Source organism: Paroedura picta, chromosome 5, assembly GCF_049243985.1.
Source record: "Paroedura picta isolate Pp20150507F chromosome 5, Ppicta_v3.0, whole genome shotgun sequence".
NCBI classification, from domain to species: domain Eukaryota; kingdom Metazoa; phylum Chordata; class Lepidosauria; order Squamata; family Gekkonidae; genus Paroedura; species Paroedura picta.
The window spans coordinates 10,015,616-10,158,010 of record NC_135373.1 but is presented as its reverse complement, the minus strand read 5'-3'; the positions used below and the strand labels follow the sequence as shown (position 1 = coordinate 10,158,010).

Below are 142,395 nucleotides of genomic sequence, written 5' to 3'. Positions count from 1 at the left end.
ACTGAATAGTTGAAAAGTCCAGCTGTAGGAACAGAGGAAGACGGTCACCTTCTAAGTATGGGAGAATTTGGAAATTCTTCACCAAAGTTAATAATTCTGAACAAACCAGAATATTGTCAATAGCTTTGGTACCCACCAAAAAAATTAACTCCCCTGGGTGGTCACCATTAAAAGCTCCATTGAGAATATAAAGACTTTGTTTCAAAGCTGATTTTATAAGGCAGAAACCAGAGAAGTTGAAGGGCATTTCTGCACATCTTTAAAAATAGCATTACGCCAGCTGAGTGGCATAAGGCTACATATAATCGTGCCTCCCGGACCTCTCCTCACTTTTTTACTGGGAGCCAGTTTGGTGTCGTGGTTAGGAGTGCGGACTTCTAATCTGGCATGCCGGGTTCGATTCCCCACTCCCCCACATGCAGCCAGCTGGGTGACCTTGGGCTCGCCACGGCGCTGATAAAACTGTTCAGACCGGGCAGTGATATCAGGGCTCTCTCAGCCTCACCCACCTCACAGGGTGTCTGTTGTGGGGAGAGGAATGGGAAGGCGACTGTAAGCCGCTTTGAGCCTCCTTCGGGTAGGGAAAAGCGGCATATAAGAACCAACTCTTCTTCTCTTCTTCTTCTACTGTCTCGTTCTTCTCTGCTGCCATTTTGTGCTTCTCCCCCTCTACAAGTACTGATGGAAATGGCGTAAGAGAGCAATATTTTTTTATAAATGACTCTCTTTCACCTGTCATTCAAGGCAGGCAGCCAATCCCCTTTCTCCATGCTTTAAAGGGCCTGTGATGCCTGCTATTTTTTTTTTAATCAATACTTCTCCTTTGAAATGCCTATGCATCTAATCATAGATGCATATTGCTTCATTGTTGTCACCCATTATGGAATCACGAGTCTTGCTGCTTTTAAAAATAAATCTCATTTTTAATTGGGGGGGGGAGAGGGAAGCTTGGAGAGGCATGCTTTGTGCTACAACTTTGGGGGGAATTTTTTTTTTGCCTTTGCCTGCACAATTGAACACCTATTCGTTGCTCCAGGCAGTTCACTTGAAAAAAAAACCCTCCCATCCCCAGGAGAACGTAAAGGGAGGCAGGTGTGAAGGCGGGACACTGGAGGCAGAGATAGCGCCTCTTCACCTCCCTACATTTTTTTTTTGCTGGTGGCTTGCTGGTTGCTCTTCATTACCTGGCACTACATATGTTGGTGAATCCACATTTTGGAATTCAAAAACTAGTGCTTTGAAATGGAGGATGTAGCCAGCTCAGACACTGCATTTTGGTGATGTCATTATTTTTAAAGGGTGTGTAAATCCCCCAAGAGTTGATCTTTTGATATTTGTGGGAGATGATAACATCCAAATTCATAATTGGATCTTTAAAAGTGGTCGTCTATTTATTCTCTGGGAAGGAGTCTTTTGGCCTCATTTGGCATTGAAGTCCCCCATTAAAAAAAACCTTTGCTTCAGATAATTCTAATGAGAATAATGAAGTATAATATTCTAGCTCAAACCAAGTATTCTTCTGCTTTCTTTTTCCCAGGTAGAAATAAATATTGACAAAAATCTCTGTTTCCCCATTGAATAAGGACTGCCATCAGCTGAGATTTTAAAGAGATCTTCACACCTAACATTCAGTTTGTTGGAAACCAATATAGCAAACCCATCCATTAGTCTTCCAGGGCTCTTACTGGAGAGGCCTGTAGGTTAAAGCCATGAAAACCCCAATTCTCCTGCAGTAGGTGGGACTGATTACACCCAAGCAGGTATAATTTGTGTTGTACTCTGTACAATATAACTAGAAAGGGAATACAATGAAACATTTTATATTTACTGCATGCAAAATAAATAACAGCTTCAAGCAAGAAAGAAAAAAGTTGTTTTTAATTCATATTCCATATAGTTTTTCTTTGCTGTGTGTGTTGTATTACTGCATCTCCTGCAGTTTTGGGGGGTAAATATGTGGAAGTGGACAGCACCCTAATATCACCCCTTGATGAAAATCCATCCAATGCTTTGAGAGATCCTTCAGAAGAGGACTTTTAAGACTAGGAGCCCTGAGAGGGCCATGAGGACAGATCCTGATGAAGCCAGAGCTTTGCTGCATGTAATTTCTTTAATTACAGCATTGGGTCCCAAATATAACGTTGTGTTAGAACACATAGATCGAAAGACGCATTGCTTGAATGTCAAGGTATAATTCTCTGTTCCTGGGAATAAAAAGCAAAGGTGAGACCTGAGGTTAGTAACAACACCCAAAGAAATTCATCCATGCCAGTTTCATGATGTAAAGAAATACCTATGCCACTTTTCAGAATGACCCACTCAAAACCCTGCTCTGAAAATTGTTATTGCCTCTAGAAGAACAATATTGCCATACATTTGCCTTGTATTTGGGAAACAGAATCACTTAAGCAAAGGGCCCTATCCTGAATAACAATACAAAAAGACTCCTAAGACGTGAAATATGGCAAACAAGAATTCCGTTCTTCAGCTGGTGGATCCTCTCAAAGGCAGCACAAATGCCATGGATTGAATTAAGGTATCATTCCTTGCAATATATCCATGCTGCTCAAAAGTAATGGCTTTCCCTTATCCACCTAGGGGAAATGACATCAACATATTATATGATGAGGTGGGGAGCTCCCCCTTATTGGCAGCCTTTAAACAGTAGCAGTCTGATCATGAATGCTTTAGGCCAGAGGTTCTCAACTGCCCTAATGCCGTGTTCCCTATAGCAGGGGCGACATTGGCATGGGCATGGGCACACATGTGGGTGCACGTGGGCACGTGTGCGGGCACACATGTGCTTACACTGCCACTGCTTTTGCATGCCACAGTGCTCACCTCCTCCACACAGCCTCAGTGATCTCCGCAGCTTCCATGAGCTGTCTCGGTGACCTCCAGGAAAGGGCCGAATGACCCCCACATTGATAAGCAGCCTCAACGCCTAGATTGCCACATTGCAGATCTCTTTGCACCCCTGAGTGTGGCAAATGCTGTATGTGGAGAGGGAGAGAGGAGGCAACAATTGGCACTGAAAGCTCACTTTCATGGGATGCACACTTAGTTTCATGTTGCCTTATTTTTTTACCTGCTAAATAGCCAGTCTCTTTAGAGCTAAATGACTGTGAGTGTATACAGATACCTAGTAGCATGTGGAAATACTATCAATATCGTAATTCAGTGTGACATTTGACCCTTCCTAACGGATTGGAGATGATGATGATGACGGCTTGTCGTGTCACAATTACTTATCTGGCTGTCTTATTTGAGGTGTGTAACCAGGTTGGTCTGCAGCAGAAGAGCTCGAACTCTCTGCTGGCTGTTCGTTTGAGCACAATACCATGTCAAGTACCACCTGGAAGTCTGTTTATTTTTGGGATCAGGGGACCCAAGGGAGGATCTCCTCTATGAGCCTGCCAGTGAATAAAAGTCAAAGGCCAAAGTTAGAGGAGAGAAGATAGTTGTTTCAGTTTGGAAACCAGGGCCCATTCTGCACGGATTGGATAATGCACTTTCAACGTGCTTTTGCAGCTGGATTTTCCTGTGCGGAACAGGAAAAATCTGTTTTGAAAGTGCATTGAAAGTGCATGATCCAATGTGTGTGGAATAGGCCCAGGAAAAGACTCATAACAATGGGTTCAAATTACAGGCGGGGATGTGTAAGCTGGATATTAGGGAAAGATTTTAAACAAGAAGGACTTTTCTATAGACTCCCTTGCCCAAGGATCATGTATATTCTCTTTCACTGGAGATGTTTAAGCAGTGTTGGATGATTTTTTGTCAGGGATACTGAAAAGAGTAGGCCATTGGAGTGGGTGGTCTCTACAACCCTTCCTATTTTTCAAGTACTTCTTTCATTTATTATTCTACAATAAGTTATAGGGACTAGATCAGGCTTTCTCAACCAGGGTTTCAGGAAATCCTCGGCTTTCTTGATTGTCCTGGAAGCCTTTCCCAAATGAGTGGGAATTAATTAACGTTTCATGTATGTTTAAAATGTGTTAAACATTTATTGGGTACTATGACCCCGCCCCTCAAAATGGCCAACGATGGACCAGGAGTGGGTGGGAAGGGGAAGGTCCCTGGGTAGGCACTTATCCAGCTATGCTTCCCAATCATATTCTGCACGATCGCTCTGAAGAATGTTTCAAGAGTTTTTCAACAGTAAAAAAAAAGTTGAGAAAGGCTGGGCTAGATTTTGGCAGCTCTTGAAGAGGTACCTTGTGAGGCAGGTGGGGCTGAGAGAGCTCTGAGAGAATTGTGACTCGCCCCAGGTCACCAAGCTGCCTGGATGTGGAGGAGGAGTGGAGAATCAAACCTGGCTTTCTAGATTACAGTCTGCCTATCCTAACTATGCTACCATACGGAAGATGATCTACAGATATTTTAGTTAAATGAACAAATGCTATGCCAAGTTTATTCCCTAAACTATGGCCTGGATTGGTTGAGGATCCTCTTTGCCTACCTGCATGTCCCCCCATATACACCACAGTCATACAGGTATCTCCATGAGGACAAAGTATTTTCTGGCTGTGGCAGAAATTACCAGCGGCACTGCACATTTCACATTCCAGGGAGGCACCTGTGCAAAAAACCAGAAAGGGACTCACAAAATATATGGGATGGAGAACAGGGATAGACACAAACATGGGAAATGAGGTTCAGTTTGTTTTATAGATCATGGCATTGCCCGATTCACGAGCCACAAACTTTCACAAACATTTAGGGGCTAAACAAACTGGTTATGCTTGTGAAGCTCGTGATACAGCAAATCCCTGCCAGGAAATTTCTGGCTGACTCTTTCCTTCTTGCAGTTTTGGTGAAGATTGCATTTATAAGGTCCTTTTTGTGTCCCCTCCAAAGAAGGTGCCCTCAGGAAAATACTTGTTGGGGAAATGACCATGGACAAGCAGTCATTTTGAGAGGTACAAGTTCAGATGGTTCAAGAGTGTGTAGAATGAATGCAAGCTGGAGACCAGCTCATAAATGATCTCTAGATCAGGGGTAGTCAACCTGTGGTCCTCCAGATGTTCATGGGCTACAATTCCCATGAGCCCCTGCCAGCAAATCCTGGCAGGGGCTCATGGGAGTTGTAGCCCATGGACATCTGGAGGACCACAGGTTGACTACCCCTCCTCTAGATGACTCAGAATCACAGAATCTCACAGAGATGGAAGAGATCACCAAGGGCCATCCATTCCAGCCTCCCACCTTCTCAGGGACTTAAAAGTTCTACACTCCTGGCAGCCGCTCATCCAATCTCCTCCCAAAAAAGCTTCTAATGAAGGTGTATGGAGGACTGCTGGAATTATAACTGTTCTCCGACCTACAGAGTTGCTTCCCTGTGAAAAATGGCTTCTTTGAAAGGTGGGATTCTACAGTATTATGGCTGGCTGAGGTCCCTCATCTTCACAAAACCCATTTTCTCCAAGCTCTATACCCAAACCTCCAGGAATTTCTCAACTTGGAGTTGGGAGTCCTACACCCCAAACCCTACCCCCAGCATTTAGGAACTGGCAACTTGAAACCACTGTTTGGAATACCAAAATGGTCTAACAACAGATACGGATTGGACTCCTTTTCCTGGGATATAACTGAGCAGGGTCTCACAGCTGTAATCCTACCTGTAGGGAGAAGCAGAGAGAAGAGGAAGAGCCTGAAGAAGCTTTCCATGGTGATGGGAAGTGCACCAGGTAAGGAATAGTGCAAAAACTCTTCGGTAACTGAAGTGCCTGCAAAGATATTATCATTGTTAACCAAAATTGCATTTCCTGGGGTTTATTCCCTTTTTAATACAGCAAGACATCTTCCTGTCTAGCTAGTGTTTATTTTACTGTCTGCTTTGTGTACTTTGCATTTTATCCAAAGATGTGTATCAAAAAGTAGAACTCTGAGGAAGACCCAGTGTGGGTTGAAAGACATCCAGTCTAATGCCTAAGACACTATGGTGCATATGATATTTTTTTTCAAGAATGGCCTATGGGCTTTGTGCATATTTTTATCAGTTGTCTAAATTGTACAGACATCCTGCCTTTCAGGACATGGAAAATAACATCACAACACTGAAATAACCATCTTTGGGCCCAAGGGAACCTGCCAACTACTGCCCTGTCTTGCACCCAGCGTTTCTAGGAGAGGCTGCCACGGTCCAATTAGCAGCATTCCTAAATGAAGCTTCAGTCCTGGACCTAGCTTCCAGCTGGGCCATGAGGTTGAAAGGGAACTAGACACACTGATGAATGACCTTCACAATGAGCTAGACCAAGGGTCAGCACTGCTTGTATAACTAGACCTCACAGCAGTGTTTGACAAAGTTGACCATGAGCTGCTAGCTCACTGCCTTGCCAACACTGGGATACATGGGACAGCCCTACAATGGCTGATCTCCTGTCTCCAGGGTTACAGGCAGAGGTTACAATCAATCTCAGCACTGCCATCTCCCATGCAGGATGTCGCAGGGAGTGGTTCTCTCGCCATTTCTATTTAACGTCTTTATGCGCCCTCTAGCCCAGCTGGTCTACAGTTTCAGATTGGGATGTCATCGATATGCTGGTGACACCTAGCTCTTCATCCTGATGGATGGCCGCTCTCATTCACCCACAGACTCATTAGCCAGATTTCTGGAAGCAGTGACAGGATGGCTCAAGCAGAGCCATCTGAAACTCAACTCATTGAAGATAGAGGTCCTATGGTTCCATAGAAAGGGTCCATGGAGAAAGCATGATTGCCCTGCCTGGATGGGATGCAACTATCAGTGGCACACTCAGCCAGAAATTTGGATGTGATCTTTGATGACTCCCTTTCCATGGAGGAACAGGTCACAAATGTAGCAAGGCCGGTGTTCTTCCAGCTTCGCCAAACTAAGCTACTGGCACCCTCCCAGGCACTTGAATATCTAGCCACAGTGATCCAGGAACAGTCACCTCTAGAACAGATTTATGCAACTCGCTCTATGCATGCCAACCCTTATCCCTGCTCTGGAAACTGCAATTGGTACAGAAGGCATCAGCCAGGGTCCTCAAAGGAAAAATCTGGAGGACCACATCTGGCCAACACTCCAACATCTGCACTGGTTATTGATTGAATTCCAGATCAGGCTTAAGGTCTTGGTAATCACCTTCAAGGCCATATGCAGTTTGGACTTTGCATACTTGATGGACCATCTCTCTGAATATGCCCCCCATTCCACTCCATATATACCAACAAACTGGAGATCCTTGACCTGAAGGAAGTGCATTAGGCCACCACCAGAGTCAGGGCTTTCTCCATCCTGGCTTCCACTTGGTGGAACAAGCTCCCAGACAAGATCAGGGCTCTGCCAGAGCTGAAACAGTCGACAGGGCCTGCAAAATGGAGTTCTTCTGCCAAACCATTGGTTGAGGCCAAGAGGGCCACACCAACCCAGAAGCCCCCTCCCAATGACCAAATACCAGCAATCGCACAACAGACATAATCATAAGGTGACTCCTGACCCGGCAACCATCAAATGAAAGCAGCACTCACAGGTGAATAGTCAAAAGTAAAGTGTTACACAGTTATGACTGTAAAATGCTATTGCATTCAAAATGTTAAGTTCAGAAGGACTGATATATTTCCTGGTACTGTTATGTTAATACTATACGTATAAAGCTCGGTTCTCTGTAATGTACTAGCATCACACCCCACTGCGAGCTACAAACTTTATTGTAAACTGCCCTGATCCTCAAGGGAGGACAGTATAGAAATGTAACAAAATAAAAATAAAATAAGATACTAAAAGAGTCTTACAAGGTATACTAAAAACCCAGGTACTTAGTGCATAAGGATAACACTTAAATCTCAAACCATACCTACCACAAGCAGGAGTTCTTAATGGCTACCAAGGCTCTTGACTGGCTCCAAAGTTGAACTAATAACAAAATAACTGTGCAATGCATTTTGTTGCTTCCTTGCATTTCCTGCTTGTTACGCTGGTTACAGACTCTGTTAAATCTCCAACCATACATACCACTCAAGCAGGAGTTCTCAATGGCTACCAAGGCTCTTGACTGGCTCCAAAGTTGAACTAATAACAAAATAACTGTGCAAATACATTTTGTTGCTTCCTTGCATTTCCTGCTTTTTGCTTCCTTGTATTCTCAATCCACCAGAAATTTGGGCGTGATCTTCGATACTTCCCTTTCAGTAGAAGTGCAGATCGTTCAAGTAACCCAAATGGTGTTTTCGATCTTCATCAGGTTAGGCTACTAATGCCCCATCAGGTTAGGCCCACACTCCAACATCTGCACTGGTTATTGATTGAATTCCAGATCAGGTTTAAGGTTTTGGTAATCACTTTCAAGGCCATATGCAGTTTGGACCTTGCATACTTGATGGACCACCTTTCTGAATATGCCCCCCCATTCCACTCCATATATACCAACAAACTGGAGATCCTTGACCTGAAGGAAGTGCATTTGGCCACCACCAGAGTCAGGGCTTTCTCCATCCTGGCTTCCACTTGGTGGAACAAGCTCCCAGACAAGATCAGGGCTCTGCCAGAACTGAAACAGTCAACAGGGCCTGCAAAATGGAGTTCTTCTGCCAAACCATTGGTTGAGGCCAAGAGGGCCACACCAACCCAGAAGCCCCCTCCCAATGACCAAATACCAACAATCGCCCAACAGACAGAATCATAAGGTGACTCCTGACCTGGCCAATATCAAATGAAAGCAGCACTCCCAGGTGAATAGTCAAAAGTTAAGTGTTATACAGTTATGACTGTAAAATGCTATTCAAAATGTTAAGTTCAGAAGGACTGATATATTTCCTGGTATTGTTATGTTAATACTATATGTATAAAGCTCTATTCTCTGTAATGTACTAGCATCACACCCTACTGCTAGCTACAAACTTTGTTGTAAACTGCCCTGATCCTCAATGGAGGACAGTATAGAAATTTAACAAAATAAAATAAAATAAAATAAGATACTAAAAACCCTGGTACTTAGTGCATAAAGTTAAAAGTTAAATCTCCAACCATACATACCACTTAACCAGGAGCTCTCAATGGCTACCAAGGCTCTTGACTGGCTCCAAAGTTGAACTAATAACAAAATAACTGTGCAAATACATTTTGTTGCTTCCTTGCATTTCCTGCTTTTTGCTTCCTTGTATTCTCAATCCACCAGAAATTTGGGCGTGATCTTCGATACTTCCCTTTCAGTAGAAGTGCAGATCGTTCAAGTAACCCAAATGGTGTTTTCCACCTTCATCAGGTTAGGCTACTAATGCCCTATCTGGCCCTGGAGCACCTAGCCACAGTGATCATGATAACCGCCAGATTAGACTTCTGCAACTTGCTCTACGTGGGCCTACGCTTGTCTCTGACCCAGAAATGGCAACTGGTACAAAATGCGACTGCCAGGGTTCTCACCAAAACACCCTAGAAAGTCCACATCCAGCTGATGATGTGGCTGTTGAACTGGCTACCAGTTGAATTCCAGATCCAATTCACAGCATTGGTTTTAACCTTTAAGGCCATTTGCTGTCTGGGTCTAGTGTATTTGAGAGACCATCTGTCTGCCAAGCCTCCTGGAGAGCAGTCTTTGAATACCAGCAGGCTGGTTGCCCCGAGCCCAAGGGAAGTTTTCCTGGCCTGGACCAGGTCCAGGTCTTTTTGGTCTTGGCCTCTGCCTAGTGGAATGAGCTCCCAAAAGACCTGAGGGCTCTGACGGCTTCCAAGAGGGCTTGCAAGATGGAGCTCTTCCACCAGGCACCTGGTTGAGGCCAGGATAAGGACATTAACATCATCCATGCCCTTCCTTGAACAAAGTTACCCCTCTGCCAGCTGGGAGTTAACATCAATGAACTGGCAGTACAGCAAGCTATCATCTCTAGGATTACTATAATGCTGCTGCTATTGAGATATGTTTGGTTGTTTTCATTTTTAGGACTGTTTTAATAAATTGTATTTGACTTGTATGTCATATTACCTCTTTGTCATCTTCTCTTCAGGCTAAACAGACCAAGCTCGCCCAACTTTTCCTTGTACAACTTGGTCTCTAAACCCCTCACCGTTTTCATTGCCCTCCTCTGGACACGCTCCAGCTTGTCTATATCCCTCTTCCAGTGGGGTGCCCAAAACTGAACACAGGACTCCCAGTGAGGTCTAACCCAAGCGGAATAAAGCATCGCCATGTGCGATCTGAACACTATACTTCTTTTGATACAGCCAAAATCCCATTTGCCTTTTTAGTCTCGGAGTCACACTGTTGACTCATATTCAATGTGTGGTCTACTAAGACTCCTAGATCCTTTTTGCACATTCTACTCCCAAGACATGTCTCCCCCATCCTATATTAGTGTATTTGGTTTTTCCTACCTAAATGCAGAACGTTACATTTGTCCCTATTGAACTTCATTTTATTCAGTTTAGCCCGCTTCTCAAGCCTGTCAAGATCATCCTGTATTCTTATTCTGTCTTTGGTTGTGTCATCCACCCCAGTTTCATGGTTAAAAGAAATACCTACTCTACCTGTCAGGATGACGCACTCAAACCCTTTACCTTCTCTGAAAATTTTAATTGTCTCTAGAAGGACAATATCTCCCTGGTGTTTGGGAAACAGAATCACTTGAGGAAAGGGTACTGTCATGAATAACAATATAAAAAGTATCCAAAGAAGCGAAATATGGCAAACAAGAATCCCCTTCTTCAGCTGGTGGAACCTCTTGAAGGCAGCAGAAATGCCAGGGAATGAAGAAGTCTCACAGCAGCTTACAATCACTTTTACTTCGTCTCCTCACAACAGATACCCTGTGAGAGAGCTCTGAAAGATCTGAGAGAGCTGAGAGAGCTCTGAAAGAACTGGGACTGATCCAAGGTCACCCAGCTGGCTACATGTGGAGGAGTGTAAAACCAAACTTGGTTCTCCAGATTAGAAGCTTCTCTCGTAACCATGATACCATATTGCCTGTAATGTGAGGTGGGCTCCAGATATTTTAGGTAAATGAATAAATGCTGTACCAAGATTATACCCTAATCTTTGGCCTGGATTGGTTGAGGATCCTCTTCACCTACCTGCAGTCTCATATTGTTGGAACACCATAGTCAGGCAAGTATCTCCTTCAGGGCAAAGTATTTTTTCACTACTGCAGAAATTTCCAATGGAATTGCGTAGTTCACATTCCAGGGAGGTGCCTGTGCAAAAAAGAGAAAGGGACTCACCAAATACATGAGGTGGAGACGAGGGATAGGCATGAACATGAAAAATGAGGTTCAGTTTGCTTCGTGGATGGCAAGCCACAAACCGGTATGCCTGGTTTGCAGAACACAAACAGTCGCAAACATTAAGGGGCTGAACAGACTGTGATGCTCCTGATAAAGTACAACGCTTCCTCTTAGTGTGTTAGAGATGACCAAACTAACAGGAAATGTCTTACTGACTCCTCTCTATCTGCCCTGCTGTTTTGGTGAGACTTGGATTTATGGGGTCCTATTAATGTCCTCTCCAAAGAAGGTGCCTTCAGGAAAGTAATTACTGGGGAAATGCCAGTGGACAAACAGTCCTTTTGACAGGCACAAGTTAAGGAATACTGTGCATTAGTATTAAAAGGGCAAGGTCTCTGCTAACTGCTGCTAACAATGGATTATTTAGTTGCCCATTATTCTCTTAAAAATTTGGATGTTAGAGCCTCTTGTGGTGCAGAGTGGTAAAGCAGTCAACATGCTGTCTGAAGCTCTGACCATGAGGCTGGGAGTTCAGTCCCAGCAGCCGGCTCAAGGTTGACTCAGCCTTCCATCCTTCCGAGGTCAGTAAAATGAGTACCCAGCTTGCTGCTGGGGGGTAAACGGTCATGACTGGGGAAGGCACTGGCAAACCACCCCGTATTGAGTCTGCCATGAAAACGCTGGAGGGCGTCACCCCGAGGGTCAGACATGACCTGGTGCTTGCACAGGGGACACCTTTACCTTTACCTAATGTGGACACAATCATTGAACCCAAGATGTTTCCCATGCCATTCAATCTCGAGGGAGTACAAACAAATTGTTATGTATGATGGAACTCCTCATCGCTGTACTGGTATACAGTGCCCAATGACCCTGTGGCATCATCTACCAGTCTAGGCTCCTGCCAAAGCCAGATTCCAGGTTCTCTAAGCCAGGATTCTGGCCAGACTCCATTCTCAGCTTGACCAAAGCCACCGGTCTGACCTGACAGCTGTGACCCTCGTGCTCGGCATTCATTCCTCCCCCACTCCATTGTATTGCTAAGCCAGTGCCAGGAGAGTCCGTTGCACCTGAGGGCTCTTGGCCAGCGTCTTTGTTTTCACACCTGTGACTCAACCTAAACCACTCTGCCAGAAGGAAATTTCTCTTCACCCAGCTAGCTAGGCTCTTGAGGCCTCTGGAACTTTCCCATTGTACTAAGATGGTTTCCTTTCTTCAGAGCCATCAATCCCCACCCGCACCCATCTCCTGAGCTATTAGCACCCATTTGTCTCAATCGCGAGACAGCCCACCCTGTGTACAAGCAATCTCTAGCACACAGCACCCTACAATATGGTGTAAAAGTCCCTGTTCTGGCAAGCCACTCTGCCAATTCTGGAACTTTGGATCCCTCCAGAGAGCCTGACACACTGCTGGACTCTGTTCCCACCTCTTCAGGATCTGGTAGTTATCCTCCCATTGACCCTCTAGCCAAGACTGTTTTCCTTTCGATCCTTTATTTCCCCATCTGCTTGACTGATAGTGTGCTTGTTACATGTTGGTCAACGTCTCTTTATTTTATTTTCTATTAAATAAAGGCTGCTTATTCTATTCTTCTATATCTGTTCTCTGCCTAGAGTTCATAGGGTGCAATTAGCTGGTATACATAGACTTTTTTGATCTTTTAAATTAAATTTATTTATTTATTTATATTTATATACCGCCCGCCAAGAACAAGTTAGTAGCGCTCCTGTAGGAGAAGGTTCAGAACCTAGAAGAATGCCTGTCTACAATGTATTCTATAAATGAGGATCAATTCAAAGGAACTCATGGAGCACTTTTTGGAGGGTGATTGGGAAAGGTGGCAAAGGTGTCGCACCAATTAGAGGAGAACGTAATACAAGAGGACAATGGATAGAAGGAAGTTACCCAGAGGTGTCGAAAAAATAAGGAGATGTTTTGCCCCTCTGATTCTCAGAAATCATTTCCAGGATCTGCCTGTAGATAGTGATTCTGGACCACAGGAACAAGGGATATTCCCACAACATCAGAAGATGTTTCTTCTGCTCACCAATGTATTAGGATTAGGACAGAGGTAGTCAACCTGTAAGAGCCTCTTGTGGCGCAGAGTGGTAAGGCAGCAGACGTGCAGTCTGAAGCCCTGCCCATGAGGCTGGGAGTTCAGTCCCAGCAGCCGGCTCAAGGTTGACTCAGCCTTCCATCCTTCTAAGGTCGGTAAAATGAGTACCCAGCTTGCTGGGGGGTAAACGGTAATGACTGGGGAAGGCACTGGCAAACCACCCCGTATTGAGTCTGCCATGAAAACGCTAGAGGGCGTCACCCCAAGGGTCAGACATGACCCGGTGCTTGCACAGGGGATACCTTTACCTTTACCTAGTCAACCTGCGGTCCTCCAGATGTCCATGGACTACAATTCCCATGAGCCCCTGCCGGGATTTGACTACCCCTGGATTAGGAGACATGTGCTGGTAATTGAGGATTCCCTACTGAGAGGAGTAGAATCCACAGTGTGTTGGCCGGTCTTGTCTCGGGAGGTATTCTGTCTACCTGGCACAAGAATCAACGATGTCATGGAAAGCTTGGAAAGACTTACAAAATCGAAGGACAGATATCCCTTCTACTCATTCATGTGGGAACAAATGATTCTGCCTGGTGCCATGTGAAGCATACCAATTGAGACTACGTACCCACATATGTCTTGTTCCTCCATTGGATTCCCTATTGAGAGGAGTAGAATCCAATGAGTAAAATCCTATGACCTGGATACTTTTATTTCTAGATTATATGCCCAATCTTTCAATTCCTATATGTTTATATCTAATTTTAAGGATTTGTTTGTTCATATAAGTAAAGGTGAAGGTAAAGGTATCCCCTGTGCAAGCACCGGGTCATTTCTGACCCTTGAGGTGATGCCCTCCAGCGTTTTCATGGCAGACTCAATACAGGGTGGTTTAACAGTGCCTTCCCCAGTCATTACTGTTTACCCCCCAGCAAGCTGGGTACTCATTTTACTGACCTCGGAAGGATGGAAGGCTGAGTCGACCTTGAGCCGGCTGCTGGGATTGAACTCCCAGCCTCATGGTCAGAGCTTTCAGACTGCATGTCGCTGCTTTACCACTCTGCGCCACAAGAGGCTCTATAACGCTAAACAATGCCAAAAATATGTATAGGGATTAAATCAATGAGGCATAGATATTAAGGTGTCAGTAACTAATTTTAAAAGTCTCCAATGAGAAAAATGATAATATCTATAATAAAAGTTGTAAAATTACATCAATATCATAATGTGTTGCATTTGTAAATCACGGCATGGCAAAACTTTGCAACCATATGTGAGATTCTCTTATGCCTGTTGCCCAAAAGATATCTCAATATTAGGCCCTCAGCGGGTTTGAATATTTTTTCAAATGGGTTAAAATGTGCAAGGAGGGGCAGGGCCAGAGCTTTGTCCATCCTGGCCACCACCTGGTAGAATGATCTCGCAGAGATCACTCAAACAGTTCCGCAGGGCTTGCAAAAGGGACCTCCTCTGCCAGGCATTTGGTTGAGGTTGACCTGAACCACCACTTCCCACAGGCCCTCCTCTGAGCCTCCCTCCTATGGCACCCACTGCAGTTCCGCCCGACCCACTGGGCCATCAGTAAGCATTGATTTATTGTTCTCCCCAATGTTCTATTGTTCATAATGTTGTTATTTGTATTGTTCCTGTTTGATGTAAACCGCCCTGAGCCTTCGGGGAGGGCGGTATATAAATCTAATAATAAAATAAAATAAATAAATATAGTGGGCAGAATAATAAAACATGGGCAATTAACTTGATTGTCTCCACTGAACAATGCCGCCAGTGCATGCAGGTACAGGAAAATCTACCCTGTAGAACTGCCAAAGGAACAGCATTAGCCTTGCCCCTCCGAAGGCCCATCTAAAATTTTGGTCTTGTGATTTGACCAAGATACATTGCTGGGGTAATGGTCAGATCTGATTGTAAATTCTCATTTAGAGCAGCCAATGCCTTTTGGGCTTCCATGTCTGATAAACTCTGCTTTCTCAAGCTTTCTGCTTTCATTGGCCCAGGAAGAAAAAGTGTTCTATAACATTTGCTTCATGTTATCCAAGATGGACTTAGCAATCTCATCTTGCCTTTTTGTATGCCTCGTGCTCATTTAGAAGAAGAAGAAGAAGAAGAAGAAGAAGAAGAAGAAGAAGAAGAAGAAGAAGAAGAAGAAGAAGAATTGGTTCCTATATGCCACTTTTCTTTACACGGAAGACCCTTAAAACTGCTTACAATCACCTTCCCTTTCCTCTCCCCACAACAGACACCCTGTGAGGTGGGTGAGGCTGAGAAAGCCCTGATATTACTGAAGAAGAAAAAGAGAATTGGTTCTTATATTCCACTTTTCACTACCCAAAGGAGCCTCTAAGCGGCTTACCTTTCCTCTTCCCACAATAGACACCCTGTGAGGAAGGTGAGCCTGAGAGACCCCTGATATTACTGAAGAGGAAGATTTGGTTCTTATATGACACTTTTCTCTACCCGAAGGAATCTCAAAGCGGCTTACGTTCACCTTTTGCTTTCCTCTCCCCACAACAGACACCCTGTGAGGAAGGTGAGGCTGAGAGAGCCCTGATATCAATAAGAAGAGTTGGTTCTTATATGCCACTTTTCTCTACCCGAAGGAGTCTCAAAGCGGCTTACGTTTGCCTTCCCTTTCTTCTCCCCACAACAGACACCCTGTGAGGGAGGTGAGGCTGAGAGAGCCCTGATATCACTGCTTGGTTAGAACAGCTTTCTCAGTGCTGAGGCGAGCCCAGGGTCACCCAGCTGGCTGCATGTGGGGGAGCACAGATTCAAACCCAGCTCGCCAGATTAGAAGTCCGCACTCCTAACCACTACGCCAAGCTGGCTTTCTTTATATCCTATATGAAAAAAATGCACTCTATTTTTGGCCTACATCCCAGTATTGATCACTTTGGGTCTACAACCCTCCCCCCCCCCCCAATTCATTCTAAGAGGATTATCTTTCGGTACAAAGATAATAAATGGGCACTAGGCGATTGCAGTGGAAATGTAACGGTGGCCTTCTTTGTGGGAAACATTCTAATTGACCAACTGGGGCTAGCTTATATATTCAGAGGGAAGTAAGGAATCCCTGCAGAAGTTGGGCGGACCTAGGAGAATGGCATGCAGCCAGTGAAGAGCAGTGCTGCTCCTGGCCTCACAGAGGGCCCCAAGGGGAATGGTGCCTGCTGGTAAGTAGGCTGCTGTGTGACATCACGCAATCAAACCATTTCTGAAAGGCCTATGCTATCAGTCAAAGTCAATGCTGCTGCCTCAGTGCAATTCAATGCACGGCTGAGTTCCTGGGGAGTCGGAGTACCTGCAGGAAGAACAAAGTCAGCTGTGCATTGTTCTATCTCTGTGTTCTGAATACCAACCCCTGCCTAAATCAAACAACAAAGACTCAGCCATCAAGCCCATATATAAATGGAACATATGGTGAGGTGAGAGCCTTTGATCACTGACACAGATAGTTGGTTTCTCCTTGAGAGAGCCAGTTTGGTGTAGTGGTTAGGAGTGCGGACTTCTAATCTGGCATGCCAGGTTCGATTCTGCGCTCCCCCACATGCAACCAGCTAGGTGACCTTGAGCTCACCATGGCACTGATAAAACTGCTCTGACCGAGCAGTGATATCGGGGCTCTCTCAGCCTCACCCACCCCACAGGGTGTCTGTTGTGGGGAGAGGAAAGGGAAACTTCAGCTAGTGCAAAATGCAGCTGCTAGGGTCCTCACTGCCACACCTTGGAGGGCCAACATCCAGCCGGTCCTGAGGCAGCTGCACTGGTTGCCAATTGCTGTCCGGATCTGGTTCAAGGTTTTGGTTTTAACCTTTAAGGCTTTATGCGGGTTGGGATCCACATACCTGAGGGACCGCCTGTCGCCCTATGTGCCCCACAGGGCTCTACGCTCTGAGGGAGAAAACCCACTGATCGTTCCCGGTCACAGAGAAGTGTGCCTAGCCTCAACCAGGGCCAGGGCTTTCTCTGTCCTGCCCCCCACCTGGTGGAATGAGCTCCTGGGTGAGCTGCGGGCCCTGCGGGAGCTGTCAGCGTTCCGCAGGGCCTGTAAAATGGAGCTCTTCCGCCAGGTCTATGGTTGAGGCTGGGATTGGCAAGGAAGAACCTTGTCCCCCTGGGGGGTTTGAAGTAGTCATCATCACCCTCCATCCCCCAATGCCCTTGTTCGGGTAGGGGAGGGTGGTATTTTTCGCCGTGTTGGGTATTTTTATAGTCTTTTAATGCGGGTTTTAATGGGGAATTTTAAGACTATTGTTACCCGCCACGAGCCTGTACGGAGTTACGGGAAATAAATTGAATAATGATAATGATAATGATAATGATAATTATATAATTATATAATTATATATTATAATTATATTATAATTATAATTATAATGGCTGAGTTTGTCTCATTGGCTACTTGAATCATTATTCCCCACAATTCTCTCAAATAGGCCTTCTTCTTCTGGATAACCAAGTTCTTAAACCCTTTTCTTTTTTTACACGATGGCCAATTCTGCATGGGTGGAAAAGGCTGAGAGGGCAGTCATATGGAAATGGGGCAAATTCCCATTTTTAAATGATGTTGCTGCCAGACTGCCGCCCACCTGGGCCTGGCACAAATGAGGCCCCAGAAGCCCCTGGCTAAGGAATGAGGAATCTTATGAGTTCCCTTAACCCACTGTGGGGGCCTGTCCCGCAGCAGGCTGGTGTGGACAGGGAAGAGCCGTGGCCTGGAAGGCCCAGCTCCTCCCTGCCCTACAGTAGCTCAGAGGGGGCACAGAATTCCCTAGTCAGTTTTGAAGTGCTTATCCGTGCTGCAGGGCAGACTGGGCATTTATTTTTATTTTGTGGGAATGTGGGATTGTGTTCCATGCAATCCCACGTTCCTGAAAAATAACCCCTAGAGCGCCCCCCCCCCCCACATAGCCCGTGTGGACAGGGAGGAGCCGGGCTTAGAAGGCCCATCTCCTCCTTGGCCTACAGTAGCCCAGAGGGAGCAACAAATGCCCCAGTCAGCATTTTGGTGCTTTACCATACGTGTGGGGCAGACCAAGGCATAACACATCTGTCCACATGTGGTTGAAACGTGTTTGGTTTTCTGTTTTTTTTTTGTCAATTATCCATGTGTCAGAATGCTTTGGATTTGTCCAGTAATGCATGATATATGTCGTCTTAAAATGTTATGTGTGTACATGTATTGAAACACATATTTGCATTGTAATATTTTATATATTCAGTTGCTACTCAACCTTACAGGTTCCTAGCTTGTGTATTCAGGCTGAGTTACTTTGTTCCCTCTTTTGTTGTTTCACTGAAGACTCAGGGACCACTTTATTCTACAACTCTTCTGGTTTGCAGAGTCAAGTCTAGTCTGGTGCAACCTTTCAAGATGTAACTGAATAGTTGAAAAGTCCAGCTATAGGAACAGAGGAAGACGGTCACCTTCTAAGTATGGGTGAATTTGGAAATTCTTCACCAAAGTTAATAATTCTGAACAAACCAGAATATTGTCAATAGCTTTGGTACCCACCAAAAAAATAAACTCCCCTGGGTGGTCACCATTAAAAGCTCCATTGAGACTATAAAGACTTTGTTTCAAAGCTAATTTTATAAGGCAGAAACCAGAGAAGTTGAAGGGCATTTCTGCACATCTTTAAAAATAGCATTACGCCAGCTGAGTGGCATAATGCTACATATAATTGCGCCTCCCGGACCTCTCCTCACTTTTTTACTGTCTCGCTCTTCTCTGCTGCTACCCGCCTCTAGAAGTGATGATGGAAATGGCATAAGAGAGCAATATTTTTTTATACGTGACTCTCTTTCACCTGTCAGTCAAGGCAGGCAGCCAATCCCCGTTCTCCATGCTTTAAAGGGCCTGTGATGCCTGCTATTTTTTTTTAAATCAATACTTCTCCTTTGAAATGCCTATGCATCTAATCATAGATGCATATTGCTTCTTTATTTTCACCCCTTATGGAATCACGAGTCATACTGCTTTTAAAAATAAATCTCATTCCTCATGGGGGGGGGGGAGGAACCTTGGAGAGGCATACTTTATGCTACAACTTTGGGGGGAATTTTTTTTTTTTTGCCTTTGCCTTTGCCTGCACAATTGAACACCTATTCGTTGCTCCAGGCAGTTCACTTAAAAAAAAAAAACCTCCCATCCCCAGGAGAAGGGAAAGGGAGGCAGGTGTGAAGGCGAGACACTGGAGGAAGAGATAGCCTCTTCACCTCCCTACATTTTTTTTTCTGGTGGCTTGCTGGTTGCTCTTCATTACCTGGCACTACATATATTGGTGAATCCACATTTTGGGATTTAAAAACTAGTGCTTTGAAATGGAGGATGTAGCCAGCTCAGACACTACATGTTGGTGATGTCATTATTTTTAAAGGGTGTGGAAATCCCCCAAGAGTTGATCTTTTGATATTTGTGGGAGATGATAACATCCAAATTCATAATCTGGATCTTTAAAAGTGGTCGTCTATTTATTCTCTGGGAGGGAATCTTTTGGCCTCATTTGGGCATTGAAGTCCCCCATTAAAAAAAAACCTTTGCTTCAGATAATTCTAACGAGAATAATGAAGTATAATATTCTAGCTCAAACCAAGTATTCTTCTGCTTTCTTTTTCCCAGGGAGAAATAAATATTGACAAAAATCTCTGTTTCCCCATTGAAAAAGGACTGCCATCAGCTGAGATTTTAAAGAGATCTTCACACCTAACATTCAGTTTGTTGGAAACCCATATAGCAAACCCATCCATTAGTCTTCCAGGGCTCTTACTGGAGAGGCCTCTAGGTTAAAGCCATGAAACCCCCAATTCTCCCGCAGTAGATGGGACTGATTACACCTAAGCAGGTATAATTTGTGTCGTACTCTGTACAATATAACTGGAAAGGGAATACACTGAAACATTTTATATTTACTGCATGCAAAATAAATAACAGCTTCAAGCAAGAAAGAAAAAAGTTGTTTTTAATTCATGTTCCATATAGTTTTTCTTTGCTGTGTGTATTGTATTACTGCATCTCCTGCTGTTTTGGGGGGTAAATATGTGGAAGTGGACAGCACCCTAATATCACCCCTTGATGAAAATCCATCCAATGCTTTGAGAGATCCTTCAGAAGAGGACTTTTAAGACTAGGAGCCCTGAGAGGGCCATGAGGACAGATCCTGATGAAGCCAGAGCTTTGCTGCATGTAAGTTCTTTAATTACAGCATTGGGTCCCATATCTAACGTTGTATTAGAACACATAGATCGAAAGACGCATTGCTTCGATGTCCAGGTATAATTCCCTGTCCATGGGAATAAAAAGCAAAGGTGAGACCTGAGGTTAGTAACAACACCAAAAGAAGTTCATCCAGGCCAGTTTCATGATGTAAAGAAACACTTATGCCACCTTTCAGAATGACCCACTCAAAACCCTGCTCTGAAAATTGTTATTGCCTCTAGAAGAACAATATTGCCATACATTTGCCTTGTATTTGGGAAACAGAATCACTTAAGGAAAGGGCCCTATCCTGAATAACAATACAAAAAGACTCCTAAGACGTGAAATATGGCAAACAAGAATTCCGTTCTTCAGCTGGTGGATCCTCTCAAAGGCAGCACAAATGCCATGGATTGAATTAAGGTATCCTTCCTTGCAATATATCCATGCTGCTCAAAAGTAATGGCTTTCCCTTATCCACCTAGGGGAAATGACATCAACATATTATATGATGAGGTGGGGAGCTCCCCCTTATTGGCAGTCTTTAAACAGTAGCAGTCTGATCATGAATGCTTTAGGCCAGAGGTTCTCAACTGCCCTAATGCCGTGTTCCCTACAGCAGGGGCGACGTTGGCATGGGCATGGGCACACATGTGGGTGCACGTGGGCACGTGTGCGGGCACACATGTGCTTACACCGCCGCTGCTTTTGCATGCCACAGTGCTCACCTCCTCCACACAGCCTCAGTGATCTCCGCAGCTTCCATGAGCTGTCTCGGTGACCCCCAGGAAAGGGCCGAATGACCCCCACATTGAGAACCACTGCTTTAGGCTGATCCTGCATTGAGCTGCATTGATTCCATTCTAGTAGATAAGCAGCCTCAATCCCTAGATTGCCATATTGCAGATCTCTTTGCACCCCTGAGTGTGGCAAATGCTGTATGTGGAGAGGGAGGGAGGAGGCAACAATTGGCACTGAAAGCTCACTTTCATGGGATGCACACTTAGTTGCATGTTGGCTTATTTTTTTATCTGCTAAATAGCCAGTCTCTTTAGGGCTAAATGACTGTGAGTATATACAGATACTTAGTAGCATGTGGAAATACTACCAATATCGTAATTCAATGTGACATTTGACCCTTCCTAACGGATTGGAGATGATGATGATGACGGCTTGTCGTGTCACAATTACTTATCTGGCTGTCTTATTTGAGGTGTGTAACCAGGTTGGTCTGCAGCAGAACAGCTCGAACTCTCTGCTGGCTGTTCGTTTGAGCACAATACCATGTCAAGGACCACCTAGAAGTCTGTTTATTTTTGGGATCAGGGGACCCAAGGGAGGATCTCCTCTATGAGCCTGCCAGTGAATAAAAGTCAAAGGCCAAAGTTAGAGGAGAGAAGATAGTTGTTTCAGTTTGGAAACCAGGGCCCATTCTGCACGGATTGGATAATGCACTTTCAACGTGCTTTTGCAGCTGGATTTTCCTGTGCGGAACAGGAAAAATCTGTTTTGAAAGTGCTTTGAAAGTGCATGATCCAAAGTGTGTGGAATAGGCCCAGGAAAAGACTCATAACAATGGGTTCAAATTACAGGCGGGGATGTGTAAGCTGGATATTAGAGAAAGCTTTTTAAACAAGAAGGACTTTTCTGTAGACTCCCTTGCCCAAGGATCATGTATATTCTCTTTCACTGGAGATGTTTAAGCAGTGTTGGATGATTTTTTGTCAGGGATACTGAAAAGAGTAGGCCATTGGAGTGGGTGGTCTCTACAACCCTTCCTATTTTTCAAGTACTTCTTTCATTTATTATTCTACAATAAGTTATAGGGACTAGATCAGGCTTTCTCAACCAGGGTTTCAGGAAATCCTCGGCTTTCTTGATTGTCCTGGAAGCCTTTCCCAAATGAGTGGGAATTAATTAACGTTTCATGTATGTTTAAAATGTGTTAAACATTTATTGGGTACTATGACCCCGCCCCTCAAAATGGCCAACGATGGACCAGGAGGGGGTGGGAAGGGGAAGTTCCCTGGGTAGGCACTTATCCCGCTATGCTTCCCAATCATATTCTGCACGATCGCTCTGAAGAATGTTTCAAGAGTTTTTCAACAGTAAAAAAAAAGTTGAGAAAGGCTGGGCTAGATTTTGGCAGCTCTTGAAGAGGTACCTTGTGAGGCAGGTGGGGCTGAGAGAGCTCTGAGAGAATTGTGACTCGCCCCAGGTCAACAAGCTGCCTGGATGTGGAGGAGGAGTGGAGAATCAAACCTGGCTTTCTAGATTACAGTCTGCCTATCCTAACTATGCTACCATACGGAAGATGATCTACAGATATTTTAGTTAAATGAACAAATGCTATGCCAAGTTTATGCCCTAAACTTTGGCCTGGATTGGTTGAGGATCCTCTTTGCCTACCTGCAGGTCCCAGCATAAACACCACAGTCATACAGGTATCTCCTTGAGGACAAAGTATTTTCTGGCTGTGGCAGAAATTACCAGCGGCAGTGCACATTTCACATTCCAGGGAGGTACCTGTGCAAAAAACCAGAAAGGGACTCACAAAATATATGGGATGGAGACAAGGGATAGACACAAACATGAGAAATGAGGTTCAGTTTTTTCATAGTTCATGGCATTGCCATAAACAAGCCACAAACAACATTGCCACAAGCATTGCCACAACATTGCCACAAGCCACAAACTTTCACAAACATTTAGGGGCTAGACAAACTGGTTATGCTTGTGAAGCTCGTGATACAGCAAATCCCTGCCAGGAAATTTCTGGCTGACTCTTTCCTTCTTGCAGTTTTGGTGAAAATTGCATTTATAAGGTCCTTTTTGTGTCCCCTCCAAGGAAGGTGCCCTCAGGAAAGTAGTTGTTGGGGAAATGACCATGGACAAGCAGTCATTTTGATAGGTACAAGTTCAGATGGTTCAAGAGTGTGTAGAATGAATGCAAGCTGGAGACATCCGCTCATAAATAAACTCTAGAACAGGAGTAGTCAACCTGTGGTCCTCCAGATGTTCATGGACTACAATTCCCATTCTCATGGGAATTGTAGCCCATGGACATCTGGAGGTCCACATGTTGTCTACCCCTGCTCTAGATGACTCAGAATCACAGAATCTCACAGATATGGAAGAGATCACCAAGGGCCATCCATTCCAGCCTCCCACCTTCTCAGGGACTTAAAAGTTCTACACTCCTGGCAGCCGCTCATCCAATCTCCTCCCAAAAAAGCTTCTAATGAAGGAGTATGGAGGACTGCTGGAATTATAACTGTTCTCCGACCTACAGAGTTGCTTCCCTATGAAAAATGGCTTCTTTGAAAGGTGGGATTCTACAGTATTATGGCTGGCTGAGGTCCCTCATCTTCACAAAACCCATTTTCCCCAAGCTCTATACCCAAACCTTCAGGAATTTCTCAATTTGGAGTTGGGAGTCCTACACCCCAAACCCTACCCCCAGCATTTAGGAATTTGTCAACCAGGAACTGGCAACCCTAATTTTGAAACCACTGTTTGGAATACCAAAATGATCTAACAACAGATACGGATTGGACTCCTTTTCCTGGGATATAACTGAGCACGGTCTCAGCTACTAACAGCTGTAATCCTACCTGTAGAGAGAAGCAGAGAGAAGAGGAAGAGCCTGAAGAAGTTTTCCATGGTGATGGGAAGTGCACCACGTAAGGAGGAGTGCAAAAACTCTTTCTTCGGTAACTGAAGTGCCTGCAAAGATATTATCATTGTTAACCAAAATTGTATTTCCTGGGGTTTATTCCCTTTTTAATACAGCAAGACATTTTCCAGTCTAGCTGGTGTTTATTTTACTGTCTGCTTTGTGTACTTTTTATTTTATCCAAAGATGTCAAAAAGTAGACCTCTGAGGAAGACCCAGTGTGGGATGAAAGACATCCAGTCTAATGCCTAAGACAGTATGGTGCATCTGATATATTTTTTTCAAGAATGGCCTATGGGCGTTGTGCATATTTTTATCAGTTGTCTAAATTGCACAGACATCCTGCCTTTCAGGACATGGAAAATAACATCACAACACTGAAATAACCATCTTTGGGCCCAAGGGAACCTGCCAACTACTGCCCTGTCTTGCACCCAGCGTTTCTAGGAGAGGCTGCCACGGTCCAATTAGCAGCATTCCTAAATGAAGCTTCAGTCCTGGACATAGCTTCCAGCCGAGCCATGAGGTTGAAAGGGAACTAGACACCCTGATGGATGACCTTCACAATGAGCTAGACCAAGGGTCAGCACTGCTCGCATAACTAGACCTCACAGCAGTGTTTGACAAAGTTGACCATGAGCTGCTAGCTCACTGCCTTGCCAACACTGGGATACATGGGACAGCCCTACAATGGCTGATCTCCTGTCTCCAGGGTTACAGGCAGAGGTTACAACCAATCTCAGCACTGCCATCTCCCATGCAGGATGTCGCAGGGAGTGGTTCTCTCGCCATTTCTATTTAACGTCTTTATGCGCCCTCTAGCCCAGCTGGTCTACAGTTTCGGATTGGGATGTCATCGATATGCTGGTGACACCTAGATCATTATCCTGATGGATGGCCGCTCTCATTCACCCACAGACTCATTAGCCAGATTTCTGGAAGCAGTGACAGGATGGCTCAAGCAGAGCCATCTGAAACTCAACTCATTGAAGATGGAGGTCATGTGGTTCCGTAGAAAGGGTCCAGTGAGAAAGCATGATAGTTCTGCCTGGATGGGATGCAACTATCAGTGGCACACTCAGCCAGGAATTTGGATGTGACCTTTGATGCCTCCCCTTCCATGGAGGAACAGGTCACAAATGTAGCAAGGCCAGTGTTCTTCCAGCTTCGCCAAACTAAGCTACTAATACCCTATCCGGCTCCAGAATACCTAACTACAGTGATCCAGGCAATAGTCACCTCTAGAATATATTTCTGCAACTCGCTCTCTGCATGCCTACCCTTATCCCTGCTCTGGAAACTGCAATTGGTACAGAATGCATCAGTCAGGGTTATCACAGGAAAAATCTGGAGGACCACATTCTGTCCACGCTCCAACATCTGCACTGGTTATTTATTGAATACCAGATCAGGCTTAAGGTCTTGGTAATCACCTTCAAGGCCATATGCAGTTTAGACCTTGCATACTTGATGGACCACCTCTCTGAATATGCCCCCCATTCCACTCCATATATTTATTTATTTAGATTTCTATATATACCAACAAACTGGAGATCCTTGACCTGAAGGAAGTGCATTTGGCCACCACCAGAGTCAGGGCTTTCTCCATCCTGGCTTCCACTTGGTGGAACAAGCTCCCAGACAAGATCAGGGCTCTGCCAGAACTGAAACAGTCGACAGGGCCTGCAAAATGGAGTTCTTCTGCCAAACCATTGGTTGAGGCCAAGAGGGCCACACCAACCCAGAAGCCCCCTCCCAATGACCAAATACCAGCAATTGCACAACAGACATAATCATAAGGCGACTCCTGACCCAGCCACCATCAAATGAAAGCAGCACTCACAGGTGAATAGTCAAAAGTTAAGTGTTACACAGTTATGACTGTAAAATGCTATTGCATTCAAAATGTTAAGTTCAGAAGGACTGATATATTTCCTGGTACTGTTATGTTAATACTATATGTATAAAGCTTTGTTCTCTGTAATGTACTAGCATCACACCCTACTGCGAGCTACAAACTTTATTGTAAACTGCCCTGATCCTCAAGGGAGGACAGTATAGAAATGTAACAAAATAAAAATAAAATAAGATACTGAAAGAGTCTTACAAGGTATACTAAAAACCCAGGTACTTAATGCATAAGGATAAAAATTAAATCTCCAACCATACATACCACTCAAGCAGGAGTTCTCGATGGCTACCAAGGCTCTTGACTGGCTCCAAAGTTGAACTAATAACAAAATAACTGTGCAAATACTTTTTGTTGCTTCTCTGCATTTCCTGCTTTTTCCTTCCTTGTATTCTCAATCCACCAGAAATTTGGGCGTGATCTTCGATACTTCCCTTTCAGTAGAAGTGCAGATCAAGTCACCCAAATGGTGTTTTCCACCTTCATCAGGTTAGGCTACTAATGCCCTATCTGGCCCTGGAGCACCTAGGCACAGTGATCCTTGTGATGATAACCTCCAGATTAGACTTCTGCAACTTGCTCTACGTGGGCCTACCCTTGTCTCTGACCCAGAAATGGCAACTGGTACAAAATGCAACTGCCAGGGTTCTCACCAAAACACCCTAGAAAGTCCACATCCAGCTGATGATGTGGCTGTTGAACTGGCTACCAGTTGAATTCCAGATCCAATTCACAGCATTGGTTTTAACCTTTAAGGCCATTTGCTGTCTGGGTCTAGTGTATTTGAGAGACCATCTGTCTGCCAAGCCTCCTGGAGAGCAGTCTTTGAATACCAGCAGGCTGGTTGCCCCGAGCCCAAGGGAAGTTTTCCTGGCCTGGACCAGGTCCAGGTCTTTTTGGTCTTGGCCTCTGCCTAGTGGAATGAGCTCCCAAAAGACCTGAGGGCTCTGACGGCTTCCAAGAGGGCTTGCAAGATGGAGCTCTTCCACCAGGCACCTGGTTGAGGCCAGGATAAGGACATTAACACCATCCATGCCCTTCCTTGAACAAAGTTACACCTCTGCCAGCTGGGAGTTAACATCAATGAACTGGCAGTACAGCAAGCTGTCATCTCTAGTATTACTGTAATGATGCTGCAATCGAGATATGTTTGGTTGTTTTCATTTTTAGGACTGTTTTAGTATTTGTATTTGACTTGTTTGTCATATGACCTCTTTGTCATCTTCTCTTCAGGCTAAACAGACCAAGCTCGCCCAACTTTTCCTTGTACAACTTGGTCTCTAAACCCCTCACCGTTTTCATTGCCCTCCTCTGGACACACTCCAGCTTGTCTACATCCCTCTTCCAGTGGGGTGCCCAAAACTGAACACAGTACTCCCATTGAGGTCTAATCCAAGCAGAGTAAAGCATCGCCTTGTGCGATCTGAACACTATACTTCTTTTGATACAGCCAAAGTCCCATTTGCCTTTTTAGTCTCGGAGTCACACTGTTGACTCATGTTCAATGTATGGTCTACTAAGACTCCTAGATCCTTTTCGCTCATGCTACTCCCAAGACAAGTCTCCCCCATCCTATTTTGGTGTATTTGGGTTTTCCTACCTAAATGCAGAACGTTACATTTGTCCCTATTGAACTTCATTTTATTCAGTTTAGCCCACTTCTCAAGCCTGTCAAGATCATCCTGTATTCTTATTCTGTCTTTGGTTGCGTCATCCATCCCAGTTTCATGGTTAAAAGAAATACCTACTCTACCTGTCAGGATGACGCACTCAAACCCTGCACCTCCTCTGAAAATTTTAATTGCCTCTAGAAGGACAATATCTCCCTGGTGTTTGGGAAACAGAATCACTTGAGGAAAGGGTACTGTCATGAATAACAATATAAAAAGTATCCAAAGAAGCGAAACATTGCAAAAAAGAATCCCCTTCTTCAGCTGGTGGAACCTCTTGAAGGCAGCAGAAATGCCAGGGAATGAAGAAGTCTCACAGCAGCTTACAATCACTTTTACTTCGTCTCCTCATAACAGATACCCTGTGAGAGAGCTCTGAAAGAACTGAGAGAGCTGAGAGAGCTCTGAAAGAACTGGGACTGATCCAAGGTCACCCAGCTGGCTACATGTGGAGGAGTGTAAAATCAAACTTGGTTCTCCAGATTAGAAGCTTCTCTCGTAACCATGATACCATATTGCCTGTAATGTGAGGTGGGCTCCAGATATTTTAGGTAAATGAATAAATGCTGTACCAAGGATATACCCTAATCTTTGGCCTGGATTGGTTGAGGATCCTCTGCACCTACCTGCAGTCCCATATTGTTGGAACACCATAGTCAGGCAAGTATCTCCTTCAGGTCAAAGTACTTTTTCACTACTGCAGAAATTTCCAATGGAATTGCGTAGTTCACATTCCAGGGAGGTGCCTGTGCAAAAAAGAGAAAGGGACTCATCAAATACATGAGGTGGAGACAAGGGATAGGCATGAACATGAAAAATGAGGTTCAGTTTGCTTTGTGGATGGCAAGCCACAAACCGGTATGCCTGGTTTGCAGAACACAAACAGTCGCAAACATTAAGGGGCTGAACAGACTGTGATGCTCCTGATAAAATACAACGCTTCCTCTTAGTGTGTTAGAGATGACCAAACTAACAGGAAATGTCTTACTGACTCCCCTCTATCTGCCCTGCTGTTTTGGTGAGACTTGGATTTATGGGGTCCTATTAATGTCCTCTCCAAAGAAGGTGCCTTCAGGAAAGTAATTACTGGGGAAATGCCAGTGGACAATGCCAGTCCTTTTGACAGGCACAAGTTAAGGAATACTGTGCATTAGTATTAAAATGGCAAGGTCTCTGCTAACTGCTGCTAACAATGGATTATTTAGTTGCCCATTATTCTCTTAAAAATTTGGACGTTAGAGCCTCTTGTGGTGCAGAGTGGTAAAGAAGCCAACATGCTGTCTGAAGCTCTGACCATGAGGCTGGGAGTTCAGTCCCAGCAGCCGGCTCAAGGTTGACTCAGCCTTCCATCCTTCCGAGGTCAGTAAAATGAGTACCCAGCTTGCTGCTGGGGCGTAAAACGGTAATGACTGGGGAAGGCACTGGCAAACCACCCCGTATTGAGTCTGCCATGAAAACGCTGGAGGGCGTCACCCCGAGGGTCAGACATGACCTGGTGCTTGCACAGGGGACACCTTTACCTTTACCTAATGTGGACACAATCATTGAACCCAAGATGTTTCCCATGCCATTCAATCTCGAGGGAGTACAAACAAATTGTTATGTATGATGGAACTCCTCATCGCTGTACTGGTATACAGTGCCCAATGACCCTGTGGCATCATCTACCAGTCTAGGCTACTGCCAAAGCCAGATTCCAGGTTCTCTAAGCCAGGATTCTGGCCAGACTCCATTCTCAGCTTGACCAAAGCCACCGGTCTGACCTGACAGCTGTGACCCTCGTGCTCGGCATTCATTCCTCCCCCACTCCATTGTATTGCTAAGCCAGTGCCAGGAGAGTCCGTTGCACCTGAGGGCTCTTGGCCAGCGTCTTTGTTTTCACACCTGTGACTCAACCTAAACCACTCTGCCAGAAGGAAATTTCTCTTCACCCAGCTGGCTAGGCTCTTGAGGCCTCTGGAACTTTCCCATTGTACTAAGATGGTTTCCTTTCTTCAGAGCCATCAATCCCCACCCGCACCCATCTCCTGAGCTATTAGCACCCATTTGTCTCAATCGCGAGACAGCCCACCCTATGTACAAGCAATCTCTAGCACACAGCACCCTCCAATATGGTATAAAAGTCCCTGTTCTGGCAAGCCACTCTGCCAATTCTGGAACTTTGGATCCCTCCAGAGAGCCTGACACACTGCTGGACTCTGTTCCCACCTCTTCAGGATCTGGTAGTTATCCTCCCATTGACCCTCTAGCCCAGACTATTTTCCTTTCGATCCTTTATTTCCCCATCTGCTTGACTGATAGTGTGCTTGTTACATGTTGGTCGACGTCTCTTTATTTTATTTTCTATTAAATAAAGGCTGCTTATTCTATTCTTCTATATCTGATCTCTGCCTAGAGTTCATAGGGTGCAATTAGCTGGTATACATAGACTTTTTTGATCTTTTAAATTAAACTTATTTATTTATTTATATTTATATACCGCCCGCCAAGAACAAGTTAGTAGCGCTCCTGTAGGAGAAGGTTCAGAACCTAGAAGAATGCCTGTCTACAATGTATTCTATAAATGAGTTCGAAAGAACTCATGGAGCACTTTTTGGAGGGCAATTGGGAAAGGTGGCAAAGGAGTCGCACCAATTAGAGGAGAACGTAATACAAGAGGACAATGGATGGAAGGATGTTACCCAGAGGTGTCGAAAAAATAAGGAGATGTTTTGCCCCTCTGATTCTGAGAAATCATTTCCAGGATCTGCCTGTAGATAGTGATTCTGGAACACAGGAACAAGGGATATTCCCTCAACATCAGAAGATGTTTCACCTATGGATGAGAGGACTATCTCTTCTGCTCACCAATGTATTAGGATTAGGACAGAGGTAGTCAACCTGAAAGAGCCTCTTGTGGCGCAGAGTGGTAAGGTAGCAGACGTGCAGTCTGAAGCTCTGCCCATGAGGCTGGGAGTTCAGTCCCAGCAGCCGGCTCAAGGTTGACTCAGCCTTCCATCCTTCCAAGGTCGGTAAAATGAGTACCCAGCTTGCTGGGGGGTAAACGGTAATGACTGGGGAAGGCACTGGCAAACCACCCCGTATTGAGTCTGCCATGAAAACGCTGGAGGGCGTCACCCCAAGGGTCAGACATGACCTGGTGCTTGCACCGGGGATACCTTTACCTTTACCTAGTCAACCTGCGGTCCTCCAGATGTCCATGGACTACAATTCCCATGAGCCCCTGCCAGCATTTGACTACCACTGGATTAGGAGACGTGTGCTGGTAATTGAGGATTCCCTACTGAGAGGAGTAGAATCTACAGTGTGTTGGCCGGTCTTGTCTCGGGAGGTATTCTGTCTACCTGGCACAAGAATCAACGATGTCATGGAAAGGTTGGAAAGACTTGTTCTCCCCAATGTTCTATTGTTCATAATGTTGTTATTGTTATTTGTACTGTTCCTGTTTGATTTAAATCGCCCTGAGCCTTCGGGGAGGGCGGTATATAAATCTAATAATAAAATAAAATAAATAAATATAGTGGGCAGAATAATAAAACATGGGCAATTAACTTGATTGTCTCCACTGAACAATGCCGCCAGTGCATGCAGGTACAGGAAAATCTACCCTGTAGAACTGCCAAAGGAACAGCATTAGCCTTGCCCCTCAGAAGGCCCATCTAAATTTTGGTCTTGCGATTTGACCAAGATACATCGCTGGGGTAATGGTCAGATCTGATTGTAAATTCTCATTTAGAGCAGCCAATGCCTTTTGGGCTTCCATGTCTGATAAACTCTGCTTTCTCAAGCTTTCTGCTTTCATTGGCCCAGGAAGAAAAAGTGTTCTATAACATTTGCTTCATGTTATCCAAGATGGACTTAGCAATCTCATCTTGCCTTTTTGTATGCCTCGTGCTCATTTAGAAGAAGAAGAAGAAGAAGAAATAGAAGAAGAAGAAGAAGAAGAAGAAGAAGAAGAAGAATTGGTTCCTATATGCCACTTTTCTTTACACGGAAGACCCTTAAAACTGCTTACAATCACCTTCCCTTTCCTCTCCCCACAACAGACACCCTGTGAGGTGGGTGAGGCTGAGAAAGCCCTGATATTACTGAAGACGAAAAAGAGAATTGGTTCTTATATTCCACTTTTCACTACCCAAAGGAGCCTCTAAGCGGCTTACCTTTCCTCTTCCCACAATAGACACCCTGTGAGGAAGGTGAGCCTGAGAGACCCCTGATATTACTGAAGAGGAAGATTTGGTTCTTATATGACACTTTTCTCTACCTGAAGGAATCTCAAAGCGGCTTACGTTTGCCTTCCCTTTCCTCTCCCCACAACAGACACCCTGTGAGGAAGGTGAGGCAGAGAGAGCCCTGATATCAATAAGAAGAGTTGGTTCTTATATGCCACTTTTCTCTACCCGAAGGAGTCTCAAAGCGGCTTACGTTTGCCTTCCCTTTCTTCTCCCCACAACAGACACCCTGTGAGGGAGGTGAGGCTGAGAGAGCCCTGATATCACTGCTTGGTTAGAACAGCTTTCTCAGTGCTGAGGCGAGCCCAGGGTCACCCAGCTGGCTGCATGTGGGGGAGCACAGATTCAAACCCAGCTCGCCAGATTAGAAGTCCGCACTCCTAACCACTACGCCAAGCTGGCTTTCTTTATATCCTATATGAAAAAAAAATGCACTCTATTTTTGGCCTACATCCCAGTATTGCTCACTTTGGGTCTACAACCCCCCCCCCCCAATTCATTCTAAGAGGATTATCTTTCGGTACAAAGATAATAAATGGGCACTAGGCGATTGCAGTGGAAATGCAACGGTGGCCTTCTTTGTGGGAAACATTCTAATTGACCAACTGGGGCTAGCTTATATATTCAGAGGGAAGTAAGGAATCCCTGCAGAAGTTGGGCGGACCTAGGAGAATGGCATGCAGCCAGCGAAGAGCAGTGTTGCTCCTGGCCTCGCAGAGGGCCCCAAGGGGAATGGTGCCTGCTGGTAAGTAGGCTGCTGTGTGACATCACGCAATCAAACCATTTCTGAAAGGCCTATGCTATCAGTCAAAGTCAATGCTGCTGCTTTAGTGCAATTCAATGCACGGCTGAGTTCCTGGGGAGTCGGAGGACCTGCAGGAAGAACAAAGTCAGCTGTGCATTGTTCTATCTCTGTGTTCTGAATACCAACCGCTGCCTAAATCAAACAACAAAGACTCAGCCATCAAGCCCATATATAAATGGAACATATGGTGAGGTGAGAGCCTTTGATCACTGACACAGATAGTTGGTTTCTCCTTGAGAGAGCCAGTTTGGTGTAGTGGTTAGGAGTGCGGACTTCTAATCTGGCATGCCAGGTTCGATTCTGCGCTCCCCCACATGCAACCAGCTGGGTTACCTTGGGCTCACCATGGCACTGATAAAACTGCTCTGACCGAGCAGTGATATCGGGGCTCTCTCAGCCTCACCCACCCCACAGGGTGTCTGTTGTGGGGAGAGGAAAGGGAAACTTCAGCTAGTGCAAAATGCAGCTGCTCGGGTCCTCACTGCCACACCTTGGAGGGCCAACATCCAGCCGGTGCTGAGGCAGCTGCACTGGTTGCCAATTGCTGTCCGGATCTGGTTCAAGGTTTTGGTTTTAACCTTTAAGGCTTTACGCGGGTTGAGATCCACATACCTGAGGGACTGCCTGTCGCCCTATGTGCCCCACAGGGCTCTACGCTCTGAGGGAGAAAACCCACTGATCGTTCCCGGTCACAGAGAAGTGTGCCTAGCCTCAACCAGGGCCAGGGCTTTCTCTGTCCTAGCCCCCACCTGGTGGAATGAGCTCCTGGGTGAGCTGCGGGCCCTGCGGGAGCTGTCAGCGTTCCGCAGGGCCTGTAAAACGGAGCTCTTCCGCCAGGTCTATGGTTGAGGCTGGGATTGGCAAGGAAGAACATTGCCCCCCTGGGGGGTTTGAAGTAGTCATCATCACCCTCCATCCCCCAATGCCCTTGTTCGGGTAGGGGAGGGTGGTATTTTCCGCCGTGTTGGGTATTTTTATAGTCTTTTAATGCGGGTTTTAATGGGGAATTTTAAGACTATTGTTACCCGCCACGAGCCTGTACGGAGTTACGGGAAATAAATTGAATAATGATAATGATAATGATAATGATAATGATAATGATAATGATAATGATAATTATATAATTATATAATTATATAATTATATATTATAATTATATTATAATTATAATTATAATGTCTGAGTTTGTCTCATTGGCTACTTGAATCATTATTCCCCACAATTCTCTCAAATAGGCCTTCTTCTTCTGGATAACCAAGTTCTTAAACCCTTTTCTTTTTTTACACGATGGCCAATTCTGCATGGGTGGAAAAGGCTGAGAGGGCAGTCATATGGAAATGGGGAAATTCCCATTTTTAAATGATGTTGCTGCCAGACTGCCGCCCACCTGGGCCTGGCACAAATGAGGCCCCAGAAGCCCCTGGCTAAGGAATGAGGAATCTTATGAGTTCCCTTAACCCACTGTGGGGGCCTGTCCCGCAGCAGGCTGGTGTGGACAGGGAAGAGCCGTGGCCTGGAAGGCCCAGCTCCTCCCTGCCCTACAGTAGCTCAGAGGGGGCACAGAATTCCCTAGTCAGTTTTGAAGTGCTTATCCGTGCTGCAGGGCAGACTGGGCATTTATTTTTATTTTGTGGGAATGTGGGATTGTGTTCCATGCAATCCCACGTTCCTGAAAAATAACCCCTAGAGCGCCCCCCCCACATAGCCCGTGTGGACAGGGAGGAGCCGGGCTTAGAAGGCCCATCTCCTCCTTGGCCTACAGTAGCCCAGAGGGAGCAACAAATGACCCAGTCAGCATTTTGGTGCTTTACCATACGTGTGGGGCAGACCAAGGCATAACACATCTGTCCACATGTGGTTGAAACGTGTTTGGTTTTCTGTTTTTTTTTTTTTGTCAATTATCCATGTGTCAGAATGCTTTGGATTTGTCCAGTAATGCATGATATATGTCGTCTTAAAATGTTATGTGTGTACATGTATTGAAACACATATTTGCATTGTAATATTTTATATATTCAGTTGCTGCTCAACCTTATAGGTTCCTAGCTTGTGTATTCAGGCTGAGTTACTTTGTTCCCTCTTTTGTTGTTTCACTGAAGACTCAGGGACCACTTTATTCTACAACTCTTCTGGTTTGCAGAGTCAAGTCTAGTCTGGTGCAACCTTTCAAGATGTAACTGAATAGTTGAAAAGTCCAGCTATAGGAACAGAGGAAGACGGTCACCTTCTAAGTATGGGTGAATTTGGAAATTCTTCACCAAAGTTAATAATTCTGAACAAACCAGAATATTGTCAATAGCTTTGGTACCCACCAAAAAAATAAATTCCCCTGGCTGGTCACCATTAAAAGCTCCATTGAGACTATAAAGACTTTGTTTCAAAGCTAATTTTATAAGACAGAAACCAGAGAAGTTGAAGGGCATTTCTGCACATCTTTAAAAATAGCATTACGCCAGCTGAGTGGCATAATGCTACATATAATCGCGCCTCCCGGACCTCTCCTCACTTTTTTACTGTCTCGCTCTTCTCTGCTGCTACCCGCCTCTAGAAGTGATGATGGAAATGGCATAAGAGAGCAATATTTTTTTATACGTGACTCTCTTTCACCTGTCAGTCAAGGCAGGCAGCCAATCCCCTTTCTCCATGCTTTAAAGGGCCTGTGATGCCTGCTATTTTTTTTTAAATCAATACTTCTCCTTTGAAATGCCTATGCATCTAATCATAGATGCATATTGCTTCTTTATTTTCACCCCTTATGGAATCACGAGTCATACTGCTTTTAAAAATAAATCTCATTCCTCATGGGGGGGGGAAGGAACCTTGGAGAGGCATACTTTATGCTACAACTTTGCCTTTGCCTGCACAATTGAACACCTATTCGTTGCTCCAGGCAGTTCACTTAAAAAAAAAAAACCTCCCATCCCCAGGAGAAGGGAAAGGGAGGCAGGTGTGAAGGCGAGACACTGGAGGAAGAGATAGCCTCTTCACCTCCCTACATTTTTTTTTCTGGTGGCTTGCTGGTTGCTCTTCATTACCTGGCACTACATATGTTGAATCCACATTTTGGGATTTAAAAACTAGTGCTTTGAAATGGAGGATGTAGCCAGCTCAGACACTACATGTTGGTGATGTCATTATTTTTAAAGGGTGTGGAAATCCCCCAAGAGTTGATCTTTTGATATTTGTGGGAGATGATAACATCCAAATTCATAATCTGGATCTTTAAAAGTGGTCGTCTATTTATTCTCTGGGAGGGAATCTTTTGGCCTCATTTGGGCATTGAAGTCCCCCATTAAAAAAAACCCTTTGCTTCAGATAATTCTAACGAGAATAATGAAGTATAATATTCTAGCTCAAACCAAGTATTCTTCTGCTTTCTTTTTCCCAGGGAGAAATAAATATTGACAAAAATCTCTGTTTCCCCATTGAAAAAGGACTGCCATCAGCTGAGATTTTAAAGAGATCTTCACACCTAACATTCAGTTTGTTGGAAACCCATATAGCAAACCCATCCATTCGTCTTCCAGGGCTCTTACTGGAGAGGCCTCTAGGTTAAAGCCATGAAAACCCCAATTCTCCCGCAGTAGATGGGACTGATTATACCTAAGCAGGTATAATTTGTGTCGTACTCTGTACAATATGAGCCTCTTGTGGCGCAGAGTGGTAAGGCAGCCGTCTGAAAACTTTGCCCATGAGGCTGGGAGTTCAATCCCAGCAGCCGGCTCAAGGTTGACTCAGCCTTCCATCCTTCCGAGGTCGGTAAAATGAGTACCCAGCTTGCTGGGGGGTAAACGGTAATGACTGGGGAAGGCACTGGCAAACCACCCCGTATTGAGTCTGCCATGAAAACGCTGGAGGGCGTCACCCCAAGGGTCAGACATGACTTGGTGCTTGCACAGGGGATACCTTTTACCTTACTCTGTACAATATAACTGGAAAGGGAATACACTGAAACATTTTATATTTACTGCATGCAAAATAAATAACAGCTTCAAGCAAGAAAGAAAAAAGTTGTTTTTAATGCATATTCCATATAGTTTTTCTTTGCTGTGTGTGTTGTATTACTGCATCTCCTGCTGTTTTGGGGGGTAAATATGTGGAAGTGGACAGCACCCTAATATCACCCCTTGATGAAAATCCATCCAATGCTTTGAGAGATCCTTCAGAAGAGGACTTTTAAGACTAGGAGCCCTGAGAGGGCCATGAGGACAGATCCTGATGAAGCCAGAGCTTTGCTGCATGTAAGTTCTTTAATTACAGCATTGGGTCCCATATATAACGTTGTTTTAGAACACATAGATCGAAATACGCATTGCTTCGATGTCCAGGTACAATTCGCTGTTCATGGGAATAAAAAGCAAAGGTGAGACCTGAGGTTAGTAACAACACCAAAAGAAGTTCATCCAGGCCAGTTTCATGATGTAAAGAAATACCTATGCCACCTTTCAGAATGACCCACTCAAAACCCTGCTCTGAAAATTGTTATTGCCTCTAGAAGAACAATATTGCCATACATTTCCCTTGTATTTGGGAAACAGAATCACTTAAGGAAAGGGCCCTATCCTGAATAACAATACAAAAAGACTCCTAAGACGTGAAATATGGCAAACAAGAATTCCGTTCTTCAGCTGGTGGATCCTCTCAAAGGCAGCACAAATGCCATGGATTGAATTAAGGTATCCTTCCTTGCAATATATCCATGCTGCTCAAAAGTAATGGCTTTCCCTTATCCACCTAGGGGAAATGACATCAACATATTATATGATGAGGTGGGGAGCTCCCCCTTATTGGCAGTCTTTAAACAGTGGCAGTCTGATCATGAATGCTTTAGGCCAGCTGTTCTCAACTGCCCTAATGCCGTGTTCCCTACAGCAGGGGCGACGTTGGCATGGGCATGGGCACACATGTGGGTGCACGTGGGCACGTGTGCGGGCACACATGTGCTTACACCACCGCTGCTTTTGCATGCCACAGTGCTCACTTATCCAGCTATGCTTCCCAAACATATTCTGCACGATCGCTCTGAAGAATGTTTCAAGAGTTTTTCAACAGTAAAAAAAAAGTTGAGAAAGGCTGGGCTAGATTTTGGCAGCTCTTGAAGAGGTACCTTGTGAGGCAGGTGGGGCTGAGAGAGCTCTGAGAGAATTGTGACTCGCCCCAGGTCACCAAGCTGCCTGGATGTGGAGGAGGAGTGGAGAATCAAACCTGGCTTTCTAGATTACAGTCTGCCTATTCTAACTATGCCACCATACGGAAAATGATCTACAGATATTTTAGTTAAATGAACAAATGCTAGGCCAAGTTTATGCCCTAAACCAGTGGTCCCCAACATTTATTAGGCTGGGGATCGGCAGGGCATCGGGCCGCGCCTGCGGGGACCGCACCCGTGCGGGCCACACCCACGGATCAGGCCGCGCCCGCAGGCCGCGCCCACGGATCGGGCCACGCCCTCGAATCGGGCCGCGCCCGCAGACCGGCCCGCACGGGCGCGGCCTGCACGGGCACGGCTCGGCCCTGATTCCCTCTCCCCGCCCTCCCGCAGTAAGAAGCTTCCCGGGCCGCAGGCTTGCGGCCTGGGAAGTTTTTTACTGCGGGGGGGGGGGCGTGGAGAGGGAGCCGCGGCCCGGCGCCATGGCCTTTGCAGCCCGGCGCCGGGCCGCAGCCCGCAGGTTGAGGACCACTGACCTAAAATTGGCCTGGATTGGTCGAGGATCCTCTTTGCCTACCTGCAGGTCCCCCCATATACACCACAGTCATACACGTATCTCCTCGAGGACAAAATATTTTCTGGCTGTGGCAGAAATTACCAGCAGCAGTGCACATTTCACATTCCAGAGAGGTACCTGTGCAAAAAACCAGAAAGGGACTCACAAAATATATGGGATGGAGACCAGGGATAGACACAAACATGGGAAATGAGGTTCAGTTTGTTTCATAGTTCATGACATTGCCCGATTCATGAGCCACAAACTTTCACAAACATTTAGGGGCTAGACAAACTGGTTATGCTTGTGAAGCTCGTGATACAGCAAATCCCTGCCAGGAAATTTCTGGCTGACTCTTTCCTTCTTGCAGTTTTGGTGAAGATTGCATTTATAAGGTCCTTTTTGTGTCCCCTCCAAGGAAGGTGCCCTCAGGAAAGTAGTTGTTGGGGAAATGACCATGGACAAGCAGTCATTTTGAGAGGTACAAGTTCAGATGGTTCAAGAGTGTGTAGAATGAATGCAAGCTGGAGACATCCGCTCATAAATAATCTCTAGAACAGGGGTAGTCAACCTGTGGTCCTCCAGATGTTCATGGACTACAATTCCCATTCTCATGGGAATTGTAGCCCATGGACATCTGGAGGTCCACAGGTTGACTACCCCTGCTCTAGATGACTCAGAATCACAGAATCTCACAGATATGGAAGAGATCACCAAGGGCCATCCATTCCAGCCTCCCACCTTCTCAGGGACTTAAAAGTTCTACACTCCTGGCAGCCGCTCATCCAATCTCCTCCCAAAAAAGCTTCTAATGAAGGAGTATGGAGGACTGCTGGAATTATAACTGTTCTCCGACCTACAGAGTTGCTTCCCTATGAAAAATGGCTTCTTTGAAAGGGGCTTTACGTACCGGGATCTTTGTAGCAAATTGGTCACTGAATGAAAAATCGCCATTTAAAATAGTGGAATTCGTCATTATGCATACCTGCCTTTGTAGTGGAATCCAGTTGCGTTTTGTAGCGTTTCCCACAGGCTTCCGGTCTCGGCAGAAATCGCTAGAAAGGAAGCGCTATTGCCAAGCTCGTCCCGCCCCTGGCCGTCAAGCAGCCAATGGGCAGCCGTTAGCATGCTCCCAAACAGCCCCTTTCCCTTTAAGAAAGGTTTTTTTTAAAAAAAAAACAGACCCATTGCAACGAATCTGTGTAGATTCGTTGCAACGGAGAGACCCATCCAGCTGCCTAGTGTGTTTGAGCTGTCGTTTGATCGTTTGATCGTTGCCACGCTCCCTCCGAGTGAAAAAAAAAAATCCCCCCCCCTCTCATGGGCCCGATTTTCGGCTGAATGAATGTATAAAAAATAAAGGGAAAATACATCAGCAAACGTGCTTCTCTGTTCTGTGTGCTTAGTGACTGAAGGGGAGGGACTGAAGCCGGGGAAGCCTCTAAACTGAAAGAGGCTCGTTGGTGCGTTTATCCCCGCTCGCTCGGAGAAAAAAAAAATGGCGATCGCTTCGCCGGAAGATCAGAGAAGAGAGCCAGGGGGAGGGACTTTGTAGAAACCGCAACAATGTTAACGCACAGGTCTTTTTCGCTAGTGTTGCAGATTGGTTGCAGGAGTGTATCGCTTTCCGGAGGGTGAATCCACTTTTGGGGATTTCCCTGAAAGCGCTACAAGGAAGCGCTTTTTGCAGATTGGTTTCAGGTGTGTGGCAGATTGTCGACGACGTTGTGCAAAACAGCAAATCAGTAGCGTTTTCAATTGGCAACCATTGTGCTATTTTGAAGGCGTGCAAAAAGCCCCCCATTTTCCCCAAGCTCTATACCCAAACCTTCAGGAATTTCTCAACTTGGAGTTGGGAGTCCTACACCCCAAACCCTACCCCCAGCATTTAGGAATGTGTCAACCAGGAACTGGCAACCCTAATTTTGTAACCACTGTTTGGAATACCAAAATGATCTAACAACAGATACGGATTGGACTCCTTTTCCTGGGATATAACTGAGCACGGTCTCAGCTACTAACAGCTGTAATCCTACCTGTAGAGAGAAGCAGAGAGAAGAGGAAGAGCCTGAAGAAGTTTTCCATGGTGATGGGAAGTGCACCACGTAGGGAGGAGTGCAAAAACTCTTTCTTCGGTAACTGAAGTGCCTGCAAAGATATTATCATTGTTAACCAAAATTGTATTTCCTGGGGTTTATTCCCTTTTTAATACAGCAAGACATTTTCCAGTCTAGCTGGTGTTTATTTTACTGTCTGCTTTGTGTACTTTTTATTTTATCCAAAGATGTGTGTCAAAAAGTAGACCTCTGAGGAAGACCCAGTGTGGGATGAAAGACATCCAGTCTAATGCCTAAGACAGTATGGTGCATCTGATTTTTTTTTTCAAGAATGGCCTATGGGCGTAGTGCATATTTTTATCAGTTGTCTAAATTGTACAGACATCCTGCCTTTCAGGACATGGAAAATAACATCACAACACTGAAATAACCATCTTTGGGCCCAAGGGAACCTGCCAACTACTGCCCTGTCTTGTACCCAGCGTTTCTAGGAGAGGTACTGGAAAAGGCTGCCACGGTCCAATTAGCAGCATTCCTGAAAGAAGCTTCAGTCCCGGACATAGCTTCCAGCCGGGCCATGAGGTTGAAAGGGAACTAGACACCCTGATGGATGACCTGCACAATGAGCTAGACCGAGGGTCAGCACTGCTCGCATAACTAGACCTCACAGCAGTGTTTGACAAAGTTGACCATGAGCTGCTAGCTCAATGCCTTGACAATGCTGGGATACATGGGACAGCCCTACAATGGCTGATCTCCTGCCTCCAGGGTTACAGGCAGAGGTTACAACCAATCTCAGCACTGCCATCTCCCATGCAGGATGTCGCAGGGAGTGGTTCTCTCACCATTTCTATTTAACGTCTTTATGCGCCCTCTAGCCCAGCTGGTCTACAGTTTCGGATTGGGATGTCATCAATATGCTGGTGACACCTAGCTCTTCATCCTGATGGATGGCCGCTCTCATTCACCCACAGACTCATTAGCCAGATTTCTGGAAGCAGTGACAGGATGGCTCAAGCAGAGCCATCTGAAACTCAACTCATTGAAGATGGAGGTCATGTGGTTCCGTAGAAAGGGTCCAGTGAGTAAGCATGATTGTTCTGCCTGGATGGGATGCAACTTTCAGTGGCACACTCAGCCAGGAATTTGGATGTGACCTTTGATGCCTCCCTTTCCATGGAAGAACAGGTCACAAATGTAGCAAGGCCAGTGTTCTTCCAGCTTCACCAAACTAAGCTACTAATACCCTATCCGGCTCCAGAATACCTAACTACAGTGATCCAGGCAATAGTCACCTCTAGAATATATTTCTGCAACTCGCTCTCTGCATGCCTACCCTTATCCCTGCTCTGGAAACTGCAATTGGTACAGAATGCATCAGCCAGGGTCATCACAGGAAAAATCTGGAGGACCACATTCTGTCCACACTCCAACATCTGCACTGGTTATTGATTGAATTCCAGATCAGGCTTAAGGTCTTGGTAATCACCTTCAAGGCCATATGCAGTTTGGACCTTGCATACTTGATGGACCATCTCTCTGAATATGCCCCCCATTCCACTCCATATATTTATTTATTTAGATTTCTATATATACCAACAAACTGGAGATCCTTGACCTGAAGGAAGTGCATTTGGCCACCACCAGAGTCAGGGCTTTCTCCATCCTGGCTTCCACTTGGTGGAACAAGCTCCCAGACAAGATCAGGGCTCTGCCAGAACTGAAACAGTCGACAGAGCCTGCAAAATGGAGTTCTTCTGCCAAACCATTGGTTGAGGCCAAGAGGGCCACACCAACCCAGAAGCCCCCTCCCAATGACCAAATACCAACAATCGCCCAACAGACAGAATCATAAGGCGACTCCTGACCCGGCAACCATCAAATGAAAGCAGCACTCCCAGGTGAATAGTCAAAAGTAAAGTGTTACACAGTTATGACTGTAAAATGCTATTGCATTCAAAATGTTAAGTTCAGAAGGACTGATATATTTCCTGGTACTGTTATGTTAAATACTATATGTATAACGCTCTGTTCTCTGTAATGTATTAGCATCACACCCCACTGAGAGCTACAAGCTTTATTGTAAACTGCCCTGATCCTCAAGGGAGGACAGTATAGAAATGTAACAAAATAAAAATAAAATAAAATAAGATACTAAAAGAGTCTTACAAGGTATAATAAAAACCCAGGTACTTAGTGCATAAGGATAAAAGTTAAATCTCCAACCATACCTACCATTCAAGCAGGAGTTCTCAATGGCTACCAAGGCTCTTGACTGGATCCAAAGTTGAACTAATAACAAAATAACTGTGCAAATACATTTTGTTGCTTCCCTGCATTTCCTGCTTGTTACTTTGGTTACAGACTCTGCAGCCAGCTTGCTTCAACTTCCTTGTGTTCTCAATCCATCAGAAATGTGGGTGTGATCTTCGACACTTCCCTTTCAGTAGAAGTGCAGATTGTTCAAGTAACCCAAATGGTGTTTTCCACCTTCATCAGGTTAGGCTACTAATGCCCTATCTGGCCCTGGAGCACCTAGCCACAGTGATCATGATGATCCCCTCCAGATTAGACTTCTGCAACTTGCTCTACGTGGGCCTACCCTTGTCTCTGACCCAGAAATGGCAACTGGTACAAAATGCAACTGCCAGGGTCCTCACCAAAACACCCTAGAAAGTCCACATCCAGCTGATTTTGTGGCTGTTGAACTGGTTATCAGTTGAATTCCAGGTCCAATTCACAACATTGGTTTTAACCTTTAAGGCCATTTGCTGTCTGGGTCTAGTGTATTTGAGAGACCATCTGTCTGCCAAGCCTCCTGGAGAGCAGTCTTTGAATACCAACAGGTTGGTTGCCCCCAGCCCAAGGGAAGCTTTCCTGGCCTGGACCAGGTCCAGGTCTTTTTGGTCTTGGCCTCTGCCTAGTGGAATGAGCTCCCAAAAGACCTGAGGGCTCTGACGGCTTGCAAGAGGGCTTGCAAGATGGAGCTCTTCCACCAGGCACCTGGTTGAGGCCAGGATAAGGACATTAACATCATCCATGCCCTTCCTTGAACAAAGTTACCCCTCTGCCAGCTAGGAGTTAACATCAATGAACTGGCAGTACAGCAAGCTGTCATCTCTAGTATTACTGTAATGATGCTGCAATCAAGATATATTTGGTTGTTTTCATTTTTAGGACTGTTTTAGTATTTGTATTTGACTTGTTTGTCATATGACCTCTTTGTCATCTTCTCTTCAGGCTAAACAGACCAAGCTCGCCCAACTTTTCCTTGTACAACTTGGTCTCTAAACCCCTCACCGTTTTCATTGCCCTCCTCTGGACACGCTCCAGCTTGTCTACATCCCTCTTCAACTCGGGTGCCCAAAACTGAACACAGGACTCCCAGTGAGGTCTAACCCAAGCGGAGTAAAGCATCGCCATGTGCGATCTGAACACTATACTTCTTTTGATACAGCCAAGGTCCCATTTGCCTTTTTAGTCTCGGAGTCACACTGTTGACTCATGTTCAATGTATGGTCTACTAAGACTCCTAGATCCTTTTCGCACATGCTACTCCCAAGACATGTCTCCCCCATCCTATATTGGTGTATTTGGTTTTTCCTACCTAAATGCAGAATGTTACATTTGTCCCTATTGAACTTCATTTTATTCAGTTTAGCCCACTTCTCAAGCCTGTCAAGATCATCCTGTATTCTTATTCTGCCTTTGGTTGTGTCATCCATCCCAGTTTCATGGTTAAAAGAAATACCTACTCCACCTGTCAGGATGACACACTCAAACCCTGCACCTTCTCTGAAAATTTTAATTGCCTCTAGAAGGACAATATCTCCCTGGTGTTTGGGAAACAGAATCACTTGAGGAAAGGGTACTGTCATGAATAACAATATAAAAAGGATCCAAAGAAGCGAAATATGGCAAACAAGAATCCCCTTCTTCAGCTGGTGGAACCTCTTGAAGGCAGCAGAAATGCCAGGGAATGAAGAAGTCTCACAGCAGCTTACAATCACTTTTACTTCGTCTCCTCATAACAGATACCCTGTGAGAGAGCTCTGAAAGAACTGAGAGAGCTGAGAGAGCTCTGAAAGAACTGGGACTGATCCAAGGTCACCCAGCTGGCTACATGTGGAGGAGTGTAAAATCAAACTTGGTTCTCCAGATTAGAAGCTTCTCTCGTAACCATGATACCATATTGCCTGTAATGTGAGGTGGGCTCCAGATATTTTAGGTAAATGAATAAATGCTGTACCAAGGATATACCCTAATCTTTGGCCTGGATTGGTTGAGGATCCTCTGCACCTACCTGCAGTCCCATATTGTTGGAACACCATAGTCAGGCAAGTATCTCCTTCAGGTCAAAGTATTTTTTCATTACTGCAGAAATTTCCAATGGAATTGCGTAGTTCACATTCCAGGGAGGTGCCTGTGCAAAAAAGAGAAAGGGACTCACCAAATACATGAGGTGGAGACAAGGGATAGGCATGAACAAGAAAAATGAGGTTCAGTTTGCTTTGTGGATGGCAGGCCACAAACCGGTATGCCTGGTTTGCAGAACACAAACAGTCGCAAACATTAAGGGGCTGAACAGACTGTGATGCTCCTGATAAAATACAACGCTTCCTCTTAGTGTGTTAGAGATGACCAAACTAACAGGAAATGTCTTACTGACTCCCCTCTATCTGCCCTGCTGTTTTGGTGAGACTTGGATTTATGGGGTCCTATTAATGTCCTCTCCAAAGAAGGTGCCTTCAGGAAAGTAATTACTGGGGAAATGCCAGTGGACAATGCCAGTCCTTTTGACAGGCACAAGTTAAGGAATACTGTGCATTAGTATTAAAAGGGCAAGGTCTCTGCTAACTGCTGCTAACAATGGATTATTTAGTTGCCCATTATTCTCTTAAAAATTTGGACGTTAGAGCCTCTTGTGGTGCAGAGTGGTAAAGCAGCCAACATGCTGTCTGAAGCTCTGACCATGAGGCTGGGAGTTCAGTCCCAGCAGCCGGCTCAAGGTTGACTCAGCCTTCCATCCTTCCGAGGTCAGTAAAATGAGTACCCAGCTTGCTGCTGGGGCGTAAAACGGTAATGACTGGGGAAGGCACTGGCAAACCACCCCGTATTGAGTCTGCCATGAAAACGCTGGAGGGCGTCACCCCAAGGGTCAGACATGACCTGGTGCTTGCACAGGGGACACCTTTACCTTTACCTAATGTGGACACAATCATTGAACCCAAGATGTTTCCCATGCCATTCAATCTCGAGGGAGTACAAACAAATTGTTATGTATGATGGAACTCCTCATCGCTGTACTGGTATACAGTGCCCAATGACCCTGTGGCATCATCTACCAGTCTAGGCTACTGCCAAAGCCAGATTCCAGGTTCTCTAAGCCAGGATTCTGGCCAGACTCCATTCTCAGCTTGACCAAAGCCACCGGTCTGACCTGACAGCTGTGACCCTCGTGCTCGGCATTCATTCCTCCCCCACTCCATTGTATTGCTAAGCCAGTGACAGGAGAGTCCGTGGCACCTGAGGGTTCTTGCCCAGCGTCTTTGTTTTCACACCTGTGACTCAGCCTAAACCACTCAGCCAGAAGGGAATTTCTCTTCACCCAGCTAGCTAGGCTCTTGAGGCCTCTGGAACTTTCCCATTGTACTAAGATGGTTTCCTTTCTTCAGAGCCATCAATCCCCACCCGCACCCATCTCCTGAGCTATTAGCACCCATTTGTCTCAATCGCGAGACAGCCCACCCTGTGTACGAGCAATCTCTAGCACACAGCACCCTCCAATATGGTATAAAAGTCCCTGTTCTGGCAAGCCACTCTGCCAATTCTGGAACTTTGGATCCCTCCAGAGAGCCTGACACACTGCTGGACTCTGTTCCCACCTCTTCAGGATCTGGTAGTTATCCTCCCATTGACCCTCTAGCCAAGACTGTTTTCCTTTCGATCCTTTATTTCCCCATCTGCTTGACTGATAGTGTGCTTGTTACATGTTGGTCGACGTCTCTTTATTTTATTTTCTATTAAATAAAGGCTGCTTATTCTATTCTTCTATATCTGTTCTCTGCCTAGAGTTCATAGGGTGCAATTAGCTGGTATACATAGACTTTTTTGATCTTTTAAATTAAACTTATTTATTTATTTATATTTATATACCGTCCGCCAAGAACAAGTTAGTAGCGCTCCTGTAGGAGAAGGTTCAGAACCTAGAAGAATGCCTGTCTACAATGTATTCTATAAATGAGTTCGAAAGAACTCATGGAGCACTTTTTGGAGGGCAATTGGGAAAGGTGGCAAAGGTGTCGCACCAATTAGAGGAGAACGTAATACAAGAGGACAATGGATGGAAGGATGTTACCCAGAGGTGTCAAAAAAATAAGGAGATGTTTTGCCCCTCTGATTCTCAGAAATCATTTCCAGGATCTGCCTGTAGATAGTGATTCTGGACCACAGGAACAAGGGATATTCCCTCAACATCAGAAGATGTTTCACCTATGGATGAGAGGACTATCTCTTCTGCTCACCAATGTATTAGGATTAGGACAGAGGTAGTCAACCTGTAAGAGCCTCTTGTGGCGCAGAGTGGTAAGGCAGCAGACGTGTAGTCTGAAGCTCTGCCCATGAGGCTGGGAGTTCAGTCCCAGCAGCCGGCTCAAGGTTGACTCAGCCTTCCATCCTTCCAAGGTAAGTAAAGGTCAGCTTCCATCCTCCCAAGGTCAGCTTGCTGGGGGGTAAATGGTAATGACTGGGGAAGGCACTGGCAAACCACCCCGTATTGAGTCTGCCATGAAAACTCTAGAGGGCATCACCCCAAGGGTCAGACATGACCCGGTGCTTGCACAAGGGATACCTTTACCTTTACCTAGTCAACCTGCGGTCCTCCAGATGTCCATGGACTACAATTCCCATGAGCCCCTGCCAGCATTTGACTACCCCTGGATTAGGAGACGTGTGCTGGTAATTGAGGATTCCCTACTGAGAGGAGTAGAATCCACAGTGTGTTGGCCGGTCTTGTTTCGGGAGGTATTCTGTCTACCTGGCACAAGAATCAACGATGTCATGGAAAGGTTGGAAAGACTTGCAAAGTCGAAGGACAGATATCCCTTCTACTCATTCATGTGGGAACAAATGATTCTGCCTGGTGCCATGTGAAGCATACCAATTGAGACTACGTACCCACATATGTCTTGTTCCTCCATTGGATTCCCTATTGAGAGGAGTAGAATCCAATGAGTAAAATCCTATGACCTGGATACTTTTATTTCTAGATTATATGCCCAATCTTTCAATTCCTATATGTTTATATCTAATTTTAAGGATTTGTTTGTTCATATAAGTAAAGGTCAAGGTAAAGGTATCCCCTGTGCAAGCACCGAGTCATGTCTGACCCTTGGGGTGACGCCCTCTAGCGTTTTCATGGCAGACTCAATACGGGGTGGTTTGCCAGTGCCTTCCCCCCAGTTATTACCGCTTACGCCCCAGCAAGCTGGGTACTCATTTTACCGACCTCGGAAGGATGGAAGGCTGAGTCGACCTTGAGCCGGCTGCCGGGATAGAACTCCCAGCCTCATGGTCAGAGCTTTCAGACTGCATGTCGCTGCCTTACCACTCTGCGCCACAAGAGGTTCTATAGCGGTAAACAATGCCAAAAATATGTTTGCCACATGAATGAGTAGAAGGGATATCTGTCCTTCGACTTTGCAATTCGAACCACACGTCTCCTAATCCAGGGGTAGTCAAATGCTGGCAGGGGTTCATGGGAATTGTAGTCCATGGACATCTGGAGGACCGCAGGTTGACTAGGTAAAGGTAAAGGTATCCCTTGTGCAAGCACTGGGTCATGTCTGACCCTTGGGGTGATGCCCTCTAGCGTTTTCATGGCAGACTCAATACAGGGTGGTTTGCCAGTGCCTTCCCCAGTCATTACCGTTTACCCCCCAGCAAGCTGGGTACTAATTTTACCGAGCTTGGAAGGATGGAAGGCTGAGTCGACCTTGAGCCGGCTGCTGGGATTGAACTCCCAGCCTCATGGTCAGAGCTTTCAGACTGCATGTCGCTGCCTTACCACTCTGCGCCACAAGAGGCTCTATAACGCTAAACAATGCCAAAAATATGTATAGGGATTAAATCAATGAGGCATAGATACTAAGGTGTCAGTAACTAATTTTAAAAGTCTCCAATAAGAAATATGATAATATCTATAATAAAAGTTGTAAAATTACATCAATATCATAATGTGTTGCATTTGTAAATCACGGCATGGCAAAACTTTGCAACCATATGTGAGATTCTCTTATGCCTGTTGCCCAAAAGATATCTGAATATTAGGCCCTCAGCGGGTTTGAATATTTTTTCAAATGGGTTAAAATGTGCAAGGAGGGGCAGGGCCAGAGCTTTGTCCACCCTGGCCACCACCTGGTAGAATGATCTCGCAGAGATCACTCAAACAGTTCCGCAGGGCCTGCAAAAGGGAGCTCCTCTGCCAGGCATTTGGTTGAGGTTGACCTGAACCACTGCATCCCACAGGCCCTCCTCTGAGCCTCCCTCCTATGGCACCCACTGCAGTTCCGCCTGACCCACTGGGCCATCAGTAAGCATTGATTTATTGTTCTCCCCAATGTTCTATTGTTCATAATGTTGTTATTGTTATTTGTATTGTTCCTGTTTGATGTAAACTGCCCTGAGCCTTTGGGGAGGGCGGTATATAAATCTAATAATAAAATTAAATAAATAAATATAGTGGGCAGAATAATAAAACATGGGCAATTAACTTGATTGTCTCCACTGAACAATGCCGCCAGTGCATGCAGGTACAGGAAAATCTACCCTGTAGAACTGACAAAGGAACAGCATTAGCCTTGCCCCTCCGAAGGCCCATCTAAATTTTGGTCTTGCGATTTGTCCAAGATACATCGCTGGGGTAATGGTCAGATCTGATTGTAAATTCTCATTTAGAGCAGCCAATGCCTTTTGGGCTTCCATGTCTGTTAAACTCTGCTTTCTCAAGCTTTCTGCTTTCATTGGCCTAGGAAGAAAAAGTGTTCTATAACATTTGCTTCATGTTATCTAAGATGGACTTAGCAATCTTATCTTGCCTTTTTGTATGCCTCGTACTCATTTAGAAGAAGAAGAAGAAGAAGAAGAAGAAGAGTTGGTTCTTATATGCCACTTTTCTCTACATGGAAGACGCTTAAAGCTGCTTATAATCACCTTCCCTTTTCTCTCCCCACAACAGACACCCTGTGAGGTGGGTGAGGCTGAGAAAGCTCTGATATTACTGAAGAAGAAAAAGAGAATTGGTTCTTATGTTCCACTTTTCACTACCCAAAGGAGCCTCTAAGCAGCTTACCTTTCCTCTCCCCACAACAGACACCTTGCGAGGGAGATGAGGCTGAGAGAGCCCTGATATTACTGAAGAAGAAGAGTTGGTTCTTATATGCCACTTTCCTCTACCCGAAGGAGTCTCAAAGCGGCTTACGTTTGCCTTCCCTTTCTTCTCCCCACAACAGACACCCTGTGGGGTGGGTGAGGCTGAGAGAGCCCTGATATTCCTTCTCTGTCAGAACAGCTTTCTCAGGGCCATTTCGCACGGCTTAAAAATAGCACAATGGTTGCTAATTGAAAACGCTACTAATTTGGCATTACCCACGACGTCGTAGACAATCTGCAACACTCCTGAAACCGATCAGCAAAAAGCGCTTCGTTTTAGCGCTTTCAGGGGAATCCAGAAAAGTGGATTCACCCTCCGGATAGCGATACAATCCTGCAACCAATCTGCAACACTAGCGCTAAAGACCTGTGCGTTACCATTGTTGCGGGTTCTTCAAAGTCCCTCCTCCTGAGCCTGTCCTCCAAACTTCCGGCGAAGCGATCGCCATTTTTTTTTCTCGGAGCGAGCGGGGATAAACCCACAGGCGAGCCTCTTTCTGTTTAGAGGCTTCCCTGGCTTCAGTCCTTCACCTTTAGTCACTAAGCACAAACCACATAAAAGCCCGTTTGCTGAAATAAAGTCCCTTTATTTTTTACACATTAATTCAGCCCAAAATCGGGGACGTGAGGGGGGGGGGGATTTTTTTTTTATCACTCGAGGCAGCGTGCCAACGATCATACAATCAAACGACAGCTCACATTAGGCAGCTGGATGGGTCTCTCCGTTGCAAGGAATCTACCTAGATTCGTTGCTATGGGTCTGTTTTTTTTTAAAAAAAACCTTTCTTAAAGGGAAAGGGGCTGTTTGGGAGCATGCTAACGGCTGCCCATTGGCTGCTTGACGGCCAGGGGCGGGACGAGCTTGGCAATAGCGCTTCCTTTCTAGCGATTTCTGCTGAGACCGGAAGCCTGTGGGAAACGCTAAAAAACGCAACTGATTCCACTACAAAGCCAGGTGTGCAAAATGACGAATTCCACTATTTTAAATGGCGATTTTTCATTCAGTGACCAATTTGCAACAAAGATCCCCGTGCGAAATGGCCCTCAGTGCTGTGGCGAGCCCAAGGTCATCCAGCTGGCTGCATGTGGGGGAGCACAGATTCAAACCCAGCTCGCCAGATTAGAAGTCCACACTCCTAACCACTACGCCAAGCTGGCTTTCTTTATATCCTATATGGAAAAAAAATGCACTCTATTTTTGGCCTACATCCCAGTATTGATCACTTTGGGTCTACAACCCTCCCCCCCACCAATTCATTCTAAGAGGATTATCTTTCGGTACAAAGATAATAAATGGGCACTAGGTGATTGCAGTGGAAATGTAACGGTGGCCTTCTTTGTGGGAAACATTCTAATTGACCAACTGGGGCTAGCTTATATATTCAGAGGGAAGTAAGGAATCCCTGCAGAAGTTGGGTGGACCTAGGAGAATGGCATGCAGCCAGCGAAGAGCAGTGCTGCTCCTGGCCTCTTAGAGGGCCCCAAGGGGAATGGTGCTTGCTGGTAAGTAGGCTGCTGTGTGACATCTCGCAATCAAACTATTTCTGAAAGGCCTATGCTATCAGTCAAAGTCAATGCTGCTGCCTCAGTGCAATTCAATGCACGGCTGAGGTCCTGGGGAGTCGGAGGACCTGCAGGAAGAACAAAGTCAGCTGTGCATTGCTCTATCTCTGTGTTCTGAATACCAACCGCTGCCTAAATCAAACAACGAAGACTCAGCCATCAAGCCCATGTATAAATGGAACATATGGTGAGGTGAGAGCCTTTGATCACTGACACAGATAGTTGGTTTCTCCTTGAGAGAGCCAGTTTGGTGTAGTGGTTAGGAGTGCGGACTTCTAATCTGGCAGGCCAGGTTCGATTCTGCACTCCCCCACATGCAACCAGCTGGGTGACCTTGGGCTCCCCACGGCACTGAGAAAGCTGTTCTGACAGAGCAGTGATATCAGGGCTCTCTCAGCCTCACCCACCCCACAGGGTGTCTGTTGTGGGGAGAAGAAAGGGAAGGCGACTGTAAGCCACTTTGAGCCTCCTTCGGGTAGGGAAAAGCGGCATATAAGAACCAACTCTTCTTCTTCTTCTTCTTCTTCTTCTTCTTCTTCTTCTTCTTCTTCTTCTTCTTCTTCTTCTTCTTCTTCTTCTTGTGTTTTTGTAAACTACACTGAATTCCAGGGGACTGATTGGCTGTTTTGACAAAGAATTATCATTGGCTGTATTTGGTTGTGTGACACAGTCTGCTGATGTAACAGAATTGATTTTTGCCATATATTCCCTGCCATGTAAGGAGTTCACAGTCTGAGGAAGAGTGCTTGCACTTGAAAGCTCACGCCCTGAATAAATCTTTGTTGGTCTTAAAGGTGCTACTGGACTCTCATTTTATTGCCCATAATTGTGGCAATATTGTCCTTATCTTGGAGTCCTGTCATTATTTGATGGCACTTTTCAGTCTCTTTTATGGTTGTTTGCATTAATCACAAGTCACAAACCATTCCAGGAAATGGGGCAACTGTAGCTCTTAAAGAACCTTGATCGTGGCTCATGGAAGCAGCAAAGGAACAGGTAGCAGCAATGGAAAAGAAATTGAATAAATGCTGCTGTCCTTAGAAGGTTTGTATTGTTGTGCTCCTCTGCTGCTTGGGAGGGGAGAGGGGTGTGAAGATCACAGATCCTAATCCTTGCACTTTGTATTCCATACATGCTGAATAGTGCACACTCAAGCCACTTCCAATGGGTTTTCCTACCAGAAAGTACTTCCATGGAGATAAACACTAAATAGGTGGGTCAGCATCTTTACCTGGACTGTCCTCTTACTCAGGTAAAGAAGGATCTCTGCTAGCAAGGAAGAAAGACCATCCACCATTAGCTCTCTCCATCTGCTGTTGTATGGGCATATAGTCCTGTTTCCAGCCTAGACATAGGGCAGCTCTCCAGATGTCTATGAACTACAATTCCCATGAGCACCTACCAGTTGGCCATGCTGGGAGGGGCTCATGGGAACTGTAGTCCATGGACATCTGGAGAGCTGCAGTTTGACCACCCCCGCCTTAGGGGCTTGCAGTGTGTGGTTTATGTAAGAAAAAGAAGAGTTGGTTTTTATATGCCACTTTTCTCTACCCAAAGGAGGCTCAAAGCAGCTTACAGTCACCTTCCCTTTCCTCTCCCCACAACAGACACCCTGTGAGGTGGGTGAGGCTAAGAGAGCCCTGATATCACTGCTCGGTCAGAACAGTTTTATCAGTGCCATGGCAAGCCGAAGATCACCTAGCTGGCTGCATGTGGGGGAGTGCAGATTTGAACCCAGCATACCAGATTAGAAGTCTGCACTCCTAATCACTAAACCAAACTGGCTCTTAAGCTTTCTTAACTGTCTGTTAAGCTTTTGTGCACTGCTTCAGTAAGAAGACTGAAGCATATGAGTATGATATATATTCATGGACATATTCATATATATTCTTTCAAGTAAAGATTATTCCTTTTAAATCTCAAAGTGCCATTAATTTGGATCTTTGCCTAATCCACAAAGGTACCCAATAACTGCAAACGGTGTTACTCTGCAGCTCCATTTTTCTGGAGGGACTTAGGACTGAGTCTGACCCAGAAGTCCCAACACTGACCATATAATTGTATTACTCTTTTCCATATTTCCATGTTTCTTCTTCCTCCTTTCTGTTTTATACACAATGACACCTGGGTGTTTCTCTTCTAGTTTCTCTGTGATCCTGTTACTTGTATAACAAGAAAGAACCTGCAAGAACATCAGGAAGGTATCTTATTTTCCCCATAACCACTATTTCCTCTTTCACTTTCCTGAAAGCCCCATAGGCTCTCCTGTTTTCCTGATCCCTTCTTTCCTTCTAGGGTTGCTAATCCAGGCAATGGTTAGAAATCTGATGGAATTACAACAGGTCTCCCTACCGGCACGCTCCCGGGAGCGGGACTATGGATGTCCTATCTGTAGCCATTTCCGTTTCAGGGGACATGCCAGAAGATGTGTTGCACATCAATAATTTTATCTATTTTGCTCAAGGATGCAAGTCCCCCAAGTGGGACCTGAGAATCCCGTTATTATCGCTTATCACCATTGCAAAGAGATCAGTTCCCCTAGAGAAAATGGCTGCTTTGGACATTGGACTCCACAACATTATACTCCAACAAGGTCCCCTCCTGCTCAAAATCCCGCACACTCCCAGCTCTGCTCACAAAGTCTCCAGGCATGTCCCAACCCGGAGATGGCAACCAGAACATTGCTCTTATAGCAGTATCTCATTTGGTTCCAGTACTGCCTCATTGACAAAGGATATGTGGTGACCTCTAGTGGTTGTGTGTGGTAACACGTTTTTATATCCTATAGCACAGTGGTCCCCAATCCCCGGTCCGAGGACCGGTACCGGTCCGTCGATCAGTTGGTACTGGGCCGTGGCTCCTCCTCATCCTCCTCCCTGGCTGCTGCTTCGGGGGCTGCCCTGCCACTCTGCTGCCGGCTCACCTTTGGTGCTCTCCAGCAGCTGCCATGGCTGGGGCTCCCCCTTAGCATTGCTGTGCGCAGTTGCTGCTGGCAGCGCCCCCCAGTGGGCAATGGGAAGTCAGGGGCACCAGTGGGAAAGCAAGTAGAGCAGGGGCTTAGGCAGTGGTGATGATTCCTCAGTAAAAGACTACCCCCCTCCCCTGGGTCACAGGATGAGGAAGGTTGAGAACCACTGGTCTAACCTGATGAATTACAAAATCACTCACAGTTCATGCCTCGTTGTGCCTGTGCTGTTGGAGGAATCTCTTCATGAAGGAATCACACACACACACACAACCCTTCATTCCATTAAACCAGGGGTAGTCAAACTGGGGCCCTCCAGATGTCCATGGACTACAATTCCCAGGAGCCCCTGCCATTAAACTGATCAGTTCCAAAACCACTCCCTTTGATTCCGAGATTCATGACTGATATCAAAGGCCCATGAAGACATCTAAGTAGTAAGTCACAGCTCAAACATCTCAAAGCATGCTTAGTTTTGTATGGTGAGACACTCCTTCAGCAGTGTCTAAAGATGGGTGTAATATGAGCTGCCAAATTTATCAGTCCAAAGCTGCTTTGCATAACCTAAAGTTCAGCTTAATCATGGTTATTGAGAAGGGTTAGGGGGCAATGCTCATTTGAGCACAAAGGATTCTGGGGTGGCTTCAAAGTACAGAAGGAGCCCTTATCCTCAGGATGCACTTCTCACTTACCATTGCGCCCCAAGCCAGGAATTTGGGGGTGACCGTCGATGCCTCCCTGACTATGGAGGCGCAGGTCAAGAGAGTAGCAGGCCAGGCATTCTTCCACCTTCGCCAGGCCCGGCTACTAGCACCCTAAATGTTCCCTGACCATCTGGCTACAGTGATCCATGCGACAGTCACTTCCAGATTAGATTTCTGTAACTCGCTCTACGCAGGCCTGCCCTTGTCCTTGATCCAGAAACTTCAGCTAGTGCAAAATGCAGCTGCTAGGGTCCTCACTGCCACACCTTGGAGGGCCAACATCCAGCCGGTGCTGAGGCAGCTGCACTGGTTGCCAATTGCTGTCCGGATCTGGTTCAAGGTTTTGGTTTTAACTTTTAAGGCTTTACGCGGGTTGGGACCCACATACCTGAGGGACCGCCTGTCGCCCTATGTGCCCCGCAGTGCTCTACGCTCTGAGGGAGAAAACCCACTGATCATTCCCAGTCACAGAGAAGTGCGCCTAGTCCCATCAGGGCCAGGGCTTTCTCTGTCCTGCCCCCCACCTGGTGGAATGAGCTCCTGTGTGAGCTGCGGGCCCTGCGGGAGCTGTCAGCGTTCCACAGGGCCTGTAAAATGGAGCTGTTCCACCAGGTCTATGGTTGAGGCTGGGATTGGCAAGGAAGAACATTGCCCCCCTGGGGGGTTTGAAGTAGTCATCATCACCCTCCATCCCCCAATGCCCTTGTTCGGGTAGGGGAGGGTGGTATTTTCCGCCGTGTTGGGTATTTTTATAGTCTTTTAATGCGGGTTTTAATGGGGAATTTTAAGACTATTGTTACCCGCCACGAGCCTGTACGGAGTTACAGGAAATAAATTGAATAATGATAATGATAATAATTATAATTATAATGGCTGAGTTTGTCTCATTGGCTACTTGAATCATTATTCCCCACAATTCTCTCAAATAGGCCTTCTTCTTCTGGATAACAAAGTTCTTAAACCCTTTTCTTTTTTTACACGATGGCCAATTCTGCATGGGTGGAAAAGGCTGAGAGGGCAGTCATATGGAAATAGGGCAAATTCCCATTTTTAAATGATGTTGCTGCCAGACCGCTGCACACCTGGGCCTGGCACAAATGAGGCCCCAGAAGCCCCTGGCTAAGGAATGAGGAATCTTATGAGTTCCCTTAACCCACTGTGGGGGCCTGCCCCGCAGCAGGCTGGTGTGGACAGGGAAGAGCCGTGGCCTGGAAGGCCCAGCTCCTCCCTGCCCTACAGTAGCTCAGAGGGGGCACAGAATTCCCTAGTCAGTTTTGAAGTGCTTATCCATGCTGCAGGGCAGACTGGGCATTTATTTTTATTTTGTGGGAATGTGGGATTGTGTTCCATGCAATCCCACGTTCCTGAAAAATAACCCCTAGAGCGCCCCCCCCCCCCACATAGCCCGTGTGGACAGGGAGGAGCCGGGCTTAGAAGGCCCATCTCCTCCTTGGCCTATAGTAGCCCAGAGGGAGCAACAAATGCCCCAGTCAGCATTGTGGTGCTTTACCATACGTGTGGGCCAGACGAAGGCATAACACATCTGTCCACATGTGGTTGAAACGTGTTTGGTTTTCTGTTTGTTTGTTTTTTTTGTCAATTATCCATGTGTCAGAATGCTTTGGATTTGTCCAGTAATGCATGATATATGTCGTCTTAAAATGTTATGTGTGTACATGTATTGAAATACATATTTGCATTGTAATATTTAATATATTCAGTTGCTGCTCAACCTTACAGGTTCCTAGCTTGTGTATTCAGGCTGAGTTACTTTGTTCCCTCTTTTGTTGTTTCACTGAAGACTCAGGGACCACTTTATTCTACAACTCTTCTGGTTTGCAGAGTCAAGTCTAGTCTGGTGCAACCTTTCAAGATGTAACTGAATAGTTGAAAAGTCCAGCTGTAGGAACAGAGGAAGACGGTCACCTTCTAAGTATGGGTGAATTTGGAAATTCTTCACCAAAGTTAATAATTCTGAACAAACCAGAATATTGTCAATAGCTTTGGTACCCACCAAAAAAATTAACTCCCCTGGGTGGTCACCATTAAAAGCTCCATTGAGACTATAAAGACTTTGTTTCAAAGCTAATTTTATAAGGCAGAAACCAGAGAAGTTGAAGGGCATTTCTGCACATCTTTAAAAATAGCATTACACCAGCTGAGTGGCATAATGCTACATATAATCGCGCCGCCCGGACCTCTCCTCACTTTTTTACTGTCTCGCTCTTCTCTGCTGCTACCCCCCCTCTAGAAGTGCTGATGGAAATGGCATAAGAGAGCAATATTTTTTTATACGTGACTCTCTTTCACCTGTCAGTCAAGGCAGGCAGCCAATCCCCTTTCTCCATGCTTTAAAGGGCCTGTGATGCCTGCTATTTTTTTTTAAATCAATACTTCTCCTTTGAAATGCCTATGCATCTAATCATAGATGCATATTGCTTCTTTATTTTCACCCCTTATGGAATCACGAGTCATACTGGTTTTAAAAATAAATCTCATTCCTCATTGGGGGGGGGGAAAGGAACCTTGGAGAGGCATACTTTATGCTACAACTTTGGGGGGGAATTTTTTTTTTTTGCCTTTGCCTTTGCCTGCACAATTGAACACCTATTCGTTGCTCCAGGCAGTTCACTTAAAAAAAAAAAAACCTCCCATCCCCAGGAGAAGGGAAAGGGAGGCAGGTGTGAAGGCGAGACACTGGAGGAAGAGATAGCCTCTTCACCTCCCTACATTTTTTTTTCTGGTGGCTTGCTGGTTTCTCTTCATTACCTGGCACTACATATGTTGGTGAATCCACATTCTGGGATTTAAAAACTAGTGCTTTGAAATGGAGGATGTAGCCAGCTCAGACACTACATGTTGGTGATGTCATTATTTTTAAAGGGTGTGGAAATCCCCCAAGAGTTGATCTTTTGATATTTGTGGGAGAAGATAACATCCAAATTCATAATCTGGATCTTTAAAAGTGGTCGTCTATTTATTCTCTGGGAGGGAGTCTTTTGGCCTCATTTGGGCATTGAAGTCCCCCATTAAAAAAACACCTTTGCTTCAGATAATTCTAACGAGAATAATGAAGTATAATATTCTAGCTCAAACCAAGTATTCTTCTGCTTTCTTTTTCCCAGGGAGAAATAAATATTGACAAAAATCTCTGTTTCCCCATTGAAAAAGGACTACCATCAGCTGAGATTTTAAAGAGATCTTCACACCTAACATTCAGTTTGTTGGAAACCCATATAGCAAACCCATCCATTAGTCTTCCAGGGCTCTTACTGGAGAGGCCTGTAGGTTAAAGCCATGAAAACCCAAATTCTCCCGCAGTAGATGGGACTGATTACACCTAAGCAGGTATAATTTGTGTTGTACTCTGTACAATATAACTGGAAAGGGAATACACTGAAACATTTTATATTTACTGCATGCAAAATAAATAACAGCTTCAAGCAAGAAAGAAAAAAGTTGTTTTTAATTCATGTTCCATATAGTTTTTCTTTGCTGTGTGTGTTGTATTACTGCATCTCCTGCTGTTTTGGGGGGTAAATATGTGGAAGTGGACAGCACCCTAATATCACCCCTTGATGAAAATCCATCCAATGCTTTGAGAGATCCTTCAGAAGAGGACTTTTAAGACTAGGAGCCCTGAGAGGGCCATGAGGACAGATCCTGATGAAGCCAGAGCTTTGCTGCATGTAAGTTCTTTAATTACAGCATTGGGTCCCATATATAACGTTGTTTTAGAACACATAGATCGAAAGACGCATTGCTTCGATGTCCAGGTACAATTCGCTGTTCATGGGAATAAAAAGCAAAGGTGAGACCTGAGGTTAGTAACAACACCAAAAGAAGTTCATCCAGGCCAGTTTCATGATGTAAAGAAACACTTATGCCACCTTTCAGAATGACCCACTCAAAACCCTGCTCTGAAAATTGTTATTGCCTCTAGAAGAACAATATTGCCATACATTACCCTTGTATTTGGGGAAACAGAATCACTTAAGCAAAGGGCCCTATCCTGAATAACAATACAAAAAGACTCCTAAGACGTGAAATATGGCAAACAAGAATTCCGTTCTTCAGCTGGTGGATCCTCTCAAAGGCAGCACAAATGCCATGGATTGAATTAAGGTATCATTCCTTGCAATATATCCATGCTGCTCAAAAGTAATGGCTTTCCCTTATCCATCTAGGGGAAATGACATCAACATATTATATGATGAGGTGGGGAGCTCCCCCTTATTGGCAGCCTTTAAACAGTGGCAGTCTGATCATGAATGCTTTAGGCCAGCGGTTCTCAACTGCCCTAATGCCGTGTTCCCTATAGCAGGGGCGACGTTGGCATGGGCATGGGCACACATGTGGGTGCACGTGGGCACGTGTGCAGGCACACATGTGCTTACACCGCCGCTGCTTTTGCATGCCACAGTGCTCACCTCCTCCACACAGCCTCAGTGATCTCCGCAGCTTCCATGGGCTGTCTCGGTGACCCCCAGGAAAGGGCCGAATGACCCCCACATTGAGAACCACTGCTTTAGGCTGATCCTGCATTGAGCTGCATTGATTCCATTCTAGTAGATAAGCAGCCTCAATCCCTAGATTGCCATATTGCAGATCTCTTTGCACCCCTGAGTGTGGCAAATGCTATATGTGGAGAGGGAGAGAGGAGACAACAATTGGCACTGAAAGCTCACTTTCATGGGATGCACACTTAGTTGCATGTTGCCTTATTTTTTTATCTGCTAAATAGCCAGTCTCTTTAGAGCTAAATGACTGTGAGTATATACAGATACCTAGTAGCATGTGGAAATACTATCAATATCGTAATTCAGTGTGACATTTGACCCTTCCTAACGGATTGGAGATGATGATGATGATGACTTGTCATGTCACAATTACTTATCTAGCTGTCTTATTTGAGGTGTGTAACCAGGTTGGTCTGCAGCAGAAGAGCTCGAACTCTCTGTTGGCTGTTCGTTTGAGCACAATACCATGTCAAGTACCACCTGGAAGTCTGTTTATTTTTGGGATCAGGGGACCCAAGGGAGGATCTCCTCTATGAGCCTGCCAGTGAATAAAAGTCAAAGGCCAAAGTTAGAGGAGAGAAGGTAGTTGTTGGAAACCAGGGCCCATTCTGCACAGATTGGATAATGCACTTTCAATGTGCTTTTGCAGCTGGATTTTCCTGTTCAGAACAGGAAAAATCTGTTTTGAAAGTGCATTGAAAGTGCATGATCCAATGTGTGTGGAATAGGCCCAGGAAAAGACTCATAATAATGGGTTCAAATTACAGGCGGGGATGTGTAAGCTGGATATTAGGGAAAGCTTTTTAAACAAGAAGGACTTTTCTGTAGACTCCCTTGCCCAAGGATCATGTATATTCTCTTTCACTGGAGATGTTTAAGCAGTGTTGGATGGTTTTTTGTCAGGGATACTGAATGTGGATATTGGAGTGGATGGTCTCTACAACCCTTCCTATTTTTCTAGTACTTCTTTCATTTATTATTCTAGAATAAGTTATAGGGACTAGATCAGGCTTTCTCAACCAGGGTTTCAGGAAATCCTCGGCTTTCTTGATTGTCCTGGAAGCCTTTCCCAAATGAGTGGGAATTAATTAACATTTCATATATGTTTAAAATGTGTTAAACATTTATTAGGTACTATGACCCCCCCCTCAAAATGGCCAATGATGGACCAGGAGTGGGTGGGAAGGGGAAGGTCCCTGGGTAGGCACTTATCCAGCTATGCTTCCCAAACATATTCTGCACGATCGCTCTGAAGAATGTTTCAAGAGTTTTTCAACAGTAAAAAAAAAGTTGAGAAAGGCTGGGCTAGATTTTGGCAGCTCTTGAAGAGGTACCTTGTGAGAATTGTCACTCGCCCCAGGTCACCAAGCTGCCTGGATGTGGAGGAGGAGTGGAGAATCAAACCTGGCTTTCTAGATTACAGTCTGCCTATCCTAACTATGCCACCATACGGAAAATGATCTACAGATATTTTAGTTAAATGAACAAATGCTAGGCCAAGTTTATGCCCTAAACCAGTGGTCCCCAACATTTATTAGGCTGGGGATCGGCAGGGCATCGGGCCGCGCCCTCGGGGACCGCACCTGTGCGGGCCACGCCCACGGATCAGGCCGCGCCCGCAGGCCGCGCCCGCGGATCGGGCCACGCCCTCGGATCGGGCCGCGCCCGCAGACTGCCCCGCGCGGGCGCGGCCTGCACGGGCGCGGCCCGGCCCTGATTCCCTCTCCCCGCCCTCCCGCAGTAAGAAGCTTCCCGGGCCGCAGGCTTGCGGCCTGGGAAGTTTTTTACTGCAGGGGGGGCGGGGAGAGGGAGCCGCAACCCGGCGCCATGGCCTTTGCGGCCCGGCGCCGGGCCGCGGCCCGCAGCTTGAGGACCACTGCCCTAAACTTTGGCCTGGATTGGTTGAGGATCCTCTTTGCCTACCTGCAGGTCCCCCCATATACACCACAGTCATACAGGTATCTCCTCGAGGACAAAATATTTTCTGGCTGTGGCAGAAATTACCAGCGGCACTGCACATTTCACATTCCAGGGAGGCACCTGTGCAAAAAACCAGAAAGGGACTCACAAAATATATGGGATGGAGACCAGGGATAGACACAAACATGGGAAATGAGGTTCAGTTTGTTTCATAGTTCATGGCATTGCCCGATTCACGAGCCACAAACTTTCACAAACATTTAGGGGCTAAACAAACTGGTTATGCTTGTGAAGCTCGTGATACAGCAAATCCCTGCCAGGAAATTTCTGGCTGACTCTTTCCTTCTTGCAGTTTTGGTGAAGATTGCATTTATAAGGTCCTTTTTGTGTCCCCTCCAAGGAAGGTGCCCTCAGGAAAGTAGTTGTTGGGGAAATGACCATGGACAAGCAGTCATTTTGAGAGGTACAAGTTCAGATGGTTCAAGAGTGTGTAGAATGAATGCAAGCTGGAGACATCCGCTCATAAATAATCTCTAGAACAGGGGTAGTCAACCTGTGGTCCTCCAGATGTTCATGGACTACAATTCCCATTCTCATGGGAATTGTAGCCCATGGACATCTGGAGGTCCACAGGTTGACTACCCCTGCTCTAGATGACTCAGAATTACAGAATCTCACAGATATGGAAGAGATCACCAAGGGCCATCCATTCCAGCCTCCCACCTTCTCAGGGACTTAAAAGTTCTACACTCCTGGCAGCCGCTCATCCAATCTCCTCCCAAAAAAGCTTCTAATGAAGGAGTATGGAGGACTGCTGGAATTATAACTGTTCTCCGACCTACAGAGTTGCTTCCCTATGAAAAATGGCTTCTTTGAAAGGTGGGATTCTACAGTATTATGGCTGGCTGAGGTCCCTCATCTTCACAAAACCCATTTTCCCCAAGCTCTATACCCAAACCTTCAGGAATTTCTCAACTTGGAGTTGGGAGTCCTACACCCCAAACCCTACCCCCAGCATTTAGGAATTTGTCAACCAGGAACTGGCAACCCTAATTTTGAAACCACTGTTTGGAATACCAAAATGATCTAACAACAGATACGGATTGGACTCCTTTTCCTGGGATATAACTGAGCACGGTCTCAGCTACTAACAGCTGTAATCCTACCTGTAGAGAGAAGCAGAGAGAAGAGGAAGAGCCTGAAGAAGTTTTCCATGGTGATGGGAAGTGCACCACGTAAGGAGGAGTGCAAAAACTCTTTCTTCGGTAACTGAAGTGCCTGCAAAGATATTATCATTGTTAACCAAAATTGTATTTCCTGGGGTTTATTCCCTTTTTAATACAGCAAGACATTTTCCAGTCTAGCTGGTGTTTATTTTACTGTCTGCTTTGTGTACTTTTTATTTTATCCAAAGATGTGTGTCAAAAAGTAGACCTCTGAGGAAGACCCAGTGTGGGATGAAAGACATCCAGTCTAATGCCTAAGACAGTATGGTGCATCTGATTTTTTTTTTCAAGAATGGCCTATGGGCGTAGTGCATATTTTTATCAGTTGTCTAAATTGTACAGACATACTGCCTTTCAGGACATGGAAAATAACATCACAACACTGAAATAACCATCTTTGGGCCCAAGGGAACCTGCCAACTACTGCCCTGTCTTGCACCCAGCGTTTCTAGGAGAGGTACTGGAAAAGGCTGCCACGGTCCAATTAGCAGCATTCCTGAAAGAAGCTTCAGTCCTGGACATAGCTTCCAGCCGGGCCATGAGGTTGAAAGGGAACTAGACACCCTGATGGATGACCTGCACAATGAGCTAGACCGAGGGTCAGCACTGCTCGCATAACTAGACCTCACATCAGTGTTTGACAAAGTTGACCATGAGCTGCTAGCTCAATGCCTTGACAATGCTGGGATACATGGGACAGCCCTACAATGGCTGATCTCCTGCCTCCAGGGTTACAAGCAGAGGTTACAACCAATCTCAGCACTGCCATCTCCCATGCAGGATGTCGCAGGGAGTGGTTCTCTCGCCATTTCTATTTAATGTCTTTATGCGCCCTCTAGCCCAGCTGGTCTACAGTTTCGGATTGGGATGTCATCGATATGCTGGTGACACCTAGCTCTTCATCCTGATGGATGGCCGCTCTCATTCACCCACAGACTCATTAGCCAGATTTCTGGAAGCAGTGACAGGATGGCTCAAGCAGAGCCATCTGAAACTCAACTCATTGAAGATGGAGGTCATGTGGTTCCGTAGAAAGGGTCCAGTGAGAAAGCATGATTGTTCTGCCTGGATGGGATGCAACTATCAGTGGCACACTCAGCCAGGAATTTGGATGTGACCTTTGATGCCTTCCCTTCCATGGAGGAACAGGTCACAAATGTAGCAAGGCCAGTGTTCTTCCAGCTTCGCCAAACTAAGCTACTAATACCCTATCCGGCTCCAGAATACCTAACTACAGTGATCCAGGCAATAGTCACCTCTAGAATATATTTCTGCAACTCGCTCTCTGCGTGCCTACCCTTATCCCTGCTCTGGAAACTGCAATTGGTACAGAATGCATCAGCCAGGGTTATCACAGGAAAAATCTGGAGGACCACATTCTGTCCACGCTCCAACATCTGCACTGGTTATTTATTGAATACCAGATCAGGCTTAAGGTCTTGGTAATCACCTTCAAGGCCATATGCAGTTTAGACCTTGCATACTTGATGGACCACCTCTCTGAATATGCCCCCCATTCCACTCCATATATTTATTTATTTAGATTTCTATATATACCAACAAACTGGAGATCCTTGACCTGAAGGAAGTGCATTTGGCCACCACCAGAGTCAGGGCTTTCTCCATCCTGGCTTCCACTTGGTGGAACAAGCTCCCAGACAAGATCAGGGCTCTGCCAGAACTGAAACAGTTGACAGAGCCTGCAAAATGGAGTTCTTCTGCCAAACCATTGGTTGAGGCCAAGAGGGCCACACCAACCCAGAAGCCCCCCTCCCAATGACCAAATACCAACAATTGCCCAACAGACAGAATCATAAGGCGACTCCTGACCCAGCCACCATCAAATGAAAGCAGCACTCACAGGTGAATAGTCAAAAGTTAAGTGTTACACAGTTATGACTGTAAAATGCTATTGCATTCAAAATGTTAAGTTCAGAAGGACTGATATATTTCCTGGTACTGTTATGTTAGATACTATATGTATAAAGCTCTGTTCTCTGTAATATACTAGCATCACACCCCACTGAGAGCTACAAGCTTTATTGTAAACTGCCCTGATCCTCAAGGGAGGACAGTATAGAAATGTAACAAAATAAAAATAAAATAAGATACTGAAAGAGTCTTACAAGGTATACTAAAAACCCAGGTACTTAGTGCATAAGGATAACAGTTAAATCTCCAACCATACCTACCACTCAAGCAGGAGTTCTCAATGGCTACCAAGGCTCTTGACTGGCTCCAAAGTTGAACTAATAACAAAATAACTGTGCAAATACATTTTGTTGCTTCCCTGCATTTCCTGCTTTTTGCTTCCTTGTATTCTCAATCCACCAGAAATTTGGGCGTGATCTTCGATACTTCCCTTTCAGTAGAAGTGCAGATCGTTCAAGTAACCCAAATGGTGTTTTCCACCTTCATCAGGTTAGGCTACTAATGCCCCATCAGGTTAGGCCCACACTCCAACATCTGCACTGGTTATTGATTGAATTCCAGATCAGGTTTAAGGTTTTGGTAATCACTTTCAAGGCCATATGCAGTTTGGACCTTGCATACTTGATGGACCACCTCTCTGAATATGCCCAGCATTCCACTCCATATATACCAACAAACTGGAGATCCTTGACCTGAAGGAAGTGCATTTGGCCACCACCAGAGTCAGGGCTTTCTCCATCCTGGCTTCCACTTGGTGGAACAAGCTCCCAGACAAGATCAGGGCTCTGCCAGAACTGAAACAGTCAACAGGGCCTGCAAAATGGAGTTCTTCTGCCAAACCATTGGTTGAGGCCAAGAGGGCCACACCAACCCAGAAGCCCCCTCCCAATGACCAAATACCAGCAATCGCCCAACAGACAGAATCATAAGGCAACTCCTGACCTGGCCAACATCAAATGAAAGCAGCACTCACAGGTGAATAGTCAAAAGTTAAGTGTTATACAGTTGACTGGCATGATGTATCTGGCCAAAGAAGACACGAGTCGGCTTTTTGGCATGAACGGGCCACAGCTTTATTAACACAACAACCTTGGGGTTGGCCTGGCACGAGGTAGAATTTTTCCCACGCAGTCGTCCGACTGCTGATATGGGCTCAAGGGGCGCCCTGGGTCCCCCTTCCTCCCAGCCGGGAGGAAGGATCCCTTGCCCCTTGAAGCCCTCCCCCGGGAAGAGGCGAGCCATGGCTGCTGGGCGTCCGCCACATGCAATCATTCCCACCTCTTGGCACCGAGCCCCTGGCCTCCCCAGCCGGGTAAGGCCGCGCTCGGTATCTGCCGATCTCTTAAGGAGACCCCCACCTCAGGTTCCAGTGCGCAAACCGGTCCCTGCACCATATACTCTACCTCGTGCCCCCTATTCCGCCACAGGACGAGAATTGCCAATTCTCGTTCCCGCCAACCCCACATTGCCCTGGCCCCATAACTGGAGGGCTGAACCCAAACCATCCAACCATAACTCCACCCCTTTTTCCGAGAGGTGAACCCCATCACCGCGAAACACGGAAACTGCACCGTATGTAATCCCGGGATGTCGAATGACAGCCCCCCCCACCTCCGCCATCAGTTTCCGAACTGCTCTATTGACCTTTTCCTTAGCAAGGTGAATCTTCTCCGGTCGAGAGGCCGACCTCCACACTCTCCGATCCAAAAGTTCGGACCAGATCAGGTATGTATTGGGAAGCCTCTGCTTCAGCAGGCGCACATCCCGAAATACCATCTTCCGGAGCTCCAAACCCGATACTGCCGGCAGATCATTCTCTCCAAGTTGAATCACCAGGACTGCCGGGGCCCCATGCAGGAAAACCTCTCCAGCCACCACGTCCAGCAACGCCTGCCACCGCAATCCTCGATGACCAGACCACAGGATCCGCAACACACCATCCAGTTTCTGACGCCGTTCCCATCCAGAAGACGTCGCGTGGCGTCCGGACCAAAATACAATGCTGTGCCCCACCACTAATGCAGTGGGCAGCCCAGGGCCCGAACCTGTAACGAGGCATAGGTTAATTCCGCTTCCCCAGCCGTACGTACGACTTAACTGCCTGCGAACGCCACCTTCCTAGCCTCATGATGTCCCCCATTCCCCTGCCATCTTGGAAAGCTTGCGTGGCGGCCCCGATCCGAAATGAGTGAGTCCCAAACCACCCAGGCTGAAACCCAGCTCCCTTCAGGCAAAGTTTCATCACCGCTGCAAACTGAAAGCGGGAAAGATTGGAACCATCCCTGTGAATGAACAACAACCCCGGGGTAGCGGGCCTAAGCGCCAAGTACCGCCGCAAGCCACCCACAGGGCAAAGCCCGTGCTGGCCGTCCCTGCGCAGGAAAACGGACACCCCTCTCCCCGCCTGGTCTGTCTTGGACCGCCGGATCCAGATGAGCAGACCTTGGTCTGAGAATTGAACGTCCCCTGCCCGAATGGCTGGAGAACTCCGCATGGCCTTAGAGGCCGCCACCACCTCGCCGCAACGAAATGCTCCATGGTAAGTAACCAAAAACGCTGCCCGAAAGAGGGCCTCCTCGTAAAAAGAGGTGCAAACCTTCCCCAACTGACCCAGGAGTTGCGTAAGCACTTCCCTGGTGATGGGTCGCCTTTTATCCCTTACTGGCGTAGCCGTCCTCCCCCACCCCAGGAGTGCCCTCCTGGCCAGAAAGGAGGAACCAGGGTCCCAAGACCCAAAGGCTTTGCTGAAAAAAGTCAGCCCAGCCATCATCACGCGGATGGTTTTGTGCGACAGCCCCTGGCCTTGTAAGCAGGCCAAGTAGCTCAGCAGGGCCCCTTCGCACATCGGCCATCCTCCGCGCCATCCTTTTCTCCGTGCAAAATTCAAGAAATCCCGGGCAGCCCCTTCATAGCTCCGCCTCGTCGAAGGAGCCACCGACCCGAGTACGCCGTCCCATATCACACGGCTCCAAGGGCCCAGAGGTCCTCCGGGAAGTCGTCCGGCTCTTGGCGGGCCTGTGGGGCGAGCAACCGAAATTTCTCGACCTGCAACCGAGACAAACTGTCAGCCAGTACATTTTGCACCCCCGCAATGTGGCGGGCCCGGAAGGTTATGTTGCCCTCCAAGCAAACCAGTACCAACCTGCGCACGAGGCGCATGACCCGGGGCGACTTGGCAGTCTGGCTGTTCAAGATACGGACTGCTGCCTGATTATCACACCAGAACAGGACTTTTTTGTCCCGGAATTCCTCCCCCCAGATCACCACCGCCACCAGGATCGGGAAGAATTCTAAGAAGGTCAGGTCTCGCCGGACCTCCGGGGACCAACCCGATGGCCAGGCCCGAGCACACCACCGGTCCCTGTAAATGACCCCAAAGCCCGTTCCCCCTGCTGCGTCCGACCGAACCTGCAATTCCGGTCCCAGGTGCAGCTTGGTTTGCCAAATAGACACCCCATTGAAAGCTGCCAGGAATTCCTCCCAGATCAACAAGTCATCCCTCATGCCCCGAGAAACGCGCAGGCGATGGTGTGGCTTGGTCACCCCTCGGGTGGCGTGTGCCAGACGCGCGCAAAAAGCCCGCCCCGGTGCTACCACCTTGCACGCAAAGTTCAAGTGGCCAAGCAAGACCTGCACTTCCCGCAGCGTGCATTTTCTTTTTCCCAGTATGCCTCGGACAAGGCCCAACAGGGTATCAAGCTTCTCCCTGGGCAAGCTGGACGTACCAGCCACGGTATCCAATTGAATGCCCAGGTACATGAGCCTGGTACACGGACCCTCAGTCTTATCCTGGGCCAGTGGAACCCCCAACTCAGCCGCCAAGGACTGGAAACACCCCAAACGCTCTGCACATTTTGTAGTCCCCCCAGGGCCCGCAAAGAGATAATCATCCAAATAATGGACCATCTCCTTGAAGCGACCCCTGCGCCTGACTGCCCATTCGAGGAAGGAACTAAAAGCCTCAAATGCCGCACAGGCTATAGAGCACCCCATTGGCATGGACTTATCCACATACCATCTATCTCCAAACTTGATCCCCAGCAAATCGAAATCCTCGGGGTGGATGGGCAGCAACCGGAAGGCCGACTGGATGTCGCTCTTTGCTAAAAGCGCTCCAGGTCCACATGCCCGCACCATGGACACCGCTGTATCAAACGAGGTATAGTGCACGGAGCACATATCCGTGGGGATGGCGTCGTTGACCGAACCACCATGAGGATATGACAGGTGGTGGATAAGCCGAAATTGCCCTGGGGCCTTTTTGGGCACCACCCCCAAGGGTGAGACCCGGAGGGCCTCCAGCGGGGGGCTATCAAAAGGCCCCGCCATCCGACCCGCATCACATTCTTTCTTCAGCTTCTCGGCCACCAAATCTGGAAAGTCCCTGGCTGACCTAAGATTCCCACAAGAGGTTACCATCCGGTCCCCCGTGTAAGGGATCCGGAAGCCCTCCGTGAACCCCTTAGCCAAATAAAGGGCCTCCCGCTTCTTGGGGTAACGCTCCAACCAGTCCATAAGGGGCCCCAGCTTGATCGGAGTGGGGGCCAGCTTCCGCAGGACCAGGGGCACCTCATGCCTGCTTTCCGGTTGAAGAGGGACCTGCCGCTCCCGACCCGCCGTCCTTCTTACCGGCGAGCCGGGTCCCTCGAAAGGGCGGCCCTCCCCCACCCTGCGAGCAAGCTGACAAGGCATGCCCCCCTCCGCAACCTTCACATTTGTGTTCGAAGCGGCACCGCCGCCGCTTGCAGCCTGTCCTATTGTAATCCCAGCAGACGAAGCCCGCAAGCTTCCTGCTAGGCACCGGGGACTTCAGCTGCTCTTTCTGATGGCGAACGCTAGGGCCCACTTGAACAAGCCACGTATCGTGATGCTTAATGTCCCAGCGTGCCTGGGGGTTATGGGAGGCCAATTCCCGGAACACCCTGTCGTATTCGAGGGCGGCCTCATCCCCCGCCATCCTCCTAGCCTCCAGGACATGAGATAGATACCTCCAAGTGTGCCACCCCCTCTCAGGGTAGGCGGCCGTGACCAACGCCATATATTCCGAAAGGCCACTCATCCAATTATCAAAGGTCCTTTCGGCCGGCTTCGCCTTCTTATGAGGCTCCGCCCGCTTCCCCGTGGCCCCCCCTTTTCCCTGCCCCCGCAGCATAGCGAATACATCCACGAAGAACCCCTCCAGGGCCCTCTCGCGGATCTTGGGGGCCAGGTGAATGCCCGGGGGAGCATCCGTAGCCGTATACCAAACCGGGGGCCATCGATCCTCCTCAGCGATCCCCTCTTCGTCCAAAAGCTTCAACGAATTCTCTCTCCGTTTCAGCAGCCAGCGTGGTAGGCCTGGCACAAAGGCCCCTTCGAGCCAGTACCAGCCTTCGCGAAGGTCCTCATCTCCGTCCCAGGACGCTGACTCACCAGAGGAGGGGGTCCGGACCCGCCTGGACTTCCGGTCCTTTGCTGTCAAACGGTCCTTCCTGCGCCGCCCTGCCCGGTCAGTGCTGATGCCTGGGGATTGGCTGGACACCGTTAGTTCCCCCGAGCCCGACCCCAACGAGCCAGGGCTGGACCCAGAAGCCCCGCTGCGGCTCCCTCCTGCCATCTGCGCAAGGGCCTCCGAGTACCCCCGCCAATAGGCCGCGTCTTCGGGAGGCAAGGCGGAGGCCCTCCCAGACCGCCCCCGGGGCCGCTTTGCGCTGGAGGCAGGTGCCTCGGAAGCGGAGGCTGGACGCCTGCGCCTGCCCCTCCTGGGGGCCAAGTCAGGCGATCGCTCCTGCGGGGATCCACGGGTTCGTGCACCCCACCTCCCCCGCGGGGTAGACTGCCCGGTGCCCTCCGTCCTGGCCCCTCCCCCGGCCGTGCCCCGCCCCCTGCGGGGACTGGCCGAGCTCCCGGGTAACTGAGGGGCCCGAACCTCGGGGCCCCGCCTGGCCGAGTCGCCCCCCAGCCTTCTCCCCCCTCGCGGGCTGCCCGCAGTGGAAGGCGTCTTGTTCCCCCCTCCCCTGGCCCGCCTTGGTGAACGAGGCCTGGCCGGAGGGGCGGGCGTACCATCAGGCCCCCCTTCTGGCCCCCCCGCCAGGCCGGGGTCCCTCGCGACCACACGAGACCTCCCACGGGGCACCGCCGCGGCCCACGCCTCCCGGGCACGGAGGGCGCTCGCCCGGCTGCGGCCCCGCCCTCCATCCCCAGCTGCGCCCCCATCGAGGCCTGCCGCCTTCGGCCGACGGCCCCCCGCTGCTGCCTTGCCAGCCGCGCCGCGGCGGGACATAGAGCGCCTCCCGGGCATGTTCCTCCCAGGCACACCGCTCCTCCGAGCCTGCTGCCTGTGCCTTCGCTCCGCCGCCGCTCCGCCGTCCGCCTACAGCCGCCTTCCGCTCCGCCGGGCCGCTGTGACGCAGCACTCCTTCTCGACAACCACGAGCCGGTCCGTCCTCCGGCTCCAACAGCAGCAGAGAGGGGGATTTCCGGCCGCGTGGCGCTTATAAAGCGCCTGGCCCCTCCCTGCCGCTGCCGTCACTTCTTCCGCGACGACGCTCTCCGAGCCGAGCGTCGTCGCATCTTCTTGGGCCCGCCCATCAGCCCCGTCAACTGCGGCCTCCGTCGAGCCGCGGCCGCTTTTTATGACTGTAAAATGCTATTCAAAATGTTAAGTTCAGAAGGACTGATATATTTCCTGGTATTGTTATGTTAATACTATATGTATAAAGCTCTATTCTCTGTAATGTACTAGCATCACACCCTACTGCTAGCTACAAACTTTGTTGTAAACTGCCCTGATCCTCAACGGAGGACAGTATAGAAATTTAACAAAATAAAATAAAATAAGATACTAAAAACCCAGGTACTTAGTGCATAAAGTTAAAAGTTAAATCTCCAACCATACATACCACTTAACCAGGAGCTCTCAATGGCTACCAAGGCTCTTGACTGGCTCCAAAGTTGAACTAATAACAAAATAACTGTGCAAATACATTTTGTTGCTTCCCTGCATTTCCTGCTTTTTGCTTCCTTGTATTCTCAATCCACCAGAAATTTGGGCGTGATCTTCGATACTTCCCTTTCAGTAGAAGTGCAGATCGTTCAAGTAACCCAAATGGTGTTTTCCACCTTCATCAGGTTAGGCTACTAATGCCCTATCTGGCCCTGGAGCACCTAGCCACAGTGATCATGATAACCTCCAGATTAGACTTCTGCAACTTGCTCTACGTGGGCCTACCCTTGTCTCTGACCCAGAAATGGCAACTGGTACAAAATGCAACTGCCAGGGTTCTCACCAAAACACCCTAGAAAGTCCACATCCAGCTGATGCTGTGGCTGTTGAACTGGTTATCAGTTAAATTCCAGATCCAATTCACAGCATTGGTTTTAACCTTTAAGGCCATTTGCTGTCTGGGTCTAGTGTATTTGAGAGACCATCTGTCTGCCAAGCCTCCTGGAGAGCAGTCTTTGAATACCAACAGGTTGGTTGCCCCAAGCCCAAGGGAAGCTTTCCTGGCCTTGACCAGGTCCAGGTCTTTTTGGTCTTGGCCTCTGCCTAGTAGAATGAGCTCCCAAAAGAGCTGAGGGCTCTGACGGCTTGCAAGAGGGCTTGCAAGATGGAGCTCTTCCACCAGGCACCTGGTTGAGGCCAGGATAAGGACATTAACATCATCCATGCCCTTCCTTGAACAAAGTTACCCCTCTGCCAGCTGGGAGTTAACATCAATGAACTGGCAGTACAGCAAGCTATCATCTCTAGGATTACTATAATGATGCTGCTATTGAGATATGTTTGGTTGTTTTCATTTTTAGGACTGTTTTAATATTTGTATTTGACTTGTATGTCATATTACCTCTTTGTCATCTTCTCTTCAGGCTAAACAGACCAAGCTCGCCCAACTTTTCCTTGTACAACTTGGTCTCTAAACCCCTCACCGTTTTCATTGCCCTCCTCTGGACACGCTCCAGCTTGTCTACATCCCTCTTCAACTCGGGTGCCCAAAACTGAACACAGGACTCCCAGTGAGGTCTAACCCAAGCGGAGTAAAGCATCGCCTTGTGCGATCTGAACACTATACTTCTTTTGATACAGCCAAGGTCCCATTTGCCTTTTTAGTCTCGGAGTCACACTGTTGACTCATGTTCAATGTATGGTCTACTAAGACTCCTAGATCCTTTTCGCACATGCTACTCCCAAGACATGTCTCCCCCATCCTATATTGGTGTATTTGGTTTTTCCTACCTAAATGCAGAATGTTACATTTGTCCCTATTGAACTTCATTTTATTCAGTTTAGCCCACTTCTCAAGCCTGTCAAGATCATCCAGTATTCTTATTCTGCCTTTGGTTGTGTCATCCATCCCAGTTTCATGGTTAAAAGAAATACCTACTCCACCTGTCAGGATGACACACTCAAACCCTGCACCTTCTCTGAAAATTTTAATTGCCTCTAGAAGGACAATATCTCCCTGGTGTTTGGGAAACAGAATCACTTGAGGAAAGGGTACTGTCATGAATAACAATATAAAAAGGATCCAAAGAAGCGAAATATGGCAAACAAGAATCCCCTTCTTCAGCTGGTGGAACCTCTTGAAGGCAGCAGAAATGCCAGGGAATGAAGAAGTCTCACAGCAGCTTACAATCACTTTTACTTCGTCTCCTCATAACAGATACCCTGTGAGAGAGCTCTGAAAGAACTGAGAGAGCTGAGAGAGCTCTGAAAGAACTGGGACTGATCCAAGGTCACCCAGCTGGCTACATGTGGAGGAGTGTAAAATCAAACTTGGTTCTCCAGATTAGAAGCTTCTCTCGTAACCATGATACCATATTGCCTGTAATGTGAGGTGGGCTCCAGATATTTTAGGTAAATGAATAAATGCTGTACCAAGGATATACCCTAATCTTTGGCCTGGATTGGTTGAGGATCCTCTGCACCTACCTGCAGTCCCATATTGTTGGAACACCATAGTCAGGCAAGTATCTCCTTCAGGTCAAAGTATTTTTTCATTACTGCAGAAATTTCCAATGGAATTGCGTAGTTCACATTCCAGGGAGGTGCCTGTGCAAAAAAGAGAAAGGGACTCACCAAATACATGAGGTGGAGACAAGGGATAGGCATGAACAAGAAAAATGAGGTTCAGTTTGCTTTGTGGATGGCAGGCCACAAACCGGTATGCCTGGTTTGCAGAACACAAACAGTCGCAAACATTAAGGGGCTGAACAGACTGTGATGCTCCTGATAAAATACAACGCTTCCTCTTAGTGTGTTAGAGATGACCAAACTAACAGGAAATGTCTTACTGACTCCCCTCTATCTGCCCTGCTGTTTTGGTGAGACTTGGATTTATGGGGTCCTATTAATGTCCTCTCCAAAGAAGGTGCCTTCAGGAAAGTAATTACTGGGGAAATGCCAGTGGACAATGCCAGTCCTTTTGACAGGCACAAGTTAAGGAATACTGTGCATTAGTATTAAAAGGGCAAGGTCTCTGCTAACTGCTGCTAACAATGGATTATTTAGTTGCCCATTATTCTCTTAAAAATTTGGACGTTAGAGCCTCTTGTGGTGCAGAGTGGTAAAGCAGCCAACATGCTGTCTGAAGCTCTGACCATGAGGCTGGGAGTTCAGTCCCAGCAGCCGGCTCAAGGTTGACTCAGCCTTCCATCCTTCCGAGGTCAGTAAAATGAGTACCCAGCTTGCTGCTGGGGCGTAAAACGGTAATGACTGGGGAAGGCACTGGCAAACCACCCCGTATTGAGTCTGCCATGAAAACGCTGGAGGGCGTCACCCCAAGGGTCAGACATGACCTGGTGCTTGCACAGGGGACACCTTTACCTTTACCTAATGTGGACACAATCATTGAACCCAAGATGTTTCCCATGCCATTCAATCTCGAGGGAGTACAAACAAATTGTTATGTATGATGGAACTCCTCATCGCTGTACTGGTATACAGTGCCCAATGACCCTGTGGCATCATCTACCAGTCTAGGCTCCTGCCAAAGCCAGATTCCAGGTTCTCTAAGCCAGGATTCTGGCCAGACTCCATTCTCAGCTTGACCAAAGCCACCGGTCTGACCTGACAGCTGTGACCCTCGTGCTCGGCATTCATTCCTCCCCCACTCCATTGTATTGCTAAGCCAGTGACAGGAGAGTCCGTGGCACCTGAGGGTTCTTGCCCAGCGTCTTTGTTTTCACACCTGTGACTCAGCCTAAACCACTCAGCCAGAAGGGAATTTCTCTTCACCCAGCTAGCTAGGCTCTTGAGGCCTCTGGAACTTTCCCATTGTACTAAGATGGTTTCCTTTCTTCAGAGCCATCAATCCCCACCCGCACCCATCTCCTGAGCTATTAGCACCCATTTGTCTCAATCGCGAGACAGCCCACCCTGTGTACGAGCAATCTCTAGCACACAGCACCCTCCAATATGGTATAAAAGTCCCTGTTCTGGCAAGCCACTCTGCCAATTCTGGAACTTTGGATCCCTCCAGAGAGCCTGACACACTGCTGGACTCTGTTCCCACCTCTTCAGGATCTGGTAGTTATCCTCCCATTGACCCTCTAGCCAAGACTGTTTTCCTTTCGATCCTTTATTTCCCCATCTGCTTGACTGATAGTGTGCTTGTTACATGTTGGTCGACGTCTCTTTATTTTATTTTCTATTAAATAAAGGCTGCTTATTCTATTCTTCTATATCTGTTCTCTGCCTAGAGTTCATAGGGTGCAATTAGCTGGTATACATAGACTTTTTTGATCTTTTAAATTAAACTTATTTATTTATTTATATTTATATACCGTCCGCCAAGAACAAGTTAGTAGCGCTCCTGTAGGAGAAGGTTCAGAACCTAGAAGAATGCCTGTCTACAATGTATTCTATAAATGAGTTCGAAAGAACTCATGGAGCACTTTTTGGAGGGCAATTGGGAAAGGTGGCAAAGGTGTCGCACCAATTAGAGGAGAACGTAATACAAGAGGACAATGGATGGAAGGATGTTACCCAGAGGTGTCAAAAAAATAAGGAGATGTTTTGCCCCTCTGATTCTCAGAAATCATTTCCAGGATCTGCCTGTAGATAGTGATTCTGGACCACAGGAACAAGGGATATTCCCTCAACATCAGAAGATGTTTCACCTATGGATGAGAGGACTATCTCTTCTGCTCACCAATGTATTAGGATTAGGACAGAGGTAGTCAACCTGTAAGAGCCTCTTGTGGCGCAGAGTGGTAAGGCAGCAGACGTGTAGTCTGAAGCTCTGCCCATGAGGCTGGGAGTTCAGTCCCAGCAGCCGGCTCAAGGTTGACTCAGCCTTCCATCCTTCCGAGGTCAGTAAAATGAGTACCCAGCTTGCTGCTGGGGTGTAAAACGGTAATGACTGGGGAAGGCACTGGCAAACCACCCCGTATTGAGTCTGCCATGAAAACGCTGGAGGGCGTCACCCCAAGGGTCAGACATGACCCAATGCTTGCACGGGGGACACCTTTACCTTTACCTAATGTGGACACAATCATTGAACCCAAGATGTTTCCCATGCCATTCAATCTCGAGGGAGTACAAACAAATTGTTATGTATGATGGAACTCCTCATCGCTGTATTGGTATACAGTGCCCAATGACCCTGTGGCATCATCTACCAGTCTAGGCTACTGCCAAAGCCAGATTCCAGGTTCTCTAAGCCAGGATTCTGGCCAGACTCCATTCTCAGCTTGACCAAAGCCACCGGTCTGACCTGACAGCTGTGACCCTCGTGCTCGGCATTCATTCCTCCCCCACTCCATTGTATTGCTAAGCCAGTGCCAGGAGAGTCCGTTGCACCTGAGGGCTCTTGCCCAGCGTCTTTGTTTTCACACCTGTGACTCAACCTAAACCACTCTGCCAGAAGGGAATTTCTCTTCACCCAGCTAGCTAGGCTCTTGAGGCCTCTGGAACTTTCCCATTGTACTAAGATGGTTTCCTTTCTTCAGAGCCATCAATCCCCACCCGCACCCATCTCCTGAGCTATTAGCACCCATTTGTCTCAATCGCGAGACAGCCCACCCTATGTACAAGCAATCCCTAGCACACAGCACCCTCCAATATGGTATAAAAGTCCCGGTTCTGGCAAGCCACTCTGCCAATTCTGGAACTTTGGATCCCTCCAGAGAGCCTGACACACTGCTGGACTCTGTTCCCACCTCTTCAGGATCTGGTAGTTATCCTCCCATTGACCCTCTAGCCCAGACTATTTTCCTTTCGATCCTTTATTTCCCCATCTGCTTGACTGATAGTGTGCTTGTTACATGTTGGTCGACGTCTCTTTATTTTATTTTCTATTAAATAAAGGCTGCTTATTCTATTCTTCTATATCTGTTCTCTGCCTAGAGTTCATAGGGTGCAATTAGCTGGTATACATAGACTTTTTTGATCTTTTAAATTAAACTTATTTATTTATTTATATTTATATACCGCCCGCCAAGAACAAGTTAGTAGTGCTCCTGTAGGAGAAGGTTCAGAACCTAGAAGAATGCCTGTCTACAATGTATTCTATAAATGAGGATGAGTTCGAAGGAACTCATGGAGCACTTTTTGGAGGGCAATTGGGAAAGGTGGCAAAGGTGTCGCACCAATTAGAGGAGAACGTAATACAAGAGGACAATGGATGGAAGGATGTTACCCAGAGGTGTCAAAAAAATAAGGAGATGTTTTGCCCCTCTGATTCTCAGAAATCATTTCCAGGATCTGCCTGTAGATAGTGATTCTGGAACACAGGAAAAAGGGATATTCCCTCAACATGAGAAGATGTTTCACCTATGGATGAGAGGACTATCTCTTCTGCTCACCAATGTATTAGGATTAGGACAGAGGTAGTCAACCTGTAAGAGCCTCTTGTGGCGCAGAGTGGTAAGGCAGCAGACGTGCAGTCTGAAGCTCTGCCCATGAGGCTGGGAGTTCAGTCCCAGCAGCCGGCTCAAGGTTGACTCAGCCTTCCATCCTTCCAAGGTCGGTAAAATGAGTACCCAGCTTGCTGGGGGGTAAATGGTAATGACTGGGGAAGGCACTGGCAAACCACCCCGTATTGAGTCTGCCATGAAAACGCTAGAGGGCGTCACCCCAAGGGTCATACATGACCTGGTGCTTGCACTGGGGATACCTTTACCTTTACCTAGTCAACCTGTGGTCCTCCAGATGTCAAATGCATGGACTACAATTCCCATGAGCCCCTGCCAGCATTTGACTACCCCTGGATTAGGAGACATGTGCTGGTAATTGAGGATTCCCTACTGAGAGGAGTAGAATCCACAGTGTGTTGGCCAGTCTTGTCTCGGGAGGTATTCTGTCTACCTGGCACAAGAATCAACGATGTCATGTAAAGGTTGGAAAGACTTGCAAAGTCGAAGGACAGATATCCCTTCTACTCATTCATGTGGGAACAAATGATTCTGCCTGGTGCCATGTGAAGCATACCAATTGAGACTACGTACCCACATATGTCTTGTTCCTCCATTGGATTCCCTATTGAGAGGAGTAGAATCCAATGAGTAAAATCCTATGACCTGGATACTTTTATTTCTAGATTATATGCCCAATCTTTCAATTCCTATATGTTTATATCTAATTTTAAGGATTTGTTTGTTCATATAAGTAAAGGTCAAGGTAAAGGTATCCCCTGTGCAAGCACTGCGTCATGTCTGACCCTTGGGGTGATGCCCTCTAGCATTTTCATGGCAGACTCAATACAGGGTGGTTTGCCACATGAATGAGTAGAAGGGATATCTGTCCTTCGACTTTGCAAGTCGAAGCACACGTCTCCTAATCCAGGGGTAGTCAAATGCTGGCAGGGGCTCATGGGAATTGTAGTCCATGGACATCTGGAGGACCGCAGGTTGACTAGGTAAAGGTAAAGGTATCCCTTGTGCAAGCACCGGGTCATGTCTGACCCTTGGGGTGATGCCCTCTAGCGTTTTCATGGCAGACTCAATACGGGGTGGTTTGTCAGTGCCTTCCCCAGTCATTACAGCAAGCTGGGTACTCATTTTACCGACCTCGGAAGGATGGAAGGCTGAGTCGATCTTGAGCCGGCTGCTGGGATTGAACTCCCAGCCTCATGGTCAGAGCTTTCAGACTGCATGTCGCTGCCTTACCACTCTGCGCCACAAGAGGCTCTATAGCGCTAAAAAATGCCAAAAATATGTATAGGGATTAAATCAATGAGGCATAGATACTAAGGTGTCAGTAACTAATTTTAAAAGTCTCCAATAAGAAATATGATAATATCTGTACACCGCCCGTGGCGCCGCGGGCGCCACGGACTAAATAAATGGTTAAGGGGCCTTGAGGAGGGCTCTGTCCGTGATGAGGAAGGGTCCGAATTGGACCCTTCCTCACGACAGACAATCGGAGGGACCAATTGGCAGGCGCGAAGCGCCTGCCGATTGGTCCCTCCGATTCCCAGCCCCAGCAACTGCGAGCCGCGCTCAGCGCGGCTCGCAGTTGCTCCCGGCCTGACGTGGTGAGAGGCGCGAAGCGTCTCTCACCGCGTCAGGCCGGCCCCAAGGAAGCCCCCGCCGCAAACACAACACAAGACTCCAGCCGCCGAGAAGCTGCAGAAAAAAAAGAAACACCCCCGGAGGAGCCTTTCGCCGCTAGCGCGACGAGAGGCAGCAGAAAAAAAAAACCCCTGTAGGAGCTCCAAGCCGCCGCGCCGACGAGAGGCAGCAGAAAAAAAAAAACCCTGTAGGAGCCTTTCGCAGATCCAAGCAGCAGAAAAAAAAACCCCTGTAGGAGCTCCAAGCCGCCGCGCCCACGAGAGGCAGCAGAAAAAAAGAAACCCTGTAGGAGCCTTTCGCAGATCCAAGCAGCAGAAAAAAAAAACCCTGTAGGAGCTCCAAGCCGCCGCGCCCACGAGAGGCAGCAGAAAAAAAGAAACCCTGTAGGAGCCTTTCGCAGATCCAAGCAGCAGAAAAAAAAACCCCTGTAGGAGCTCCAAGCCGCCGCGCCCACGAGAGGCAGCAGAAAAAAAGAAACCCTGTAGGAGCCTTTCGCAGATCCAAGCAGCAGAAAAAAAAACCCCTGTAGGAGCCTTTCGCAGATCCAAGCAGCAGAAAAAAAAACCCCTGTAGGAGCTCCAAGCCGCCGCGCCCACGAGAGGCAGCAGAAAAAAAAAAACCCTGTAGGAGCCTTTCGCAGATCCAAGCAGCAGAAAAAAAAAAACCCTGTAGGAGCCTTTCGCAGATCCAAGCAGCAGGAAAAAAAAAACCCTGTAGGAGCCTTTCGCAGATCCAAGCAGCAGGAAAAAAAAACCCTGTAGGAGCCTTTCCCAGCTCCAAGCAGCAGGAAAAAAAACCCCTGTAGGAGCTCCAAGCCGGCACGCCCACGAGAGCTAGCAGGAAAAAAACACCCTGCAGGAGCCTTTCACAGCTCCAAGCAGCAGAAAAAAAAACCCTGTAGGAGCCTTTCGCAGATCCAAGCAGCAGAAAACAAAATCCTGAAGGAGCCTTTCCCAGCTCCAAGCAGCAGGAAAAAAAACCCCTGTAGGAGCTCCAAGCCGGCACGCCCACGAGAGCTAGCAGGAAAAAAAAACCCTGCAGGAGCCTTTCACAGCTCCAAGCAGCAGAAAAAAAAACCCTGTAGGAGCCTTTCGCAGATCCAAGCAGCAGAAAACAAAACCCTGAAGGAGCCTTTCCCAGCTCCAAGCAGCAGGAAAAAAAACCCCTGTAGGAGCTCCAAGCCGGCACGCCCACGAGAGCTAGCAGGAAAAAAAAACCCTGCAGGAGCCTTTCACAGCTCCAAGCAGCAGAAAAAAAAACCCTGTAGGAGCCTTTCGCAGATCCAAGCAGCAGAAAAAAAAACCCTGAAGGAGCCTTTCCCAGCTCCAAGCAGCAGGAAAAAAAACCCCTGTAGGAGCTCCAAGCCGGCACGCCCACGAGAGCTAGCAGAAAAAAAAAACCCTGCAGGAGCCTTTCACAGCTCCAAGCAGCAGAAAAAAAAACCCTGTAGGAGCCTTTCGCAGATCCAAGCAGCAGAAAAAAAAACCCTGTAGGAGCCTTTCGCAGATCCAAGCAGCAGAAAACAAAACCCTGAAGGAGCCTTTCCCAGCTCCAAGCAGCAGGAAAAAAAACCCCTGTAGGAGCTCCAAGCCGGCACGCCCACGAGAGCTAGCAGAAAAAAAAAACCCTGCAGGAGCCTTTCACAGCTCCAAGCAGCAGAAAAAAAAACCCTGTAGGAGCCTTTCGCAGATCCAAGCAGCAGAAAACAAAACCCTGTAGGAGCCTTTCCCAGCTCCAAGCAGCAGAAAAAAAACCCTGTAGGAGCCTTTCACAGCTCCACGCAGCAGAAAAAAAAAGCACCTCCTGGTGTCCCCTGGGTCCTAGCGCCCATTGCATTCCTGGTTGCAATGGGCTTTCTTGCTAGTCTATAATAAAAGTTGTAAAATTACATCAATATCATAATGTGTTGCATTTGTAAATCACGGCATGGCAAAACTTTGCAACCATATGTGAGATTCTCTTATGCCTGTTGCCCAAAAGATATCTCAATATAAGGCCCTCAGCAGGTTTGAATATTTTTTCAAATGGGTTAAAATGTGCAAGGAGGGGCAGGGCCAGAGCTTTGTCCACCCTGGCCACCACCTGGTAGAATGATCTTGCAGAGATCACTCAAACAGTTCCACAGGGCCTGAAAAAGGGAGCTCCTCTGCCAGGCATTTGGTTGAGGTTGACCTGAACCACTGCTTCCCACAGGCCCTCCTCTGAGCCTCCCTCCTATGGCACCCACTGCAGTTCCGCCTGACCCACTGGGCTATCAGTAAGCGTTGATTTATTGTTCTCCCCAATGTTCTATTGTTTATAATGTTGTTATTGTTATTTGTATTGTTCCTGTTTGATGTAAACCGCCCTGAGCCTTCGGGGAGGGCGGTATATAAATCTAATAATAAAATAAAATAAATAAATATAGTGGGCAGAATAATAAAACATGGGCAATTAACTTGATTGTCTCCACTGAACAATGCCGCCAGTGCATGCAGGTACAGGAAAATCTACCCTGTAGAACTGCCAAAGGAACAGCATTAGCCTTGCCCCTCCGAAGGCCCATCTAAATTTTGGTCTTGTGATTTGACCAAGATACAACGCTGGGGTAATGGTCAGATCTGATTGTAAATTCTCATTTAGAGCAGCCAATGCCTTTTGGGCTTCCATGTCTGTTAAACTCTGCTTTCTCAAGCTTTCTGCTTTCATCGGCCCAGGAAGAAATGTGTTCTATAACATTTGCTTCATGTTATCTAAGATGGACTTAGCAATCTCATCTTGCCTTTTTGTATGCCTCGTGCTCATTTAGAAGAAGAAGAAGAAGAAGAAGAAGAAGAAGAAGAAGAAGAAGAAGAAGAAGAAGAAGAAGAAGAAGAAGAATTGGTTCCTATATGCCACTTTTCTCTACACGGAAGACGCTTAAAACTGCTTACAATCACCTTCCCTTTTCTCTCCCCACAACAGACACCCTGTGAGGTGGGTGAGGCTGAGAAAGCTCTGATATTACTGAAGAAGAAAAAGAGAATTGGTTCTTATGTTCCACTTTTCACTACCCAAAGGAGCCTCTAAGCAGCTTACCTTTCCTCTTCCCACAATAGACACCCTGTGAGGAAGGTGAGCCTGAGAGACCCCTGATATTACTGAAGAGGAAGATTTGGTTCTTATATGACACTTTTCTCTACCCGAAGGAATCTCAAAGCGGCTTACGTTCACCTTTTGCTTTCCTCTCCCCACAACAGACACCCTGTGAGGAAGGTGAGGCTGAGAGAGCCCTGATATCAATGAAGAAGAAGAGTTGGTTCTTATATGCCACTTTTCTCTACCCGAAGGAGTCTCAAAGCGGCTTACGTTTGCCTTCCCTTTCTTCTCCCTACAACAGACACCCTGTGAGGGAGGTGAGGCTGAGAGAGCCCTGATATCACTGCTTGGTTAGAACAGCTTTCTCAGTGCTGAGGCGAGCCCAAGGTCACCCAGCTGGCTGCATGTGGGAGAGCACAGATTCAAACCCAGCTCGCCAGATTAGAAGTCCGCACTCCTAACCACTACGCCAAGCTGGCTTTCTTTATATCCTGTATGAAAAAAAAAATGCACTCTATTTTTGGCCTACATCCCAGTATTGATCACTTTGGGTCTACAACCCTCCCCCCCCCCCCAATTCATTCTAAGAGGATTATCTTTCGGTACAAAGATAATAAATGGGCACTAGGCGATTGCAGTGGAAATGCAACGGTGGCCTTCTTTGTGGGAAACATTCTAATTGACCAACTGGGGCTAGCTTATATATTCAGAGGGAAGTAAGGAATCCCTGCAGAAGTTGGGCGGACCTAGGAGAATGGCATGCAGCCAGCGAAGAGCAGTGCTGCTCCTGGCCTCACAGAGGGCCCCAAGGGGAATGGTGCCTGCTGGTAAGTAGGCTGCTGTGTGACATCTCGCAATCAAACTATTTCTGAAAGGCCTATGCTATCAGTCAAAGTCAATGCTGCTGCCTCAGTGCAATTCAATGCACGGCTGAGTTCCTGGGGAGTCGGAGTACCTGCAGGAAGAACAAAGTCAGCTGTGCATTGCTCTATCTCTGTGTTCTGAATACCAACCCCTGCCTAAATCAAACAACAAAGAATCAGCCATCAAGCCCATGTATAAATGGAACATATGGTGAGGTGAGAGCCTTTGATCACTGATACAGATAGTTGGTTTCTCCTTCTGTTTTTGTAAACTACACTGAATTCCAGGGGACTGATTGGCTGTTTTGACAAAGAATTATCATTGGCCGCATTTGGTTGTGTGACACAGTCTGCTGATGTCACAGAATTGAGTTTTGCCATATATTCCCTGCCATGTAAGGAGTTCACAGTCTGAGGAAGAGTGCTTGCACTTGAAAGCTCACACCCTGAATAAATCTTTGTTGGTCTTAAAAGTGCTACTGGACTCAGATTTTATTGCCCATAATTGTGGCAATATTGTCCTTATCTTGGAGTCCTGTCATTATTTGATGGCACTTTTCAGTCTCTTTTATGGCTGTTTGCATTAATCACAAGTCACAAACCATTCCAGGAAATGGGGCAACTGTAGCTCTTAAAGAACCTTGATCGTGGCTCATGGAATCAGCAAAGGAACAGGTAGCAACAATGGAAAAGAAATTGAACAAATGCTGCTGTCCTTAGAAGGTTTGTATTGTTGTGCTTTCTCCGCTGCTTGGGAGGGGAGAGGGGTGTGAAGATCACTGATCCTAATCCTTGCACTTTGTATTCCATACATGCTGAATAGTGCACATTCAAGCCACTTCCAATGGGTTTTCCTACCAGAAAGTACTTCCATGGAGATAAACACTAAATAGGTGGGTCAGCATCTTTACCTGGACTGTCCTCTTACTCAGGTAAAGAAGGATCTCTGCTAGCAAGGAGGAAAGACCATCCACCGTTAGCTCTCTCCATCTGCTGCTGTATGGGCATGTAGTCCTGTTTGCAGCCTAGACATAGGGCAGCTCTCCAGATGTCCATGAACTACAATTCCCATGAGCACCTACCAGTTGGCCATGCTGGGAGGGGTTCATGGGAACTGTAGTCCATGGACATCTGGAGAGCTGCAGTTTGACCACCCCCGCCTTAGGGGCTTGCAGTGTGTGGTTTTTGACCACCCCCGCCTTAGGGGCTTGCAGTGTGTGGTTTTTGTAAGAAAAAGAAGAGTTGGTTTTTATATGCCATTCTCTCTACCCGAAGGAGGCTCAAAGCAGCTTACAGTCACCTTCCCTTTCCTCTCCCCACAACAGACACCCTGTGAGGTGGGTGAGGCTAAGAGAGCCCTGATATCACTGAAGAAGCAGAAGAGTTGGTTCTTATATGTCCCTTTTCTCTACCCGAAGGAGGCTCAAAGTGGCATATATTCACCTTCCCTTTCCTCTCCCCACAATAGACACCCTGTGAGGTGGGTGAGGCTAAGAGAGCCCTGATATCACTGCTCGGTCAGAACAGTTTTATCAGTGCCATGGCAAGCCGAAGGTCACCCAGCTGGCTGCATGTGGGGGAGTGCAGATTCGAACCCGGCATGCCAGATTAGAAGTCCGCACTCCTAATCACTAAACCAAACTGGCTCTTAAGCTTTCTTAACTGTCTGTTAAGCTTTTGTGCACTGCTTCAGTAAGAAGACTGAAGCATATGATATATATTCATGGACATATTCATATATATTCTTTCAAGTAAAGATTATTCCTTTTAAATCTCAAAGTGCCATTAATTTGGATCTTTGCCTAATCTACAAAGGTACCCAATAACTGCAAACGCTGTTACTCTGCAGCTCTATTTTTCTGGAGGGACTTAGGACTGAGTCTGACCCAGAAGTCCCAACACTGACCATATAATTGTATTACTCTTTTCCATGTTTCCATGTTTCTTCTTCCTCCTTTCTGTTTTATACACAATGACACCTGGGTGTTTCTCTTCTAGTTTCTCTACTCTGTGATCCTGTTACTTGTATAACAAGAAAGAACCTGCAAGAACATCAGGAAGGTATCTTATTTTCCCCATAACCACTATTTCCTCTTTCACTTTCCTAAAAGCCCCATAGGCTCTCCTGTTTTCCTGATCCCTTCTTTCCTTCGAGGGTTGCTAATCCAGGCAATGGTTAGAAATCTGATGGAATTGCAACAGGTCTCCCTACCGGCACACTCCCGGGAGCGGGACTATGGACATCCTATCTGTAGCCATTTCCGTTGCAGGGGACATGCCAGAAGATGTGTTGCACATCAATGATTTTATCTATTTTGCTCAAGGATGCAAGTCCCCCAAGGGGGACCTGAGAATCCCGTTATCATAGCTTATCACCATTGCAAAGAGATCAGTTTCCCTAGTGAAAATGGCTGCTTTGGACATTGGACTCCACAACATTATATTCCAACAAGGTCCCCTCCTGCTCAAAATCCCGCACACTCCCAGCTCTGCTCACAAAGTCTCCAGGCATTTCCCAACCCAGAGATGGCAACCAGAACATTGCTCTTATAGCAGTATCTCATTTGGTTCCAGTACTGCCTCATTGACAAAGGATATGTGGTGACCTCTAGTGGTTGTGTGTGGTAACAAGTTTTTATATCCGATAGTAAGGTAAAGGTAAAGGTATCCCCTGTGCAAGCACCGAGTCATGTCTGACCCTTGGGGTGACGCCCTCTAGCGTTTTCATGGCAGACTCAATACGGGGTGGTTTGCCAGTGCCTTCCCCAGTCATGACCGTTTACCCCCCAGCAGCAAGCTGGGTACTCATTTTACCGACCTCGGAAGGATGGAAGGCTGAGTCAACCTTGAGCCGGCTGCTGGGATCGAACTCCCAACCTCATGAGCAAAGCTTTCAGGCGGCTGCCTTACCACTCTGCGCCACAAGAGGCTCATTTTTATATCCTATAGTAGCATACGGTAATGACTGGGGAAGGCACTGGCAAACCACCCTGTATTGAGTCTGCCATGAAAACGCTAGAGGGCATCACCCCCAGGGTCAGATAGGACTCTGTGCTTGCACAGGGGATACCTTTACCTTTTATGTATGGGCATCCTTCATAACTAGCAGTAATTGTATTAAGGAACACTCGATGTTTAGGCATGCTGCTAGGCAGTCTCACCTCAATCAAACTTCCTGGAGGGCACAAAAGGTGAGTTTCTGAGCCAAATACTGCGGTGAGAGGTTTTGTTTCTGCACAGCAGTTGCTTAAGCTACAGCATAAGACTGTGCCTTGGGAATAGGGAACCAATAAACTGCAGCTTACAGTTCTTTGTTGTGCTAACACAGTGCTTTGGATACCAGAGAAGAGGAATATATCCCCCAGGATCATGGTCAAGTTATGAGAGCCAGAGTGGTATAGTGGTTAGGAGTGGCAGCTTCTAATCTGGTGAGCTGGGTTTGATTCCTCACTCCTCCTCCACATGCAGCCAGCTGGGTGACCTTGGGCTTATTATGGCCCTGATAGTGCTGTTCTGACCAAGCAGTCCTGTCCACCTACCTCATAGAGTGTTTGTTCTGGGGAAAGGAAGAAAAGGTGATTGTAAGCTTTGAGACTCCTTTGGGCAGTGAAAAGCAGGGGATAAAAACCAACTCTTCTTCGCTTCTTCTTCTAACCCAGTGGTTCTTAACCTGGGGGTCAGGACCCCTTTGGTGGTCGAACAACCTTTTCACAGGGGTTGCAGCAGGGCAAGTAGCTTGGCCGGGGGGGGGGGGGGCGCTGCCCCTGGTGCCGCAAGATCGGCATGGTGGGTCAAGAGGCAGAACTGAACTGAGAAACCCCAGAAAAGAACCCAATTTATATACAGTCACGAACAATGGACCTTCACACCATTGGTCAGTTTCGGTTTAATTTCTGTGAAAGAACACTGGCATAATTTTATGGTTGAGGGTCACCACAACATGAGGAACTGTATTAAAGGGTCATGGGATGAGGAAGGTTGAGAACCACTGGTCTAACCTGATGAATTACAAAATCACTCACAGTTCATGCCTCGTTGTGCCTGTGCTGTTGGAGGAATCTCTTCATGAAGGAATCACACACAACCCTTCATTCCATTAAACCAGGGGTAGTCAAACTGCAGCCCTCCAGATGTCCATGGACTACAATTCCCAGGAGCCCCTGCCAGCGAATGCTGGCAGGGGCTCCTGGGAATTGTAGTCCGTGGACATCTGGAGGGCCGCAGTTTGACTACCCCTGCATTAAACTGATCAATTCCAAAACCACTCCCTTTGATTCCGAGATTCATGACTGATATCAACGGCCCATGGAGACATCTAAGTAGTAAGTCACAGCTCAAACATCTCAAAGAATGCTTAGTTTTGTACGGTGAGACGCTCCCTCAGCAGTGTCTAAAGATGGGTGTAATATGAGCTGCCAAATTTATCAGTCCAAAGCTGCTTTGCATAACCTAAAGTTCAGCTTAATCATGGTTATTGAGAAGGGTTAGGGGGCAATGCTCATTTGAGCACAAAGGATTCTGGGGTGGCTTCAAACATCTTCAAGTACAGAAGGAGCCCTTTCCCTCAGGATGCCCTTCTCACGGAGATGCTGGCCTATGAATTCGGTCGCTTCTTGCGACGTAGGAAGGCAAACGGAAAAGAAGAAATCAGAACACTTGCATTAGGTCAATTTGACTGCGTTTACTTAGCTAATGTTTTTTCTTTACCACACCCGTTTGGTAACACCATTTGAAGTAACTGGATGTTTAAAACAACGCAAAACCCTTTCTCCCTGCACTCAAGAATTGACAGTGCTACATGAAGAAAGAATTGTCTTTCTTTTGTTCTTTGTTTCTAACTGGCTCTCACAACACAGAAGGCCAGTCCTTCTAGCAGAAAGCTCCATATCGGATCCAGAAAAGGTTGAGTACGGGAACACAGAGAAATTCTTCAGTGTTGTCTAACAGCCAGAGGTGAATTACACAAGGGCCTTCATGAGTAGAAGACCTGAGAAAAGCAGGAAGGGGGATCCAGTTGACTCAGGGCCTGTGCTCTTGGAAGCTCTGCAATCAAGTCTTTCCACATCAAAACCCAGTCTTCTATAGCTTGTTTTGCGAGTGTCATATATATCACAATAAGACTTAGAGCTGCAGCCCTTCATAATTGCTTTGACGGCAAGACCCGTAGAACCTGAAAAGCAAAGAGGAGTTGTCAGAGGAGTCCATATTCCTATTAAGTTACACAGGAGCTGGTAGATATTGTAATGGTGACTCAATTTATGTTTGCGTACGTTTTTGTGAGTCAGGTCCATAGAAGTCTGCATCCATTGTGGTGGTTAGTCAGTGTCAACAAGTCACAATTGACTTACGGAGACGCAGTAGAGTTTTCAACGTAAGACAGATTCAGAGATGGTTTGGCATGGCCTAACTCCACATCACGGACCTGGTAGTCCTTGGAGGTCTCTTGCCAGGGCTAACCACAGAATCATAGAATCATAGATTTGGAAGGTACCTCCTGGGTCATCTAGTCCAACCCCCTGCACTATGCAGGACACTCACAACCCTATTGCTCATCCACTGTCACCTGCCACCCCCTTGAGCCCTCATAGAATCAGCCTCTCCATCAGATGGCTCTCCAGCCTCTGTTTAAAAATCTCCAAAGATGGAGAACCCACCACCTCCCGAGGAAATTTGTCCCACTGAGAAACTGCTCTGTTAGGAACATCTTTCTCAAGTTTTGATGGAATTTCTTTTGAATTAATTTCATTCCATTGGTTCTGTTCTGTCCCTCTGGGGCAAGAGAGAACAACTCTGCTCCATCCTCTATATCAGCGGTCCGCAACCCTCCTGCTGCCACGGACCACTGTTAGTGAGTGGGAGGAGAGGGCGGCCCACGCGTGCGTGTTTGCGTCCGGCAGGGGCGCAAACGCGCATGCGCGGCTGCGCTGCATATGCGTGCATGCGCAAAACTGCCGCGTTTGCGCCCCTGCCAGACGCAAGCGTGCATGCACAGCAGTCTCTCTCTCCCCGCCCCTCCATGCCGCCAGCAAATTGGCCACCGAAGCGGCCGATTAGCTTGCGGGCCAGCAAGCTTCTCTTCCCCCCCCCTCCCGAAGCAAGTAGCTTGCCGGGCCGCAAGCTAATCGGCCGCTTCGGTGGCCAATTTGCTCGTGGCCTGGCGAGCTTCCCGCTGCGGGGGGGGGGCGGGAAGAGGGAGCTGCGGCCCGGCGCCAAGGCCTTTGCGGCCCGGCACCGGGCCACGGCCTGGGGGTTGGGGACCACTGCTCTATATGGCAGCCTTTTAAATACTTGAAGATGGTAATCAGATCCCTTCTCAGTCGTCCCCAACTGTGTGTGTTGCTCTGTTTTCTCTGTGACACTCAGATGTCACCAGAGTGAAAAGTCAATCTACATAATTCTTTTAAAAGGACAAAGGACTTAAAAAGAAGGAATGGAGTATATAAAATCAGGATTACCAACGTTCGAATCCATAGTAAAGCAGTGGCTCTCTGGCCCAACACACTTTACTGTATCATTTACGCAGTAGGACATCAACGAGAAGCAGGCTGGACATTGATTGCCATTGAGTGTGGTGTGTATCGGTGGCACTGCAAAGCAAAAGGATGGCAAATTAATGTAGAAATGTGGTCAGGAGACTGATACAAGTTAGTGGACAGTGACCAAGAGGCTGAGTTGAGTTATTGTCAGAAGTTGACAGAGCCAAGTCCCTGGCGCTGCTTTCGGATAGGTTTCTTCATTCATAGGTTTTCTAAGATCTTTGTTTTGTTTCATGGTACTCTGGCTTCTTTCTTAATGGTTTGTTTGTAATGTGTTTGTTCAGTTTCTAATGGCTACGTTTGGACGGCTTTATTTGCTTTAACTGTCCGTTACCTTGATCAGTCTTTTGTAGTGGCAACATATAAATGTTGTAATCAGCACTGGCAAAGAGGACGAAGAAGACAAAAGAATGAGAGAAAGAGGAACAAAGTGGAAAATAGACCCAAGGGGAGAAAAATACTTACATTCTGGAGATACTTTTTGACAGTCGGTCCCCTTACAACAGAAGGTACTTGCCCTGAGGGTCCTGTTTGGCGCAATATTCATATAAATTGTTTTAAATGTACACATGGAAGAGGATTCACACCCCTTTACTATATTCTGGATTATTTTACCTGCACAGATAGAAGAAGATGTATTTAGTAATTCCCAGGTCTCCATAAGAGGTGAAGAGATTCATTCAGTCTGGACCCTGACATCAAATTCTGGCATATTTATTTATTTATTATATTTATATACCTCCCTCCCAGGGGGCTCAGGAAACTTGAAAATATTATCAAGACATTTTACACTTACCAAAGAGCTGGTTTTCTGGTATCTAAATTGATTCATCTGCATAGAGAAAACTTTAAGACAGTGGTCCCCAACCTGCGGGCCGCGGCCCGGCGCCGGGCCGCAAAGGCCATGGCACCGGGCCGCGGCTCCCTCTCCCCGCCCCGCCCCCGCAGTAAAAAACTTCCCAGGCCGCAAGCTTGCGGCCCGGGAAGCTTCTTACTGCGGGAGGCGGGGAGAGGGAATCAGGGCCGGGCCGCGCCCGTGCGGGCCACGCCCGCTCGGCCCGATCCGCGGGCGCGGCCCGGGCGCGGCTCGCGGGCGCGGCTCGGGTGCGGCCCGATCCGCGGGCGCGGCGTGGGCGCGGCCCGCGGGCGCGGCCCGATCCGCGGGCGCGGTCCGCGGGGGCGCGGCCCGATGCCCTGCCGGTCCCCAGCCTCGGAAAGGTTGGGGACCACTGCTTTAAGAAACTATGAGGAGGCACCCTGATTGTACTTTTTTGGAGAGAAAGAAGAGAATGTACAGAAATTGGTTCAATAATGTTAGGTCTCTGGTACCTGCACATGAATAAACAGTGCCCAGTTACTTAGTGTTCTTTCCATGATAAGCAAAGATCCTAGCTATAAAACCAGGGAGTCTCAAAGACCTGCCAGTCCAGTTCACATCCTGTTTGCCATGAATGGTTATGCAGCCAAAGAACTGAAAGGGTGTTTGTCATGTCCTTTTGCAGGAAGAAGCTACCTGCTGTCACCAGAACTCCACTGCCTGCTGATGGGGAATCAGCTGGAAGTCAGCTTCAGATCTCTTGCTTTGAAAATTTTACTGTGTACCTAACAAAGGACAGGAGCCAACTTTCAGCTGATTGCAGGGATCAATGGGAATTTAGGTTCTTCTGTGTTCCTGATCTATCCCCTCTGCCCAATCTTCTGCATCTCTAGAAAATAAGAGGAAGATAAATCAAAAGACTGGAGGAAAATGAATAATAGAATGTGCAATTTTCACAACCTTAGGTGTGCACCACTGTAAAGTCCCTTTCCATCCCCTAACATGGCAAATACCATGGCTCAGGTACTTAACCAAAGTTACTTTACTGAATAAGAGAAATACAGGAGATCCCTTCCCCAAAGGTAACCCAAACAGAAGAATTGACTGTAACAAAGCCCTGGGTTCGAGCTGGGATAATATAGGCATAAGACATCACCACCTTGGTCCCTCCTAAGACACAGGAAGACCTTTCCCATAAAAGAACTTTGATCCTAGCTGGGTGCAAAATCTAGAGACAAGCGGGCTGGGAAAATTGGCCAGATGCCCTCCTCTAGGCTACACAACACTAATTTGCCTTTTCAAAGATGCAGGGAGAGATAACTGAATTCACACTTTCAGCAGAACATCAGCATATAGTAAGAGGCACCCAAGAAGGGGAGAATCACATACAGGAGTGAGGAGACCACCTCCCTCCAGGAGAACTTGTGGGGAGGGATCCAGAGAAAAAGGGCAAGGCATCTGACAGCAATACAGTGATACAACCACGGATCACTGACCAACAAGACTTTTATTAACACTCCAAACACAACTGACAAAAGAGAAACCTGGAAAAAACCCTTATATAACATTTTCCCTCCTAAATGGCCAGTGCACGAGAACTCACAATTGATTAACCCGGGGGTCGTCAACCCCCGGTCCGAGGCCCGGAAGGCCTCGGTAGCGTGCTGCGAAGGCCTCTGTAACGGGCCGCAAAGGCCTTGGTAGCGGGCCGCCGGCGGCCACGCCTGCCTCTCCCCCCCCCCCACAGCGAGAAGCTCACAGAGAAATAATTTTTGTGCATTTTTATAACGTAAGCTTATAAGTTTTATACAAATTAATGTTGATTTATGATTTGATTATTCTTAGTTTTAAATTCATTCAGCACTTAACTCTTATTTCAATATCGCAGCATGGACTGTACTAGTCTAAACGACTGCAAGTCGAGTGTTTGTTCGACTTGGATGGAAAAAAATAAAAGATGTGGAGATATGGAAGACAAAATAGAAGGTTTCGATAATGCATCTGGAAAATATAACCTAGTAATGTGTGGCATGAAAGAGAACAGAGAAGGACAGCTGACAGGACGTCTTCAGAAATTATTTACCAGAGTATTAAATTCAAATTTTCACAAGGCTGTGACAATAGGTAAAGAGGATGGATTCCCACACAATAGCAGTACTTGATCATCTATGTATGAGAATGACGTGATGCTTCATATGAACAACTACTTCCATTAGAAATGATAAGAAATGATTCCAGAGGATTCCATTGACTGGCAGGATAGTGTTCAGGGCCCAAAGGGACTCAACTCATTATTAATGGCATTAAATAAGACCGCAGCTTTATTCATACAAACATCCTCCCACTGGAAAATTGGCCCAGCATGAGGGGTGAAGCCTTACCAACAGCCATCTGGATGCTCAATCTAGTTCCCTGAAGTGCCCTGGGACCCGCAGCATTCCCAGCCAGGAGAGCAGGTCCCTTGCTTCATGAATCTTGATCCTGGCGAAGCAGCCTTGTTCCAATGGGGGCCCCACCTCATTTGGCTTCCCTGCAGCCACCTGGGCAACAAGCCTTTGGCCTCCCAGCCGGGTCAGCCATACTTGCTGTCAGCCAACCTCTTATTGAGGTTCCCCAAACCACCAGGGAGTCCGCCACGCAAATCAGACTCCTTGTCGACAGGCTTTTCCCCATGCACTAAATAAATTTTGAACAAAAACTCAGAACAAATTGTTATAGTAAACTCCAAACTTTACAATATGGGTGGGAGAGAGGGAAGCTGTCCCTGTGGCCACTGCAGATGGAGAGGTGGGCCTCACACTCATGGTGGCTATTTATAGCTGCCCACACCTGCCTCCCCACCTGTGGCACTTGAAGCAATGTCTGTTCCCATCACGCCCTGCTCGGCCCCGCTCTCCATGACGTCAACTTGCACCCACGGTGAGTCGCTGCTGCGTCTTCTATTAAGGACTCTGGGACTTAGGTGAGCCTTGTAAGAGGGTATGGAATCTAAATTTATATTGAGATTCGAAGAAAACTGCTATCACACTAACGCTGAAGGAAGGGAAGTTTTTTTTTTTTTAATGGATAGAAATAGAGAACCTTGTTTTAGTAGAATTATGTTTTGATAATTGATACATTACCAGGTTTTGAGATCCTTGGATTCAGTGTGAATGGGTTTGGTAAGTCTAAAATGAGAACATTGAGTATAGATCACAGAAAGAAAGGCCAAAGCAATACAGTTATGCATGCACACACATATGATTTGCAAATATAGATGAAATATTTAGTGATCTATAAATGACATTAACCAAAGCTACAACTCAAAGGAGAACATTCTACTTTAAAAATCAACACACAGTTACTAAGATTATCTAGGCCAGGGGTCCCCAACCTGATTCCCAAGAGCCACATGTGGCCCCTGACCTTTTTCTGTGCAGCCCTTGACTTGGACTTCAATGCCTTGGCTGAAAACAGCCACAAAAATCACACTGCCTAGGTAAGCATGTGTAGCTAAATAAAAGGATTCCACAGTAAAATCTTGTTCCAAAATGGATTGCATTAAAGTTTAACCTTTGAATGTCTGTGATCACAATTAGTAGGTTAATAATTTTGTTACATTTTGGTTTAAGATGTGGCCCTCTTTAGGCTAATTAGGGCTGCTGTGAACTTGGCAACAAAGATATTCAATGATGGACATAGCTGTGTTGACCATTAGTCAAATATTTTATATATTTATCTGTCTACCATCCACCGCAAACACCCCTCAGATCATTTTGCAGCTGCACAGTAGGTATGTGGGTGTTTCATTCCTGTGTGGCGGAGTTACTTTTCTGTGCTTTACCGGGGGGTTAATCTGTGCAGAACCCAAGATAATTTTAACCAAGGTCATGGGTGGTGAGGTCGTGGCATCCACACACAAGCAGCACTAGCACTATTATTAATACTATATGATCAGTCTCAACATGATGAATCTCTTACCACCAGAGTACCTGGTTGGGAATGAGTGCTATATGTGTGCCAGCATGGTATAGTGGTTTAGAGCAGTGGCTTGTAATCTGGTTTGATTCCCAACTCCTCCACATGTAGCCATTTGGGCACACCGGGCCAAATGCTTCCCCATGTGGGTGCAGGAACAGGTGGGGCAACCTGCCACGACTAAAACTCCAGCCTGCAGCCTGGCACGAAACCTCCAGTGCATAAACGGTCTAGCTGAAGTAGTCTCAAAGTGTCTTACAAACATGTCTCTGGAAAAGTAAGAAAAAGGTGAAAATGACAACAGCATGAAAATATCATAAGGAATATCATTAAAATATTGCAAGGAAAATCTTACCATGTGATGGTTCCCCTAGAAAAACAAAAGGAAACTAGAATTAGAAACAACTCTACAAAAATATGCTTTACATGAAACAATGCTACTGGAAATAGTAGGAAACTAATAGCAGTCAAACCACAAAAAAGAGAGGTTATAACGAAATTATCGGTAGCATTCCAAGAGAAGATGGATTATTTGTTACATATGACAAAGGCACTTTGATAATTTGTGAAGCACTGTGAGACACCATACCTCTCTCCAAATCCTAAGTGTATAGAAGAACTGCAGGGCAAAAGTTTGCCAGAATTAATATATGAAGTTAAGACAAGAATTGGATATGGACCAGTCAGGTAATTCTATTATTACATATTATTAAATATACCTCAATATTGCTGACGTTTCTCAGACTGTGAGGTGGATCTTACCCCTTATCCTCGAAGATTGCTAACTTCCATATACAGCCTGGAATTCTGACTGAGTTACAAACTGATCACCAGACTAGAGAAACCAGTTCTTGTGGAGGGAATGGCAGCAGACGTCATCACATGCTTGCTGAGTCCCCTCCCTTCCCCAGGTACCGCCCCCGCAAAAAAATTTCCAGGAATTTCCCAAGCTATCCTCCCTCTCCCGTGAGTAATGTTTTGACCTATTCCTGCAGCCTAAGGAGATTTCTGGCCACTTAACTGTCTCTTCTTTTTGTTGGAAGAAAGCCATTTACGCTGAAGGAAAGTTGGATACAGCCCAGTATTTATTTTTAAACATCAGCTAAAAACAAAATACATTTAGAAAACAAATTCCCTGCTGTGCATGCTCTCGTTTTCCCAAATGACTCATCCTACCTTTGCCTCACAGATTAAATTTTCTTTGAACATAGGAAGGTGGTTTATGATCAGTAGGATTCATAGACTAATTAGATTTCATATTTGTGTTATTTTGTTCACAAGCCTCAGCAGACTTAAGATGGCTGCATAGTGTTTGAAGCCAAGAGACTTCAGACCTGGTTGGCCATTATTTGCCTCAGCATCACAACCCTGGGTGTCTTCAGGGCTTGGAGGAGAGTGTGGGTGGAAGAAGGACCTGCTTTAACCTTGTTCCTGTTCACTGCCAGGGCCTCAAATTCAAGGCCATGTGGTCATGTGAAGAGTTAGTCTGTGGAGGTTCAGGGGTGGTGGTGATAGAGGGTCATAGTTTGGTCTAGCTCCACGTCAGGCCCATAGAAGTCTGAATTCATGATGGTGGTGGAAACTGCCCACGCAGATGACTTATGGCAATCCTGTAGAGTTTTCTATGCAAGATAGGTTACGAGGTGGTTTGCCATTGGCTGTCTCCACACCACAAACCCCAGTGTTCCTTGGAGATTGCCCAGCCACATACTGGCAAAGGCTAACTAGCCTTAGATTTCATTTCTGATGAGATCAGGGCTGAATCTGCACACACTTTGTTTATTCCGTTGTGGATCAAGCTGAATTCAGATCGATTTGAACTCGGGTCTTCCTCTATGCCCCGCTCCCCATTGAAACAGAAAAGGGTTCTGCAGGTGATTAGGGGAGCTCAGAAGAGAGGGATCCAAGAGCAACAGTAGCCTCTTTCTTCCGTTTCTTGAATGTGTGTGTGTGTGTGTGGAGGGGATTTGAGACAGCAGAGGAGGGGGAATAAATCCAAGAGGCAAATCTCTGTCAAGAGAGGTTAGGGATTCCCCTTTAAGGGAAGCCTTTCAACCTGGGTATTAGGAACTGACGTCCTGGCCAATCAAGGCTTTTCTACAGTGTTGGAGGCTTGGCAGCAAGTTATTTCAGGGAAAGCAGACAGTTGCACGTTTATTCATGCTGATTTTTCCCACTATTGAAGGTTATATCCACTCCAGGATATCACGGGGGAAAGCTAGGGTCACTCTGGATCAATCATGCTTGGTGCAGATGAAAAATTTAAATCACCCAAAACCAAAATGGAAATCGCATTCAGTGTAGACGGCATGGATGGAATCGACCTTGGTTTGGAATAAAAGCCCCAAGCAGATTCAGCTCAGTCTAGCCTGGATTATTCAGGTGAGTTATACTTGGATGGGACACAAAGGTGAGGCTCATAAGACAGATTTAGGTTTTCAGATTGATTCCAGAGGGTACATTTGCAAAGTCTCCCACAGCTAAGTTACACCTTTTCTAAGCCCTTTGAGTTTAATAGGTTACAATAGCCACTCTGACAGAGTGGACAGTGGAGGAAAGACAGCGAAAATAAAATACATTGATGAGATTGCATTCTCTCTCTCACCTAGTAGTGATTTTTCCACTAAGGTGATGGCGCAGGTGTCTTGGTCAGAATCACAAGTTTTCATGATGCCTGTGCAGTTACTACCAAGTGCAGAGCAAGTTTCACACTCCAAAGCAATACCTGGAGGGAGGGAGGGAGGGAGGGAGGGAGGGTGGTAAAGAGACATGGATTGATTTCCCCCCTCCCCTGTTTTCTTCTGAATCTGAATCATGGAAGTATACGTTCATATCATAGCAGACAACAGATCTTTTAGATCTGTCCAAGTTAGAATAGGGCCAAACAGGGTGCAGCCAGCTTTGACCTGATTGGCCCTGCCCCTGCAGCTCCCGCCCTCCATCCCTGAACTTTAGCCTCTTTGCTCTCAAATGCCTCAGTGCCTGGAGCCAGCAGCAAGTAACGGGAGAGGGCCCTGGGCAAAGGGTCGTGGTGGAAGGCTTGCTAACGAGGGCCTCTTGGCCTGCTAGGCTGGGCCTGCTGACGGGGGCCTCCCGCCTTGCTGACTACCTGCTAAGGAGCTCTGTCCTGGCCCTGCTAGTGAGCTGACCAGCCCCCGCCTGCCCCACAATCTGGCTGCGAGTTGCAGCCCAAAGCCACCTTACCTGCCTGGCCAGGGGCCAGGGAAGGGGGCCCTTTCAAGGCCCATTCTTAGAAACGGGCTTTGAAGCTAGTGCCTTAATAAAGTTTCATTCATGTTGGAGCTGAAGTGTTCTGGCATCACATTTGGACCCACATTGATAATACTGGTGACAAGGACAGGACACTAGGGTAGTTAGGCAGCCCAGGCTAATTCCCTTGAAATCACAAGGACATTCTTCATCAGAGCTGAACCCCACTGCCAGGGCCAGTACCCCGCAGCTGAGCTGAAATCACTGTTGTCCAACCATGGTGGAGATCAACGAGACAGCTGAGGTCATGGCCTCCAGAGGCCACCTTAAACAGTTCGACCTCTTGAAAAATGGGACTCTTACATGGCCTGCCTCAGGTGTTTCCTGGCAGCAAACGAGATTTCGGAACCCAAACTGAAGCAAGATATGCTGCTCAGTGTGTGTATAGGGAAGGGTGCCATGTTCAAACTACAGCAAGATCTGATGGTGGTGACAAAACATGGTGAACCAGGATGCCATCATCCCAACGCAAAGAAAGCACTTTGCTCTACAATCAGTGGAGATTGCCCACCAACGTAAATTTTACAAGAGAGAGCAAGGCCCAACTGAATCAGTGGCTATGTCCATCGTGACACTGAGACAGGCCAATTGGCACTGCAACTTCCCCAACCTTGAAGGCATGCTCCAAGACTGGCTAGCATGTGGCTTGAGGGATTAACGAGTACAGCGGTCCCTACTCACTCGACAGGACCTCACCTTTCAGATCAGACTGTTTTTGGACAATCCATGTCCGAATCAAGCCTGATTAAGGTAATTTTTGTCCAAATTGGTCCAAAATGCATATGCCTACTGCCCAACCTCCGCATGGCCAAATCATGCTTGAATTGTGGTTTGGTGATTTAGCCAGAGCCGATTCCAGCAGTTTAACTATGGGGGAAGGGTGACTCGTACTGGATTCGTCCAAAAAGTGTCTGAATCAACCTTGACATAGGCTCGTTTTGGACTATCTGAACCGAATTGCACATGCCTGCCTATGGAATCGGATCCATCCTCAGCCACCAGACGGGCATGAGGTCCTCGTCATGTAGCCTGGTTGTCTTATAGTTCTATTTGGCTTCAAAAAAAAAAGACACAAACTGTGTATTAATAGCTAGGCACAATAATATAAAGGCATCTTGAAGAGAAGTTCTTCCTACAGTGTCAGCTATTTGGCTTCGCACAGAAGGACGATGGCCATGTCTTTGCATCAAGGGATTAATCTGAATACAGCAGCCAAGTCCTGTCATGATATTTGAATTCAGCAGCCAGCCCTGGAATTATGAATGGGGCAGGAATGAATGGTGGCAAAGTCCTTTCATTCTTCACATATTTGATGCCTTCCAACACTATATCCGCCTCAAATAAAACAGTCTTGAGGAATGACACTGGTGCTAGCCAGGAACACCTAAGGGCATTTTCACAGATGCTAAATAATGCCCTTTCAGGCCACCTCCAGTGACCATCTGCAAGAGGAGTTTGCCATTTCACAGTCCAATCCAGTTGCAAAATACATTGGAAGTGGATTGAAAGTGGATTGTTTAGCCTGTGTGAAAACATCCTGAACAATGGCAGCTTGGATCTCATTGGCTCTGCTAACCTCAATAAAACCAACCTTCTCCACTCCTCGGCAGGGAACATCACCTACTTCTCACCTGAAGTGACAAATGCAGAGAACAAGAGCAGTCCCAAGAGAGTATGCATGGCCAAGGGCGTGCCGATCTTCCTTGTAGTGTTGCTTTTATTTGATCAAATGCAATATCCTGACAATAAAAAAATGAAAAAAAATTCCATGAGGGTGCATACAATTCTCCACCAATGGAGTGATCATACCACACAGGGCCGGTTTATCCATGGAGCACAAGCTACGGGACCTGCACTTCTAGGGTTCACACATGATGCCTTCCACCCATGGATCAGGTGGAAGACCATAGCCTCTCCCCCCCCCTTCCCTCTTTAAGGACACTTTCCCTCTTTAAGGACCTTTCCACTAGGGGGGGGGGGCTTCCACCCAGTCTGACAATTGCACTCTGCTAAGGCCCTACAAATCCTTAAACTGGCTTTGGTGCTATGGGCCTCCCAAATCCTTAAACCATTTCCGATACCGCATAGCCAGGTCAAAAAAACTGATAAGGGGTGAAAGCATCAGCTTCTTCTCCCTGCCTGCTGTGGTCCTGATCCAAACCGGGCCTCATACACCTGGACATTGAGTTCCCAGCAGAGAACTGGCTATACTTGGGTACTCTGGGGGAAAATATAACGCATGGTTAGGCCCTTACAATCAAACCAGTGTGATCACAATGAATCATAGAATCATAGAGTTGGAAGGGACCTCTATAGCAGTCTCCTATCTGATCACTAACCAGGAATGACACTGCTTAGAAGAAGAAGAGTTGGTTCTTATATGCCGCTTTTCTGTACCCAAAGGAGTCTCAAAGCATCTTACAATCCCCTTCCCTTCCTCTCCCCATGACAGACACCCTGTGAGGGAGGTGGGGCCAAGAGAGCCCTGATATTACTGCTTTGGGGGAACAGCACTAACAGGACTGTGAGGAGCCCAAGGTCACCCAGCTGACTGCATGTGGAGGAGTGGAGAATCAAAGCCGGCTTGCCAGATTAGAATCTGTCCCTCTTAACCACAACACCTCGCTAGCTTAACTTCTGGTATCTGATGATGACAGGTTATCCTAGGTCAATGGACAAAATATAAAGTCTGCTCTTTAACCTTCATGAGGACTACCAAGGCAGCTGACAGATTACATACAAAATAAAATCGCATCTTATAAAATCACAAAATAAAAACCATCAAACAACACATCATTAAAACCATAAACATCTGACATAAAACAACATACCAAAAACATTAAAGCACCAATTAAAACTAAGCACTTACTGAGGGAGCGGCAAACAAAAAAGGTCCAGGGTTATAGTGCCGTGCCTGAGAAAGCTGTAATTGTGCAGGACTGTAAGACATGATGGAATTGCTCACCAATGAAAGTACATATTCATCATTTGGACAAAAGGGATCAAAGACTGGGTAACTAAGCATAGATTCTAAGTATAAATTTATCAAAACTATGTCAATACTTCCTAGTAGGTTGCGGCGGATTAACCTACCCTATATAAATAGACAATCCTTCTCCAGACTTAAGTGCTCCCCGGATACTAAATCAACCTCCACACCCTCTCCATCCAATATTACCTTGATATGGACGGAACCAGGCAGAGAGTTATCCGGTACCCATCTCCATGGACGCCAGGCCGAATTGCAGGGGCTCAAGGAAATGAGCAAGTTCTGTGATGGATTTTCATATTATGCTTGGGTTGGGTGTGGTCATTTGAAGAGGAAACCTGGTGGGATCTCTATGGGCCTTTGTGAGCTTTCAGTTGCCTAGGCAACTGTTCCCTCCCTCCTCCGGGTTCTCTTATCTCCATGGTGATCAAGAACACTCAGCAGCCTGCCACTCACTTATTCCCTGGCACTTATCATTCACTTGGGCCCCTAGCTGTTTCCAGCTTCACGTGGGAAATTCTTGGACAATTTGGGGTACAGCAGGGAGAGTTTTCAGTCGGCTTTTTATGCCATACAGTTAACCCTGCAAAGCGGCCATTTTCTCCTGGGCAACCAATCTCTGTAGTCTGGAGATCATTAATTCTGGCCCCTTCTAAGGCTTGATCTTCCTGCCTCAGCCTGGCACTCTACCCATTCTCTGCCCATTTCTGCACAGAGAATTTCTGCCTACATTCTGCTTCTGCTGCCAGAGGAGACAGTTCCAGCCAGGGCTGAAGGAGACCAGTTGCTTTGCCCAGATCACCGTTATGTCTGAGAAGTGATAATGACAGGCACACCATGCCCTTTAAATGCCTCCCCAAGCCTTTGCAGGCAGTGCTGCTTGGAAGGCTTGGAGAGCCATTTAAAGGGTTTGGTATGCCTGTCATTATCAGCTGTTTAGCAGGCACTCTCTTACCCCCTTCTCAGCTGTTTAGCAGTGTTCTCTGCTCTCTGGAAAGGATGAGGAAAGCATGTGCACAGAAACACCACCCAAAAAACCTTTTGGATTTGGCATCATGATCCGGTCTCCAGTCAGACTAACAGGGTGACCCCCAGCGCTATGCTGCCATTGACCGTTCTTACCTTCAACCTGTCTTTTTCTAGGCCTGAATGAGTTCCACTATCAGCCTGCATGCCATTGCCCTGGTCATCAGTGTGTTTGGCCTCTGGGGCCTCTCTGTTACTGTCAGCCATGGTGGTTGCATAGTTGGGAGGCACAAACTGGACTGAAGTTAATTTCAGCAATCTGTCACATTTCTGTAGGATTACCCCAATAAGCAGACTCTTAGTTGAATAAATCTCTTTATTGAAAGGTTAACAAAGGTGCATGAAGCTGTTTCCCAAAACTAATATTTAGCAGAAGCAAATGTCTAAAATATGTTAAAAATTAACTCCCACCTATTTGGGAAATCCTTCCTGGGCCCACAAGAAACGCCAGGGTTGAAAAACAGGAATGGGAACAAATGGTTCCATGTGTTTAACACGAAACCTCTTTTTTAACCTGTGCCATGTATAGCTATGGCTAGAAAAAAATGGGAAAGGAGCCATTTGTCCATTGAGCATGCAGATGTGCCAGTGTGGGTTTTACTTTCCGCTGTGTAGATGGCAACTAATAGTTGCGAATGTGGTGTTCAGAGTGGTGTGCAAATGCTTTCACGTTCTTCCAGGATGATCACAGGCTTTGACTTCTGCAGTCCTCGCAGTGGTTCTCAACCTGGGGGCCAGGACCCCTTTGGGGGTCAAACAATCCTTTCACAGGGGTCGCAGCAGGGCGAGCAGCCCTTCTCTCCAAGGGGGTCCCAAAGTGGCTGACATCGCTCCTGTTCCATTTCATCCGCACAACAGCCTTGCGGGGTAGATCGAGATCGAGTAGAAAAGAGCGAGATTGGCATGGTGGGCCAAGAGGCAGAACTGAACTGAGAAACCCTGGGGAAAACCTAATTTATATACAATGATGAACCATGGATCTTCACGCCATTGGTCAGTTTCGGTTTAATTTCTGTGAAAGAACCCTTGCATAATTTTATGGTTGGGGGTCACCACAACATGTGGAACTGGATTAAAGGGTCGCGGCATTAGGAAGGTTGAGAACTGCTGGGAGGGAGGGAGGAAAGAGAAAGACTGAAACAAAACAAAGCAAAAGAGACAGGCAAGGAGAAGGGGAAGATGGCGCCATGAGAATAGCGGGATTATGGGTCCTGAGGAGAGTGTCACGGCTCGCGTACTAAAAAAGAGGGCGATAGAAAGATGTTGTCATCAGAAGTCCCACAAAGGCTTGGAGGCAGAGCTGGGTTGCTTCCATCTCTATCCTTGGTCCAGAGTTCACGGCGTTTTGTTCCCTGGAGCCCGCTGGTCTTGTTCCGTTCGAGGCAGCTCTGCACTCTATGGTCTGACCACCCACTACCAAAGTACTTCCCGAAATGCTGACTCCCGTATCTGCTACGTTGGCACAGAACGATTCAGTGGCACAGCCTTTGTGAGTGGTCGCGTTCAAGATCTTAATGTCAGCAGAGTCTGTTTTGACTGGGAAACCCAAGAGAGAAATCAGAGGATCAGCATAGCATTTCAAGCCTCCCCTGTGCATTCAAAGCGCCACGCCATTAGGGTTTAAGGCAGGGGTAGTCAAACTACGGCCCTCCAGATGTCCATGGACTACAATTCCCAGGTTCCTGGGAATTGTAGTCCATGGACATCTGGAGGGCCGCAGTTTGACTACCCCTAGTTTAAGGGACGACAAAACAAGAAGCAAAACGGCCCTCAAACCGAGCCAGGGCTTTTTCATTCGATCTGAATTCAGCAGGATACACAATGGAATAAACAAAGTAAGTGCAGAATCAGCCCTATACTAGCCTGACCCTTTTTAAAGGATTCCGCAATAGATGTGCTGCAGGGGAATTGCTGTTGCCAATTTTAATCTGTTGATGACCTATTTTTAATTAATTTTATCATTCCAATGATTGTATTTTATGCCCAACTTTGTACACTGCTCTAAGTATCTTCTCAGCAATGATTCAAATGGCCCACTTGTCTTTATTTGATATGACAACAGGGCTTTAAAAAAAATCATCAGAATTACCTATTTCTCTTCCTTCTTTCCTGGTGAAACACTGATTCTCCGATCCTCTGCATCTGATGATCTCCTCCTCTTTGCATGTGGCAGGTTCCGCAGCATAGCAGAAAGGGCACCATAGCCCGTTAAAGTTTTCATTCCTGGTCGGTACTGCAAACAAAAAAAGCCAGGAATCAGTTCTAACTATCTCATGGATGAGGCAAAGAGCTGTATAGAACAAAGGTTACACTTCCACACTTCAATCTGCTTAACACTGGATTTTAGATCAATTGATATGGAATATTCCCAAGGAACTGTGAAGAGTAGTATCTAAAACCCAGAGGCAGAAGGCAACATCAGGTGAAGACCTTGGCCTCTGTGCCTTAATTGCTGGCCATCCAAAGCAACAGTTTGGCAACTGCATGAAGCAACATGCTGGACAACATACTCTGCTCTGGTTGGGCCTCACTTGGCGTACTGTGTTGGGCACCCCAGTTGAAGAGGGATGGAGACAAACTGGAGTGTGTCCAGATGAGGGCAACAAAGATGGTGAGGGGTTTGGACATATGAAGAAAGGTTGGGGGAGCTTGGTCTGTTTAGCCTGGAGAGGGGACGACTGAGAGGGGATCTGATAACCATCTTCAAGTATTTCAAAGGCTTTCATATAGAGGATGGAGCAGAGTTGTATAGAGGGACAGACCAGATTGAATGGGATGAAATTAATTCAAAAGAAATTCCATCTAAACATCAAGAAGAAGTTCCTGACAGAGCGGTTTCTCAGTGGAACAGGCTTCCTCGGGAGGTGGTGGGTTCTCCATCTTTGGAGATTTTTAAACAGAGGCTGGATAGCCATCTGACAGAAAGGCTGATTCTGCGAAGGCTTAAGGGGGTGGCAAGTTACAGTGGATGAGCGATAGGGTTGTGAGTGTCCTGCATAGTGCAGGGGGTTGGACTAGATGACCCATGAGGTCCCTTCCAACTCTATTATTCTATTATTCTTTCTATGACTGGATGGGCCACTGGTTTGTTCAGCATGGCTCTTCTTATGTTATTTCTGAGGAGGGCAGGGATCCCATATGCAAAAGTAGCCTTACTTTTTTTTTTACATTATTTTATGCTGCTTGTGTTTAGAGATCTATTTGTAATGTTCTGCATAATAGAGTACTGTTCCTTTAAGAAGAAGAAACTTGGTCCCTGTGCATGGGATGTTTTGGTGCCTTTGAGCCTGTATATAGTGGGGGGTGTTGGTTTCTCTTTTGCCAGTTGTGAGTTGACTGAGTTGCTGTTCTAAAGCCTGGAGGAGTAGCCGAAGGAATCCACCCACGGACATCATTGTGCCAGCAGAGCAGAATTGGTGAGGCAAGGCTGCATAGAAGAGTTTGACCTGGCAGAACCCAGCTTGTGGGGAAGCAATGCAGAACAATTCGAGTTCTACGTGACTGCAAATATGACGGCAGATACAGGCTCCAAGGGAGCTGTTTTCTTTAGTACCTGCAGGTTCAAGACTCACAAGTTGGCCAAAGCATTGGTGTCCCTGGCGTCACTATCGGCAACTCCTATCATGAACATTATGACAGTTTCTGATTGGGCAGTAATGCCTGATGGCAGGGCATTCCGTCTCCACGTCGATCAGAGGAGGCACAGGGCAATGGGAGGAAATGTGAGTAGGGCCCATTCCGCACACATAGGATAATGCACTTTCATTGTGCTTTGGCAGCTGGATTTTCCTGTGCAGAACAGGAAAATTTACTTCTAAAGTGCATTGAACGTGCATTATCTATTGTGTGTAGAATAGGCCTAGGTCTGGCAAGCTGGCCCCAGAACTAGGGGTGGCCAACCGAGAGGAGGAGAGACAGCCCGGTGTAGCAAGCAACACTCCAGCTGAAAATGCAATCCTGGCCCCTTTTGCAGGAGATCAAGAACACTACCCAGCTCACCCAGTTAGCCCAGGCTCTCCAGAGGAGACTGGGGATACACTTTGTAGGTCCCATCCACTAAGATTTAAGATGAAATATTTACAGGATTTTGTGAAATAGGGGGGAGGGCTGTAATGTACTGAGTAAGGGAGTACTGTTCTTTTAAGAGCCAGTTTAGTGTTGTGGTTAGGAGTATCTGGTGAGCCAGGTGTGATTCCCCGCTCCTCCCCCACATGCAACCAGCTGGGTGACCTTGGGCTCACCAGAGCAATGATAAAGTTGTTCTGACCAGCAGTAATATCAGGGCTCTGTCAGCCTGACCTCCCTCATAGTGGAGAGGAAAGGGAAGGGGATTGTAAACCGCTCTGAGACTTCTTCGGGTAGAGAAAAGCAGCATATAAAAACCAACACTTCTTCTAACAAGAATAAAAACCTTTGAGCCTATACTTAGTGGGAGTGGTGGTTTCTCTTTTGCCATTTGTGAGTGGACCGAGTTGTTGTTATAATAAACATTTTTTATTGTTAAAGCAGTGTCCCCAATATATTTCACTACTGCTTTTCAAAGTGGAAATTGTGTGAAGTTGCAGCCATCACCAACCTGGGTTGAAAGCAACAGGCAGTTGCCGATAAGATGATGAAGTGATGCAAGGATCTGATTGATAAAAACGTCACGTGACTCAGCCAGGTAACCACCTGGCCCTTCAGGAACCTGACATGATAATCCAGTCACATACAGGGGCATCATGTGACTGAGTTTGGAGCAGAGAGGATTAAGAGATGCTAAATGGGGAAGCATCACGTGATTGTTGGAATATACAAGATGTGTAGTGTGCATGATTCAACAGCATATAAAGATTCTCCTACAGGGGGCATTGGGGGAGATGTGTAGTTATTAAGCATATTTAGACCAGGTACTTCCTGGTATTTTTCAAATAATCTCCTCCTATGTCCCAACTGGCTCATCTGGAGACTTCCTGCACCTCTGAGCACACTTCTCTGCTTGCCTCCAGAAGAATGACTGTAGACAACAGTTAGACAGTTAGTTAGGTCTCTCTTCTCTCATCTTTCTAAGCACAGTTGTATCTCTTCTTAATAAAAATATTTAATTTTTTTAAGCAGACTGGTCCTTAACCCGTCTTTGGAAAGTTAAACTCTGCCTGCATTGATTTAAATTTGGATTTTCATGAATGCTTTAAGCTGATCCTGCACTGAGCAGGGGGTTGGACTGGATGGCCCGGATGGCCTCTTCCAACTATGCTTCTATTAGAGAAGATTAAGAGATGCAAAATGGAAAAGCTCTGTGAAAGCTCTCTTGGACCACTGGGGGTTGCATTTGGGTCAACAGCTTCTGGGCTTAAATCTTCAAACTGGCATGGAGCAAGTGGCCAGTGTGGTTCACTGAACTCATATAGACAGTTCCTGGAAGAAACATTAATAGAAGGCATGGTAGCTAGGATGCACCATGAAGTTGATGTTATTACATTTAGCAATTGCAATGCTCCAAGTTAGGTGCAGGAAACTCTTGCTCCACTGCTGTATCCTGTCACTCATCTTCCTTGTCTCTCTTGATCAAACACGCAGGAGTTCAATTGGGGATAGAATATGAGTGAAAGGATGTAGTGAGGAACCGGACCAGAAGAAGAAGAAGAAGAGTTGGTTCTTATATGCTGCTTTTCCCTACCTGAAGGAGGCTCAAAGCGGCTTACAGTCGCCTTCCCATTCCTCTCCCCACAACAGACACCCTGTGGGATGGGTGAGGCTGAGAGAGCACTGATATCACTGCTTCAGAGGTTCAAAGATATCACAGAGGTTCAGACATGGTGATATATCTTCCACAACATGCCTAAGTGTTCTTGGTGAATGTATGATTGTCAGGCAGCAAATTGGCAGCACTTCTTGAAGAGAAGAGACTTTGTGTCTCTGTATATATTTAGCCACTGTATTCGTGTGCCACACAAATCACTGTTCACATGGTATCCCTTGCAGGAAAAGGCCAGCCATACCAGCTAAGGCTGCTGAGGAGATTATGAGTACATGTTTTGGATTCTGCCGCCTTCAAGAGGACTAAGGATGGCAGACGTTCCCTAACGGTATAACAGGCAGCCTTTCTACTAACAGTAGTATTATCCATGGGGTTCTTCTCCTTGGGAAAACTTTTCAAGTGGAAAAGCAACTGATAAATATACTCAGTAAAAAAAAAAACACAATTTAGGGGCTACCTAAAGGTGCTTTATGCATTGCCAAATGTGTCACTCTCATAGATGTGAGAATAGGTTAAATTGTGAGAGCTATTTGGAGAAATAGATAATGAGAATGAGTGAAGGATGGATAGTTATTAAGACTATGATACGATAGGCCTGGGGAAAGGCCCAAAGAGCCACATCACCTATATACCCTCCAGGCCTGAAGTTAAATGGATGCCTCTTTTGAAGGATATGCCAAAGTGATCATGCTTTGAATGGATGGATGGATGGATGGATGGATGGATGGGTGGGTGGGCGGGTGGATGGATGGGCGGGCGGGTGGGCGGGTGGGCGGGTGGGTGGGTGGGTGGGCAGATTTGTGAACAGAACCATACTCTGCATCCTGGGTTGGCTACCAGTTTGTTCTTCTTCATTAAAGGGTGAGCTACTGAAAAGCAGAGTATACAACACTAAGCAATGTGGATCAACAATCTACACAGCACAAATAATTCACATTTGCACAGGACACATACCTGTAAGTGTTGCTGTATTGCAGCCATCTGTTTTGCAGCAGACACTGTTACCCGACTCCCGGAATCCGTTTTCAAGATCCATAAATATTGCACCAGGAGTGCATTCATGATGAGTTGTGCAAAATTTTCTGGTGATTTTCACTTTCATCGAAGCTATACATTAGGATGAAATTGGGAATATATTTCTAAGACATGAGGATTTCACCAGAAGCAACACATCGCTCCTCAAAAATTCTGTTCTGCAAATGTTGATGTTCAATATTCTTTGGGCAATAGATAGTATTCCAGTCCTATTTCATATGACACAATGCGATTTGGCTGTACATTTGAGTCTAGAATAATCAAAAGATTGTCAATGGAGACAATCAATGTACTGTCTAAACAATAAAGGATTGTGAAGTGTTAATTATTCACAGAGCCTGAAAGCCTTGAGTAACAGGCTGTTCCAAGAGATCAGACTGGTTAGCATAAGCAGAGCAGAGGAAAACTTCAGATTTAGATGTTGATGAGGATTTACTGTTTTCAGCCCTAGCTGAGAAGTGTCAAGTACTAACAATTTCAGAATTCAGTCCTGACTGAGAGCAGTTTAACACAGACAGGAGAACTGGGGGAGAACTGAGGAAGTTTAGGAAGTTCGATGAAGACATTTGGGCCAAGGAAAGGGGACAGATCTTATATAGAAGAAATTTCCCTACACAGTCTAAATGGGGTGATAGCTCTGAAGAGTATAGAGATCTCTGGTCTGGTTAGAAACTGCCTTTAGGGACTTTAAGAATCAGTTCAAATCTCAAGACTACTGATGTTTCAAGAGAACGGATTGGGGTGCTGGAGACAGTGTTCCAACCTACTGGAGACCAAAAGAGAGAATACTCAAAGAAAGTGTACTGAAGTCTTTGAGGAAAACACTGGAACAAAAGAATTAAGTCATTCTAAATAGCTTAAAAAACTCTCAGCCTGAAACATAAGGACTCAAGTCTGTGTATGTATTGGTTTTACCTCGGAGTTATATTTAATTACTTCAGAAATTTCAACCCCTGATTTCACCTGATCCTTCCCCTCTATTTTGAATAAAATATTTTGCTAAATGGAGATATAAAAACATCTAAAGTGCCATTTAAGTCATATAAGCTCAAGGTGGCTTCCATTCCTTCCCTTGGGTTCCAGGACTGAGCAAAAATCCAAAATATGACATGGTGAGACAGCCAGAATTCTTCAAAGAAGAAGAAAACAGGTAACTAAGGTGGCTCAGTCAGAGAAGGGAAAGAAAAAAAGGAGGGAAAAATCTTCCCTCTGAGGGAGGGAAATGGATAGGGCCATCATATCAACTCTGCAAGGAAACCATTTTCACTTAGGAAAACATTCTAAACAATTAATTACTTGAACTTTCATGTGAGTATTAGTCTCAAAATCAGCACACTGAATGGTTATAATGATCAATACATGGACAACAAGTGGCCTAAATTCTTTGCCTCTGCGCAACATTTATTTAGACATTTATACCTTGCTTTTCTCCCCAAGTAGCTTACAACAACATTCTCCCCTTCTGCCATTTTAGAATTAGCATGTCTGGTCAATTTGATGGGAAGTGTTGCCTTAAGATTCTGATAACTTACCCTTCCTTGTTTCAATCAGTATGGCCCCACAGGTATCAAATTCAGGCTCACAGGCTGTAACCGGATCAGTACAGGGGCCATCTATGTGGTTGCATTTCTGACACTGAATTGAAGACCCTGGAAGAAAAAAGAGAATGAAGAGGGGAAATAGTATATAAGGCAGAGCAAAGACAGGCTTCATGTAGTCCCCAGCCTACTTTCACCACACACACTACAATCTTTATGCAAAACCACACTGTCATTTCTCGAGTCTGAGAGGAAAACTATTGTTTCAAACTTTCAAGGAAGGAAAAGACCTGTTCCATGCAACAACTGGTTTGTTGAAAGGGGGCAAGGCCAGGAAGTCATGCAGAGCCACTGCAGGCAGCCTCTATTTGAAAGTTGGCTGTCTATAGCAGGCTTTCTCAACCCTCCCCTTCCCACCCCCTCTAGGTTCATCATTGGCCATGGGGGGGGGGGGCAGAAGAGAGAAAGAGGCAGGTTGGCATGACATATGTGCTGATATCACCTAATAAATATTATATCCTCCTAGCCATTTGGGAAACTCTTCCAAGGCTGTGAAGAAACCCCGGGGTTGAGAAATGCTTCCCAACCCTATTCTGCATGATTGCACCACTTCTGGGGAGTTTTTCCAAGGCTGAAGATTGTTTTAGGGGTTTCTCAACAATAAAAAAGTTGAGAAAGGCTGGTCTAGGGGAATGTTTAGTCATTTTGGAAAATGTTAAGAGATGCAGAGGTTGAGAGGTACACTCTAATTTGGAGAGCTGGGTTTGATTCCACACTCTTCCACAAGAAGTCTGCTGGTAACCTTGGGTCGTTCACAGTTCTCTCAAAGCTCTCTTGTTTCCCGCGTGGAGAGCTCCAGAGGCAAGGGCTGTCTTTCCCGGCTGGGAAGGGCGGTACCAGGGTGCCTCTGGGTTCCGGGTTGTTGCAGCTAGACGGCTGTGTGGGTGACGGGCTTCCTCCTTCATTCCCAAATTGGGGCCCACCCTCTGTTATGGGTTGGCATTAATAAAGCTGCGGCCATGTCATGTCTTACTTGGCACAGTGCCAGTCTGCAACTCAAAAGGAAAACTCTTCCATTACTACCTTTATGAATCCTGCCTCCTCCAATGCTTAACCTGTGCAGAAGCTGGAAGAACAACTGTTTTTTTGTACCCTGCTTTTCACTACCCAAAGGAGCTTACAAACACCTTTCCTTTCCTCTCCTCTCTTCACAGCAGACATCCTGTGAGGTAGGTGGGGCTGAGAGACCGCCGAGGGAATTTTGACTAGCCCAGGGTCACTCAGCTGCCTGTATGTGGAGGAAGAGTGGGGAATTTAAGCTGATTCTCCAGATTAGAAGCCACTGCTCTTAACCACTACACCAAGGTGGCTCTCAAGCAATAACTGACATTTTCCTTCCCCAATATTTCACCTGCTGAGGTCCACCAATTCTTCCAGGACTGCACCTGTCACTTCAGGTATCATGTCTACCCAATTGCAGAGAGATTGAAGAAGAAGTAGTAGTATTGGTTTTGATACCCTGCTTTTCAGTGTCTGGAGGAGTCTCAAAGTAGCTTACAATCACCTTCTCTTCCTCTCCCCACAACAGGCACCCTGCAAGGGAGGTGGGGCTGAGAGAGCCCTGTCAGGACTGCTCAGTTAGAAAAGCACTATCAGGGCTGTGACAAGCCCAAAGTCACCCAGCTGGCTGCATGTGGAGGAGCAGTGAATCAAGCCGTCTCGTGGTGGGTCACGGAATAAAAACCTCACATAAAAACAGACAGAATATAATATCCCCATTAAAAAATACTCTAGCAGCAAATTATCTCCAGACCTCACAACCGTTAAGGCTGCCTCCCAGAGTGCCGTAGGGCAGGGGTAGTCAACCTGTGGTCCTCCAGATGTTTGTGGACTACAATTCCCATGAGCCCGTGCCAGCGTTTGCTGGCAGGGGCTCATGGGAATTGTAGTCCACGGACATCTGGAGGACCACAGGTTGGCTACCCCTGCCGTAGGGGACTCCAAATGCTGGCAATCCACCAGCGGCAAAATGAAATTTTAAAAACGAAACTTGCACAATCGGACAACATACCTCTTCTAGCTGTAGCAAGCAAGACGGCCAAGGGAAAGAAAAAAACAGGAGCAGCCATGATGCCCGTCAGGACAGAGCTTGCAATGCAGACAGACCCATCAGGTTGCGTTCTCTGATTAAAGAAGGTGGCCTATGACAGCATTTATAGGCAAGTGGCTTCTTGGCTGAGGCAAACCTTGCTCGTCAGGAACCTCTGCATTTCTCGGCAGAACCCGACAGGAATGCAATAGCAGTCTGTGGTTACCTCATAACTGACATGAATTGCAGTGTTCGGTTACCCAGCTCTTTCCTCAGTTAAGAAATATTTACGATGAACGTTTGATGAGCAGGGTGGCACGTCTGCCAATGAATCCTCAACTCACTTCCCTGGAGTACATATGGCCTCAGCCAATTTATTATGCCTCCCATAGTGGCCCAGCATGTGAAGGAGCCATCCGGCTGCTGCACCCGAGGCTCGTGGGATGCTCTGGGCCCATTCCATCCCAGCCGGGAGAGCAGGATTTGCGCATCCAGAATCTCTCACTGGGAAACGACCATAACGGGGCCCACCAGGCGTCCACCTCAACTTGGTCACTAAGCTATGAGCCCCTGACTTTCCAGCCGGGCAGGCCGTGCTCACATCTCTGCCAGTCTTGTAAAGGAGACCCTCAATTCCCAGAGAGTCCAGTATGCAAACTGGGCTCCCTGCCAACAGGCTCCAACCGTGCCTAAGCCGAAGCTGCGATGAACATGAATTGATCACTGTGAAGGCACAAAGAAGGAGAGGTGGAAGCATGCGGTGTCTAGATAGTCCACCTTGCTCCGCCTCCCATGCATGCTGCAGCCACGTGCGTCCCGGTGTCCCACTCGCCGTCTCCATCGGCCGCCACCCGCTTCTTCAATGGTGGCTGTGGTAAGGCCCGGCTGCTAATTGTTCGCTTAGTTGCCTTGCTGTATATACAGTTCAATAAGGATTTGTTTTCCAAAGGTCAGTTCATAGATTCCATGAGGTCTTCAGAACACGCACATGTTGGTCATTCAGGGTTTGAGACCCCTTTGGTTAGTGAAAAGCGGGGTACAAAAACCAGCAGCTATTCATCCTCTTGACTTTTCTGTATTTGTTGGGGGGGGGGAGGTTGGATGGGAGAGCCTGTGATTATGGAGCATGGATTAAGCGCTTAGGCCATCCTGTAAATTTACCAGCAGCTGCTGCATTTCCCACCTTCGGCTTATATGCGAGTCAATAAGTTTGCCGAGATTTTGTGGTAAGAATCCCAACCCTATTCTGTATAATTTCAGCCTTGACCTTGAAATTCTTTGATCTTGAAACTTTGAGCTTGAAAAATCTCATGAATAAGGGAAAGGAAGGAGTGCTTGGAAATTAAAAAAAAAAAAAAACCAAGCTGAAAGGAAGACAATACATAGGGTATCTAAATTTTATAAACTAACATGAAGGTTTTACACAAGAATCTCAAAATGTTTAACATTTTGACACGAGACCAAAAGCACCACTGAATTGGTCAGGCATTATCTGTGCTGTGCGGTTATGGCCAGATGAAAAATAGGAAAGGAGCTATTTGTAGATTATATTTTATTTTTGGAAAATGGATATTTAAAAAATACAGGAAAAAAAAGTGATTAGACACCATATATATAGCAAAAAGCGATCACATTTCATAAGAAATAGAAAACATTTCTATGCAACACCCCCTTCATTGCATTAATTACTTTGTTACAATAATTACTTTGTTACAATACACTGATATTCAACATTATACATTATACAAATTTCATAACTGATCTGAATTCTTAGTTTCACCATTACAGCATGCTCAGTACTGCAATATTACTTTGACAAGTAGTTAATATGAAAAAATTACAAAATGAAAAGCTCTTAAATAGGAAAGGAGCTATTTGTCAAGCAAATGCAGGGTTCTATCTTCTAGTTGTGTATATGGGAAATATAAACAAATGTTTGTGTGTGTGTGTGTGTGCTGTGAAAATGCTCTCATGTTGCTTCCAGGATGTCTACAGGTTCAGAATTTAGCAGACCTCCAGAATGAGGGAGGAGCCAAAACAAAACCAAGCAAATTAGACAGGAAGCCGGAAGCGGAAAAGTGTGAGACATGAATGGTAGGATTATGACTCAAGAGTGTCAAGCGTTGCAAGAACTCACAACAAGCTTCTTTAATAAAGAAAGCGTTTATTGAGAAGTTACTTCATACACCTAAGCTAAAAAAGTCAAATCTGCCTGAGGACAGATTTGCCTTCCCTTATCAAGGCAGTTCTCCCGCCTAAAACTTGAAAGTTCCCAAGGGAGGGGGAAAGGAGGCGGCAGGTGCCATAAAACACAGTGTTACAATTCGCACGTCCTTGGTCTTCTCCGGAGACAAGATAAGATGTTATGGTTACAAAAGGCAGACCCGGCCAAGAGGTTCAAAAGACAAATAATTCACAGCTCTCTGAGATAACAGGGTGCACAACATAGTTTCAGTTTCAAGCAACCATGCAAGCATAATATATGGGCCTGGGGCCTAAATAACAAAGCAAGCAAAAGGTTAAACAAATAATCATGGAGAGACTCATGCTAACTCATGGCAGGGTTCAGCAGCAATCCTGACATTCCTCCGCATTAAAAATAGCCCCCACCCCTCACCCCGCATCCACTGGCCGAGGGCACAGCGGGAAGGCCCGATGGAAAGCACGAAGCAAGCGAGGGGCTTTTACATCAGTAGCCTCCACCCACTCCCGTTCCCCTGAGGGGAAATCCTTCCAGTCCACTAGGTATTGAAGCCGCCCTTTATGAATGCGGGAGTCCAGGATTTGGTTGACCTCGTAGTGGGTGTCTTTATCAATAAAGACTGGAACAGGCTTTGAGTGCGGAGGGTGCCAGGCGTCCGGCAGGGGGGCACGTCGCAGCAAGCTGGAATGAAAAACCGGATGCACATTCCTGTAAGTTTTTGGTAGCCCCAATTCAACAGTTACAGCATTGATCACTCTAGTGACAGGGAAAGGTCCCACGAAATTGGGGCCCAATTTGCGGGACTTCTGTTGACAACGCAGGTTTTTTGTAGAGAGGTAGACCTGGTCACCCACAACCCACGCCGGGGCAGGAGCGCGGCGCTTGTCTGCGTGGGACTTATAAGAACGTTTAGCCTCCTCAGGGGCCTGGGGGGAAACTAGCTCCCAGGTGGGAGCTGCGAGTAGGTCAGTTCCATAGACCACTTTGAACTAGGGTTGTGCGATTCGGCCGCCGAAGCGGCCGTTCCGTCCGGGCGCAGCCAGCGCCGCGCCGCGGGGGGGGGAGGGCGGTGCCGGCAGCAGGGTGACAGCGGGCGCAACCACGCAGGAGTGGAGTTCCGCGCCTGCGTGGTTGCGCCTGCTGTCATGCCGCTGCCGGCACCGCCCTCCCCCCCCGCGGCGCGGCGCTGGCTGCACCCGGACGGAACGGCCGCTTCGGCGGCCGAATCGCACAACCCTACTTTGAACGGGGACACCCCAGTGGACGCATGAACCCCGTTATTATAAGCAAACTCGGCCAAAGGCAGGAGGGAGACCCAATCGTTCTGCTGATGGTTGATAAAGCAGCGCAAGTACTGTTCCAGTATTTGATTCACCCGTTCAGTCTGCCCATTGGATTCCGGATGGTAGCCTGAAGTAAGGGCTTGCTCCACCCCCAGCAATCTCAAAAACTCCCGCCAGAACTTGGCAATGAACTGGGGGCCCCGATCCGAGAGCAATCTCCTAGGGGTACCATGTAGTCTAAAAACGTGGGTAATGAACATGGAGGCAAGTTTGGACGCTGAAGGCAATCCCACGCAGGGGATGAAGTGAGCCTGTTTCGAAAAGGCATCTACCACAACCCAAATCACGTTTTTTCCCTGGCTTAGGGGTAAATCCATTATAAAGTCCATCGTCACGTCGGACCAGGGACAGGAGGGGGTGGGCAGGGGCTGCAGTAACCCCCGCTTTCTGCCCCCCAACGGTTTGGAAGCAAGGCAGGTGGGGCACCCTTGCACGTATTTCTCCACATCCCCCCTCAGGGATGGCCACCAGTAGTGTCTCCTGACCAAGTGCAGAGTTTTAACAAAACCAAAGTGCCCTGCGGTCTTTGCATCGTGGCACAACTTCAAAACCTCTCCCCGCGCCGGGCAAATGTTTGAGGGAGAAGTTGAACAGGGAGAAAAACTCCGCCCACCGCATCTGTTTCGCGGACAAGGAGCGAGGTTGTTTGAGTGCCTGCACGTTTTTATCATCCGTCCACACCACGAATGGAACCGCAGACCCTTCCAGCCAATGCCTCCAAGTCGCGAGGGCTAGATTCACCGCCTCCGCCTCCTTTTCCCAGATCGCCCAATTGCATTCTGGACCCGAAAACTTCTTAGATAAATAGGCAAGCGGGTGCAATTTCCCATCCTCCCCTTCCTGGAGGATCACAGCCCCCATGGCCACATCCGAAGAGTCTACTTGCACCGTAAATTGCTTGGCTGGGTCAGCATGGGCTAGCACCAGTTCAGACGTAAAAAGGCGCTTCAGTTCCTCAAACGCCCCCTGGCAGAGCGGAGACCACTGGAGTGGGGCGCTCGGCCGACCTGCCGCCTTTCCCCCCTCCTTGGTCTTTAACAAGTCTGTAAGGGGCAGGGCCACTTTGGCAAAGTTGGGGATGAATGTTCTGTAGAAATTGGCGAACCCCAAGAAACTCTGGAGTTGTCTCCGAGTTTTGGGCGGCTCCCAGGCCAATAGATCCCGTACTTTCCCCGGGTCCATTTCAATCCCTGCCTTGGGACTCTGAACCCCAGGAACTCCACCGCCTCCCGATGGAACTCGCATCGTACACCAACACCCCCTGGTACAGCAAATCATGCATAATTTCATTTATCATATTCATGAATACGCCCGGAGCACCGGCAAGGCCGAATGACATGATAATGTACTCTAATTGGCCCAGGGGGGTGTTGAACGCCGTCAGGTACTCGTGCCCCCTCTTAATACGGACCCGGTAGTAAGCTTCCCTCAGGTCCAATTTTGTAAAAATCCTCACCTTTCCCAAGTGCCCCAGCAAGTCTTTGATGAGCGGCAAGGGGTAGGCGTTGCAGGTGGAAACGGTGTTCAACCCACGATAGTCCGTGCAAAGGCAGAGGGAACCATCCTTCTTTTTCACAAAAAGTACCGGGGCTGCCAGGGAGGAGGTGGCCGGCCGAATGAAACCTCTAGCCAGGTTTTTGTCCAAGAACTCCCTGAGCTCCTTCATCTCCCGTGGGCTCATGGAGTACAATTTGGCTTTGGGTAAGGGCTCTCCCTTTTTTAGTTCGATCGCACAGTCTGTCTTGCGATGGGGCGGCAGCTGATTACATTCTGCTTCCGCAAAAACATCCCCAAACCCTCGATACTCCTTCGGGAGCATTGGCACCCCAGCCCCGCCACCGCGGCCACGACCAGCCCATCCGGGCTCGGTGGGGGCCGTTGGTGCTGCTTGCATCCCGGAGATGAAAATTTTACGATCCCCTTCTTCCACTTCACTGTGGGGTCATGCTCCCTTAGCCAGTCCAGACCCAGCACGCAAGGAAAAGCAGAATGGGGGGCCACCAAGGGCTGAATCTGCTCCCAATGTTTGTCAATGTCCAAGTCCATGGGGAGCGTTTTTTCTGTCGCCTCCCCTCCCGGGGCGCACTCCCCATCCAGCTGGGTAATGGGTAGGGGCTCCCTCAAAGGCACCTTCCCCACCCCCAAAGTCTCGGCCAACGCGGGGCTCACCAGGGTTTTGGTGCAGCCCAAGTCCACAATACAGCGCACCCCCACTTGTTTCCCCGAGTTGGGTTCCATGAGGGTGGCAGGCAAAAGAACCAAAGGAGAGTCCAGCTCCATCTGCTCTCGCCGCGGCCTCTCCTCGAGCCCCCGCCTGGAGCTCCTCTCTCCTGGCGGCTGCGGCGGCCTCCAAGTCGCCGTAGTCTTCCTCCTCGTCCAGGAGGTGCGCGGCCGCTTCTGCGGCCGCCAGAGCCACCATTTTGGCCTCGGCCCCGGCGCCTTCAGCCGTCGCCATGCATTCTCGCAGAGTTGGAAGTCCCGCCGACCACCAGCCGCTCACCCCTCGGGGCTCCGCCTGCATCTCTCCGCCTGAATCTGTGATTCCGGCGCCAGTTCTCCTGACACCGCCTGCAACCAATCGGTCATCCGGCTGATCTGTTGCTGCAGCTCCTGCACCTCCAGGGTCGCCGCCATCCCTCGGTCTGGGACCCCCGCGGGCAGCTTGTCTGGCCACAGCTCGTCCCCGGTCAAGCGGTCATATTTCGACAACCGCCTGCGCTCAGTGATGTGCCTCTCCAGGAAATCTGAAGGCCCCGGGGTTGCTTCACCCAGGGCTCTGGCCATCCCCGAGCCAAAGGAGCCAGATGCACCCAGCTCGTCCTGGGTGTAGTCTCCGTACAGGTCTTTGTCCTGCTCACCATAATTGTTGCCTTTGTCCTGCATTTGGGCAGGCGAAAGGTGTTGTGAGATTTGACTTAATGTCAAGCGTTGCAAGAACTCACAACAAGCTTCTTTAATAAAGAAAGTGTTTATTGAGAAGTTACTTCATACACCTAATCTAAAAAAGTCAAATCTGCCTGAGGACAGATTTGCCTTCCCTTATCAAGGCAGTTCTCCCGCCTAAAACTTGAAAGTTCCCAAGGGAGGGGGAAAGGAGGTGGCAGGTGCCATAAAACACAGTGTCACAATTCGCACGTCCTTGGTCTTCTCCGGAAACAAGATAAGATGTTATGGTTGCAAAAGGCAGACCCGGCCAAGAGGTTCAAAAGACAAATAATTCACAGCTCTCTGAGATAACAGGGTGCACAACATAGTTTCAGTTTCAAGCAAGCATGCAAGCATAATATATGGGCCTGGGGCCTAAAGAACAAAGCAAGCAAAAGGTTAAACAAATAATCATGGAGAGACTCATGCTAACTCATGGCAGGGTTCAGCAGCAATCCTGACATTCCTCCGCATTAAAAATAGCCCCCACCCCTCACCCCGCATCCACTGGCCGAGGGCACAGCGGGAAGGCCCGATGGAAAGCACGAAGCAAGCGAGGGGCTTTTACATCAGTAGCCTCCACCCACTCCCGTTCCCCTGAGGGGAAATCCTTCCAGTCCACTAGGTATTGAAGCCGCCCTTTATGAATGCGGGAGTCCAGGATTTGGTTGACCTCGTAGTGGGTGTCTTTATCAATAAAGACTGGAACAGGCTTTGAGTGCGGAGGGTGCCAGGCGTCCGGCAGGGGGGCACGTCGCAGCAAGCTGGAATGAAAAACCGGATGCACATTCCTGTAAGTTTTTGGTAGCCCCAATTCAACAGTTACAGCATTGATCACTCTAGTGACAGGGAAAGGTCCCACGAAATTGGGGCCCAATTTGCGGGACTTCTGTTGACAACGCAGGTTTTTTGTAGAGAGGTAGACCTGGTCACCCACAACCCACGCCGGGGCAGGAGCGCGGCGCTTGTCTGCGTGGGACTTATAAGAACGTTTAGCCTCCTCAGGGGCCTGGGGGGAAACTAGCTCCCAGGTGGGAGCTGCGAGTAGGTCAGTTCCATAGACCACTTTGAACTAGGGTTGTGCGATTCGGCCGCCGAAGCGGCCGTTCCGTCCGGGCGCAGCCAGCGCCGCGCCGCGGGGGGGGGAGGGCGGTGCCGGCAGCAGGGTGACAGCGGGCGCAACCACGCAGGAGTGGAGTTCCGCGCCTGCGTGGTTGCGCCTGCTGTCATGCCGCTGCCGGCACCGCCCTCCCCCCCCGCGGCGCGGCGCTGGCTGCACCCGGACGGAACGGCCGCTTCGGCGGCCGAATCGCACAACCCTACTTTGAACGGGGACACCCCAGTGGACGCATGAACCCCGTTATTATAAGCAAACTCGGCCAAAGGCAGGAGGGAGACCCAATCGTTCTGCTGATGGTTGATAAAGCAGCGCAAGTACTGTTCCAGTATTTGATTCACCCGTTCAGTCTGCCCATTGGATTCCGGATGGTAGCCTGAAGTAAGGGCTTGCTCCACCCCCAGCAATCTCAAAAACTCCCGCCAGAACTTGGCAATGAACTGGGGGCCCCGATCCGAGAGCAATCTCCTAGGGATACCATGTAGTCTAAAAACGTGGGTAATGAACATGGAGGCAAGTTTGGACGCTGAAGGCAATCCCACGCAGGGGATGAAGTGAGCCTGTTTCGAAAAGGCATCTACCACAACCCAAATCACGTTTTTTCCCTGGCTTAGGGGTAAATCCATTATAAAGTCCATCGTCACGTCGGACCAGGGACAGGAGGGGGTGGGCAGGGGCTGCAGTAACCCCCGCTTTCTGCCCCCCAACGGTTTGGAAGCAAGGCAGGTGGGGCACCCTTGCACGTATTTCTCCACATCCCCCCTCAGGGATGGCCACCAGTAGTGTCTCCTGACCAAGTGCAGAGTTTTCACAAAACCAAAGTGCCCTGCGGTCTTTGCATCGTGGCACAACTTCAAAACCTCTCCCCACGCCGGGCAAATGTTTGAGGGAGAAGTTGAACAGGGAGAATAACTCCGCCCACCGCATCTGTTTCGCGGACAAGGAGCGAGGTTGTTTGAGTGCCTGCACGTTTTTATCATCCGTCCACACCACGAATGGAACCGCAGACCCTTCCAGCCAATGCCTCCAAGTCGCGAGGGCTAGATTCACCGCCTCCGCCTCCTTTTCCCAGATCGCCCAATTGCATTCTGGACCCGAAAACTTCTTAGATAAATAGGCAAGCGGGTGCAATTTCCCATCCTCCCCTTCCTGGAGGATCACAGCCCCCATGGCCACATCCGAAGAGTCTACTTGCACCGTAAATTGCTTGGCTGGGTCAGCATGGGCTAGCACCGGTTCAGACGTAAAAAGGCGCTTCAGTTCCTCAAACGCCCCCTGGCAGAGCGGAGACCACTGGAGTGGGGCGCTCGGCCGACCTGCCGCCTTTCCCCCCTCCTTGGTCTTTAACAAGTCTGTAAGGGGCAGGGCCACTTTGGCAAAGTTGGGGATGAATGTTCTGTAGAAATTGGCGAACCCCAAGAAACTCTGGAGTTGTCTCCGAGTTTTGGGCGGCTCCCAGGCCAATAGATCCCGTACTTTCCCCGGGTCCATTTCAATCCCTGCCTTGGGACTCTGAACCCCAGGAACTCCACCGCCTCCCGATGGAACTCGCATCGTACACCAACACCCCCTGGTACAGCAAATCATGCATAATTTCATTTATCATATTCATGAATACGCCCGGAGCGCCGGCAAGGCCGAATGACATGATAATGTACTCTAATTGGCCCAGGGGGGTGTTGAACGCCGTCAGGTACTCGTGCCCCCTCTTAATACGGACCCGGTAGTAAGCTTCCCTCAGGTCCAATTTTGTAAAAATCCTCACCTTTCCCAAGTGCCCCAGCAAGTCTTTGATGAGCGGCAAGGGGTAGGCGTTGCAGGTGGAAACGGTGTTCAACCCACGATAGTCCGTGCAAAGGCAGAGGGAACCATCCTTCTTTTTCACAAAAAGTACCGGGGCTGCCAGGGAGGAGGTGGCCGGCCGAATGAAACCTCTAGCCAGGTTTTTGTCCAAGAACTCCCTGAGCTCCTTCATCTCCCGTGGGCTCATGGAGTACAATTTGGCTTTGGGTAAGGGCTCTCCCTTTTTTAGTTCGATCGCACAGTCTGTCTTGCGATGGGGCGGCAGCTGATTACATTCTGCTTCCGCAAAAACATCCCCAAACCCTCGATACTCCTTCGGGAGCATTGGCACCCCAGCCCCGCCACCGCGGCCACGACCAGCCCATCCGGGCTCGGTGGGGGCCGTTGGTGCTGCTTGCATCCCGGAGATGAAAATTTTACGATCCCCTTCTTCCACTTCACTGTGGGGTCATGCTCCCTTAGCCAGTCCAGACCCAGCACGCAAGGAAAAGCAGAATGGGGGGCCACCAAGGGCTGAATCTGCTCCCAATGTTTGTCAATGTCCAAGTCCATGGGGAGCGTTTTTTCTGTCGCCTCCCCTCCCGGGGCGCACTCCCCATCCAGCTGGGTAATGGGTAGGGGCTCCCTCAAAGGCACCTTCCCCACCCCCAAAGTCTCGGCCAACGCGGGGCTCACCAGGGTTTTGGTGCAGCCCAAGTCCACAATACAGCGCACCCCCACTTGTTTCCCCGAGTTGGGTTCCATGAGGGTGGCAGGCAAAAGAACCAAAGGAGAGTCCAGCTCCATCTGCTCTCGCCGCGGCCTCTCCTCGAGCCCCCGCCTGGAGCTCCTCTCTCCTGGCGGCTGCGGCGGCCTCCAAGTCGCCGTAGTCTTCCTCCTCGTCCAGGAGGTGCGCGGCCGCTTCTGCGGCCGCCAGAGCCACCATTTTGGCCTCGGCCCCGGCGCCTTCAGCCGTCGCCATGCATTCTCGCAGAGTTGGAAGTCCCGCCGACCGCCAGCCGCTCACCCCTCGGGGCTCCGCCTGCATCTCTCCGCCTGAATCTGTGATTCCGGCGCCAGTTCTCCTGACACCGCCTGCAACCAATCGGTCATCCGGCTGATCTGTTGCTGCAGCTCCTGCACCTCCAGGGTCGCCGCCATCCCTCGGTCTGGGACCCCCGCGGGCAGCTTGTCTGGCCACAGCTCGTCCCCGGTCAAGCGGTCATATTTCGACAACCGCCTGCGCTCAGTGATGTGCCTCTCCAGGAAATCTGAAGGCCCCGGGGTTGCTTCACCCAGGGCTCTGGCCATCCCCGAGCCAAAGGAGCCAGATGCACCCAGCTCGTCCTGGGTGTAGTCTCCGTACAGGTCTTTGTCCTGCTCACCATAATTGTTGCCTTCGTCCTGCATTTGGGCAGGCGAAAGGTGTTGTGAGATTTGACTTAATGTCAAGCGTTGCAAGAACTCACAACAAGCTTCTTTAATAAAGAAAGTGTTTATTGAGAAGTTACTTCATACACCTAATCTAAAAAAGTCAAATCTGCCTGAGGACAGATTTGCCTTCCCTTATCAAGGCAGTTCTCCCGCCTAAAACTTGAAAGTTCCCAAGGGAGGGGGAAAGGAGGTGGCAGGTGCCATAAAACACAGTGTCACAATTCGCACGTCCTTGGTCTTCTCCGGAAACAAGATAAGATGTTATGGTTGCAAAAGGCAGACCCGGCCAAGAGGTTCAAAAGACAAATAATTCACAGCTCTCTGAGATAACAGGGTGCACAACATAGTTTCAGTTTCAAGCAAGCATGCAAGCATAATATATGGGCCTGGGGCCTAAAGAACAAAGCAAGCAAAAGGTTAAACAAATAATCATGGAGAGACTCATGCTAACTCATGGCAGGGTTCAGCAGCAATCCTGACAAAGAGGAGAGTAAGGGTGTGTGTAAAGATATATATTTTTTAAAAAATTCAGGTAGACTCATGCCAAATCGGTTCAGTTTAGGCTAAATCACTTGAATCCGAGGATCAGTATAGAGATTCAGGTTTGGTAATATTCAGGATTCCCAAATCGATTCACCCCCCATTATACCCTATAGAGCAGGGGTAGTCAACCTGTGGTCCTCCAGATGTCCATGGACTACAATTCCCATGGGCCCCTGCCAGCAAAAGCTGGCAGGGGCCCATGGGAATTGTAGTCCCTGGACATCTGGAGGACCACAAGTTGACTACCCCTGCTATAGAGCCATTAAAATCTACAGGAATCTAGCCTGTCTATTCAATTTTATTTGTTTATTTATTTATTCTTTAGATTTCTATCCCGCCAGTTTCCATAGACTTGTGGCAGGTTGAACCTGATCTGGGCCACAACTGGCAACCAATGCAGCTACTTCAGGACAGGCTGGATATGGGCCCTCCAAGATGTACCTGTGAGTACCCTATTAACTGCGTTTTGCACCAGCTGTAATTTCCGGGTCAAAGACTAGGGCAGGCCCACACATAACAAGTTACAGAAGTCTAATCTGGAGGTGACCGTTGAATGAATCACTGTAGCCAGACAGTCTGAGGGCAGATAGGACACTATTAGTCTCGCCTGGCGAAGATGGTAAAATGCCGTGCGAGCTAGACTTGTGACCTGGCCCTCCACTGAAAGGGAGGCATCCAGGATCACGTCCAGATTTCTGGCTGAGGGAGTGATCTTAAGCTGCATCTAGCCAGAGTGGGTAAATGTGCTTCCTGTCCAGCCACCTTTCTGCCCAGCCAAAGAACCTCCATCTTGGTGGGGTTGAGTTTCAGGCAACTCTGCTCTAGCCATCCAGTGACTGCTTCCAAACATCTGGCAAATGTATCCAGGGGAGGAACCTGGGCGGCCGTGCATTAGGAGATAGAGCTGGGTGTCATCCACATATTGGAGACCACCCAGCCTGTTAATTCCAAACCAGTTTGGCCAGAGGGCGCATAAAGATGTTAAATAATGTGGGGGAGAGTACCGCTTCCTGTGGGACTCCACAAGGGAATCGATAGAGATGTGATAACTCCTTCCGCACAGCCACCCTGAGTCTGGTTCCAGAGAAAGGCGCTCTGGTGGGGGCAGGGATTGAAGTAGGGGCACCCTGATCCAATCTTTTTGAAACTTGGGGGTTCTTTTGAGGATGGACTCCAGAAGCTATGCTGCCAAAATAGTTCCCCTACTGATGCACTGATTTCATGGCGGTACATCAGAATTTCCTGGCAGCCTGAAAGAAGGGGATAAATGGACATTTTCCATCTGATCCATTTTGATTGATTTTTTGCCACCCCTCCCACAATAAGTTCTTATAATGTATTTATTTTACTGGCTGATCTGTATATTTTATATTTTATCAGTGTAAGTGTGTCAAAATTAGACCTCTGAGGAAGACCCAGTGAGGGTTGAAATGCATCAGATCTAATACCTAATAGATTGTACAGTATGTACGATAATTTTAAATAGCCTATGGGCTACATGTACGTTTTAACTTTAGCTTTTTTTTAAAGCTGCACACAATAAATGCTTATATAATTTTGTAAACAATTGCACAGGCATCCAACCTTTCAGGGACCTAGCTAATTCCAGTTAGGATTTTTTTTTGTTTTCCACCCCTACTTCAAACGCTGCCATCACCAGATTGATGAACAGGCTAGATTTTCCATTGACTTGAATGGCTCCACAGGATGTAATGGAGCTGATTCGGGAATGCCGAACCCTGCTAGTTCAAAAACCTCGTTGGTTTGGGTTTAGCGATTCGACTCCCGAATCAAGCGGGAGAATCGTGGTTCTGCTTAAACATTCCACACCAAAATCCCCTTGAATCAGCATTGATTCAGGGGGTTATTTTTACCTCCGCTAAGCCAAATTGCACAGCCCTAGAGGAGAGTGTCATGATGTGTGTCCTAAAAAGGGCAGCGATTGAAAAAGGTCGTCATTAAAAGGCCAGCAAAGGCTTGGAGGCAGAGGTGAGTTGGTGCCCGTGTGATGCTCATCCCGGAGTTTCCTTCTTCAGAGCCTGTGGGTCTTGCTTCATGAGAGGCAGCTCTGCACTGTATAACCTGAGCACCCAAAATAGTGCTGCCCCCTGAAATGAAGGTTCCTGTTTCTGCAACGTGGGAACAGAACGATTTCGTGGCACAGCCTTTTTGCGTAAACTCGTAGGAGACGGTAGTGACAGAGTTGATGGTGGTCACTGTGAAGCCCAAGAGAGAAATCAGAGAATCAGCACAACATTCAGACCACTTTGCTCATCAGAAGCACAACTCCAACAGAGTTTAAGAAACAACAAGGTTGAAGAAGAGCCTCTTGTGGCGCAGAGTGGTAAGGCCTGAAAGCTTTGCCCATGAGGCTGGGAGTTCAATCCCAGCAGCCGGCTCAAGGTTGACTCAGCCTTCCATCCTTCCGAGGTCGGTAAAATGAGTACCCGGCTTGCTGGGGGGTAAACGGTAATGACTGGGGAAGGCACTGGCAAACCACCCCGTATTGAGTCTGCCAAGAAAACGCTAGAGGGCGTCACACCAAGGGTCAGACATGACTTGGTGCTTGCACAGGGGATACCTTTACCTTTACCTTTAAGGTTGAAGAAGATACGTTCTGGCCCCTGCCACATATTTGACTCAGCTGCTAATAAGTAAACAAAGAAGGGCTTTTACCCTTGCAAGATGCTCCGTCTTGCCTTCAGCTCTTGTAGAGCTCTTATAAGTACATTCCCCTTACACTGAGACAATGTTCTTGTGGGAGTGGCGGAATTGATTCAAGAGAGCCTATATTGTTCCACTGCCCTGCTTATGTAGACTTTTGTAGCAAGTTGATTGAACCACTCCTTAAAAAGTTGCCATAACATCATGATGTAGATCAAACAAACAGGCTGCTAAGTGATGAGTTACCCCAGGTGACAACTCAGCTGGCTAAGTTTTGTGCCGATCTGTTTTGAATTGCATTACATTAAATGACCATATTCTCTTGGTCTCTTATGTATCGACTTCATATAACTTGGTCTGAATGACTGTAATAAAGTTTGATTGATTGAACAACAAGGTTGGCTCCAGCATTACGGCAGCACTGCCTCCTTCTTCTTAGCCCAAACACTTTTCCAGTAGGGGCCTTTCCAGTAGGGGGTGACCTTGGGTATAATACCGTATATACTCGCATATAAGCTGACCTGCATATAAGCTGAGGCACCCAATTTTACCACAAAATCACGGCAAACTTATTGACTCGCATATAAACCGAAGGTGGGAAATGCAGCAGCTGCTGGGAAATTTACAGGGTTGCCTAAGCGATTAATCCATGCTCCATAATCCCAGGCTCTCCCATCCAACCTCCCCCCCCCCCCGCAACAAATACAGAAAAGTCAAGAGGATGAATAGCCGCTGGTTTTTGTACCCCGCTTTTCACTAACTACAAGGGTCTCAAAGTGGCTTAAGATTGCCTTCCATTTTTCTCTTGATGCCAGACACCCTGAGAGAGCTCTGACAGAACTACTCTGTGAGAACAGCTCTGGTAGGAGAAGCAAACAGTGCTCCCCAGGCCAACAAATCAGAGCAGAACAACAGTACCCAAAGTTGGTGACCCACTGCAACAACTACAACAGCTACCAAACTGGGAGAAGGGACTACGCTCACTACAGCTACAGTGCCCTCCCCAGAACAAAACACTGAAATAAAAACTGTAAAACTGAACACTGAAAGAAAGAACTGTAAAAATCAACTTCTAAAAGAAACACAACCCCAAGAAGAAAAGGCAAACAACGCTGCCCCTCAGATATAAAAAAAAGAAAGAAACACTAGGAGAAAGAAACAGTAAACCCCAAAGCGAAGCACCCCCAAAACCCACCCCACACACAGAAACCAAAAGGATAATCTGGAAGAAGTGATTTGGAAAAGAAGGGGGGGGGGAATCCAACCTCAGTCAGACCATTGATGTCCTACAAGCTGCCAGAGCAAGATCAACTTTCAAGACCTTTGCAGAAGGCAATGCTACAATTGGCTGGCTGGGAGCAGGCTGTTATTTCAATGACCCACATACAAGTCGAGGAGGGCTTTGTCAGTGTTAAAACTGTGCTGAAAAACTCAGTTTATATGCAAGTATATACGGTATTCTGACTTTCTCAAGGATGGTGGGGAAGAAGAAGAAGAAGAAGAAGAAGAAGAAGAAGAAGAAGAAGAAGAGTTGGTTCTTATATGCCGCTTTTCTCTACCCGAAGGAGTCTCAAAGCCTTCCCTTTCCTCTCCCCACAACAGACACCCTGTGGGGTGGGTGAGGCGGAGAGAGTGCTGATATCACTGCTTGGTCAGAACAGTTTTATCAGTGTCGTGGCGAGCCCAAGGTCACCCAGCTGGCTGCATGTGGGGGAGTATAGAATTGAACCCGGCATGCCAGATTAGAAGTCCGTACTCCTAACCACCACACCAAACTGGCTCTCCGGGGGAATGATGCCACCGGGGGAAAGCACCAGTCAACCAAACATCTTTTTCTGACTATGATTATGAATGAAGAGCATAGGAAATCTCTTTGGCCATCCCTCAACCCGACTTCAATCGCAACCATAACCCTAACCTAAGACGAATCACCTCAGAATTCTATCTCCTCCGCTGCCTTGCCCTCCAAACATTCTCCTCAGACTACCCTTCTAATTCCCTTAATCTCTCTTCCTTCGGCTGCCTTCCCTCTGTGTACTGATCTTTCTTACACACAGCGATCTTTTCTGACTGCTCACCAAGAGTCACAGCAAAAATTAGCCCCGGAACGTGAGATATAGGGAAGCTCTAGTTTCAGAATAAACAAGGAAGACTTATAGTCAAAGCCCCATTCAGCCAGGAAAACCTGGAAAACCTACCCTAGTCTTTCAGTCTAAAGGTAAAGGTAAAGGTATCCCCTATGCAAGCACTGAGTCATGTCTGACCTTTGGGGTGACGCCCTCTAGCGTTTTCATGGCAGACTCAATACGGGGTGGTTTGCCAGTGCCTTCCCCAGTCATGACCGTTTACCCCCCAGCAAGCTGGGTACTCATTTTACTGACCTTGGAAGGATGGAAGGCTGAGTCAACCTTGAGCCGGCTGCTGGGATCGAACTCCCTGCCTCATGGGCAGAGCTTCAGACAGCATGTTGGCTGCCTTACCACTCTGCACCACAAGAGGCTCCTTCTTTCAGTCTAGCTTACCTTTAAATATCATTGTAAAGATAAAATGGAGGAGGAAGAAACACAAACAACTCTGGGCTGCTATAGAAGTGTGGCATGCAAAATTATGACATAGCATTTATTGCCTCCCATGTGTTTCACATTAAATTGTAAGCTTTCCTATCAGAATTTTTTTTTTCAAGTTGCATGTCAATATTTGATATCGGCATCCTTTTAAAAATTCAGAATTACCTGTTTGTCTTCCTGCTCCCCTGGTGAAACACTGATTTTCCCATCCTCTGCAGTTGATGACATCGTCCTTTTTGCATGGCTCGGATTCCTCAGCAAAACAGAAAGGGCATCGTAGCCCATTTAGGGTTTCGTTCCTGGTTGGCACTGAGAATGGAAAAACTAGGAATCAGTTTTAACAGTTTCATGGGTGAGACAAAGAACTGGAGTGTATAGCTTTCAGAACTCCAGACTTAAAACAAGAAAACGTCTTTGTAGAAAGTTTATTTATTTCAAGCTGCAGCATCTAGCATTGCATAGACGGAACTAAATAGTACAGTTAACGCATTACAATAGCGATCCCCAACCTGTGGGCCCCGGACCACATGTGGTCCGTCAACTAACTGGAGGTGGAGGAACGCCTCCCCCCCTCCAGCCCTTTACTTCATTCCCCCCGGCCCTTTACAACACACTTTGGGTGTCATTGGTTGAGAGTAGAGGAGTAAACTACCCCCCCCACACCGGGCCTCAGTAAAAATGTCAAGCGTTGAGTGGTCCCGGTGATAAAAAGGTTGGGGACCACTTTATTTATTGGAAAAACAATAAATCAGAGTGAAGACAGAGCCCTTATCTTACTCCTTGTGAACATTTTCTACCTACACCCTAACCTGGATAGCCTTCTCAGATTTTGGCTGCTAAGTAGGGCCAAGCCTAGCTAGTATTTGGATGGGAGACCTCCGCGGATTTGGATGGAGCTGGAAACAAGCAACAGCAAACCACCTGTGAATGTCCCTTGCCTGGCAGCCAGACAATTCTTGGATCTCCCAGATACTGCATTACTGCATTACAATATAAAAGCCAATCACTCTTCCATTGGGCAGGTGGCAACTCGGGTGTAAGGGTGAGACATAACATGGAGCTATCTCTGTGTCAGGTGGGGCTTCTGGGAATTATGCCAATGTGGGATGTTTTGAGAAGCTGCAGCACTAACGAGATACATGACCTTGAAGCTGTGAGCAGCATCTAAATGCAAGAAGCTGGCCAAAAGCAAGGAAAATGGATAGCTGATGGCAGGTCAGGCCAAAGATAACAAACCTATTTCATGGCAGAAGACGCAGGATTCTGACAATAGCAAAGCTCATGCTTTCAAACCTAAATCTGTTTTACATTAGACTAGAAATCAAGCCCGCTGTATGAGTAATACAGTGGGCACTAGGTGGGTTCCGGGCGGCCGCGGGGCTTTGGGAGTGGGAAAGGGACAGGGCCGCCGCGTTGCTGATGCGGCAGGGCTGTCCCTTTGCTAGTCCTGAAAGCTCCTGGCCCCAGCTGGATTCCAGGCATCTGCAGGGATTCGGGGCCGGCGAAGGGACAGCCCCGCCACGTCAGCAATGCAGTGGGGCTGTTCCTTTGCTGGCCCCAAAGGCTCCCAGCCATACTGGCTCCCGGGCAGCCACAGGACTTCCGGTATGGCAAAGGGACAGCCCTGCCCCATCAGTGATGGGGCAGGGCTGTCCCTTTGCTGGCCCTGAAGCTCCACAGCCACAGCAGGGCTGTCCCCTTGGTGGGGGGCAAAGCCTTCCCCCCCCTCGCCGCCTCCACCAGGCTGGCCCAGCCAGGCAGCTACCTGTCATTGTGCAGGGCAGCCTGGTAATGGTGGCAGTAGGGGGAAGGCAGCTGACATTGGGGAGTGGGGGGATCGGGAGGCGCAAAGCACCTCCCAACTCATCAGGCTGGGCCAAGGGGCAAATCGGCAGTCGAGCTGCGAGTGGCTGCTGATTGGCCCCTTGGCCCCAGCTTGTGAAGCGGAGGGCCCAATCGGCAGGTGCGAAGCGCCTGCTGATTGGGCCCTCCAATTGTCAGTCCAGGGGGAAGGGGCCATGGGTGCTCTTTCCCATCCCGGACTGGGCCCACCCCAAGGGCCCTTACTGTTTTATTTATACCACTCCCGCAGAGCGGTTAAGGATTTTAGATCAATAGACTTGGAATATTCCCAAGAACCTGGGGAGAAGCAGTAAGCCTCTGAAACCCGGTGCTAGGACTAAGAGGCAACATCCAAGTAAAGTCTTGTTTGGTGGATCTTCAGGGAAACACACATTCATCTATCATAGAGATCGCTGATCATATGGTACCCCTTGCAGAAGAAAGACCAGCCATTCCATTGGTGGCCCAGAGGAGACCTTTGGACTCTACCACCTTCCAGAGACAAAGGAGGACAAAAGCTCTCTGAATGTGCAATAGTCAGCCATCCCACCTGCAGCTGTTAATACTAGTGTAAAAGTATTCAACCAAAAATAAATACTTTAATCCCGTACCAGTATCTCACAGATGTTGGAAGAAGTTAAACTGGGCAAACCATGTGGAAAAACTGATCAGGATAATGAGTGCACACAAATGGGAGATGGGTAGTTATTAAGGCTGCGATGCGATATAATTGGATAGAAAGTGACCTGTCAGTAGTTGCAAAGCAAATAGCCAAAGAAGCTGACAGACTGGCCACAACGAAGTGTAAAGTAGACAGGTAGGCTTTAATTCAGATCTTTAAACCTCCGAGGGAGCGTTATGCATATTTGGCTAAGGGCTAAGTGGGCGGAGAGTGGGCATGGCCAGTCTGGATGAGGGCCCAATTGGGACGTGCTTTGCATGCCCCGATTGGGCCCTCACCCGGACTGGCCACGCCCGCTCCCACCCAGCCAGCTGACCAGGGGCTCTCTGCCGCCATTGTCAGCAGTTTGCCCCAGACACACCCCAGGACACATGTAAGTGCCCTGGGGTGGGGGGAAGGTAGGGGGTTCCGTTCCCTGTGGGCCCATGGAAAGCTGTGGCTTCGGTGGGGAGGGAGGGCTCCGGGTGTACTCCATGGGCCCTGGGAAAGCTGTGGCCTTGCCGGGGAGGGAGGGGGCTGGGGATGGCTTCCCTTTGGCCCCAGAGCACACCTGCAGCCTTCCTGGGCCACTGGGTGTGCTCAGCGCTGGGGGGGGGGCCCTTTCAAAGCCCGTTATAACAAATGGGCTTTGAAGCTAGTCAGTACATAAAGCCAAAATGTGGACCGTTTAAAAGACTCATTTTCACAGCTTTCCCCAATGGCTTAGCTACAATATGAAAAAAAAAATCAGGATTGCCAACTAAAACTTGTTGTATAAACTCATAGAAACAATAATATTTGTAAGTAAGTAGTAAATAGAACACACAAATACGATCATTTGTATGAGTTTATACAACAATGTTTGGTTGGTAATCCTGATATTATTCATATTGTAGCTAAACCAGTGAGGAAAGCTGTGAAAACGTTTCTTTTAACCGGTCTACATTTTAGTTTTATGTACTGATCTGAATTAAAGTCTACCCTTCTACTTTATACTTTGTCGTGGTCAACTTCTTTGCCTTTTTGCTCTGTGATATAATCGGGCCTGGGAAGGTAGTGGTCAAATTTTAAATATATAAAAAGATACTGGTTTGAAATTAGAGATGAGAAAGACCTTGGAGACCCATTGCCAAGCAGAACAGACAACCAGACACAAGATATGGTCGATCTACACTCTGTCAAGCACAAGTACTTCATCCATGCTCAGAACGCATACCTGTAAGAGAGTCTGTGTTACAGCCATCCGTTCTGCAGCAGATGTTGTTCCCTGACTCCTGATATCCTGTTTCAAGATCCATAAATATGGCCCCAGGAGTGCACCGACTGAGATTCGTACACGTTTTCTTGATGGTTTTGTGGGTCTTTCTAGCTGTGAAACAGAAATTCATCTCTAAAAGATCAGGATTTCAGAAAGTCCACTAAAAACAATACAGACTCCCACCTCCCCAATTCTGTTCCACTCTTCATTGTTGTTGTTGTTGTTGTTGTTTAATTTGTTACCCACCACTCTCAAGCAGAGTCATGGCGGGTTACAGGTGTCCAATTAAAACTCCCATTAAAAACCCATTAAAATGGAGAAGAAATACCAATACAGAAACCGATAACCCAGCAACATGGCGGAATACCCCCCCCCATCCCCGATTCCTACTACTACCTCCAGGGAGAGACAAGATACCCAAAAGTTGTCTCTAGACACCAGGGAGGCCCATCGATCTTCCCCCCCCACTGTTTGTTAATGTTCAATATTCTTTGGGTGATATTTGACAGTAATTCTTTAATTTGTTTACTTATTGTATTCGGTCTAAAACATTTATTTGCTGCTTTTATACATTGGAACTCCAGGCAGCTTACAATGTAGACAAAATACATAACTTACATGAGAAACAATTAGAAATCACAATTCAGGATCGCTTAGTAACTCCATCCTAAAAATTGAAAGTGAAGAGGCCAGGTATTGCTGATAGTTCGATTTGGCACCTCCTTTGAGACCCAAATGATTAGGGCAGGGGTAGTCAAACTGTGGCCCTCCAGATGTCCATGGACTACAATTCCCAGGAGCCCTTGCCAGCATTCGCTGGCGAATGCTGGCAAGGGCTCCTGGGAATTGTAGTCCATGGACATCTGGAGGGCCGCAGTTTGACTACCCCTGGATTAGGGAGATGCAGTCAGAATGTCTGAGTAAAACTTGATGTCAGGACGCAAATTTGACCTTTGGAAATGTCACACTGAATTATTTTTGAATCTTTGCAAAGCTATGCATTTCACCCACCTAAGGAACTTCCTACTGGTCAGCAACTGAGAAATTCTACCCTAAATCCTGCCTCATTTCCTCCCAACTCTATCACGTTCCAGTAATTGTATCTATATCATTACAAAAGACATTACATTGCATGGTAGACCCATGACCGTGTTGGGAAGGGGAACATTAGAATTGCTCTTGTTGATGTTTTAGAAATTGTGGAACAATTTCACTTCTTGCTTTTAATTTAGCTTGTTTTGCACAAGACCTTGAATGACCGCTGTGGCAAAAAAGGCAAGAACCAATGTGATAAATACATCTTTTGAAAAATCCAAAAGCAACAGGGTGTGCAGGTTTCGATCCGGGGCTTACAGCTGAGCCTCGGAGTTTCTGGCGCTTCTCTTATCCCTGAAAGAAATGTACTTTGCACGTGCGCAGAGGTTTATTATACTTCAAACCAAAAAAAAGTCTCCTCCTTTGTCCATTGCTGTTTCCACAAAGCTTGGACACTTTGGTTAAGTGTCGTCCCTGTAAGATTCACGTGATTTCTGCCGTGGTCTTCGAGTACCAAAGTGTAACCATCTTTGATTTTGTATAACCAGCTTGTAATGCAGGGTCCGCTTTGGCCTTCGGTAAACTGTAATTCTGAACTGCCTTGCTCTTCTTTGAAACATTACCAGATGGTGGAACCAAGGTCGAGGAGGTTTGGGTTATCACCTTGGCTGTTTTCCTGGACGGCACCTGGGTTTGGGAGGGGGAACCCTCTCTGGGAGTGAGAACATCTCTGGGCGGGAAACTTTTGGGTAAAAATACTGTATTTTAGAAGTGCAAGTCAGTGCAAGTCAGTTTCGGCTTTGAACGTCTGGAGCAGGGGTAGTCAACACTGCGGCCCTCCAGATGTCCATGGACTACAATTCCCAGGAGCCCCCTGCCAGCGTTCGCTGGCAGGGGGCTCCTGGGAATTGTAGTCCATGGACATCTGGAGGGCCGCAGTTTGACTACCCTTGGTCTGAAGTATCGATCTGCTTGCAAAATAAAACCCTTTCTCCTAAAGCAGTGGTCCGCAACCTTCTTGAGGCTGTGGACCGCCGTCGGCAGGGAGGGCGATCGCCCGGCCACGCATGCTGCGCATGCTGCACATGCTGGCACTCCAGGGCATGCGTGCATGCGCGGCACTCCCATGAATGCACGTTTGCGGCCGCACATGTGCGGCCCTGCTTCCCTCTCCCCCCTCTCCTCAAAAAGAAGCTTGCCGGGCCGCAAACTAATCGGCTGTTTTTGCGGCCGATTTGCTTGCGGCCTGGGAAGTTTCTTATTGGGGGGGTGGGGAGAGGGAGCCACAGCCCGGTGCCAGGGCCTTTGCAGCTTGGCACCGGGCCGTGGCCCGGTGGTTGGGGACTACTGTCTTAAAGAAGTAGTTATTTCCGGTCTGTCAACCCAACAATCCCCATGTTACACTTATCCCTTTAGTGAATTGGGTAAAAGATGAGGAGCAGTTTTAGGGTCAAACTAGTGTTTCCATGATGTACTCTTGCTTCGCTCCAATTAACTTACAAGCCACCTTAACAGTGGGAGGGGCAAGAAGGGGAAGCTGCAGGAGGCAATGGAGAGGAGAAGAGAAGAGGTCTCCCTTCCTTTTGTGTTCTTCTCTTCTTATTGCTCTGATTCACTCCCTCTTCAGCCTTTCCTTTTTTGTTTTCCCACCTAACATTGGCTTGCTGATTTCCTCAGCCCCCCCATCTCCAGTCTTTCTGATGCTCTTGCTTCCTCCCTTTCTTTCTCTCTTTCCTGTCCAAGCACATCTGGAGGTTCACCCCCTCTTTACAGAACCTCAGTCAGTGGCAAAAAACAACAACAAAAAAGCACAATCCAGCTGACAGAAACCACATCACTGCAGGCCTTCTCTGCCACTCCTCTGTGACTTAAGAGCACCTCATCCAACAAAATCTGCTCAGGACCTCTGGCTCCAAAGAAGTCAAACTAGCCTCAACCAGGGCCAGGTGGAACACTCTGCCTGGGGAAATCCGTGTCTGCAAAGAGCGGGGGGGGGGGGTTGTATTGCCCTTCTGTATTGGTTCCACACTGTTTTAGAAAACGGTATCAACTAATTTTAGCATTAAGATTTTATGTGTGTAATGCTAGCAAATTTTGTGTATTATATGTTGTTATCTGCTCTGAGGGAAGATGATGATGGTGAATAATAATGATCATGATCATGATCATGATCATGATAGAGTTGGTTCTTATATGCTGCTTTTCCCTACCCGAAGGAGGCTCAAAGCGGTTTACAGTCACCTTCCCTTTCCCCTCCCCACAACAGACACCCTGTGAGGGAGTGAGGCTGAGAGAGCCCTGATACGACTGAAGAAGAAGAGTTGGTTCTTATATGCCGCTTCTCTCTACCTGAAGGAGGCTCAAAGCGGTTTACAGTCACCTTCCCTTTCCTCTCCCCACAACAGACACCCTGTGAGGGAGGTGAGGCTGAGAGAGCCCTGATATTCCTACTCGGTCAGAACAGTTTTATCAGTGCCGTGGCGAGCCCAAGGTCACTCAGCTGGCTGCATGTGGGGGAGCGCAGAATCGAACCCGGCTCACCAGATTAGAAGTCTGCACTCCTAACCACTATTCCAACCTGGATCTCCAGTAGCAACAACAACAACAACATGATTTTTTTTAACTTTAGTATTAGGCCTTTAAATAAAACTTGAATGGTCATAAAGAATAACGTAAGGGCACCAAGTGGTTCTATTGCTCTACTGTGACACAATGTTTATTTTAGATAGTTATGTCCCGTTTTTCTCCCCAATAGGACCACAAGTGGCCTGCAATATTAGTCTCCCATTCTGCCATCTTGGAATGATCATATCTGGCCAGTTCAGTGGCACATATTGACTTGAGACCAGATTACTTACGTGTTTTTGTTTCAACCACAAGGGACTGGCAGGCATCAAACTCAGGGCCACAGACCCTTATGGGGCCGGAACAGTTGCTATTTGCAGCAAAACACGTCTGACATTCAATTGAGGAACCTAGAAGAACCGGGAGAACGAGAAGGAAAACCGATAAATCAGAGTGAAAACAGAGCCCTTATCCTACCCCTGGTGAACATTTTCTACCTACACCCTAACCTGAATAGCCCACTGATCCTGTCAGATTTTGGCTGCTAAGTAGGGCCAAGCCTAGCTAGTATTTGGATGGGAGACCTCCGCAGATTTGGATGGAGCTGGAAACAAGCAACAGCAAACCACCTGTGAATGTCCCTTGCCTGGCAGCCAGACAATTCTTAGATCTCCCAGATACACTGCATATTGTCTGCAACAGGGGTAGTCAACCTGTGGTCCTCCAGATGTTCACGGACTACAGTTCCCATGAGACCCTGCCAGCGGTTGCTGGCAGGTGCTTGTGGGAATTGTAGTCCATGAACATCTGGCGGACCACAGGTTGACTACCCCTGATTTGCAACAGCCCTTTAGGGCAGGGATAGTCAAACTGCGGCCCTCCAGATGTCCGTGGACTACAATTCCCATGAGCCCCTGCCTGTGAATGCTCATGGGAATTGTAGTCCACAAACATCTGGAGGACCACAGGTTGACTACCCCTGCCCTACGGCACTCTGGGAGGCAGCCTTAACGGCTGTCAGGTCTGGAGATAATTTGCTGCTAGAGTATTTTTTAATGGGGATATTATATTCTGTCTGGGGCTCATGGGAATTGTAGTCCATGGACATCTGGAGGGCCGCAGTTTGACTACCCCTGCTTTAGGGGCTCCCTGCTTCCTTCACTCATACGATAATATCATGCTGAGCTCTAAGAGAGTTTGTCTGTCTGTCTGTCAAGCATTCCTTCATTCATTCATTCATTCATTCATTCTTTCTTTCTTTCTTTCTTTCTTTCTTTCTTTCTTTCTTTCTTTCTTTCTTTTATTCTTTCATTCATTCATTCATTCATTCATTCATTCATTCATTTATACTATTATAGGCTGGGTTAAAAACTAGTACACATAAATGACAGTTATTTTTTTAATGTATTTATAATGTCATTTATCATTGCTCCAGTTATCCCTATGCACCTGGAAATTAAAAACATTTACAGCTATTAACCAGGCACTAAATGGAGGGTGCTGAGGGTCTGGCTTGGTAATGGTGGTCTTTTGCCTCAATCAAATGCTTGGTGTAAGAGCACCATCTGCCAAGCCCTTCAATACTTTGGAAGCTCCATGAGGGCTTAGGATGCTTAGGGCTGATCCTGCGTTGAGCAGGGAGTTGGACTAGATGGCCTGTATGGCCCCTTCCAACTCTATGATTCTATGATTCTATGATTCTATGATTCTATGATTCTATGATTCTATGATTCTATGATTCTATGATTCTATGATTCTATGATTCTATGATTCTATGATTCTATGATTCTATGAACATAGGAGCCCTGCTCAGCACACCCTAAACCACTCCTCTATAACTTCCTGCGCAGACCAGCTTTCTTCACCAGAGAGCCCAGCTTGTTTTGCCTGCATTAAATGCTTGGGTGATACCATGGCAGCGCCTGTGTGCTTCTTCACACTGTGTGCTTCTTCTTCTGGTTGAGGCCAAGCACACATATCTGGGTCTGGGGATCATCAGCAAGTTGGAATTTGCTGAGCAGAGAGCACTCCAGGGAATGTATTTGGAGAAGCGGTCCCTCAGGTACGCAAGTCCCACATCACGTAAGGCCGTATTCCATATTTTCTCATGGTTCAGGAATGCACGCAATAATAGTTAGACAGTTTCATTTTGAAACCAAAACAAACTCCAGATCTCTCCCCCTTTAAAAGATGCCAGTCAATTCAGACTCCCAAAAAAGTCTGACAGCTAGGTAGGGCTCCTGAAGGGAGCCTTCCCCTGTCTTCAGAGAGCCCATGCCACAGAGCTGGAACTGCGATTGAAGGGTCAGAATTAGATTTCTTGATGAGTACCATCATCGTCTCATGGTAATAAAATGGGTTGAAGAAGCTGTTTAACTAGAAACCTGGTGCCCCTCTGCTGTAAAAGAAACCATTTTTGGGGGGGAGAAAAGGCTAGAGTCATAAATATTGACACTTGCTCAGAAGTATAGTTAGGCATAGAAGAATCACCGACCCTGGGTGGAATTAGAGCTCATTTTAATGCACATACATGTATGGAAAATGTATGTTTGGGGTGTATAGGAAAAAGAGCATGAGCCCGGCCCAGGTCTGCCCTGGGAGGGACAGTTTGGTTGAACTGTATAAAAGATTGCTTTGGACCAGCAGGTTTTGAGTAAAGTCTTGGCTTTCACCAAAGAACGCTCAGGTTTGCTCCTGGTTGCGCAAACATAAACCTACTTTCTTACTGAAGTCTGTTTGTGAGATTTATTTGGCCTAAAACAATGGGAAAAGCCCAGGCTGTAAACCCCAGAAACTGAAATTTTTAGCTTACATTTGGAGTTAAAGAATGCGGAACTTGTGCTGCTGTAGGACATTTTAAAACCCAATTCTTATCAATGTTCAGAAAAGTAAAGCAAAAAGGAAGTTGCATAGCGAGAGAAGGGAAACATTCCACCGCTCACGAAGAAGAAGAAGAAGAAGAAGAAGAAGAAGAAGAAGAAGAAGAAGAAGAAGAAGAAGAAGAAGAAGAAGAAGAAGAAGAAGAAGAAGAGTTGGTTCTTATATGCCACTTTTCTCTACCCGAAGGAGGCTCAAAGCGGCTTAGAGTCGCCTTCCCTTTCCTCTCCCCACAACAGAACCCCTGTGAGGTGGGTGAGGCTGAGAGAGCCCTGATATCACTGCTCGGTCAGAACAGTTTTATCAGTGCCGTGGCGAACCCAAGGTCACCCAGCTGGCTGCATGTGGGGGAGTGCAGAATCAAACCCAGCTTGCCAGATTAGAAGTCTGCACTCCTAACCACTACACCAAACTAGATCAACCATGCTTTTCTCGTGCAGAAAAACAAGCCATTTCTGAAGTTCTCCTTCCTTTGCTGAGGTCAGTCAATCCTTCAGGGATTCTACCCTCCTCCTCCAGGCATCATGCCTGGACAATTGCAAAGAGATTGGAGAAAGCATCCCATTTAAAAAGGTAATCCAAGTCAAGACACATTAGATTCATTTTCCAGCTGTGAGGTTTTGTTTCCATCCCGTTGGACCAACAGGTTTTGAGTAAAGTCTTGGCTTTCACCAAAAAACGCTAAGCTTTGCTCCTGGTTGCGCAAACATAAACCTACTTTCTTACTGAAGTCTGTTTGTGAGATTTATTTGGCCTAAAACAATGGGAAAAGCCCAGGCTGTAAACCCCAGAAACTGAGGGCCATTCCGCACTCGTCCAAAATAGCACAATGGTTACAAATTGAAATCGCTACAGTTTTGCCATTATGCACAACGTCGTTGACAATCTGCAACACTCCTGAAACCGATCCGCAAAAAGCGCTTTGTTGTAGCGCTTTTAGGGAAATCCCAAAAAGTGGATTCACCCTCCGGAAAGCGTTACACTCCTGCAACCAATCTGCAACACTAGTGGAAAAGTTCTGTGCATTACCATTGTTCCGTTTTCTGCAAAGTCACTCCCCCTGGCTCTCTCCTCTGATCTTCCGGCGAAGCGATCGCCATTTCTTTTCTCCGAGCGAGCAGAAATCAATGCACCCGCAAGCCTTCGTTTACCCAGCGAGGCTTCCCTGGCTGCAGCCCCTCTGTTTAAAGTCACCAAGCACAAGCAACACAGAATCAAACCCAGCTTGCCAGATTAGAAGTCTGCACTCCTAACCACTACACCAAACTAGATCAACCATGCTTGACTCGTGCAGAAAAACAAGCCATTTCTGAAGTTCTCCTTCCCTTGCTGAGGTCAGTCAGGGATTCTACCCTCCTCCTCCGGGCATCATGCCTGGCCAATTGCAAAGAGATTGGAGAAAGTATCCCATTTAAAAAGGTAATCCAAGTCAAGACACATTAGATTCATTTTCCAGCTATGAGGTTTTGTTTCCATCCCGTTGGGATCAAACTGTATGCCTCACCCAAGGGCTCCCTTCTACCTCAGATCTGACAGGGGACTCCCTTGCCATTGGGCTATGATTTCTTCTCCTTGGAAAGAAGCTGCATCTAGACATCCACTTCCCATTGAATTCCAAGGAAAACAAGAGCAAGAAGTAGGAGAAACAAAAGAGATTTAAAATGAAAACAATTTGAGGGATAAACTGGAATAAACGTCAACCTTTGCACACCTGTACCACGTACCTGTTCTAGCTATAGCAAGTAGGACAGCCAAGGTGAAGAAGGACACAGGAGCTGCCATGGTATCACCCAAGCATTTAATGCAGGCAAAACAAGCTGGTCTCTCTGGTGAAGAAAGCTGGTCTGCGCAGGAAGTTATAGGGGAGTGGTTTAGGGTGTGTAGCCTGCTGAGCAGGATGTAAACTGCACGGGGTTTCTATTCCAACCCCAGATCGATTCAGTCCCTGCCCTCTACACAGAATGCGATCTCCATTTGGATTTGGGGCGATTTTAATTTTCCTTCCGCAGCAAGGATTGATCCGGAGTCACCCTACCTTTATTGTGTTTTATCTCGGAGTGCTTTTATTCCTGAATATATTCAGAAAATCGCATTGTTTTGAATCTGGGCTCTCCTCCATGGTAGAGGACCCGTGATTGGCTACAGGTGGTCATGTGACAAGCCTGCCTTAAAGGAGAAGCCCCTAAGTTCTCTCAACTTCTGTTGGCCTTGGATTTTTTTTGTCCCCTTCAAGAAAAGAAAAGATTTTTTTCCTCCCTCCTCTGACTTCTTGGATCCTCTCCCCCCCTTCAAGAAAGCAAAGAAAGAGTCTCCATTTACCTCCCCCCCCCTCTTCTTAGCCTCCCTAACCACGTGCAGAAGACTTTCCTGTTTCAATGGGGAGGGGGGGAAGAGGAAGACTCGAGTTCAAAGCGATCTGAATTCAGCAGGATTGACAATGGAATAAAAAAAGTAAGTGCAGACTCTGCCCAGGGCTCCTATGTTCATAGAATCATAGAACCATAGAGTTGGAAGGGGCCATACAGGCCATCTAGTCCAACCCCCTGCTCAACGCAGGATCAGCCCTAAGCATCCTAAAGCATCCAAGAAAAGTGTGTATCCAGCCTTTGCTTGAAGACTGCCAGTGAGGGGGAGTTCACCACCTCCTTAGGGAACCTATTCCACTGCTGAACTACTCTGACTGTGAACATTTTTTCCTGATATCTAGCCTATATAGTTGTACTTGAAGTTTAAACCCATTACTGCGCATCCTCTCCTCTGCAGCCAACGGAAACAGCATCCTGTCCTCCTCCAGGTGACAACCAGGTGACAACCAGGTGAAGAAGAAGAAGAAGAAGAAGAAGAAGAAGAAGAAGAAGAAGAAGAAGAAGAACAAGAACAAGAACAAGAACAAGAACAAGAACAAGAACAAGAACAAGAACAAGAACAAGAACAAGAACAAGAAGAGTTGGTTCTTATATGCCACTTTTCTCTACCCGAAGGAGGCTCAAAGCGGCTTACAGTCGCCTTCCCTTTCCTCTCCCCACAACAGACCCCCTGTGAGGTGGGTGAGGCTGAGAGAGCTCTGATATTACTGCTCACTCAGAACGGCTTTATCAAGTGCCGTGGCAAGCCCAAGGTCACCCAGCTGGCTGCATGTGGGGGAGTGCAGAATCAAACCCAGCTTGCCAGATTAGAAGTCTGCACTCCTAACCACTACACCAAACTAGATCAACCATGCTTGCCTCATGGAGAAAAACAAGCCATTTCTGAAGTTCTCCTTCCCTTGCTGAGGTCAGTCAGGGATTCTACCCTCCTCCTCCAGGCATCATGTCTGTCCAATTGCAAAGAGATTGGAGAAAGCATCCCGTTTAAAAAGGTAATCAAGTCAAGACACATTAGATTCATTTTCCA

General features: G+C 47.2%; 3 protein-coding genes and 3 long non-coding RNA genes across 9 annotated transcripts; all 6 read right to left on the bottom strand.

Moving 5' to 3' along the window:
- Positions 1–20,272: 20,272 nt before the first annotated feature.
- Positions 20,273–24,194, bottom strand: LOC143837057 (uncharacterized). The gene is made up of 3 exons (XR_013230895.1): positions 24,078–24,194; positions 22,873–22,989; positions 20,273–20,548 (listed from the first exon to the last, which is right to left on the bottom strand). It is a non-coding gene; the product is annotated as an uncharacterized LOC143837057 (long non-coding RNA).
- A 12,561-nt stretch (positions 24,195–36,755) lies between these two features.
- On the bottom strand, positions 36,756–42,891 carry LOC143837053 (uncharacterized). The gene is made up of 4 exons (XR_013230891.1): positions 42,753–42,891; positions 40,497–40,608; positions 38,482–38,598; positions 36,756–37,093 (listed from the first exon to the last, which is right to left on the bottom strand). It is a non-coding gene; the product is annotated as an uncharacterized LOC143837053 (long non-coding RNA).
- Positions 42,892–58,657: 15,766 nt separating this feature from the next.
- On the bottom strand, positions 58,658–65,127 carry LOC143837054 (uncharacterized). Its single transcript, XR_013230892.1, has 4 exons — positions 65,037–65,127; positions 62,785–62,896; positions 61,622–61,738; positions 58,658–58,964 (listed from the first exon to the last, which is right to left on the bottom strand). It is a non-coding gene; the product is annotated as an uncharacterized LOC143837054 (long non-coding RNA).
- Positions 65,128–87,894: 22,767 nt separating this feature from the next.
- Positions 87,895–101,127, bottom strand: LOC143837039 (phospholipase A2 inhibitor and Ly6/PLAUR domain-containing protein-like). Of its 2 annotated transcripts, none has more exons than XM_077336459.1 (8): positions 100,948–101,127; positions 99,361–99,508; positions 97,105–97,224; positions 94,855–94,869; positions 93,665–93,709; positions 90,191–90,340; positions 89,645–89,776; positions 87,895–88,359 (listed from the first exon to the last, which is right to left on the bottom strand). In XM_077336459.1, the coding sequence occupies exons 3-8, from the start codon at positions 97,166–97,168 to the stop codon at positions 88,148–88,150; spliced, it is 618 nt and encodes a 205-aa protein (XP_077192574.1). In that variant the 5' UTR covers positions 97,169–97,224; positions 99,361–99,508; positions 100,948–101,127; the 3' UTR covers positions 87,895–88,147. The 2 variants fall into 2 exon arrangements, with proteins under 2 accessions (XP_077192574.1, XP_077192573.1); XM_077336458.1 differs by having other exon boundaries at positions 87,898–88,359; positions 99,401–99,508; positions 100,948–101,125.
- A 959-nt stretch (positions 101,128–102,086) lies between these two features.
- Positions 102,087–112,271, bottom strand: LOC143837037 (phospholipase A2 inhibitor and Ly6/PLAUR domain-containing protein-like). The gene is made up of 5 exons (XM_077336453.1): positions 112,169–112,271; positions 110,092–110,208; positions 108,479–108,631; positions 103,874–104,017; positions 102,087–103,320 (listed from the first exon to the last, which is right to left on the bottom strand). Exons 1-5 carry the CDS (start codon positions 112,224–112,226, stop codon positions 103,022–103,024), a joined length of 771 nt encoding a protein of 256 aa, XP_077192568.1. The 5' UTR covers positions 112,227–112,271; the 3' UTR covers positions 102,087–103,021.
- Positions 112,272–113,738: 1,467 nt separating this feature from the next.
- LOC143837038 (phospholipase A2 inhibitor and Ly6/PLAUR domain-containing protein-like) lies at positions 113,739–140,863 on the bottom strand. 3 transcript variants are annotated; one of them, XM_077336456.1, is made up of 7 exons: positions 140,727–140,863; positions 136,419–136,535; positions 132,484–132,636; positions 128,930–129,073; positions 121,540–125,749; positions 117,189–119,421; positions 113,739–115,070 (listed from the first exon to the last, which is right to left on the bottom strand). In XM_077336456.1, exons 1-5 carry the CDS (start codon positions 140,782–140,784, stop codon positions 125,460–125,462), a joined length of 762 nt encoding a protein of 253 aa, XP_077192571.1. In that variant the 5' UTR covers positions 140,785–140,863; the 3' UTR covers positions 113,739–115,070; positions 117,189–119,421; positions 121,540–125,459. The 3 variants fall into 3 exon arrangements, with proteins under 3 accessions (XP_077192571.1, XP_077192569.1, XP_077192572.1); XM_077336454.1 differs by lacking the exon at positions 113,739–115,070 and having other exon boundaries at positions 115,650–119,421; XM_077336457.1 differs by lacking the exon at positions 113,739–115,070 and having other exon boundaries at positions 115,650–119,421; positions 125,408–125,749.
- Positions 140,864–142,395: the final 1,532 nt, after the last annotated feature.

Bases quoted from the DNA above. Each gene is read 5' to 3' on its own strand.
- LOC143837037 (XM_077336453.1), bottom strand. From the start codon at position 112,226: ATGGCTGCTCCTGTTTTTTTCTTTCCCTTGGCCGTCTTGCTTGCTACA. The intron at 104,018-108,478 runs GTATGTGTCCTG...TTTTGTTTGCAG, and splicing joins CAATACAGCAACACTTACAG to TACCGACCAGGAATGAAAAC. The intron at 103,321-103,873 runs GTAATTCTGATG...TGGGTTTCCCAG, and splicing joins GAAAGAAGGAAGAGAAATAG to TCAAAACAGACTCTGCTGAC.
- LOC143837039 (XM_077336458.1), bottom strand. From the start codon at position 99,449: ATGCATACTCTCTTGGGACTGCTCTTGTTCTCTGCATTTGTCACTTCA. The intron at 97,225-99,400 runs GTGAGAAGTAGG...CCCTCCCTCCAG, and splicing joins CTCTGCATTTGTCACTTCAG to GTATTGCTTTGGAGTGTGAA. The intron at 90,341-93,664 runs GTAATGTATCAA...CTATCTGTGCAG, and splicing joins TCCAAGGATCTCAAAACCTG to GTAAAATAATCCAGAATATA.
- LOC143837038 (XM_077336456.1), bottom strand. From the start codon at position 140,784: ATGGCAGCTCCTGTGTCCTTCTTCACCTTGGCTGTCCTACTTGCTATA. The intron at 132,637-136,418 runs GTAAGTAATCTG...TCTGTTTCACAG, and splicing joins TGTGGTTGAAACAAAAACAC to CTAGAAAGACCCACAAAACC. The intron at 129,074-132,483 runs GTATGCGTTCTG...TTCCATTCTCAG, and splicing joins TAACACAGACTCTCTTACAG to TGCCAACCAGGAACGAAACC.